Source organism: Leopardus geoffroyi, chromosome B3 (assembly GCF_018350155.1).
Source record: "Leopardus geoffroyi isolate Oge1 chromosome B3, O.geoffroyi_Oge1_pat1.0, whole genome shotgun sequence".
NCBI classification, from domain to species: Eukaryota; Metazoa; Chordata; class Mammalia; order Carnivora; family Felidae; genus Leopardus; species Leopardus geoffroyi.
In genome coordinates, this window is record NC_059337.1 from 115,447,813 (window position 1) to 115,575,587 (window position 127,775).

General features: G+C 46.4%; 1 protein-coding gene and 1 long non-coding RNA gene across 5 annotated transcripts; both read left to right on the forward strand.

Moving 5' to 3' along the window:
* Positions 1-3,096: 3,096 nt before the first annotated feature.
* On the forward strand, positions 3,097-102,529 carry SUSD6 (sushi domain containing 6). Of its 4 annotated transcripts, none has more exons than XM_045448122.1 (6): positions 3,097-3,400; positions 49,898-50,098; positions 89,884-90,080; positions 91,068-91,206; positions 95,748-96,175; positions 98,312-102,529. In XM_045448122.1, the coding sequence occupies exons 3-6, from the start codon at positions 89,996-89,998 to the stop codon at positions 98,335-98,337; spliced, it is 678 nt and encodes a 225-aa protein (XP_045304078.1). In that variant the 5' UTR covers positions 3,097-3,400; positions 49,898-50,098; positions 89,884-89,995; the 3' UTR covers positions 98,338-102,529. The 4 variants fall into 4 exon arrangements, with proteins under 4 accessions (XP_045304078.1, XP_045304079.1, XP_045304080.1 ...); XM_045448123.1 differs by lacking the exon at positions 3,097-3,400 and adding an exon at positions 3,477-3,788; XM_045448124.1 differs by lacking the exon at positions 3,097-3,400 and adding an exon at positions 49,525-49,631.
* Positions 102,530-115,451: 12,922 nt separating this feature from the next.
* On the forward strand, positions 115,452-116,148 carry LOC123581977. Its single transcript, XR_006704123.1, has 2 exons — positions 115,452-115,529; positions 115,772-116,148. It is a non-coding gene; the product is annotated as an uncharacterized LOC123581977 (long non-coding RNA).
* Positions 116,149-127,775: the final 11,627 nt, after the last annotated feature.

Consider the following 127,775-nt stretch of genomic DNA (forward strand, 5'->3'; position numbering starts at 1 on the left):
AATAAATGAAAATAAAAAATTAGCTCTGGTCCTAGAAGTCATTATGGTAGGTGTAAGATACAAAAAATTAATTCTGAAGACCACGTATTATATAATACCATTTATATAAAATGTCTGGAAGAGGTAAATCTATGGGTAAAGAACGTAGCTTATTGGTTGCAGGGTAGAGGTGGGGAGTGACTGCTAATGGGTATAGAGTTTCTTTTTGGGATCATGAAAATGTTGATTGTGGTAATGGTTGCACAACTCTGTAAATGCACTAAAACCCATTGAATTATATACTTTAAATACATAATTATACATTTGAACTGTAATTGTATGGTATGTGAACTGTGTCTCAATAAAGCTGTTGAATTAAGAAAACACAAAGTTTGAAAACAATATTTTTGGGGGCTTATTTATTTTGAGAGAGAGAAAAAGAGCAAGCAGGGGTGGGGCAGAGAGAGAGAGAGAGAGAGAGAGAATCCCAAGCAGGCTCCATGCTCAGCAATGAACCCGATACACAGGGCTGGTTCTCACTAAGGTAAGGTCAGTCATGACCTGAGCCGAAATCAAGAGTTTGACACTTAACGGACTGAGCCACCCAGGTGCCCCTAAGACAATTTTTGACTTAAAAAAAGGGTTCTTCCACATTAGAATCTCTAAGTCTAAATTATTCTTTTTTTTCTAAGCCTGTATTATTTAAAAAAAAAATTTTTTTTTAAATTTTGGAGAGAGAGTGCACAAGTGGGGCAGCAGGGCAGAGGGGGAGACAGAGAGAGAGAGAGAGAGAGAGAGAGAGAGAGTCTTAAGCACGCTTTATGTTCAGCACAGAGCCTGTAAATCTAAATTATTCTTAACCCTCATTTTAAGAATTGTCTTTTCAATGGCATAATAATGTTTAACCTAGGCTGTGAAATACCACCCCAATGTTGCAGGTAAGATGAGTAAGACCCACAGCAGAATGTAAAGAGGCTTTTGCTCAGTTCTGTAGGAGGCCTGTGGAGCCTCAAGCAGGAGGGGAAATGTGGGAGAGGAGAGGCTGGGGAGCCAGCATTTACAAAGGAAGAAAAGAGATTCACCCCGCATCCTGTAATAGAAAGCAGAAAGAAATACGTGCTAAACTGAGGCTTGTCCAAGATGCCATAGAATGGAAAAAGGAGAGCAAAGGTGGCAAGGGTAAGTGGGAAGGACATTCCAGGCCCAGGGAATAGTGTGAGCACAAGTTCTGAGATGTGAAGTAGGTAGCATGTTTGAGGTACAGAGGGGGTATGTAGGGTGTATGGAAGGATGGAGAAGACTTGGGACAGATTGTGGAGAGCCCTGGACACAGTCCTTGCTTGGGGGTTTGATTTCATTCTGTGGACACTGGGGGCACCCAGGGGACGATTTTTAAGAAGTGAGTTACAGATCTGCAGAGGGTCTAGAAGCCATTTTACAGTGTGAGAGGTGGCGAGTCTTGCATGAAGTCACTGAGCTGGTTAGTGGCCAAAAGCCAGGGGATCTGATGGCTGGCCTAATCCATATTCCGTTACACCAAGCTGCCTTTGTAGGTAATCTGCCCACCTTTTTTTCCTCTCCATTTGTCTTCTCTAATTCTTCCTCCACCCTTTCCCTTGTCCCCTTCCTGGGCCTTGGGTGTGCCTGGTGTGTACTTGCAGCCCACACAGGGTTGCTGAGCTCTGTTGCAGATCCAGGCCAAGCTAATACTTGCTTTTCAACCCCCTGGTGGTCTGGGTAGTGCAACCCCAGTAGAGAGGGAAAATGAGGAGGAAGGGAGGGATGCCCAGCAGGAAGGCAAGAGAGAAAGAAGGCAGAGCAAGGACAGACGTAATGGAAAAGGTAGCTACAGTCACAGGTTCTGCGGGGCCTAGGAGGGGAGGGTTCCCTTGGGGATGGGTGCCTGTGCATGGGGTGGTGAGGAACACTCTGCTTGTCTGGTTTGAGCTACCTCAAGGACTTGCCCTGTTAATTCACAGCATCTTCTCAGAGCACCTACTAGAACTAGGTTTGCTGAGAGGTCCTGTGGGGGGAGTATCCTGTCCAAAGGGCATCTGGGAGAAAGGGCTTGCCTGACCCAATCTGCAGCTGGAGCCTGAATTCTCAGGTAGGAGAGCTGCAACATTTATTGAGCCAGCAAGCATCTCTGAACAGGCACTGCATGAGGCCCTGGGGCACAAAGACAGTAAGTCACCATCTTGGCCATGAACGGGCCACAAGCCCTGTAAACACCCAAACAGAGGACTTATCTCCCAGGGTTGCAGTGAGATCACCAACAAATTATGTAGTGATACAGTGCACAAACTGTTGGCATAGTATATGCTGGAAAACAGCCCAAAGGGGCAAGGCTCAGGATGGGAAACAAAGTTAGGCGTATGACAGGGTCCTAGCCCTGACTCTGCCAATTCTTGCTTTTAACTACTGTTTTCTCAACCTTGAGATCCATTGAGTGCTTTCAGTATGCTGAGAAATCACTTCGGAATGCTTCTTAAAATAGATCCCAGAATCCGATCCTAGCTTTACTTAATCAGAATGGCTGGAGACTATCCCGAATCTGCATTTTTCAATCCCCCCTCCACCCCCCCCCCCCCCCCCCCCCCCCGCAACCCCGGGACAACTTGGAGCTTGTTCATCTACGCTACACAGTCTGGGAAGCACTTCTGAATAGGGAGATAATGACCTGCATCAGCCCTAGGTCTGGCAAGCGATTCAAGACCTAACAAGGCAACCAACGTGCGTGGAAAGTGCCCTGTGAACCTGAGAGCAAATTATTTGCAAATAATAGTAATCCAATAATCCTAGTAACATCCCAAATATCCACAAAATAATGATAGTAAAAGAACTGGAGAGCGCACTGCAAACGCGGCGCAGGCTAGGTCGGTACCACGGCCTCGGCCACTCCAGCGCAGTAGGCGTGACTGTCCCTTTAAGCAGTCCCCCGCGCCCGCCTCCCCCCGTCACGGCTCCAGGCTCGCCTCCCGCGGGGCGTGCGGCCCCGCCGGCGGCGCGTGCGTGCTGGCAGCGGTCGATCTGCAGGGCCTCCCAGCGGGGCGGTCCCGGCGGCGCGACGCCGGCGCTTGTTGCGTGCGTGCCTGACCCCGCCCCTTGCCCGCCCCTTCCCCTCCCCCCGCACTCCGCGGTCCTCCCCCGCCCGCGCGGTACAGCTGGGCCAGTGACGCGGGAGCTACCGCCGCCGCCACTGCCGTCGCCACCGCGTTCCATTCTCCTAAGCCGGCGACAGCGTCGCCCCCAGCCTCCCACCGCCTTCTCCCGCAGCGCGGGCCAGCGCCAGCCAGACCAGGCACGCAGGGCCTCGCCTAGACCCGAGAGGGTTACGGGCGCGCGCAGGCGGCAGAGCGGATCCCGGCGCTGCGGAAGCTTCGAGCGCCCCCCTCGCGGAGGTCGCGGTGCCGTTCCCCGGGTGAGTTGTCACTGCGGCCCGGGGGCGGCGGGGCCAGGCATTGTGTCACTGGCGCGCCCCGCGGGCTGTCAGGGGCGCCGGGCTGGTGCGCACTGCTCTGGAGGGACGTCGGGGAGCCCCGGCCGGCCGCCCGGCGTCTGCTGCTGTGTGCGCTGGCCCCGCTGTCACCCGGACGGCCGTGCGAGGGGCCGGGAGGGCCACCGGGGAGGCTGACCCGGCGGCGGCGTGGGCTGCGCCGAGGCCGGGAGGAGGACCGGACTGCCGGTCTTCGGCTGCGAGCTGGTGGCCGGGACCGGGGCGCGCCGCCTGGCCTCGCCCGCCGTGGGGGTCGTGCTCCCTGCCCGGGAGTCAGGGCGGAGACCACACTTTGCGGGTCGCGGGAGAGAAGGTAGGCGGAGGCCCTCTTTCTTACTGCTGTTATTTCCCCCTCGGGCCGACCAAAGCCGCCGGTCCTGCGCCGGGCAGGGTTGGCTTGGCGACGGTGGATTTCCTGAGGAAATCTTGGAGCCCGTGTGTGGGAGCATCGGAGCTTTCTGGAGCCTCCGCGCCTCGTCTGGTCTTTAATCTCAAAAACTTTACTTATTATCCGGGCTGAGACTCACCGAAACCACTTCCTGTTTATATATGTAGACTTGCTTTCTTACTCCTGGCTTTTGGGGACTCCAGATATTGGTGGAGGTCTGACTCTCCCGCGTCGTCCGGCTGTGGGGCTGTTGAATTGGAAAGTTACCTGTAACGAGGTTAGCATGGGGTGGGGGTGAGGTGGGACCACAAGACTCAGGAGGAAAGAGGAGTCACAATCAAGTCTTTGGCTGGCTAGGGGGAAGTTCATGTCTTGGCCCAGAGGCCTGATACTGCTGTTCCCACAGAACGTACTCTCCGTGGCAGGCGGCTCGCAGGGCTTTGTTGCTCTTGCTAACTGGGCTTGTGTCAGCTCTGTGCAGAGGTGCAGTGAAACTACCCAGTTCACTTAACTGGAGGAGGCATTTACTCCCTTTCGAGACCTGCAGCGGTAGGAGTACGAAGTGTATTTCCATCCTTAGCAGTGGTGAATTCATTTCTTGCTCTTTTCATTCCTCTGGTTTAAAACATATGTCTGAAGGATGCACACACCTTTTCTCTTTGGGGAATTCCACACCCAAATTGTCACCATCTAGTGGAGGCTAGTAGAGACATGTTCGTGGCATTGGGTTTTGAATTTTCTGGGCTTTGCATTTTTAGCTAGATGCAGATTCAGCCTGAAATGAAAATTTTCAGTTGGTTGGGTGGAGAAGCGGAAGTAGGTTTACCTCCCCCTCCGTAAAAGAGGTGTTTAATAAAACAACAATAACAGCAACGATAGGAAGAGTTCTTGAGGACTGTGTACCAAGCTTTGTATCAAGAACTACTTTCTTGATCTCATTTAATAACAGACTTTTGTGGTAGATATTGTTATATATATATATATATATATATATATATATATATATTTATTTATTTATTTATTTATTTTAATGTTTATTTTTGAGAGAGAGAGGCAGAGCACAAGTAGGGGAGGGGCAGACAGAGAGGGAGACACAGAATCTGAGACAGGCTCCAGGCCCTGAGCTGTCAGCACAGAGCCCGACGTAGCCCTCGAACTCACGAGCTGTGAGATCATGACCTGAGCCCAAGTCAGACGCTTAACTGACTGAGCCACTTAGGCGCCCCTAGGTATTGTTACTGTTCCCCCCTCCTTTTTTTTTTCAGTTGAAACCAAAGCCAAACAAATAACTTGCCCAGAGTCATAAAAGTAGCTCATGGTAGAGCCCACACTTTAACTGCTAGATTCTACTGTTAGCTTCTAATTTGCTTGCCATTTGGTAAAATTCAAAATGGAGTATTTCTAGAACTTTTTCAAAGCACTACTTCTTCAGGCTCTTTCTCATATCATGAGCACCCATAACTCTCCCAGGTACACATTTATGGTATGTGCACAATAATCATTTGCTTATTTATTCCTTCATTCAGTATTCACAAGTATTTATGTGATACAGAATGTATGCCCGGCACTGTGCTAGCTTTTGGAGATACTGCAATGAGTAAGAATCCAGCCATGCCCTCATGGAGTTTGTGGTCTTTAAGTCAGTGTATTTTGATTTATGTTGTTAACTTTCATTGGCAACCATTTGCTGCTTAAGGAACTTCTGTCCGGTAAGTTAAATTAGAGGAGACTACTTGTATGAAGCCTGATAGATAGGATTTCCTGTCCACAGAGTGGCTTTTTGGATACTGTAGTAGACATGGCATATGAAACAAATCCTCACCTATAGCTAGATCGGGGGGTATCAGGTCCCTGGGTGCTCAGAGTAGGACTGACCCCCTCCCCCCACCCCCAAATGTGTAAACCCTGAGAGCAAACCCAGTGTCACATGGCAGTGTTCAACTTATTTGCTGAGGCCTGCCTTCTCAAAGCCCAGAATTTAGGCAACAGAAAGAAGAAGAAAGGTAGAATGAGGTGTTTCAGATGCAGGCTGGCGGATGAAGAGACCTCAGCACTTTGTTTGGTTTCCTGGCAGGTGTCTGTTGTGTGGTGGCTGAACTTGTGCTCTTATGTAATGGTGCATCTCCTGGCAGGGGATTTCCTCCTTTGCTGTTGCCGGGGCAGCAATTTCTACAGCTACCCTCCCATTCCATACACACATAGGCACTCTCTGAAGGTAATAAGGCATCTGGCTTTTTAAAAGTAAGAGCTTATTTCAGGTTTATTGCTACTAAGCATTATTTCACTCCCTCCGTACTTTTCTGTCTTCCTGATAAAAACTTGCCTTATGTTTTAAATTTTTCCTGTGCTCTTTTCCCATATCCTTAGCTGTTTTGACAACCAGATAACTATGCTTGCTACAGTTGACTCTTAAATTTTTTTTTTTTTTTTGTTTATTTATTTTTGAGACAGAGAGAGACAGAGCATGAACGGGGGAGGGGCAGAGAGAGAGGGAGACACAGAATCGGAAGCAGGCTCCAGGCTCTGAGCCATCAGCCCAGAGCCCGACGCGGGGCTCGAACTCACGGACCGCGAGATCGTGACCTGGCTGAAGTCGGACGCTCAACCGACTGAGCCACCCAGGCGCCCCTACAGTTGACTCTTAAAGAACACGGGATTAGGGGCACTGATCCCTATGCAGTCGAAAATCTATGTGTAACTTTGACTCCCCTCAAACTTTGCTCATAGCCTACTGTTGACAGGAAGCCTTACTGATAACATAAGCTGTTGATTAACACTTGTTTTGTATGTTACATGTATTATATAGTGCATTAGTACAATAAAGTAAGCTGGAGAAAAAAGTTACAAAGAAAATCACAAGAAAGAGAAAATAACATTTACAATACTGTACCGCAAAAAATCTGTGTGGAAGTGGACCCACACAGTTCAAACCAGTGTTGTTGAAGGGTCACCTGTGCTGGTGCCTGTCTCTGGGCTCAGAGAATGATATCTTTTTTTTTTTTTTTTTTAATTTTTTTTTTTTCAACGTTTATTTATTTTGGGGACAGAGAGAGACAGAGCATGAACGGGGGAGGGGCAGAGAGAGAGGGAGACACAGAATCGGAAACAGGCTCCAGGCTCTGAGCCATCAGCCCAGAGCCCGACGTGGGGCTCGAACTCACGGACCGCGAGATCGTGACCTGGCTGAAGTCGGACGCTTAACCGACTGCGCCACCCAGGCGCCCCTAGAATGATATCTTTAAAAAAAATCCGAGTCACTTAATCTAACTCATTTCTGTACTAAAACCAGTGAAACTGTGAAGTCTTTAGCAGAACTGCTTGTGGGCTGAGAAGGAAGACCAGAGAGCAGATATGCCGTTTTTTCCCCTCTAGTTCCCCTGAGAGGCAGCCCGGGACTGTAAAGCCCACTGGGAAGCCTGAATGTCAGCAGACCCCCCCGGTACTGGTTGTGTAATTGCCACGCAGGAAGCATTTTACTGAGCTCCTGACGTGACATGTGGTTTCCTAGTTGAAGCTGATCAGTGGGATTCACTTTCCTCCTTCTGTCTTCCTGGACAGTAGGAAAGTCTTGTTGTTTAGAGGCATTCCTTTAAGTAGTAGGAGGAAGAACAAATAGAGGAGAAAGAACACATATTTGAAAGCAGACTTGAGTGTTGAGGATTAGGACAGTTGGGTTAAGGGTAAGCATTAGGACAAATACGATTATGATAATAGAGACTCTTTTTCCTGGTTTCTCCTCAAGAAGGCTTCAGTCTTGGGGCCACCCACATATTCCACTATAGTGAGATTTCATTGAGTGGAATGGTTTTTGAAAAAATAATATATATTTTTAAAGTTTATTTATTTTGAGGGAGAGAGTGTGTGGGGAGCGGAGGGGCAGAGAGAGAGAATCCGGAGCAGGCTCCACGCTGTTGGCATGAAGCCTGACGTGGGGCTCGATCTCACGAATCCAAGCTCATGACCTGAGCCGAAAACGAGAGTCAGACGCTTAACCGACTGAGCCACCCAGGCACCCCTAAAAAATTAACATTCTTAAGTTTTGGTGCCACATTGCAGGAAAGTTGGAAACTAGATCAGTGAGAAAAAAAATGCCTGTAGTGTGGGAGGGCTGTTTTCATACAGGTAGAAGTAAAGGATGCAAATTGAGGTTGGGGCTGAGGGTTTTGTGATGGTATTTATTTGAAGCTGCTAACAGCTGTGAATCTGAGACCAGTGAAGCAATTTCAGGACAGCGTTGGGGTGACTGTCCTTGAGCATCAAGATCTGTTCACTCCCACTCTGGCTCAGATTCAAGGCAACAGCCATTGTTCCCTTGGATGCTTATAAGTTCGTGTCTTTGTGTAAAACCTTTATTTGAAAAAGTAGAGGTGCGGGGGAAAGAGGTACCTCTTATAAGGCTTAGATTTTAGCAGTAAAACCTGTCAGGCACCTGTGGACGTTTCCTTTTTTTGTGTGCTCATGTGTGTCTCTGATGGTGTCCTTTTTCTTTCCCTTTTAGTCCTTTGGCCTAGAAACCAGCAGGGTGTCTCCATTTGCTCTCTCATCCTCTGATTCTTACCTGAGTGTGGAAGTCTCCACTCTGCTGGTAGACCTCCAGTGGTGCTGAGCTGGGTCACTTTGGCTGTGAAAGGCCACCTGTGCTTCTGTCGGGGCTTGGGGACACTTGAGTCTCTGTGAAGGTAGTGGTATGGCAACAGTAGAAAATGTAGCAACTGTAGTGAGAACTGGACGGGTTTCACAGGCAGGCTCTGCTGTTGTCTGTGATGTATTCTCTTTCCTGGGCCCTTACATCTCAGAAAAGGAAAATAGCACCCTTGAAACATCTGAAGGCTGCATGCCAAGAATTCATGCAATACTCCAGAAACAGGATATTATTGAAGCATTTTTCTCAAGCAGAAACATATGTAGTTCCCTGTTACTGTCGCCAGTGTTAGTAGATCCTGAAAATTACCTGATAGCTGTGTGTGCCCTTAAATGTACTCTCCCGTCTTATACTCCCCCTCCCACACGCACATGTACAAGCGTTAGACTGGTTTTTTGTTTTTTGTTTTTTGGTAGAGCTCCATTGCTTGGTTTGAGGAAAGTTAGCCTGGGTTCCTGAAGACAGAAATAGGTTCTCAGGGGTTTGCAGACAGCAGAGTTGGTGACTGACGATTCTTTGTTACTCAGAAGAGGAGGATCTTTTGTGGTGAAAAATTCAGTGACTCAGGATTCTTTTCTCCTGTAGTTGGAGATTGGACGTAAAACCTCAGAGAGGAGATATAAATAGGGGCTCTTTCCCAACCTTCCCTTTCTTACCATCCTTTCTGAAGGAGGGGGAAAGTTTAATCTTTCCAAATCCACCCTCTTGCCAGCGTTGACTTGCCTTCACCCACAGAAGTTTAAGATCAGAGCATGGAGTTGGCCTGTGTGTAGACTGTCTTTGCTAGGTTTTTGGCTAGACTAGGCTTGGGCTTTTGACAAAGCCAGTAAAATGAAAGCAGCTTCTGGGAATGGGATAGGACTGTTTATCCCATTCTTCCTTCTTTGGGCTGTTCTCAGTAGATCTCAATAAACTAAGTGGGTGGAAGTTTAAAAAGGGAACTTGAAAAGGAGAACAAGGTGATTTTGCTTATTCATTTTAAGTCGTGGCCTAGGCAAACTGTCAGGGAGAAGACTGGGGCTACTTTTTTTTTTAATTGTTAATACACTGGGATAAGATTACCGAAAGCTTGGAAAATAGAGGGGGAGAAAAAATCACCGTGATTCTACCATCCTACCACAAACATCATTTCCATCTATTCTGCTTTTTCTTTCAGTTGGGAATCCTGGTGTGCATTTAGTTTTGTATTCTGTTTTTTCCAGTTAGCATTACACCATAAATATTTTTCTGTAATGACATATAGGCTTTATAATTATTTTTATTTTTAATGGCTTTATAATATTCCACCAGATCAGCTGTGATTTAAATAGCCTCTCATTGGGGGCACCGGGGTGGCTCAACTGGTTAAGGGGCTTACTCTTGATTTCAGCTCAGGTCATGATCTCAGGTTCATGAGATCGAGCTTGAGTCTAGTCTGCTTGGGATTCTCTCATTCCCTCTCTCTCAAAATAAATAAATAGGGGCACCTGGGTGGCTCAGTTGGTTAAGCATCCAACTTCAGCTCAGGTCATGATCTTAGCGATTCGCTAGTTCGAGCCACCCATTGGGCTCACTGCTGTCAGCGTGGAGTCTGCTGCAGATCCTCGGTCCCCCTCTCTCTTGGCCCTTCCCCTGCTTGCACGTGTGAGCTCTCTCTCAAAAATAAATAAACTTAAAAAAAAATAAACTTGAAAAAATAAAGAAACATGAAAAAAATAAATAGCCTCTCATATGTCTAGACTATTTTTTTCTTTCTTTCTTTTTTTATAATTTGTTTTGAGAGAGAGCGTGCTCATGTGTGCACACACACGTATGGGGGGGTGTTGGGTAGGACCAGGCGCAGAGAGAGAAGGAGAAAATCCCAAGCAGGCTCCGTGCTGTCAGCTTAGAGCTGACTCAGGCTCGATCTCAAGAACCAGGAGATCATGACCTGAGCCGAAATCCAGAGTCAGATGCTTAACCACCTGAGTCACCCAGATGCCCCTGTCTAGATTATTCCTAAGATTTGCTTAAGGCGATTTTTTTTCAGAGGGGTCATTTCATTTGTCATAATTTTTAAAAACAGCTTTACGGAGACATAATTTATATATCATAATATTCACTCATTTAAAGTTTACAATCCAGTAGACTTTAGCATATTTACAGAGTTGTACAACTGTCACCATATTCTAATTTTAGAACACTTTTATCACCCCAAAAAGAAACTCCATTAGTGGTCACGCCCAGTTCCTCACAATCCCTGTAGCCCACGGCCAGCACTGATCTCTTTCTCTCTACAGTTCACCTGTTTGGACATTTCACATAAACAGAATGTGTAATTGGCTTCTTTCGTTTAGCATAATGTTGAGTTTTATCCATATTTTAGCACATATCAGTACTTTATTGATAAATGATCTGTTGTATAGGTATATCACATTTTGTTTGTCCATTCATCAGCAATGTAATGGACATCTGAATTGTTTTTCTGGTTATTATAAATGTTGCTGTGAACACCGATTAGTATAAAGTTTTGTGTAGGCATATGTTTTTATTTCTTAGGGAGGTATTTTATTTTATTTTTTAAAAGATTTGATTGATTTTTAAAATCTCTGTGCCCAATGTGGGACTCAAACTTACAACCCTGAGATCAAGAAATGTATTCTCTACCAACTGAGCCAGCCAGACGCCCCTCTTAGGGAGATATTTTAAAAGCTGCATCCATATTTCTACTTTAGAGTTAACATTTTACTTGGTTATACAGTTTGTTTGGGGAAGAACAGTGTTATAGCAGAACCTTTTGGTCCTGTGTTGTTGAGGATATTGCCCTGAATTCAGAAAAGATGCTACTAAGAAAATGAAAGGAAGAATTATGTGTAAGAATATAGCATTGTTTCTAGGAGTGCCTGGGTGGCTCAGTCCGTTAAGCTTCGACTCTTGGTTTTGGCTCAGGTCGTGATCTCATGGTTCGTGGGTTTGAGCCCCACATTGGGCTCTGCACTGGCAGTGTGGAGCCTGCTTGGGATTCTCTCTCTCCCTCTCTCTCTGCCCCTCCCCTGCTCACTCTCTCTGTCTCTGTCAAATAAATAAGTTTAAAAAAAATATAACACTGTTTCCATAAAAAAAATATAACACTGTTTCCAAATCTTCTGTGCAGAACTTTAAACAGTAGTGGGAGTTCACAGATGCAGTAGTGCCTAAATTCAGTGCACATGTACTGCTGCTTAAAAAAAAAAAAAAAAAAAAAAAAAAAGGATTTTCAGCCTGAAGTCTCAGTTCTAAATTGCGTCATTGTGTTTTATGGAGTGAACTTTACCATGAACCCCACAGAGCATTCCTTATCAAATGTAATTTATAGTTCTCAGAAGCTTTTCCTTTTCTTATGAAACATTCCATGCCGGGGCTGTGTGCACCTGCTTAGAGGCTTCTGGTAGGCTGGAATGGAGAGCCAACCATCAAGGTAAAGGGGAGGGAGAGGGGCTGCGAGTGTGGTTTAAATATAGGTCTGAGAAAGACTGCTCTTTAGAGCAGCTCTTACAGGGCTCTTGCTGGTGGACCTCAGTTGCACCTGAGGTTAAAAATATAGCTCATGCCAGACACAAAGAGGAACAGATGGTACTGCTGGGAGTGTCGTTTCCTCTACAGGACCTACCCCTGGGTGGTTTCACACCATACCAGCCATATGACTGAAATAATGCAGTGCCTCCTTTCGCCCTTGTCCTAATTGGAACCACTAGCATTCATGATCAATAGCTGTTCTTGCTTTCCTGACTCCTGGTTCACTACCAAAAGCTCTTGAAAGTATGTGTGTACAGGCCACCTAATTTTTTTTCTTATCAGAAGATCAAGATGCTTCCACCCCAGAGAAATGTGGGGCACAGGGCACGTGCCTTTTGTCCAATAAGTCAGACAAAAAGTAGGAACTTGAATTATCTTCTCTTGGACCTGTATTAGTTTCCTGTACCTGGAGCCAAGCCCCAAGGATCAATCCTTCCAGAAAGTTCCTGTATGTATATGTGTGTAAATGTAAATGTATGCAGCCATAACTTCCCTGCCACAGTTTTAGAATTTTTTGAGTGTTCTCTACCTGGTAATGCAAATTGTTCCCAAGTCCTGGGGGAGTAAGGTAATACAAAATTCTTATCTGAAGATTAAAATTCTTGAGTATAGTATCCAGATATTACCAAAACTTCTTGAACAGCAAACCAAGTATGTGATGAGAGAGACTGTAGGTTCATTAGATGCTAGAGTTGGAAGAATGGGACTTTGGGGATAGTCTCCTCCTACATCCTCACTTTATGGAAAGGAAGAATGGGAAATGCGGTGCTCAGTGCCGACTTCCCTGAGTGGTGACGGGGCCAGGGGAGAACCCAGGCGTCCTGATCCCGAGTCTAGTGCTGTTTCTTTCCCTGTACGATCAACTTCTCTCTCCTCTGGGCTTGTCTCAGGAAAGGGCATTGGAGCCCAGAACAGTGTATGGCTCATACTGTTTGGAACAAATTCATCTCCTTTTTGTGATTGTGGTTTTGAATCTAATAGTGAAATTACAAAGAGGAATGAGTCGTTAAGTTCAGTTGCGAGGAAGAAACCGGGCATTGTTGTGCTTAGGTTGGCCCTGCTTAACTATTTATCTCTGTACTGTGCTTCCTTGTAAGTAATAAAACACCACCTGCTTTAGACCAATGGGATGTGTTCTCTGAGTCATTTTCCCCTTTGGGTCCCCCTTGACCAGGTGGGACAGTGGCAGGTGCTGGTGGCATCCTAGATGTGGTAGTTGGGACCATGCTGTCCGGGAGGGCTGATGCTCCCTGCCCCCACCCCATTAGCAATCCAGAACCCTTCATAACTGTGATTCTGATTGCAGTGTGAACACACATCTCTAACTGTATCCCTAATCAGTCTGGAAGGAACCAGGCTTCTTGGGCTGAGGTCATGTATGCTAGCTTTCTCCACCCTGGAAAGCCAGTGAGCAGTTTTATGCGCAGTGGGTACAGCTTTTTCAGTTGGCCCGCTCAAGACATTTTTAGAGAATTGACAATGGTATGTTAGCTGATCCACACCTTTATCAGTCCTTGATTCTCATCCACCTGCTAGGTAGAAACTGTGCTGTGGGAAGGCGATCTACCTCCTCGTTTCAGTCCTGTGGGGATTTTGCTTATTACACAGTGGGATGGCAAGAAAAACAGGCTCTGGGTTTCATAAGAGTTCATTGGTCCATCTTTTTTTTCCCTTTACATGCACCTTCAAGTAATAATAATTTGTCAACTGATAATCTGGTTGGGCTGTGATGTCAGGCTGGTGGGAGTTAGGTAGGTGGTTGGTGCAGAAACGAAAAGGAAGTAAGTCTGGTTATTTGCTTGACAAGTATTTAGTGAATGCCTGTGGTTAGTGTTAGGTATACAGTTGTAAACAAAGAACAAAATGGACACAGTTCTTGCCTTCATGGCCTTAACCGTCCTGGAGAATACCCATTGGTTATTTAACTTGAAGTGTAGCGTTGGAGGAATCTATTGTGTAAAGTAGACTTTCAATTTGATACTCTGAAAGAGTCACTCTTTTTCAGTGACCTCTGTGCTCCCATCCAGCAGTCATCCTGGAAGAGAGGTAGGCTTGAAAAATATCCTTGGAGAATCCTCCTGGCATTCCAGGCAAGAAAGCAAATTGCCTTTCCCTGCAGAGTAAGTTAGGTCTAGGAGTTTGGTCTGCTGTGAGGATTCCTGTTTACAGGCTTTATTTAACTAATCATTTTTTATTGTGCAAATGTTTTCTGACCCTGAAATATCTTCTTTTTAAGTACTTTTTTTTTTTAATGTTTATTTTTGAGGGAGAGCATGAGTGGGGGAGGTGCAGAGAGAGAAGGGGGACAGAGGATCCAAAGTGGGCTCTGCACTGAGAGCAGCGAGCCTGATGCAGGGCTCATACTCAAAAACTGGGAGATCATGACCTTAGCCGAAGTTGGGTGCTCAACTGACTGAACCATCCAGGTACCCCCCCCCCCCCCGACTTTTTTTAAATGAAGGGAGAAAAGCGGGTCTGGATTCCACAGTGAGAAATTGGAGGAAGGGAAATAGATCAATAGTGTGAATTCTTTAGGGAATCTTTTTTTCTCCCATCTCCCACAAGCCTCAATTTTAGATGTAAATATTGACTTGTGATACCTCTTTTCTTGATCTTTCTGTGGCTTTATAACCTGCTGGGGCATTAAAGGACCTAACACAATACTGGCATAAATAAAGCTCCCAATAAGCACACATCCTGTATATATTTTTTACCTCTATCGGTAGCCATCTCTGTTGGCCCAGGTTTCAGGTTTAGACTGGGAGTCTCCGGAGGTCATTGATGGTCTTGTCCACTTCTTTGTACTCAGCTCCTGGATTACTTGGTTGATAAGTGATTGACCAGGTAGAAAGGATTAAAGTCAAAAAAGGGTGAGAGGGCAAGGTGACTTTGAGGCCAAGAGCCCTGATGACAGGGAGTCAAAGAATGGTATTATTGATGAAATTCTAAAAAGAGACATTTGGAGGGGGACCTCGTTTGAGTGAAAAACAGATATAAACAAGACGATAAAAAGCGGTTAACATTCACCATCTTTACTCTGGTGGTAGGAAAAGAAGACTGCTCAGAAACCATGGAGGTGGGAGGAGGTGAAGGAAAGAGATGGTACTGGAGGTTTTCCCAAATGTTTTAGCAAGACCAGTGAGAACCGAATTACAGGATCCTTTAAGAATTTGGACCCAAGGGGCACCCGGGGGGCTCAGTTGGTTGAGCGTCTTGATTTCAGCTCAGGTCATGATCTCATCGTTCTTGAAATCAAGCCCCAAGTTGGGCTCTGCACTGACAAGGGAGCCTGCTTAAGATTCTTTCTGCCTCTGCCCCTCCCTGCCTCAAAATAAATAAATAAACATTTAAAGCTTTAAAGAAAAAAAAAAAAAAAAGAACTTGGATCCAAGACCAGAATTACCCTGCTAATTTTTAGGCACAGGTCTTTATTTCTAGAACTCTGTCCATCTTTTAAAAGCCTCAGGAGGCATTAGTCATGCCCTAAATCCAACCTACAAGTGTTTATCTACAGTTTGGCCTTATTTACTTAATGTATTTTTAGCATTCACTGTGAATCCTGTTATAGGCAAGGAAGTAGTTAGTAGTGGGACACCTTGTTTCTGTTTGTTCTCCAGAACCCAGCTCTTTTGGGGGTGGTTCTGTTACTTCTGGAATTATAACATGTAGTTGTAGGGGTCATCTCCTTTGAAGGTCTGTGCATGCTTTGGAAAAATCACATCTTTGGGGCACCTGGGTGGCTCAGTCAGTTAAGCATCTGACTTCCGCTCAGGTCATGATCTGTGGTTTGTGAGTTGGAGACCCACATCTGGCTCTCTGCTTAGTGCAGAGACTGCTTCAGATCCTCTGTCTCCTCTGTCTGTGCTCCTCCCCCAATCTCTCATTCTCTCTCTGTCTCTCAATAAATAAACATTTTTTAAAAAGTGTAAGAGACTATAAAAAGAAAAATCATGTCTTTGAAAGAAGGGTTGCTCTCTACGAATGCTAACTCCTTTTCTTGGATATATGTGAGCAACAACAGAGCAACAGATTTCAGAGCCTTTGGTGTTCCTGGAACTTTCTGTGAATAGCAACAAGGCAGGTATTTTTCAAGCAGTGCGTCTGACTTTATTACGTGAACAAGTATTTATTGAATGCTCTTTCCCATTTAATCTCCCCACAGGGATTCTTTTTTTTTTTTTTTTTTTTAATGCTTAACAATGTTTAGTGTTTTTAATGTTTAATAATTTTGAGAGAAGAGACAGAGCACAAGCTGGGGAGGGGCAGAGAGAGAGAGAGAGAGAGGGAGACACAGAATCCAAAGCCGGCTCCAGGCTCTGAGCTGTCAGCACAGAGCCCGGGGCTTGAACCCACATGAGAGCAGTAAACAGTGATCAGTACGATCATGACCAGAGCCGAAGTCGGATACTTAACCAACTGAGCCACCCAGGTGCCCCCTCCTTATAGGGATTCTTTGCAGCACATAGCCCAACAAATGTTTTGTATTGTTGCTTCAGTATTTTGATTTGTCTTTTCCACGTAGATTTTAAGCCCCTTGAGGATGGAAGTGCTGGTTTAAGTCTCCTCTGTGTTCACTCTGCAGGCTGGGCATCTGTATTAATAACAATAAAAATTTCTTCATTCTACAAAATGCTTTCATGTAAGATGTCATATAATACTATGAGGAAGATTTTAGTCCCATTTTACAAATGGGAAAGCCAAGGCCTTCGGTAACCAGTAGACATTTAACATCCGCTATACTTGTAATTAGTGACACCAAGTCACCTAGGGGCTCAACGGACTCAAACGTTGGTACCTCATGCAGGGAGAAGGAAACCTCCTGGAATTGCAGACTTCATAGATTTTAACTTTCTCATGGAAAACGTTATAACAACCCCTCTCCCTTTCCCCTACTCAATCTCGGCATAGGTACTCTCAAGGTCAGTATGTCAGTATGTTTTTCTGTACCGATGGGACAGAAATGCGAAAGTGTATAAAATTTGAAAGGCAACTTTCATCTCCTAACTAAGGAAAAGCATTCCCATATTGGCCGAGGGACCTTTATTTTTATTTTCTGGAGGAGGGGAGAGGCCATAGAGTTAAAACCCTGGTATATAGAAATCCATGCAGTTTTGGTGTTATTAGAAGTTGCGTTTGGGGGTAAGCCAGAGAATGAATGCTGAGTTCTTTGGATTCTAAGGACTCTGTGATGGGGATTTTGAGCAGCTCTGTAAACACTGTTTCCAGAGGAGGACTGTCTGTGCCTGAGAACTCATGAGGGCTCCTGAAGGAACATCTTTGCTTTTTCTGCAGACAAGGGAATCGACAGTCTCCTATAGGTGAGGCTTGAACCCCTTTTCCCCCTGTCCTGCCCTTGTTTCCAGAGGCAAAGATGAGTCTGTGTGGGTGGTGAGGAGGTTGGAAGTGAAGGTCCCGCTTCACCCGTGACAGCTTAGATTCGGACAGACATAAAGCAGTGCTGATGTTCCTGAGGCAGGGTGTGCTTGGACAGCCCTGTTTTTTCCATTTAGTTTAGGAAAGTGGAGGAGTAAGACTGGCTGTGGGCCAGGCATGGTTTCCCCCTTTCCTGTGGTGAGTGAAAACGGACGATTGTTTGAAGAAGTGGGTACTGAGTGGGAGACAAGTGGAGGATAGCAGGCCTTGGACTCAGAATGACCCTGCTTTCACTGTCAGCTCAGCCATTTTCCAGCTGTATGACCTTGAGCAAGTTTAACCTCTCTGGTGCTCATTTTCATTATCTATAAAATGGAGATGATATTATTAACACTATCTCCAGAAGGGTAGCTACCAAAATATTAATTACTTGCTGTGGGAATTTTGGGGTGGTGTATCTTGGGATAACAGGAAAACTGTAACTTGTTAAATTTTCTTTTTGTATCACTTGAATTTTTCACTATTGGCACATAGAACTTAATTAAAAGTATCCCCTCATGGGATTATTAAGAAAATCAAATAAATTGGGGTATTTAAAATACCAGGTACAGGGGTGCCTGGGTGGCTCAGTCGGTTGAGCATCCGACTTCGGCTCAGGTCACGATCTCGCGGTCTGTGAGTTCGAGCCCCACGTCGGGCTGTGTGCTGACAGCTCAGAGCGTGGAGCCTGCTTCAGATTCTGTGTCTCCCTCTCTCTCTGACCCTCCCCTGTTCATGCTCTGTCTCTCTCTGTCTCAAAAATAAATAAACATTAAAAAAAATTAAAAAAAAATACCAGGTACAGTGCCTGATAACTAAAAAATACTCAAATGGCAGTTTATTTGGGGAAGAAGTGATAATAATTCGTGGTTGACCCTTGCTTTTATAGTGTTAAATTTTCCTTCTGCCTTGTGTGGCTTTGGGTAAGTCTCTTTGTTAAGCCTCAGCTTCTTCAACTGAAAACGGGGGTTTATAGTAGTATCTACCACATATAGGGGGTGGAGGAGACCTATCAAGAGGTTAGCCTCGTGCTAGTAAAGGCATATAGTTAGTGCTCAGTAAATATTAACTTATCAGCTTTATCCTCACAGCTACGCTGGAAGTGAGGTGGAAGTTATGCCCACTTCAAAGTTACAAAAAGTGGGGCGGAGTCATTTGGTGACTTGTCTTAAGGCCATATGTTGAGTTAGCAGCAGCAGTGGCCTTCTCTGTTAACTGCCCTCCTGCCAGAGTCCACACTGACGGCCTCACAGCCCTGAGTCTGCTCATCTCCTTCCTTCATCCCGGAAGGCCTGCACAAGGACGGGCTCAGCCTCTCTAGGGGAAGGCCTCTCTCCATACCACTTTGATACTGCCTGTGACTTCCCACCTGCTCCATAAAGATCTGCCTTGCCTGTTTGTGGTACTGATTAGGCTAAAGTTACTAGACCTGGTGGGAAATAGCTTTTGAGCTTTGTTGCTGTGGGCTCCTGTTCTGTGTGTTCACACTTTGAGGAAACCCCCCTCCCCCCGAAACAAAGAAAACAAAACCCTGAGTGATTTCTGCCCAGAATTGTTTCCAGAAAGTGGGAGATCCTCATCCCCAGACTTAGGGGGTCAGAGCTGATGCCACCAGTTTCTCACCTTGGGTTTGTACAGTACACTTCTCACCCTTCTTTGGTTTTCTCTTCATCGGACTTTACAACATTTGCCTTGCTCCCTTTTTCATAGAGGTCATGAAATACTTACCATTTGGTGAAAAATACAAGCAATGCAGTGTCAAAAGTTTTATCAATCTAAATTTGCCTAGTGGACTGGAAGGAGTATACATATTTATACAGACTCTTGCACTTCATAGTTTTTATGTTGTTTTTGTGTGTTTCAAATACATCTTTTTTTCCAAATTTGCATTTAGTGGTGGCTAGCAACTCTTGTAGTCTGTATTTCTTTGGAATATATACTTGCTGTGTAGGTATTGCGTTCACATCATATAATTCCACAGCAGGATCTGAAGGGCAGTCACTTTTCAGTACTTATCACCAGTCCGGTCTCTGCACCTCTAGACAAGTCTGCTCTGATTCCCAGACTGGTTTCTTTTCCTTATTTGTGGCTGCCTAAAGGCCTTCAGTGAAGTACATCAAAGTGCTTCCTGTTAGCTTGGCAAAAGGAAGATCCTTGGAGGAGCTTAAAGGCCTCGTGGAAAGGACCCTCTGACTCTTCGCTAATCGCAAAATGAGACTCTACAGTGGAGAAGCCACGCGCCCACCCGCTTTGTGAAAGCTCCTCTAAAATACAAGTTGTTCAGCTGTTTATCATGTTTTTGTCGTATTTATCTGGTTTTTGGAGATAGACCTGCTTAAATGAATTCTGGTTGATGCATGGGGGTGCGGGGGACTAATGCCCCTTCAGGGTTACAGGCAGTGAGACACGGAGAGATCTGGTGACTTGTCCTAGGGCCGTACGTGGACTTAGCCAGGGTGGTGCCTGGAAACTTTGGAGGACATTCTCCAAGACATAAGAGAGCCAAGCTCCGGGTTTATCTCAGGCCTGATCACGAACCTGCAGGAGCAGCTTCCGAGCACTGGGGAGAGAGGAATGGCACACTGCCTTGGAGCTGTCATCGAAGATGCCACCTTTTGGGAACCATATTGTAGGCAGTCTCTGGCCTATGTGAAGTCGTGCCTGGGCCTTATCAGAAATGAACCAGATGGTGTTTCTAGTAAAACTGGCAGCTGTTCTTGCTGTCAGAATTAATTAAACATTTTTATATGTAAATGTGGAATTATGGGAATCTTTCTTTTGGGGTTTTAGTCGCATGTGGAAGTGCTGCCTTTACCTTACAGAGGCCTTTACTCATCCCTTGCTTCTGGTCAGAAGTGACCCTCAGCTTTATGTCTTCCTATCCCCTCTGGTTACTTTCTTCACCAAATGGGCCATTTGTGATGATGGTGGTGAGGGGCAGATAATGAGGTAACCAGTCCTCTCTAGTGTAATTTGAAGGTTGCTGATGGGACCTTGTGCCCAGAATGTACCTGTTACATAGATAACATTGGTGGCTAAAGTATTCATAATTTGAGTGACTTCTTTGGGTTAAGACATTTGGATGTAGCACACATGATACCTAGGAACAGTGACAGTCATGGAAGCCAGAGAAGTTTTTCTTTTCTTTTTTTTTTTTTTTCGGAAAAGAAAGAAGAAAAAGGTGGAGAGTGGGACAAGGCAGAAAAATGTGGAGAGTGCGTGCTCTGTGCCAGGCACTGTGCTAGGTTCTGTATTTTTGTGGGTTTGTCTTCACTTTCTAGATCAAAAAACCAAGCTCTAAAAAGTTAAGTACTGTAACTTACTCTGTTGGAGCAAGAACCAAAGGCGGGGTGATTCCAGAGCCTGTATTATTCAGGGCAGATAAAGTAGATGTGGGTTAGGAAGCTGGAGGGGAGGACAAGGTGGTGAGGGAGACAGAACAAAAACCTGGAGAGAGGAGGTCAGTCGGGGCCAGGTGGGAGCTGCAGCGCAGGGACTTAGCGAGAGAGGATGGCCCTGGGTGACGGTCTGGGAGGGAGAGGCTGGTGAGCAAAAATAACCCGAAGTGGGAACAAATAAAAGTTGGGGTATCACTTGGAGGGGGGTATACTGTTGGATGATGGTGGCTTTTCCCTCAGGGAAGCTCTGGGGTCTGTTTGGGGTATGGAAGACCAGATAGTGTCTGTATTTAGGCAGGTGGCACTTGGCCGCACAGGAAGCCTTTTAATCCCTGGTATTTATAGACTGGCCTGTACTCTAGTGAAAGACAACTCCCATTTCAGTTATGGAAGGCAGCATTATCTGCCTTTGAGATGCCGCATTTATGGATCCCCATTTGACCCAGCAGGAGGGGCGTGGTGATATGCCCCTTATATTATCCTGGCTCCCTCCTTCCTCAGAGGCTGAGCAGGGACACTTCTGTCATTTACCTCTAAGTGACCTCTGGCTGCTCCCTCTTCTGCAGATGCTTCTATTCCTCTCGAAGATGAGTTGGAGTCAGGACTGGGAAAGGTGGCCCTCTTGTCTCTCTCTTCAGGGTAGCTAGGAATTCCCTAGAATAATGATTCTGATTTGTTGCCCAGCTCCTTGCCCCAAGGCTAGGGTTGCTCTGTTTATACATACCATGGCCAAACCCTACATTCAGTCCAATTCAACACTGATTTATTGATACCTGCTAGTATGTATGGGGTGGAATACAAAGGTGACCGAGATAGGTCTCCAGTCATGAGGGGGATAGTGAGTAACGAGCTCCCATGGTCAGGCTAGTTCCTCTTCCTTATCGCGGAAAATGCCCATACGTTTTCGGTCTTGTCTAACTTAAGTCATTATTGTGAGGACTGATTGTAGTAATGATGAATTGAGACTGCCTTGAAAAGTATAAAGCTCCAGATTTGTGTAAAACCTTCTTAATATTATAAGGTAGACTCATAATAAAAGATAACACGTATCAAGTGCTTTCTACATGTCAGGCACTGTTCTAGGTGCTTTATTTGTATTAGCTTATCTAATCTTCACAGCAACTCTGAAGTAGGTTGCTTATACCCATTTAACAGTTGTAAGAATTAATGCCAAATTGGATAAATACAACAACAACAACAACGTTTCTAGGATGGCATGGCTGGTAAGTGGCAGAGCCAGTTAATCTGAACTATAAACTGCACTGTGTGGCCTCTGTTAAGACCCTGTGGAAATCTGGGAAGAGAGGAGTCCCACCCCAAGGCAGGCAGCAGCCAGGACTTACCCTCAGAGACTAGAAAGGAGCAGGGAAAGGTCAGCCTGGTGCCCAAGAAAGCATTAGGATTTCTACACAACTTAATTAAATTACCGAAACTGTTTCTGAACTTGGAGCCATGTTTCTTGTATAGTAATGCAATATTCAAGATAATTTAAGCCAAGGAGGAAGGACAAAATTGGTGAGTGAGTTTACATATGCTCATGGGCACTTACTGACAGACTAAATAAAACACAGAGAGGCAAACCTTAAAGTGAATACATCTTTATTCAATTTACAAATGAGGGCAAAGACTCAGGCAGTGTGTTGCTTTGCGTTGGGACTTCTAAAGAACACACTTTAAAAAAAAAAAAAAGAAATCTTCCCCTCAGCCTTTCTCTGTTGAAGTTTCTATTCAGGGTATCAGAGTCTGACCACTAATATGCAGTGTATCCATCTTTAGCAGTTATTTTCCAGAGAAATCCAGCTCATTTTTTGAGGCACCCTCTAGCCAGGTTATCTCAGATGTGGAAGATTGGGAGCAAACATATACACATCGTGGGGAGGGCAACCTCTCCGTTCGATGTATGTCTGTAAAGAGAGCTTTGGGAGTTAATGTCTCTAAATTCCTGTTTCAGTCCACTCCACTCTTTGAATAGCTCTTTTAACATGCCGTGCCTGTCTCGTTAGCAGTTCAGGGGAATTAGCCATCAACATCTAATGACCTAGTTCCCAGATTTCCAGCAAGTTCAGAAGTTTCTAGAATGCCCCAAAGGAATGTTTCTCAAAGTGTGCTTATACCTTATACCTTATACCTTGGGGTCAGTTCCCTTGTGGGTGTGGTCCTGGCATTCACACAGAAAACACTTCCCTCTGCTCGGGTTCTGAAGCAGAGCTGCAAGCCAAGTCCAAGCCCATCTCCAGAAGGTATGCAGCTGCAAGTAGCAGTATGGACAGTCTTCAAGGCTTCCTGTTTTCTTCTTATAATGAATGAGAATTTTGCCTCCTATTCCACAATATATCCAGGATAATTTTAATATTTAAAACGAGTTACACTAGGGGTAACTCATGTGGGTTACCCCTAGTGCCTAGGTACCCCTAGTGGGTTACCCCCTAAGCCATGTGGGTGGCTCAGTCAGTTAAGCATCTGACTCTTGATTTCGGCTCAGGTCATGATTCTCAGGGTGATGGGATTCTTCACCACTCCCCCATCCTCCGCCTCCACTGCTCTCGCCCTCGCTCTTAAACACACACACACACACACACACACACACACACACACACTAATCTAACATGGAATAAATTTGAACCTTTATCAAGATTGTGTGCTGTGAGGTGAGACTGCTTAGTTTGTAATCTTGGTGTCATGAATTGCTAACTCTATGACCTTGGGCAAGTTATTTAACTTCTCTGTGCCTTGTCTAAAAATGGAGATAATACCTACCTTTTAAGGTTGTTATGAGGATTATATCAAATATTAGAAAATGCTTGGATCCATGCACAATGATTAAGCAGTCAAGTGCCAGTTAATGATGCTATTATTACTGTCCCGAAGGTCTGTGTCCCTGGGAGTATGACATATGACAAACATCCCTCTCTCCATTGACACAGCCAGGCTATAGGCTTATAAAAAGGCCTTTTGAGGGGCGCCTGGGTGGCGCAGTCGGTTGAGCGTCTGACTTCAGCCAGGTCACGATCTCGCGGTCAGTGAGTTCGAGCCCCGCGTCAGGCTCTGGGCTGATGGCTCAGAGCCTGGAGCCTGTTTCTGATTCTGTGTCTCCCTCTCTCTCTGCCCCTCCCCCGTTCATGCTCTGTCTCTCTCTGTTCCCAAAAAAAATAAATAAACGTTAAAAAGGCCTTTTGCCACCTATAGGAACCCTAAACAGAGCACTGGGGAAATGCTTTGTCATAACAGATATTCTCAGGTCACACTCAGTTTTATTTTAGTTGTTTGAGGTCGCTGTGTGAAGCATGACTATGCTCAAGCAGTCAGAATCTATCACTGGTGGGAGGGAAGTGCTTGTTTAGAAAATGTCAGAGAATCCACCAAGTTCCTTTGGCTGATAAATGGTCTTCAGTCTGTACTCTTTCTTCTTGTTTAATAGTTAGGAAAGAGAGCTAAGTTGTACTTTTCCTTTATAAAGTACACATCTCAAAATTTGAAAAATCTCAAGTCATACTTGTTTCTTGAAGAAAGTTCAGGATGTACAGGTTACTAGCAGTCACGGAAGGAGAAAAGCACCTGTGATTTCCCTTCCAGCCATCACCACTGTTCACCTCTTACTGTGCTCCTTCCTTCTGTCTAGGATGGTCAGGGATGGCAGAGTGGTTGGCAGGGTCTTGGAGAGAAGGACCACATTTCTGGCAGCCAGGGTGGCCCTCCTGTGGCTCAGCCTTACAGTGGGCAGTCCCAGTTTGGGACAAGCACTTGGCAACACCCTTGTCCCCAAGTGCCCTCTCCTCTTCAGAGAGGTTATGTTGAAGGCCAGCTACTTCTTTCCAGTGATGCTGCATGTTCAAGCATTTTTGGCCTGGCTTATGTTGATCCTGCTCTCCTGATTTTGTGCTCATTTTCCACATAGCCAGGTGGTGAGGGTTCTTGGGCCTCTTCTGTCTTTTCTCATGGTACTGGCTCTCAGGGTTGATGCTTCTCTGTCTCATCCCTCCTTTGCACTAAATGCACCTAGGGGGTTCTGCCACAGAGGAGAACTCGTGGGGTGAGGAGAACACTGTCTCAAGGCTTTTTAAATGTAATGCTTCCTCCCCCTTTTTTTCCTCTGCCCAGAATAAAAGCTGCCAGTAAAATTTTAGTGCAGGACTATTGAGATATATTTGTCACTGTTGTGATGGTCAAAAGAATTGTCAACTCTTCTCCTTATCGATCCCCTTCACTCCTTGCAAATGGGAATTACAGGAAATCACAACCAGCTTAAACGACCGTGGGCAGATGGGAAGGATGGAATGTGTAACCCCCATTCCCAGAAACAGGAAGAATGGCTGAGCTGATTGACCTCAGCATTTGGCAGTCGGGGGAGCGAAAGCATGGCCTGAAATAATGTCACCATCTGGGAATTGAAACCCAAGTCTTCCTGCTCTCTGACTTCTTTGTCATCATGACTCCCCTCTCCGAGCCCCTCCTTTCTGGTCAGTAGACAGGCCCTGCCAGTTCTTTCTTCAGTAGGTTTCTGTCACCACCACACTGGCCAGCCATCACCCTGTCTAGCGTCTTAGGCTGCTTTAGTCTCTCTTGTCAGGCTCATCTCCCATGAACGTTGTTCTCACCTCAAGTGTGATTAGGTAAGAGAAAGAAGCCTGATGTGTGTGGGAGGTAGTATTACCATCCTTTTCCATGGTGGCAGTGCCCTTTGGCATTAAGTATTCTGGTGCCTTTCACATAGTAGGCCTTTAGTAAATGTTTAATTGGTTTAGGTCATGTTTCTTGCTCAAGAACGTTCATTGGCTCCCACTACCTACTCATCCAAAGCAGAAGTTTCTGTTTTTCATGGCTGTACAGACTGTTTTCACTGTAAGTATTCAACTGAATGCTTAATACTGTGGAATAACCAGTGTCTGCGAGGTGATAGATACTAGAGAAACCATAAGAATTGTCCCATGTCCTGGAGGACCTCAGATGGAATTTTTTTTTTTCTGTTTTTCCCTGATTCTTGGCCTCTCTCCCCCTCCTTTCCCCACCTCCTCCACCCCCCAGTGTATCATGGTTACTTCAGCCTTCCAGCCCCAGCAGTTTCCTTTTTCTTTCTCTATATTTATTCAGCTTTCTAAGTTTTCAGGTCAGATCTCCCTTCCTTCCTTTTAAAGGTCCTCTTTGATGGTCTTGGTTCAGATCCTTTCTGATTTTTGTTTGCTTTCATTATTTTGTCCTTAATTTACCAGAAGTGGCTGCTTGTTCTTTCTTATTTTCTAAATATTCATGCCTCATGATTTAGTATTCTATTGCACCCACATAGAGTAATGCAATAGATACTCCTGCCTTATTGTGTACCTTAATTGTTTGCTGTCTGGGTTTGTAGCCTCCCCAACTCCCTTGAAGGTTCCAAGTGGGCTGGGGCCTGTGCCTTCTGTGCATGTTACAAGCAAAATATGGAGGACTGTCAGGAAATGATGCTACATGGGGTAGACAGAGGTGACCCATTAGAAGTGAGAGGTGATCTCACAATGTTTTGAGAGTGTGGTTCCTAGCAGAATTCTGGATGGCCTGGAGCAGAGCAGGGACTGGAGGCCCAAAGACCATCGAGGAGTAGTTCTAGGATTCTAAGACCTGAGAGAAAATGGCAAAGGCAGAAGGGTCAGGCTTGTCCCCCAAGAGTTTGTCTCATTCTGAGATTCTCTTGAAATCCTGGTTCACTTGGAAAATGTGTTCATACTAGAAGGCCACCAGGATTCTTGGGGAATTCTGAGGCCAGATGCCTGTGTGGTGAATCTTCCCAAAAGGAGGGTAAAAGATGCCGGGCCATAGGGAAGCTTATGGCTTAAGGAAACAGATAATTAGGGGCAACAATGAACAAACCTGTTGGACTCAGCGTTTGATTTATTTGTGGTTAATGGGATTTGTATTGATTTCTCTGGGAAATTTGGGGATATGAATGCATTCTGCAAATATAAATATTTTGTCACTGATGGGGCTTACAGGGTTGTGTTGCATTTTTTCTGCTAATATTCGAATCTTGTGTGAAATTGAAAGCAGTGTCTTCCTTTTCCAATTTGGGCAGAATTGTAAGCATAGTGCTGACCCCCTCCTCAATCCCCAGTTTATTTCTCAGACCCACCCAGGACTGTGAAATAGGTTAGTAAATGACATCTGTGGACTGGGACCAGTTTTAGCTAGCTGAATTCCCTGTAATCCAGTTTAAGTCTACAGGGTACATCTAAACTTACTGGAATTCTAGGTAGGAAGTGCGGTTGCAAAGGCAAAGCCATTTAATTGTAGCTTATATGAAAATAAAACCAGCTTGAATTTTCTTCTCACAAACTTTCTCTGAAACACCTCTTTAGATCTTTTATTTTTGGCAAATGGGCTTCGAGGTGGCAGCCTCATTACTGTTGTGATGGAGGGGTATAATAAGCCAGTGGGCAATTTCCCAGAATTCTGAGCCTTTGAAAACTGCTATTCTTTTTGGAAGGTAAAAAGTAGAGAAGCCGGGCTGCCTGTCTCCGATTTATTCCTTCTTCCCATTCTGTTCTCAGCTAGTAAATACGTGGTCTCAGTCTGCGTAAAAACATAATGGCTTAAATTTGCTTAAATTTCTGTAGCAGTTTGGTAATGAAATTTAGCCCTTTGATGGTGGTGGTGGTGGTGGTGGTGGTGGTGATAGGCATTCAGTAGCAGGTACACTGATTGTGTTGTGAGCTGCTTCTTTCCAAGTCTCCTGGGAAGAAAATCACTAACTTACTTTATATGCGAAGGTCTTGGTGTTGAGTAGAGGAGGAAACAGCCTTGGAGTATAGAGAAATCATCTGCCTGAAGTTTATATTTTAGAGAAGTACTTCGTATGAAGTTGTATGTTTTCTGTTTGGATTGGGTGTATTGTTTCTTTTGAGAATGCTTTTTACAATAGTATAATGGTTCCTCTGGAACTCATAGCAGGATTCTTTTTCTACCCTCTCCTGTATTTACAGCTGCTTTTTCCCTAGGGGAGTATTCATCTGTTTTAAAAAGCAGAGAGAGAAAACAAGAAGTTCTCTCAGTGATGTTTGGAAACGAACTGCATTTGTCTTTCAGGAAGGCAAGTTCTTAAGGGTTGCTGTTTGAGTGGACAAAAAGGAAGTCTGGCTACAGACACCCCAAAACACACACGCCCCCCCGCCCCCCTCCACCCAGAGGTTCCTTGTAGCAGATATGAAAGAGTTTAGGACATGAGGTGCCCATTACGGTCCCTTTGTTGTACTAGACCAAACATTTCTTTTCAGCTCCTGAGAAAGTCAGTTTTTCTGGCAGCCCACATCCTTGCCCTGAATATCCGTGTCTGGGGTCCTGGGCTGGCACTGCCACTCAAGGCCAGGATCGTACTTGGGTGTGGGTTCAGAGGCAGCATCCAAGGACATTTGGGACAGGAAAGAGATCTGATCATTAGGATGTTTTCATTGTACTGATGTTTCAAGGCCTTGGAGGTGAGGTTTGCCAGGGTCTAGATGAGGTTAGTAAATGGGCATAACTCTAGTGCTGCTTAGCCTCTTTCCACACTTTTCACCAGCTAGCTGGTCCTTGGCATGCATCTTTGTTTTGTTAGAAGAGGAGGAATTCTACTTTGCAGTTGAATAACTGTGCCTTCTATTCAAATTCTATGGAGGGTTACACTCGAAAAGCTAATAAGTACTTCCACTCTGCACACACTGATCCATCGTGGGTGGGTGGCAGGCTGGAGGCTGGGGGACCTTCATAGAACAAGTGTTATTGAAGGCAGATACTGAGGTGACACTGAGGGCAGCTGTGCCCTGAAGTTCCAGTGGCTTGGCCCCCTGTCTGATGACCTATCCACCACAGCTAGGCCAACGGGGAGGTCTTCAGCTTCCCTGAAATGACTGCTACTCACAGCTCATTTAGTGTGACCAGCCAGAGGGATGGGCTTCCTCTGGGAAAGGGTAGGAGAGTCCTTTTTTTTTTTTTTTTTTTTTTTTAAGTTTATTTATTTACTTTGAGAGAGAAAGAGCACATGCACAAGCAGGGAAGGGGCAGAGAGAGAGGGAGAGAAAGAATCCCAAGCAGTCTCTGCACTGCCACTTCAGAGCCCAGTTTTGGGGGCTTGAACCCACAAACTGTGAGATCATGACGAGCAGAAATCAAGAGTTGGATGCTTAATCAACTGACCCATCCAAGAGCCCTGGGTAGGAGCGTCTTTGTTAAGCTTGCCTGGTTTGGCAGTCACTCAGACTCACCTTCTGTTTCTGTGTTGGCCAATAGTCTCCTCCAATTTTCCAAACAACTCTTCTTCATTTCCAAAGGGGGGCCCATTTTTGCTAACAACCACCCCCCTAAAAAAAAACCCACCAAAAACTACAACTTACCTTGATTGTTACTATGTGTGCCTTCTCTGCCTGTTTTCCGGCAGAAGCAGGCAGCCACTCTTGTTTTCTCTTGAGGTGCTCCTGCCACATTGGAGTTCCTGGAGGCTGATGCTGCTGAACTTCCTCATTGGGCAGAGGCCAGGATGTGAGCCGAGCCCCGAGTGCTCTGAATGGACAGAGCACACACAATGGGGAACATTGCTGGGTTGGCACTGGGTCTGTGGGAGCCCAGTGGTTGGATTCTGACTGGGGGATATTTGAGAGAACTCTGTTTAGTGAAGAGGTAGGGGAACTGAGTTCTGGTTCAGCCACCAGCAAGCCATCTCCCCGGGCAAGTCGTGGCCCCTTTCTAGGCCTCAGTTCCCCTCCTAAAATGGGTAGATTGGACTTACAAGAGGACTCCCAAGTTCCTTCAGACAATAATGTGTTAGGATCCCCAGGACCCATGAGTCTGCTCCTGGTGAGGGTGACAAGAGGCCAAAAAAGGCTGGGACAGAAAAACTTGCACTGAGTTCTCTCTCTTTCTCCCCCCATGTTTATTTATTTATTTTGAGAGGCGGGGCGGGGGGGGGCGGAGGGAGAGAATCCCAGCAGGCTCCACACTGCTAGCACAGAGCCCATTGGCGGGGCTCAATCCCATGAATCGTGAGATCATGATCTGAGCTGAAAGCAAGAAAGGGACGCTTAACTGATTGAACCACCCAGGTGCCCCCGCCCCCCCATTCTCTTATTGCCTCCAGGCTTTTGCACAAGCTGCTCCTCTCCCTGGAATGCGCCTTCCTGCAGTCGGTGTTAGACCGCTGCTTGCCCCGATATTGGTGGGGTGCCCCTCCTCTGTGCTGCCATATCTCTCTGTGCTCAGCACTTAACCCCAATGTCTTACTGTCTTTTTCCTTGTGCTTCCTGAGGGCAGAGACTGTCTGCTCTCGCCACTATGCCTCAGTTGGCTGGTGCAGTGCCTGGAATGTGGTATATACCCAACAAATGTTGAATGATAAAATGACCTCTCCTAGCCCAACACACCCAGTGCACTCAGGTGGGCTTTTCCCCACCTCACCAAGCCCTCTTTCTGATGTTGTATGTGGATACAGGAGAACCTTGGATAATGCTGAGAGTTGAAGTTTTCATCTCACTGTAGCAAAGCATTAAGTGATGTTGCCACCCCACCCTGGGGGTGCTCTTTCTAGGTGTTGCTTTGACCTGGGATGGTTCTGGACTTTGTCCTGCTCTTCCCCATCTGCAGCCTTGAAGGAGGGGCAGGCAGGCACGTGCAGATTGCTGTCTCTGCCAGCTGCCTGGGGCTGGGCCATCTGCTGCCGGTGACAGGGGGGTGGGGTGAGGGGTGAGTAGCAACCTAATCTCCTTCACTGCACTGACTACATGGCCGAGTCCAGCCCCCCTTCTCTCTACACTCTGTCTTCTGTTCAAGCGCTCTGTTATACTACTCTTCATCGAGGTCTTGCTTTTGTTCCAGCTGCTGCCCCCACCACTCTGCTCGGAGAACCCTTGCTGTGTTTCTGTTTATTCTGTGCGTGTGCCTTGCCCTTTAGCCCGAGCCCCCAAGAATCTTTATGTAATATGAGACAGCAGCAGCAAAAAGAAAAAAGCAAAAAAGGGGGGCCTGGATGGCTCAGTCAGTTAAGCATCCGACTTGGGCTCAGGTCATGATCTCACAGTTCGTGTGTTCGAGCCCTGTGTTGGGCTCTGTGCTGACAGGTCAGAGCCTGGAGCCTACTTTGGATTCTGTGACTCCCTCTCTCTCACTGCCCCTCCCTGACACATGCTCGCTCGCTCTCTCTCTCTCTCTCTCTCTCTCAAAAAATAAATAAATAAATGTTAAAAATTTTTAAAAAAAGAAAACAAAAAACAAACTTTAGAAATGAAACCTTGGACTCCTGTTGGCCTGTGTTCAGATGTAAACGAGGAGACTCTTACCTTTGTTTTTGCTTTTTTCCAAATGTTTTTTAAATTACTTTTGAGAGAGAGAGAGAGAGAGAGCGCAGGGGAGGGGCAGAGAGAAGAGAGGGAGACAGAAAATCCCAAGCAGGCTCCACGTGAGATCATGACCTGAGCTGAAATCAAGAGTTGGAAACTTAACTGAGCCTCCCAGGTGCCCCTGGAGTTTGTACCTTTGGATTCACCACCCTGTTTTCCATCCCTCCTCCCAGGGAATCTTTGAACAGCAGGGGTGGGCTGAGTCACTTGCAAAAGCTCTAATTTTGCTTGTGCTGTAAGCCTTGCCTCTTTCTGGCCTTGTGTGGACATAAGCAAGAGGCAAAGAGAAAGTAACCTATCCTCATCACTCTTGACGACTCTGGGTTTGGACGTTCAGAACTGGTTGTGTGTGTGTGTGTGTCTTTGTGTGTGTGTGTGTATGCACACATGTGCACAAGCTGTGCCAGGAGGAGGCATTAGGAGGGAATGTGGACAGAGTTTAAAAGTCGTCTTTACCAAGTGAAGAGGTGACAGAGCAGAGAACAGAAGGGCAATATACCCTAAACTAGGACTTCTCAAACTTTAACAAGTGTAGGAATCACCTGCGGAACTTTATTACAATGCAGATTATGATTCAGGAGATCAGGGATAGAGGCTGAGATTCCACCAGTGCTGCTGTTCAAAGACCCATAATTTGAATAGTAAGCCTCCTCCTCCTCCTCCTCCTCTTAACACTGATTAAAAAGATTGATGTGGGGAAGGCAGGAGGGAGGCTAGCAAGGACTTTCAATTTTAAACCTGAGGGCCTGAGCTGGCCTTCCAGTGTTGACAGAGCCCTTTTCCACATCCCTCCCTCCCTCATGCTTGAGTTCTTGGCTTCTCTGGAGCTTCCCTTGGCCCAGTTTGGTTTCCACAGTATAAGAACCTCTGTCCTTCGAGGGTGGGTGTGCATACTCACAATAAGACTGGATCTTTCCCCTTTCTCTTTGGCTCATTATAAATAGGTAAGGCTGAACCTAGCATTTCAAATAGAATTTTAGGACTGAAAGAACTCTTAAATTATCTTTTCCAGTCCCTCTATTTTATTGAGGAGGAAATGGGCCCAGGAAAAGTTTTGTGACATGTTCAGAATTAGCTAGTGGCAGAGCTGGAGTTAAAAGCCAGATGTCTGAACTCCTAAGCTCTTCTTTCTGAGGCATTGTAAGCCCAAGTTAGGGACTTTGGGAGGATCAAAATGTTGTTCTGGGGACAGGTGTTAAGACAAGAGGCTTTGTAGTGGTGTGAGGGAATTTTACACTACATGCACAACTAAGGCAGGTCTGCTGGCATCCACTACAGCTCAGCATTCACTTACTTAGGCCAGGCTTCTCAGCTGCAGCACTGTTGACATTTCGGGCCAAGTAATTCTTTGTTTTCTTTAATTCTTCGTTAAACATCATAGGATGTTGAAGTGGCATCCCTGGCCTCTACCCACTAGATGCCAGTAGCATCCCCTCACCCCCAAGTTATAACAGTCAAAAATGCCTCTAGACATTGTCACATACCCTCGGAGGGGAGTAAGATTGCCCCCAGTTTAGAACCTCTAGTTCAGGCACTAAGTATTTTGGGGAGGAGGGTCCCCTTGGGCACCTACAGTGGGTTTTTTTTTAGTGTATGTTGGTCTCTGTGTTACAAAGAAAGCATAAAAGGGGACCCACCCTTCCTGTGCACTTACAGTTTAGTTTACAGTTTAGTGGGGAGACCAGACCAGCCAATGCATGGGTCAGATAAATTGCCATCGTAGTGGTCCCTCCAAGATGTAGAGCTGCAGGCTGGACTCTGAAGAATGTGGTGCCAGCCCAGGGTACTTAATGAGGGGATTTTGCTGCTCTGGGAAGGATTACATAGCTAAGAATTTAGTAATTCTCATTCATATCTTTAGTTATCCTTACCTACTTCTGCTCAAGCAGCATTCTTCCATTCTGAAAAAGCATTTCATCTGATCAGACACATTAACCAGCACATAGGTATACTTGAAGGGAGGGAGGCCTGCTCAGGCCTGATGCTGTTAAGGTAACCCATTCCTTAGTGAGATTTACTTTTTCTTTCTAGTTTGATTTTCTTTTGCTTGGGATGAATGCTCTGGTAGACCTTTCTTGCATCTTTACCATTGTGTTAAGCAATATTGACATGAGGCTGTGTAAGAACTGTCATGTTCTGAATACATAGGTAAAAAAACATGGTTAAATGCCCCTTTGTGAACCTAAGAAAGAGTCTTTACCTCTTTTCGTTTTTCATAGGATACTGTACTTATGTTTTTAAGTCCACTGAGTACCTCCTCTCCCCATCTTGTGCTTAGCACAGGCCTCCCTGAAAAATGTTACTCCAGGGCACAAAAAGCACTGGTGATGGGAACCTCATAGTTCAATGAAGTCAATATAACTTGACCAGTGCGAGACTGCTTTTTTCCCATTACTTTTTTGGATGCTCCATTGCCTCCTGGGTTGCATTGTTTCTAATAATAAACCTGCTGTAATTCTTTGTTCTTCTTTTTTTTTTTTAATTTTTTTAATGTTTATTTATTTTTGAGGCAGAGAGAGACAGAGCATGAACAGGGGAGGGGCAGAGAGAGAGGGAGACGTAGTATCTGAAGCAGGCTCCAGGCTCTGAGCTGTCAGCACAGAGCCCGACACGGGGCTTGAACTCGTGGACCCTGAGATCGTGACCTGAGCCAAAGTCGGATGCTTAACTGACTGAGCCACCCAGGCACCCCAAATTCTTTGTTCTTCTGAACGCAGTATGTCTTTCATTCCCCTACCTGCCATGGCTGCTTTTGACACTTTCTTATCTATCTGTCTATATCTCTATCAATCAGTCAGCCATCAAGCAGGAGAAAGGCAGGGGTTGGGGAGAATCCCAAGCAGGCTCTGCTCTGTCAGTGCAGAGCCCGATGTGGGGCTCGAACCCACAAACTGTGAGATAATGACCTGAGCCAAAATCAAGAGTCAGTTGCCTGACTGAGCCACCCAAGGGCTCCAACACTTTCTCTTTATCATTGTTTCAGCATTTTGATTATGTTGTGCCCTGTGTTTTCTTTTTGTCCTTCTTCTTGGTGTTTGATGAGCTCTTGGATCTGTGGGTTTATAGTTTTCATTAAATTTGGAAAAATTTCTGGCATTTCTTGAAAATTTTTTTGTGTCTACCTACCCCATCCCCAGTAAATACACACACACACACACACACACACACACACACACACACACACACACGTTATGTGATTATATAATCTGTATACATACAGATACATATATATCTATGTTAGGCTGCTTGATAGTGTCCCACTGCTGTGTTCTGTATATATTATTTTGGATAGTTTCTATTGCTGTGTTTTTGAGTTCATTAATTTTTCTTCTACAGTATCTAATCTGTTAATCCCATCCTATATCTTTTTCTTTCAGATATTTGTATATTTTCCTTCTAGAAGTTCAGTTTGGGTCTTTTTTATGTCTTCCATTTCTTTCATCATGCTCATGCCTTCCTTTTCTCTCTTGAACACATGGAGAATATTTATAATAGAGATTTTAACATCCTTGTCCACTGTCATTAGGTCAATTTTATGCCTGTTTCTTTTGTTTCATTATTCTTCTAGTTATGGTCATATTTTTCTTCCTCTTTGCATTCCTGTTAATTTTTTTATTTGAAGCTAAACATGGTGAGTTTTATTATTGTGGGTGCTGGAACTATTTATATTCCTTTAAATGCTTTTGGGCTTTGTTCTCAGAAACAGTTCAGTTACTTGGAAATTGTTCGATCCTTTCATTTCAAGGCCTGCTTTTTAGCTTTGTTAGATTGGGTCCAGAACAGCCTTTAGTCTGGGGCCAGGATGGCCCCATTACTAAGGCCAAACCCTTCTGAAGATTCCATCTGATGCCCTGTTTGTTAGGACATTTTTCCACTTTGGCCGGTAGGAACATGAGTATTTCTGGCTCTGTGTGAACTCTGGGGGTTATGCCACCTACTTCTTTCCGTTCATTCTTTCCCCAGCATTGCTAATTTCCTCATACACATGCACAGATGAGTACTCAGCCAAAGTTTCAAGGGGTTCTCTCTTCAGATCTCTGGGGCTTTTTCTCTTTATGGCTCCTTATTTTTAGTTACTTTGCCCTGCAAATTCTAGCCACATTGGTCTCCCCACACTCCCAACTCTGTCTCTAACTCTGAGATTGTTGAACTCTTTCATGTTTCTTCTTTCTGCTTTGTGTTCTGGAAACTCCTGAGAGGGGTTAGCTAGGGCACTAGTAGGGTTCACTGCGTTTCAAGGATCACTGCCCTGTGCTGCCTATTGTTAAATGTCTGAAAGCCATTATTTCATATATTAAATCTGGCTTTCTAGTTGTTTAAGGAAAGAGAGTAAATCTAGTCTCTGTTATTCCATCATGACTAGAGGTAGAAGTCCCTCAGACTAATTTCCAACCTTGGATATTTTTTTCCCTCCTGTGTTTGCTTGTTGAAAAATGGATCCATCAAGACAAATTTTACTCAGATTCAGATCATGTTAGTTTGCCAAACATTTATTGAACACCTGCATCCAGAGAATAGCATGGTTCAGTATTAGGCTATACATGGCACAATCTGTAATTTTACCTGTGCTGCACTTTCTAGCAGAAAGCTGGGGGTGCACTTCTAGGTGTTATCCTGGCACAAACATGCACATCTATACACACTTTGAGCCTCCTTCCTGTGCCTCCTGACCATGCTCCCATTTAACCTGGGCAGCTAGTTGAACTAATAGGCACAATCCATGAACAAACAGTAGGTGCCCAGCTGTGTATGCGTGAGTTAGCCAGATAGCCATCTCCAGAGAGCCTTGTGTGGGGAAGGGAGGAGTTTTAACTCTCCGTGTTCAGTGGCTCTTCCATCTTACTTAGGCTTACTCTGTGCCAGATCCTATATGTGTGAATCATGGACTCTTTGAAATTCTGTGAAGCATTCGGTGTTGTTTTCCCCATTTTACATATGACAAAATAGAGACTCACAACAATAAAGTGGTACCCCTAGGACCTGTAAGAAGCAAGAGGCAGAATCAGGATTTGAGCTCACTTTTGTGTAACTCTAAAATCCACATTGATTGATCCTGTAACTAACAGTTTCATTTCCCTCTTCTGGGCTCCAGCTTACTTCTGTGTTTTGTTTTTGACATTTGGGCTGTATATCACCTATGTGTTCTCACTTTCTACCTCTGTATGTGTCTTACCTCCCCCAGTAGACTGTTATCTCTTTTAGGGCATATGCTTTTCCGCATCTTTGTGCCTTTCATGGAGTCTAGAATATGTAGGTACCCAATATAGGTGTTGAATGAAGTCAGTAAGTTCCTTAAGAAAGATATTTGTTAGGAATGAGTCCAGATGCCTGTCTGGAGGGAAATACCAGATTCCCTCCCTCATTAATTTATGATATTTCTTTCTGTCTGCTGTGTTTATCATAATCCCTCTTAACATCTTCCAGGATGTAACCTGGACTTTATGAAGTTCTTTGTTTGGTACCTCTGCCTGAATTTTGACTAATTTGAGATTACTTTTGGAGTCTGTGTTTGGAGATTTAAGGAAATATCTGTTGTGAATTAGATTCCTTTCTTCTCGGGCTGTGATTTAGAGCTCCGCATGTAGAGAACCAGAAGTATGGCTGGAGCTAGAACTGGAGCTTATAGGCCTTGGTGGAGGGTATAGGTGGGGGCAGGGATGTGGGACTAATCAAAGGGGAAGGAACAGTAGGCAGGTTCCTGCTTCTTGTTTTTGCTTGGAACCTCACAGTCCAACCTTGACAGCTTACAGGAAGTTTGGGTAATTTGTGAGGGAGAGGACAGGAAGAGTCATGGTTTGGTTATAGATTCAGAGGCTTCTTGGAATTTACGCAAGATGGAGAACATTTGGAGTCTTGTACAGCTTAAGTGTGTACCTGATTGGGGCTGTTAAGCTTTAGTAGATGGAAGTGAAGAACATGTTCCTAGAATCCTGAGCCTGCACCAGAACCTCAGGGGAAAATACTCAGGTGGCATGTGAGTAGAAAAGAGGAAAATGGCAGAAAGTGGGACCATATTTATGCAGAATCTTAAGGCCTGAGAGACACTAGGAAAGGTTGCTTCTGACTCAGCTACTAGGTAGACTGTTTCTCTCAGGAACCTTACAGATGTAGCAGTTTTGGGGTAGAAGTGGAGAGGCTCTTTTGTTGCAGTTGAACATTAAGGAAGCAGGCAGCTCTTTAATATTCATCCCCAGTGTCTCCCTAGCTTTGGCCAATCATGGCATGCGGGAGTGTTAGTTCAGAGACACTCTCTGTGGGGGTTCTCCAAGCTGTCTGGGCAGTTCAGGAATTTTAACTAAAATCCTTGGGCTAACTGAGAAGGTACAGCTTAAAAGATATAAATTCCTTCTAGCCATCCTCCAGTCTTTCTTCTCCCTTCTTTTCCAGCTCTTCGCTCAAATATTTTTGCCCTGATTGTGTCCACTTTGTCACTTTGGATTCATGTTAAGATCAGCATGATCTGCCCTCACCACTCTAATGAAACTACTCTTGATGAAGTCACCAAGCATCTTGTGACAAGACCAGTCTTCATCTTAGTGGACCTTCACTGCCAACTCCCCCTACATCCTCCTTGAATCTCTCTGTCCCTCCCTTGACATTTTGATGCATAGGCCCTGGTTTTCTCGTACTTTTGGAGTGTCTTTCGTGGGCTGTCCTTCCTTGACATGTTCCTTTAAAAAGTTAGTGTTCTTCCCAGGATTCTGTCCTTGACTCTCTTCTCTCTTAGGTGAGTCCATCTATTGTGCATGTATTCAGCCATCACTTATAGGCTGCTAACTCCAAGCTCAAAGCGCTCTGCAGAGTTTCATGCTCATTTCCTGCCATTCTAATCTTCTCCGTATCATTCCAATTTTTTTTTTATTATTTTTTAAAAATGTTTGTTTTTGAGAGAGAGCACGAGCGAGCAGGGAAGGGACACCAAGAGAGGGAGACACAGAATCCCAAGCAGGCTCCAGGCTCTGAGCTGTCAGCACAAAGCCCGACGCGGGGCTTCAACCCGTGAACTGAGATCATGACCTGAGCTGAAGTCAGACACCTAACCAACTGAGCCACCTAGCCGCCCCCCAGTTTTAATATATGTGCTGCCAAAGCGAGCACCATGCTTATTTCCAATTTGCCTGCTAGACCTTTCTACGTGGATATCCTTGAAGTGTCTAATTCAGCATATCCAAGAATTACCTGAACTCAGTTCATTACATTCGTCCCCCAGATCTGCTCCTCCACCTGTGTTCTTTTTCTCCTTTGGTGGCTTTCACCAGTCACCCCATCACTTAGGCCAAAAACCTTGGCGTCATCCTTTATTGTTGTTTTCAGTCACCCCATCCTATTTTTGGCATCTTCTACAGCATTTGGCACATCATGAACATTGAATGAATAAATAAGAGAAAAAGTTTATTAATTTCATCTGAATTTAATTATAATTTAGCTAGCACTTTGGCCTTCATGAAGCTGAATACCTCTGATTACACTCTAACTTTTGGGAAGGGCATCTGACTTTTGGCCACATTCAAATTCTATTAAGGAGAAGGCAGTTTTTAATTTAAAACAGGAACACTTTGTGGAAGGGTTAGTCATTATTAGAAATGGGTGGATTGGCCACTGTGCTATCTTTTAGGGCTACTCTAAGGAGCTGCTATCAGTTAAAGATGAGGTGGGTGAAGTCAGACTGTAGTGGCTCATGAGGGCATTGTCCTTGGTGTTCATGGGAGTAGAGGCAGTGTGTTGTGGGTGAACTTGCCACATGCTATGGGTTTAATGCAGGAATAGGTAAGACTTTTCCATTGGGGAGGGTAGTATGCCTCCTTGCACTCACTGATGGATTTCCTAATAGTATCCTAGTGTTTGTAACATAAATGCTGAGGATATGTTTGTAACTATAATGCTTTACCAAGTTTATTTTCTTTTTCATCTAGCCCCTTAAAAAAAAAGAAAAGAAAAGAAAAGGTGGGGCACCTGAGTGTCTCGGTCAGTGAAGTGTCTGACTTTGGCTCAGGTCATGATCTCACAGTTCATGAGTTTGATCCCTGCATCTGGCTCTCTGCCGTCAGCACAGAGCCCACTTCAGATTCTCTGTCCCCCTTTCTCCACTTCTCCCCGACTTGCACTCTCTGTCTTTCTCAAAATAAATAAGTAAACTTTCTTAAAAAAAAAAAAAAAAGAAAGAAAGAAAAAAGAAATGGAGACAATGACTTAATCATATGGGGCTTAGTCGGTTGAGTGTCTGCCTCTTGATTTCGGCTCAGGTCAGGAACCCATAGTCATGGGATCAGGTCCTGTGTTAGTGTGGAGCCTGCTTAATAAGATCTTTCTCTCTCTCCCTCTGCCCCACTTGGGCACCCTCTCTTTCTCTCTCTCTCTCTCAAAAAAAAAAAAAAAAAAAAAAGAAATCATAGGATTTTGGAGCCAGAGAAGCTCTTCAGGTAGGAGTCATCTAGCCCAACCCTGACATGTTTTCAAAAAGTAGCAATAGTAATAATGATAGCTGGTAATAATTAGAATACCTAACATGTTTGACAGTTCACTAAGTTCCAGGTATTATGTTAAGTGCTTTACATGCATTTCCCCATATAATACTTACCCATGAGGTAGCTGTTATTAGTGCTATTTTATAGATAAGGAAACTGAGGTCCAGAGCAAATGAATAGCTGCATTGGAGTTAAGTATGCTGAAGCAGCTATTGTACAGAAAGATGAAGCATCTTGCTTACTGAAGGTCAAATTTTCCAGTTACAGGCAGAACATGAGTAGAATGCAAATCTCCTGACTCTGAACTCAGCATATATTTTTGTTTTGAGCTGAGAATTCATTCTTTGTGGTCATTTGTGTCTCGTTTCTTATTCAGTCCCTTTTAGTTTTAGTGAAATTGAACGAAGTAGAGGAAAGGATGGTTTAGAGTTAGGGTTTTGGTGAGTTTTTTAAAGTTTATTTTTAAATAGGCAGCCTTCCCAGACTGACTGGGAATGTAGCAGAAGGCCTGAGAACCAGGAAGTGACACAGACCTGTTTATACCATCCCATTTGGAGGCCTTTGGGAAGTGATCCACAGAGATGGTAAAAAGTAAATATAACTGCATCAGGCATTTCTCTTGGGTTTGCTATTTTTGACCTGGAGGAGGTGTTTCCTGCACAGCTATGAGTACTTTGGAAACTGCAATCCTAGAGCCTAAATATCTTGATTGAAGGTATATACATAGGTATTTATTTCTCATTACCAGACAGCAGTCAGTGGGGCCTGGCAGACAAAATTACCACTTTTTTTTTTTTCTTTTGGTCTTCCTCTCTCTGCCATCCTTTTGGTGAATTGCTCTTCCATTTCTTTGTCTTTCTTTATAATTAGCACTGCGCATGCAATCTGTCCTGAGAGCTCACTAGGTATGTGCATGAGCTTCACGGTCCAGTTCAACCTTTCTTTTCCCCCTCCCCCTGTTCCCACTCAGAAGTCACTGTTCCTACCTCCTCTGCATTCTCATAGCACTTTTGATTTTTGTTTATTTTGTTCATTTTTTTAATGTTTATTTTTGAGAGAGAGAACGAACGAACAAGCTGAGGAGGGGCAGGTGGAGAGGAAGACACAGAATCTGAAGCAGACTCTAGGTTCTAAGCTGTCAGCACAGGGTCCGATGCAGGGCTTGAATCCATGAACTGTGAGATCATGACCTGAGCTGAAGTCAGACGCTTAACTGACTGAGCCACCCAGGCGCCCCCTCATAGCACTTTTTTTTTTTAAATAGACATTTTATTGGGCTCTTATAACACTTCCATGGTGTTATATAGATAAGCTTATAATTCCTCTCACGTAGACTGTGAATTCCTTGAGAGTGGGGAATTCATGTCTGTGCTGCACTTCATTTCTGTGATCACCCAAGCCTTGCACTGAAGACAGCCAGTAAATATTTGCTGAATTGCAGTATAGTCACTGCAAACACCGAGCCATAAGAAGTCAGATTTAGCAGATCAGCTTCCCAGACTTTATTTGTCCAGTGGGTATTGAAGCCTGCTCCACTTAGCTCTGATAGGAACCAAACAGAGGGGTATGATGACACATAGATACGTCTCTGGGGTCTATGAACCAATTACAGCCCCTTCTGCCAAGCATTTGTTTTGCTACCTGGCCCAAACTTCAGGATTTATGCCCCTTTCCCCTCCTGTTTTATGTCTGTTGAGACTTTGCCATCTTTTATTTCCTACACAAATTATGTCTTTTGGGTTTATCTTTTTTCCTCCTTCAGTGAACAAGTAAACGTTGAGTGCTTTGTGGCACAGAAAGAGGCAGAGTTGGTGGTCTCTGCAGGAATTTATTATCTGCAGTGTATGCAACATACAGCAGTTAAGTAACTGAGCAGGCCTTGGGGAGGGATATGATTGGTTGTCCCGTTCATTGCTCAGGCAGTGATGCTTTGGGTTCAGAAGGGCCTTCCATGTTTATGGGCTCAATTGATGCAACTAAATTTTATCTTGTATTTGGACAACAAAAAAACAGGGAGCCCTTTGCAGTAGGAAAGCAGAGAAGGATAGACTTTTGGCCCCTTGGATTTCATTTATCTGTAGAAGAGGGGTAATGGCACCTATTTAGTGAGGTAATGAGTGTGTGTATATATGTAATAAACATGTAAGCTCGGTGCCTCATCCTTCCCTACTACACGCTCAGACTAGAAAACTCCTGTGTCCCCCTGGACACAAATATTGCTTTAGTATAATCACATACATAATTATTTAATTTTGCAGGAAGGAGTGCTAAATTCCTTAAAAGATACATTTTTTTATTTTTTTATTAAAAATTTTATTTTGGGGCGCCTGGGTGGCGCAGTCGGTTAAGCGTCCGACTTCAGCCAGGTCACGATCTCGTGGTCCGTGAGTTCGAGCCCCGCATCGGGCTCTGGGCTGATGGCTCAGAGCCTGGAGCCTGTTCCCGATTCTGTGTCTCCCTCTCTCTCTGCCCCTCCCCCGTTCATGCTCTGTCTCTCTCTGTCCCAAAAATAAATAAACGTTGAAAAAAAAAATTAAAAAAAAAATTTTATTTTAATGTTTATTTTAGAGAGAAAGAGTGAGACAGAGCGTGAGTGGGGGAGGAGCAGAGAGAGAGGGAGACACAGAATCTGAGGCAGGCTCCAAGCTCTGAGCTGTCAGCACAGAGCCCGACGTGGGGCTCGAGCCAGTGAACTGCAAGATCATGACCTGAGCTGAAGTCAGACACTTAACCGACTGAGCCACCCAGGCACCCCCAAAGATAGATTTGTAGAACTTCATGGAGGAGAACCTTGGAGGTTCACCTGTTGGCAGTTCTTTCATCTAAACTAATTTGTGTTTTGAGCGTAGTCTCAGGGCATATGTTTCCAGCCCAGCTGAAACAGTGCCCTTTAGGAATCCAGTGGCTGCTCAATCAGAGCTGGTCAGAGCAGGAAGGGGCCTTAGCCAGCACTGATTTGAGTGCCCACTGTTCCATACACCATCCTGCATCCTTCACATTTATCTCATTTCCATCTCACAACAACCCAATGAAGTGGGTATTGTGTATCCAGTTTATAGATGGGAACTGAATGATTTGCCCTAGATCACCCCACTAATAATATCCAAGCAGAGCAGAGATTCTGGCCCAGTCTGCTAGAATCTTTCCACCATCCCAGTCTGCCTGACAAATATTTAGTTGAACTGTTTCATTTTACTTATGAGGAGACAGAGGCATAGGGAGGTGGTGTGATTTGTCCTAGTTCAGCCCATCAGTTATTGGTGAAGCTGGGACTAGAGAAGAAGCGGTTTCCTGCCTTCAGGGTCGGAAATTTACTGACTGAGCCAAGTCCCTGCTCACAGCCACTCTGCCTTCACCCTCCTTTTTTTTCTGTCCTGTCTTGAGTCTGTGTGTGTTATTTTGTTCTCTTCAGTCCTTCTCTCTTTTCTCTGGGCCCCTACAGCTCTGCAGTGGTCCCTGTGTGTGATGCAGGCTGTGTCTCATGCGCGTGCATGCTTGTGTGTGTATGTGCACATGTGTGTGCGTGCACATGTACACGTGGAGGCTGGGTTTTTTTGTTGTTGTTGTCAGACATTTGTTATTTTTGGAAAGCACTTTAGGAACACTGTGTACAAATGGCCTATACAAATGTGCTGATGGATTGATTAAGCTCTAAATGGGAAAGTGGAGTTTCCTGAGTTTGCTGCAGTGCAGAGGGAGACAGATGCTAGGATGGGTCTTGGAAGATGAAGGGGGAGAGGACTCCTCATGCAGAACATAGAGGAAGGATTTAACATTTGTTCCTTCCAGTTAGTACTTTTGTTTACTTATGTTTTTGGAGGAAATATTCCTGGGCCCCTCCTATTCCCTAGAAGACATTGCAGATTCCTTAGAACTGAAAGGGCATTCGGGGATCATCCAGGCCCACCCCCTGAAGACCAGGAAGAATGACTGGTTGGTGGAGCTGGGACCCAGAGCTCTCTTATGCATTCAGGTCCATGCTGCAGTCCTTCTGCTGTTAGGTTGGAGACTGTTAAAGAGAAGGCTTAGGATGGGGGTGGGGGCAGTGTGTCTGCTGATGTCCTGCTGTCTGCAGCCTGATGAATACGGTAGGGGGAAAGTGTGACAACAAGAGGATGTAGCTTCTGGAGAAGCCAGACAAGGATACAAAGAATATCAAGGTGATTCAGAAAAACTGCTAACACCTACCCTATTCTGGTTTAGGTGGCTTATGAGGAAAGCTGAGGGTTATTTTGGTATTTCTAGGAGGTGAATTTTAACGAGTTTGACTGTGTCTTTTGGGCTTTGGAGCTGGAGATGAAAAGGAAATGGATAAGGTACCGTTCTGGCTGTCACGGATCTTCGAGTCCAGTAGAAGAGTTTGTGCCTGTTGAGGCCCTCACATGTTAGTGGCACAAAAGGAAGGGGAAGATACAGGGGTTAGCAAGATTGGAAGGAGTCACAGGGGGGAAAAGTAAACTAAAGACATCTAGAAGTAACTTCATTTTTTCATTTTGGAAGCAAGAGTGGGAAGCATTAGGATCTGATAAACGTTTAGATGTCTTTTGCTGCCGTGGCCTAGCTATTTCAGGGTGAGTGGGAGGGAAGTGGGGGAGACATGGAAGAGAAGAAAGGGAGCAGGAAGAGAGGCCTCCCTGGCACGTTAGCCACTTCTCTTATCAAACCCTCTGGGAGACTTTGGACTTTGCAGAGTTAGGACTTCCTATCTTTACACTCTGAAAGGTAATTAACTGGTTAAATTCTGGTCACATTTCATGAACTATTCTTTGTCTTCCACCGTCACGTAGCAGCACTGGGGTTGGTGAAGTCGGTTCATGGAAAAAAACCAGACTTTCTTGTTCCGGACTGTCTACTACCACCATCTTCTTTCCCAACTAGATCTGAGGCAAGAAAAGGATTTTGTTGGTTTTACCCATCTAGTTTCCTCTCTTAACTAATGGAGAGATGGGTCATAGTTTAGGAAATAATCAGTCCTGACAATTACATGGAGACTGAGGCTGATCTCCTACAACTGTAGAGAAACCTACTTAGCACCTGGGAGCCAACCTTGACAGAGTCAGGACTCTTGTCTCACAAAGGAGAGATCAGTAGAGTGTGACATGACCCTGCCACTCCAGGAGGACTGTGACATTCTCCAGGGGTAGGCCCCAAGGCAACCAGGCACATGGGCTGAGGAGGTCTGGGCCCTCAGCTGTCTTGGGGACAGGGTGCTGTGGTGGTTTCATGGCTGGCCCCACCTGGTGCTGCTGCTTCCCTAGTCTGTGAGCCATTTTTGAAGGTGACTCTCAGGACACCTTTAATCTTTCCAGGCTCTTTGGTTAACCTGGAAGCATCTATGGCAACGATACACAAACCACGTGAACTTTGGGTTCATGTTATAGGTTGTCCTTTACTCCAGAAGCCTGTCCTGTTTTCATCGTCATTTTTTATGAGCAGTTTCTCAGACCTCTGCTGTGTTGGCTTCTAGGCCAGAACTGTAGACAGAAGGACCTGAGTCTTTTCAGTTTATAGAGCTGTCCTTCGTATTTTGTCCTTTTTGAGCCTCATTAGAGAGTAGGGAGATATTTAAAGCAAGCAACAACCCCGTTTTATAGATGAGGAAACAAGGCAGAAATGAGGTAACAGAGGCAAAAATGAGGTAAGTGGCTTCCCCAAATCAGAGCCATGGATCGTCACAGAGGATCATTTTGAACAGGAAATGAGTGCTCATGACGTTCAGCAGAGCACAGTCACCCTGCTTTTAATGTTCTGAGTTCACTGAGGGGGAAAGACCAGACACTGACCTTGAGGGGCTGACGTTCTAGCTCATGGGGTCTCTTTCTACCACACACTGTTGGGGTGCAGCCGTGGTCCCAGGAAAGATTATCAGAAAAGGATGAGTGCAGACTTTCCATGACTCTTCTACACCCCATATTTTAGAGGGGAAACTGGCTGCTGGAGGAAGGGTTGTGTGATACACAGAGAAGCTTGGATGTTTGGAGAATTCTGTGGCTGAGAGAGACCGTAGAGCCTTTCTTAGATGTGCAGATGGAAGCCAGGGAGCCTTCATGACCAGCCAGCTGTTTAGTGGCAGAGATGGGACTGACATGCAGCCTCAGGCTTTCTCTTTTCTTTCTTCTCTCTTCTTACCTCTAAGTTTAAATGTGACATGCCTTGTGAGGGTGGATAAGTGCCATCTTTAAAGACGAGGCTTAGTTCCAGGCTCCTCTTTAATCATAACTTTTTTCCAATATTTTTTGTGGTAAAATACACGTAAAATGAAATCAATCATCTTAAACCAGTTGTAAGTACGCAGGTCAGTGACATTAAGCGCATTCCCACTGTTGTGCAACCATCACCGCCGTCCGTCTCCAGAACTCTTGGCATCTGGCAAAAACGGAACTTTGTACTTGTTAAACACTAACTCCGCATTCCTTCCTCCCCCAGCCCAGACAACCAGATTCTACTTCCTCTTCCTCCTCCTCCTTCCTCTTCTTCCTCCTCTTCTTCCTCCTCTTTCCCCTTCCCCTCCTCCTACTCCTCCATGTATTTCTCTAGGGATAATGAATATCTAGTTAATTTTTTCTGAAATGTTTTTCTTTTCACTTGCTCTAAAGCCACAGTTCCAGTCCAGGTTTTATTTTATTTTTTAATTCTGTGTTTAAAGCAGATGCCTTCTTAAAATGATTAGATATGTATAGTGTGACCTTTTCTCCACAGTAGACAGGTTCTCCCATTCTGAGCAATACCCTGGGGTCACAGGGCTTCGCTTTTCTCTGTATTGTTTCTGAAGCACTAACTCTTGGCTTAGCCTTGCAAGTAAACACTCCCACTGACTACCCTCTATTCTCTATTCATCTTTTCTCTTCTTTGCAAAGCCCCCATCGTCACTACCCCATCAGTCATGCACTTGATCAGGTGTTAGGCTTCGTGGTGGAATTGGTCCTTTGGCCTAGGGAGCTGCTTAAGTCAGGGGGAGGAGTCCGTTGTTTCTCTCAAATAAGACAAAACAGGAGCTCCTATTTGTGTATCTTTTTCCTAATTCTATATTGGCTCCTCCCCACAGTATTCATGAGTTTGGCAGGCATTTGTTCACTGCCTTCAAGGAGCTTTGTGTCTGGTGAGGTGAGACAGATAAACATGTAGACGCATTAACCTGTTAGAGGTACAGTCCTAGCACTTTGGGAATAAGAGGGGGTTAGTCCTACTGGAGATGGGTGTGGTGTGAAGTGTCAGAAAAGAATTCCTCCAGGCGACTCTTGTGCTGAGCCCTAAGAGTGACTATATTCCTGGCAGGAGGAGCAATCAGGTTTATTTGAACATCAGTCCGTATGTTGAGGGAGGAGACAGGTGGTCTACTGGAACACGTGGCTACATTAATTTTATTTTACATTTTATCTGTTTGAATAGGTAATGCATGCACAAGGTACAGTATACTCAAGGACATTAAAAAGGAATACATATGACGAAAAACGAGTTATTTCCCTATTAATTGCTCACTTCTCCACCCTGAAGGCAATTATTAGCTACCGATTTCTTGTGCATCATTCCAGGCAGAGATTTTCATGGCATGCAAGAGTGTGTGTGTGTGTATCCCCTTTAAAAATACATGCAGACTCGCAAGTGGCTTTCTTCATGTACTGATTGTGGAAGTCATTTCATATATGAGGACAGACTAGACCTGCCTAGTTCTTTTTAATTTTTTTTTAGTAGGCTCCACACCCAGCGTGGAGCCCATCACGGGGCTTGAACCCAGGACGCTGAGATCAAGACCTGAGCTGAGATCAAGAGTTGGATGCTTAACCGACTGAGCCACTCAGGCACCTCCTGCCTGACTCTTTTTAGACCAGTACATGGTATTTTGTTAGGTGTGTGTATGACCACTTGTTTAACTTGCCTCACTTCAGTCTTTTGCCAGTACAAAGAATTCAGTGGCTATCTTGCATCTATATCATTGCTCATGCGATTTTTGAGGACGGATTCTAGAAGTAGAACTGATAGGTTAGAGAATATGTGACAGATATTGTCAAATTGCCCTCGAAAGAGCTCCACATTAATGATGCTACATTTAAGATCCTTTACCACTTGATGCCCCCCACTTCCCCTCCTCTAAAATCCTTGCCACAGTGCTCGTCCTAAATGAATTTGGTCTTTTAACTCCTCTGTTTATGATCATCTAAGCTGTACATGGTTTTCAGGGTAAAGTTTAACCTCCTTGGCCTAGCCCTTAACTCTAGCCTCTGCCAAGCGTGCTGTGCTCCCATTGTTCTGTTCCACTTGTATTTGGTATCTTCTTTTTTACTAAACATATGCACTAGCAGTCAGCATCACCTCCTCTGGGGAGTCTCTCTTTGTTACCTTCACTTGTGCACAGAACACCTAAGCACCACTCTGATCCAGCCCCATCCATTCACTATAGAAATATTTGTTGTGCACGTGCTGTAATGTGGCCCAACCAGGTGTTATTCTCAATGTTGCCTTCAGGGGGTGATGACTGCCTGGTACAAATACCTGCTGTGGATGAATCAAAAATGACAGCACCCATTGCTAACTGGACATATTGTTGAACCTCTTCTGACCTTGGGTTTTGGCATCTGCTGAATGAGGAGGTAAAGCCTGATGACCTCTAAGGTCTCTGCAGCTCAGCCTTATTACTAATTACAACAGCAACAGCAGGCAGTATTTACTGAGTACTGGCAAAGTGCCAGGAACTGCCAAGTGCTTTGTCTGATCCTAATCCTTACATCAAACCAATGAAGACATATGGTTACTGCTCCCATTTTACAGATGAGGAAACTGAGGCTAAGAGAGTGATTTGGCCACATGGTCATAATAGAGGACACAGATTGGAATTCTGGCATTCTAACTCTGCTGTCCTTAGCCACATAAATATATACACATTCCACACATTTACACACACACGGTTTTGTGTACTGTTTTGGGTCACTTACAGACTCCACCCCTAGACCTCTTCATGAACCATCCCTTTTCTACAGCTTTAAAGGCTCAAGTTGGAGTCTGGGTAAAAGCTGTGGACAGAAGACTGCTATAGTCACAGCTATTTAGGGTAGTGAGTAAGGACCCAGTGGCTAGCTCATGCTCATTGAAGGCCCTGCTAGCTGCTTTTCCTTCATGCTGAGGTAGCTCCTGTTGCTGTTTGCAGTAACTCTCTTTAGAAGGGGATGTAGGCCTGAGTCAAGGCTTCAGACATGGATTAAAGGCAGGTCTGTTTAATATCCCTGGCAGAGTCTCAGAGGCATCCTTTATTAGGGTTGTAGATGGCAGGCTCCCTTATCTATTTACATAAAGCCTTATTAATGGAGAAGGAGGTGTGTATGGAATTTAAAAAGGGAGTATAATCTTATTATTTGGAATACTTGTTATAAACTAGGGTAAATAAAATCAAATGGCTGAACTAAAATGTAATAGGGCCCATATCATAATGTATCATCATCAACTCAGCTGCTTCTCTGAAGGCTTGTAGAAAGTAATCCCTTAAAGTCTTAACCCCTGATACATATATTTTTTAAAGACCCTGGTTCCTACTCTTCTGAAGTCATCGTCTGAACTAGAGTGGGTGGGGGTGCTAATTAACAGTCACAGCCCATCCTCTCCCAGTCCTTGTCAGGGACACCCAGCAAGTGTGGCCTCTTGGGGTCACAGGTGTGTCAGGTGAGCCTGGAGTAATTGGTCCATTTTTGAGATTCATGGCTGTGGAGTCAGCGTCAGATCCTCAGGGGCTCATCCGGCCTCTGGCAGCTGAGCAAGCCTAGCCGTGGGCCCTTGGCTCCCGCAGCTGCATTCCTTCTCTAGGCGGTGTATTTCTCCCTTTAAGACACGTGTTCTCTATTTTTTTTTCCTTTCGGTCGGTTGAACTCGCTCTGAGTCCAAATGGCAAAGGCAAAGCCTGACTCAGGGGTGTAGCATCTGTGTCAACAGCTGCCTCTCTCTCCTCTTCTCTGTTGGAGGCGGTGGGGGCAGATCCTGGGCAGTTGCTGAAAGTTCTGCCATGTCTGACAGATTTCCAGGTGAGCTTGTGTTGGTCTCCTTGTCCTAGAGCGAGGATCTGGCTCCTAGATGCTGACACTGATGGCAGCGTGCTGCAGGCCTCGGCATTTCCCCACATAGGAGTTGAAAAGCCACTTATGTGCCTGTCCCTTCTGGCAGCAGGAATTCAGTTACTAGCATTTTGTATGTGATTATGGCTTCCTTGCTACAGTGCCTACTTGCAGCTAACTTAGGGCCAAAGTTTTCACTTGTGTCCTTGTTTTCTGTTTGTTTGTTTTTTTTATAGGTAAATCTACCCGTGGCTGACTTTAGAATTCTTCTGGCTTTTAAATTTTTTCTTTTTAAAATAACTTGGACGGATAAAAGATGTGCCATGGCAGGATAACACCAAAGAGCACCTCAGCGTTGGCCGTGGCCTCCGCGGGACATGGAGTGTTCCTTCCACTGGTGATCCTTAGCACCCTCCTTGGAGACGGACTTGCCTCAGGTGGGTCCCCGACTGCCTCTGTGTGGGAGGGAAAAGACTCAGTACCATTGTTTCTCCCAAAGGCTGGGATAGGGCACTGTCCATCTAGCGGGAAGTTGCAGGGAGAGAAGAGGGTGGAGGTGGGCTTTTGTGCCGTGGTATAGCCGGGGGGGCCAGCCCTGGGGGTGTGGCATTAAGGGGCCTCTTGAGTCACCTGGGAGACGGGTGTGTAGGAACCTGCTGGGCTGACATTGTCGCCCCTTCCTCTCCCCCCCCTCCCCCCCCCCCCCGCCCCCCACAGCTGGAGTCACCAGGCAGGATGGAGGGATTCAGAACACGATATTCAGCAGGGTGCAGGTTTTGGAATCAGACTGCCTGTGTTCTGAGTCCAGTCCCATTGCTGGCTCTGCGACCTGAGCAGATCTCCTTACCTCTCAGCTACAGAATCGGATAAAAGTAGTACCTACCCTGGGTGGGGGGAGGGGGGTGAAGATTGTCTGAGATAACACAGCAAGCACTTAATGATTGTTAGCTTATTGTGTGTTTCTTGTCTTTTTATGTTTTTTTCTCAGAATAAGTACAAAGTTGAGGTGTTGTAACTTAATGAAAGCAGGACCTGGTCACTGACACTATAAACTTCGTGATTCTGGACAAGCCACTTAGGCATTCTGTGGCTTAGTTTCTCCATTTATCAAATGAGGGGGGTTGACCCGGATACCTTTAAGGTCCTATCCACTTCTCTCAGTTTATAATTCTACGGACTTTTCTGGTTGAAGCTGATGGGCTACAAGAGCTGTAGCAGTGGCTAGAAATGTAGCCATGAGCTTGATCCTTGTTGGCTTCTGCTGTGCTCTGAAGACCCTTCTTAGGTTCTCTTCATGTGGTCCTCTCGACCTGGCGTCCTTTTTAGAAAGCACATATTTTGATGTGTACCATAGGCCTCTGGGTGATGCTAGAGAACCTGCCTCTGTATCTGCAAGTACCAGTAGGGGTCTCAACTAATTATGAATGAACTCAACAGTAGTGGGGCCCCTACCAGTCTTCATTAGATACATTTATACGGCAGTTTTCTTTGGACAGCATTCCCTGGAGAGGGATCTCAGGTAGATTCTGGAAGGGGACTTGAAGGATGAGAGCAGTGTGGTATAGTGTGGCACGTAGAGTCCCCATACAGTGCTCTTTCTCATTCTTTCTTTTGAACACTTGATTATTTTTTCTAAGTTTATTTATTTATTTTGAAAGAGAGACCGTGAGCAGGGCAAGGGCAGATAGAGAGAATCCCAAGCAGGTTCTGTGCTGTCCGTGCAGAGCCCATGCGCCATGAGATCATGACCTGAACAGAAATCAAGAGTCAGGTGCTTAATCGACTGAGCCACCCAGGCGCCCCTTCTCATTCTTTTTCTATCAACCCCTACCACCCGCTTATGCAACACATGAAGATAATGGTGCAGTCTCATCTAAGCTTTTTCTTCTGAATTGTTGAGAAAAACAGTTACCCATTTGTTGTTGCATTATAGTCTTTTCCACCACGCACGTACAGATTTCCTCTTCTGCCTCTTCTTTACTCTGTTCTGACACTTAAACCTTTCCCACAAAGCATAACACCTCTTTGGCTGTGAGGAGTCCCTGGCACAACTAAGGAGGCCACTAGGCCACTACTAATGATTGAGACCCCACAACGTGGGCATCATGACTATATATGAGATTTCAAAGGAAAAGAAGGCCAGACTACACCAGTTGTGCAACCAGATGAAGCAGGGCTTACGTTTGCAGGGCATATAAGCCAAAGCCAGAGGAGGCCTCTAGAAGCTGTAGTCACAGAGCCATAGAATATAGAGATCCTGCCTTATTCACCACTGTATCCCCAGAGCAGATGTTGGCAAGTGACAGTCCATGGACCAATTCCTTCCTGCTGCGTTTGTATGGCCTGTGAGCCAAGAATGGTTTTTATATTTTTAAATGATTGGGGAAAAAAATCAAAAGAATAATATTTCATGATACATAAAAATTGTGAGCTCACATTTCAGTGCCTATAAAGTTTTATTGGAACATAGCAATGTTTATTCTTTATATTTATGAATATAAATATGGCTGTGTTTGTGCTGCAGTGGCAGTGTTGGATGGTTGTGACATAGACTGTTTCACCCCAAAGCCTAGACTTTAAGATATTGGACCCTTTCTAGAAGAGATTTGCCACCCTACCCCTAGACGCAAACAAATAGTGCTCAATAAGTATGTGCATGAATGGAATAACTGTCAGAGCTAGGATTTTAGAGGTCATGCACTTGCCCAGGGTCCTAGGGCCCAGGCTCCAGAACCTGACCTAGTACCTAGTATGCTACCAAGACCACCTTCTTCCAAGGCTCCACTAGGGGAGCTGTCTGGTCGTGTGACCTGGCAATTTTAGGGCAGAATGTCTGCCTTTGGTGTCTGAGGCCTCTAACTTCCTTAGCTTCATTAAGCCATTCCGCCTACTGCCACCCTCCTTTTTATGGGCTCCACCCCTGCCTCCTCCCATTTCCCACCCCATTTTCCAACTACCCACACCTTCCCAACTTTCTACCCAAGGTCTGAATTCAATTATCAGGAACTGATGGTTTCAGACTGGCTGGATAAAGGGATTATTATTCTCCAATGTGGAAAAATGTATGTCTGTAGTGTGGGCTCAGAGCAGGATGGAAAAGTTGGCTCTGTAGCTTTTTTCCCCTCCCCCATCTGCAAAGAATCCTCCCTTCCCTGCAACCCCCAACCCCCCAAGTCTTTTCTCCTTCCCATAAAACATGTGTACTGGCACAGAGCAGGATGCAGGCAGTGGAAGGGGTTTTACCATTACTTAGATCCAGTGCACCAAGTTGCTGCTGGTTTTTTCCCTCTCTGGAGTGGCTTCTCGGTGAAGAAGGCACGCACTCCTTGGCCTGAAACCCATAGCACACCTGCATGGCTGTGCCTGCCATAAGCAGCTTGCCAAGAAACCAAAACTCTCAGATACCCTGAAGTTGAGGAAAGGCATGCCAGTTCAAAAAAAGTCCCCTCTTCCTCTTCGTGCCTACCTTACCTGCTCCTGTGGCTGCACTTGAACACTTACTCCAGAGGCATTGTAAAATGAGGTGCTTATAAAATACACAGCCTTCGTTACCCAGTGAGCTCTAGTCTTTGTGTGTACATACACACTCGTAACTGTGAGACTCCCACCGGACATACGTAAGTGGGTGTCTTCTGGGGGGCAGTTCATCTGTAGAGTCTCTGGTTACAAATTCCACAGTCACCCTTCGTCTTGGTCATAATTGCTCAGGTCTAGAAGAAAAGAATCATGTAGGAACAGGCACTTGAGAGTTCTGGGGCAGAGTTGTGCCATGATCAAGTTCAGTTTTCCATCTTGGTTTCTCTTATCTACAGTTTGGGATTTGGAGTTATAATGGAGAAGGTGTTAGGGAGGCAGTGGGTCCAGCTTCCCCCTTGGTCATTCCTTAAGCAGATATGGGGAAAATCATTGGAAGTTTCCTTTCGAGGAGTAGCAGAAGGAAGAGTATCTTACCTCTTTACACGTGGTCACACCATGCAGGCAAAAGACCAGAATTGAAAATAAAATTACATGCATAGTACACAGCTTGCCTCTCTTCTTGAACCAGAGAGGAATCAGGGTCTCAGCTGTGCAGCAGCCTTTCCCAGATCTCGCACAACTCCTTCCCTTTACCCAGGATCTTAAGAAACTTGCTTTAGGACCTTAGGCAAATCAGTTGACCTCTTTGTGTCTCCTTTAAAACAGAAATCGAATCCTTAAGGATGTTAGGTTGGTGTTGTGTAGACTAATAAAAATGATTGGAGGGCACCTGGCATATAAAATGTGTGGTGTAATTCCCAAATAATAACAACAACAGGGTTGGTATGTGACCCACTGTTGAGTCATGCTGGGCAGGAGACTTTATGCAGATGACATCCTTTGCTGTCTTTAAAAAAAAAAAAAAAATGAAGATGCAAAGTCATTGTGTTGGGGATAAGGAATTGGGAGGAGGTGTCAAACTTGACCAGTTGAGGAAGTTTTGGTTACTTCTGGAAACCCCTTCGCCTTCCAGAAAGCTCATGTTTCCATAGACTGATGGTCTCAACCCAGCTGGCTTGCTGACTCATGTAAAAAGCTTTTGATTTTCATTCTCTCCCTTTCCTGAGCATTTGCTGAAAAAACTCAGTGTTTTACTTGTTTCTGATTTCCACCCCCCCCCCCCCAGAGTGTTTCCATGACACTTTAGGCCATGTTAAACATCACACAAGCACCTAAAGCCATTTTAAAATCTCATCTGTATTTCTTTTTTTTTTTTAATTTTTTTTTTCAACGTTTATTTATTTTTGGGACAGAGAGAGACAGAGCATGAACGGGGGAGGGGCAGAGAGAGAGGGAGACACAGAATCGGAAACAGGCTCCAGGCTCTGAGCCATCAGCCCAGAGCCCGACGCGGGGCTCGAACTCACGGACCGCGAGATCGTGACCTGGCCGAAGTCGGACGCTCAACCGACTGCGCCACCCAGGCGCCCCTCTCATCTGTATTTCTATGCAGCAGAGTGAGAAAGCATGGCAGTTAGTGTTCACTGAAGAGGGAAGACGTTGAGAACAAGGCTCTCAGGGGTATGATACGACTTTGGCTCTTCATGTTGATGTGCTGGAGAGATGTTGACAAGTGGCCCTGGCTCATCTTGCATCTCTGAAGGGACCTGGAGTCAGAGATACTGTACACTGAGCTGAGAGGTGAGAATAGGCAGGAAGTTGACATGTACAGAGCATCATTTGTGTGTCAGGCTCTCTGTGTGTCATCCCATTTAAAGCCCTTAGGAAAACCTGTGAGCTGCGTGGTCATGTAACCATTTTACAGATGAGAAACTAAGGCAGAGAGAGGTTACATAACCTGCTCAGAGACAGGCAGTTGTCTGTGGGGAAGCTGGCTGGGATTTGTGCCGAGTCTGTCTAACTTTGCTGCCCGTGGTCTGCTGAGAACCACACTGTGTGTGCTGAGTGGCAGCAGGCTTCTCTGAGACCCATTTCTTGTGTCACCCTGTTGGAGCACTCAGGGCAACCTTCAGATGATTCTTTTGACAGACGAAGAAAGACTCCATCTGTGTTTCCTCCCCTGGATAAAGGATGCAGGAGTCATCTCTGGGTTACTGTGTTTGCCTCTGTGGTGGTTTCTGTTCTCATGTACTGGGACCCTTGATTGTTTGGTTCCCAGTTTAGGCACACGGTTTACCAGGGCGGTTCTATTCTTGGAAAGGAACAATAGGGACCACAGCAAATTGTTTGCTAAATGAGGATGTAGTTCCCAAAACATCCGCAGAGCATCTTCCTGTCGGTTGTAAACACTGCTGACGAAGTGATGTAATCTCTCCGTGGTGTAATTACCTGTGACTATAAAAAGACTTGGGGATTGTGGGAGGAGGCTGGATGGGTCATTATAGGGCTTGCTGAACCCTGGCGTCTCAAAAAGACATTGAGAAATTACCCTCCTCAGGCTAATTGTTGTGCCATGTTTAGAACATTGCAAACACATGGTATCAGCTTTGCACTGTAACTTTTGAAGAACAGAAACCAGGAGTCCACCAAACTGAACACCTAAGTGGGTCTCAGTTGGGCTAAAGCTCTCAGTAAGCACAGATTCCACCTTTGAAGCAAAGGTGCCCTACTACCCTGGCCTAATTTGTGAGCTAGGATGTTATCCTTACCTGCCCAACTCCTGCAAAAGGGGCCACAGGGCACTTAAAAAAAACACACACACACACACAAAACACAACAATCTAGGGTCAGCTTCCAGAGTTCTTAATTATTCTAGTAGGTTTGCAGATGAATCCTTTCATCACCTCTTACCCGCTGGGAGATTCCTTTCCTCTGCATCACTCAGGAGTGTGAGCCTGCAGAGGGCATGAGCAGCCCTCACTCCTATTCCAGGTGGCTGGTGCTAGTATGACTGGTTCCCTGGAGTGTGGCCAGATCAGGAGTGACCTTGGCAGGCCTTGTGTTTAGTGTTGAGGCCCCGAGGGACAGCAGCATTTAGAGACAACCTTTCATGCTGCTGGGTGAAAGAGAGGGGTGCTGGCTGCTGATCTCTCCTAGCCCTGTTCGTGCACCTCACCTGAAGCCAATGTAAAGCATGAAATCTGAATGTACCAGAAGATAAGGGTGAGATAACTATTTATTTAAAAAGTTTATTTAAGTAATCTCTACTCCCAATGTAGGACTCAAACTCACAACCCCAAGATTGAGAGTCGCATGCATGGTCTTCCAACTGAGCCAACCAGGAGCCCTAGATTATAACTATTAAAAAAGGATTGTCCCCTAGCATTTGTTCACATAGCTGTCTCTTGTCAGATGGCATAGGATTCAACTCATAAACACCTTAAAATAGTAAATACCACCTGCAGTTCTCATGGTGGCACTAAGGTCACTAATGCAGCTCAGGGTAACATCTATCTGTTATCCTTCAGGTCCACCCCTTGCTTGTTTGTTGCTTTTAATTCCAGTGTAATGAACATGCAGAGTTATATTAGTTTCAGGTGTACAGTACAGTGATTGACAATTCTGTACATTCGTTGTGATCATCACAGTAAGTGCACTTGTTCCCTTCACCTCTTTCTTTTTAATTTTTTTAAATGTTTTTATTTTTGAGAGAGAGAGAGAGACAGAGCGTGAGCAGGGTAGGGGCAGAGAGAGAGAGGGAGACACAGAATCTGAAGCATGCTCCAGGCTCTGGGCTGTCAGCACAGAGCCCGATGCAGGGCTTGAATTTGTGAACTGCAAGATCATGACCTGAGGTGAAGTCATGACCAGCTAATGGACTCAGCCACCCAGGCGCCCCCCCCCTTCACATATTTCATCTATCCCCCCCACTCGCCTCCCCTCTGTTAACCATATATTTGTTCTGTGTAGTTAAGAGTCTGGTTTTTGTTTTTGTGTTTTGAGGTTTTTTGGGGTTTTGTTGTTCTCTTTTTTTTCTTTGTTTGCTTGTTTTGTTTCTTAAATTCCACTTACGAGTGAGATGATACGGTATTTGTCTTTCTCAGAAGACTTATTTCACTTAGCATTATATCCTGTAGATCCATCCATGTTGTTGCAGAGGGCAGCATTTCATTCTTTTTTTATTGACTCCTTGTTTTTATTTTTATTTATTTATTTATTTTATTTATTTTTTTTTTTTTAATTTTTTTTTTTCAACGTTTATTTATTTTTGGGACAGAGAGAGACAAAGCATGAACGGGGGAGGGGCAGAGAGAGGGAGACACAGAATCGGAAACAGGCTCCAGGCTCTGAGCCATCAGCCCAGAGCCTGATGCGGAGCTCGAACTCACGGAACGCGAGATCGTGACCTGGCTGAAGTCGGACGCTTAACCAACTGCGCCACCCAGGCGCCCCAGACTCCTTGTTTTTAGAGAGGCAGTGTAGTCTGATCAAAAGCATGGACCTTGGAGTCCATTTGCCTGGGTTTGAATATTTTGAATACGGCCCCTACTCATAGCTCTCTGTGTTACCCTGGATAATTTTTCTGACCTTGCTGGCAGTGTTTCCCTAAAATGGGCATGATAATAGTGACTACTTCATAACGTTGTTGCAAGAATTAAATAAGAATGTATATATATAAAGCACTTAGGACATGGCCTGGCATACAAAGACGTAATTTCCAAGTTGAAAGATCAGATTCTAGCAGCAGTTGCTACAGTCTGCACTTCTGCTGCCACACAGCTAGTTAATTCAGACAGACTCAAGGTTGGAAGGTACGCCTTGTTTCTTCTGTAGTCTTAGATTCTATTTGACTCAATTCAGTACATACTGAGTAGAGTTGGCTGCATACTGCCTGAGTTATTCATAATTCATAAGTCCGTAATTCTCAAATACTTCCATGTTGGCATCTCGCATATGAAGACAAGGAGAAAAGGGCAGCAGTACCCCTTAGCAATGTTGTTGCTGGGGTAGGGGTGGGGGATCAGCTAGGTAATCTCACAGTAAGCCATTTGCTTCGGAGAGGGTCTCTTGTTGGCATTTCAGAGCCAGAGTTCCTCAAAGCTGCTGTTTGTTAGGAACCTTGGGAGTCATTTTGCAAATTAAAGACATTTTTCCTTTTATCAGCACCATGATGTGATGGGAGGATTGTATTTTAAAAGATTCTTAAACACATCTGGGAGAATACAACATGAGAATTAAGTAAGAACTCTCTTGTCTCCTCTCCCATATGGTAATCCTTTTGCCCCCTCCTACTTTTCTTAGCTATTTTGACAGCATTTCTTCTTTTAAGAGCCCTTTTCTACCTAGATTCATTTGCTTCCCCAGAGATGGGGATTTTCCCCATGGTTAGCTTCTTTGACTTGTTAACTCTGCCAGTAGCAAGTCTCCTAAAGTACAATTGTTTAATCGTTCAGAATTCTGGGAAGTAGTGCAGGGCAGATAAACAGGTTCTCTTCAAGATTTCTTCTTTGCAAAGCCTTTTTTTTTTTTTTTATTAATTCACAAAAGTATTTTAGGCATTTCAACCCAAGAGGGGAAATGTGTTTCAGGAAGTTATGGCCAAGTATAAACAGGGTTATAAAATAACTGTGCTGTAGCCTTTGTTATTCTGAGTAACAAGCAACACTTTATGAAATATGAAAGGGCCTGACAATCAGTTCTTCACATGTAGGAGACACATGTCTCCTTGGGAGAGGACAGGACCTGTGTGTCTGTTGTCACTGGCTCGAGTTCTGACAGTTGGGCCTTGTTGACTCTGGCAATGGTGGGAGGTACAAGAGAATGTTGTTGGGATTGTCACCCACCAGATGAGGAATGAGTGGGCCTGAGGAGCAGCCCAATAATGTTTACTGAGCACCGGTCAGGGAACAGTGAGGTGTGGCAGCAGATGGGAGAGAAGCCTTGGTTATTTCTGCTTCCCAGTTGATCTTAATACTTTGGGAAGGCCTTTGCAAAGGATCCTGCGGTGTCTAGAGCCGGTGTAGCCCCACTAAACCTCCTGATGACCATGCGTGGCTGCTCAGAATTGCTGCTTAATGGCCTATGAAGTTAGCTGGTGACTTCAGTAGGCTGTGTGGCTCTCAGCTTCATGACTCCTGGACAGTAGACCCCTTCGGCCTCTGATCTTTGAGGTCTTCTCCTATCATGACTCTCCAACTCAGATCTTGGTATGTAAGTGTTTGCACATAAGCTCCTTGAAGGTAAGGACAAAGTCCTTTATACATTTGCTTCTTTGCTGTAACCAGGCCAGTGATCATCCCAGGTGGACCCAACCTGGGAAAGGTACTCTATGGGGTGAGGGTCCCTCCCAGCAGGGCTGTGCAGAATCATGGCTTGTCCTGCACATGAGGAGAAAGCAGCCAAGTGCACAGCCCTGTGAGCTGCAGTACCCTGTGGGCCTCTGCACTGATTTATGGTTCCCCATAAGATTCCATCCCTAGCTTTCTGGGGAGTTAAGAACCGGTGTGAAAGTGCCTCTGTGCCTTAGGGGATGCAGGTGGTGAGGCTCTTCTGAGGAGAAAGGGTGGGACTGGGAAGGCTGCCTAGAAGAGTTCATTGCAGTGTGAGGACTTTCAACTTGGGTGAGGAACTTTGAACCCACTGTGGGTGTGGGTCCCCTTAGGTGATGGGAGGGAGGAAAGGTTGGCTCTCTCCTGGGGAGGAAAGGTCAGGAGGAGGAATGCGTGCTGACTCTGAAACATTCCCTGACACTGGGGAGGGACCGGGAGGAACAGCTTGAATGGGTTTGGCTCCCCTTTCCCACCCATAACTCCGTCTACTCTGTACCTCAAGTCAAGGCTAAGGGGACTCCTTTTCCCCCTTTACCTGCACAATAGCACCTTCAGGCCTATTCTCACTCTTCTTCCAGTGGCTGCATTCCTGTGGCTGGAATCCTGCCTCTTCCCCTCCCTCCCAAACCTCTCATCATCCTTCAAAATCCAATTCAGTCATCTCCTTTATGAGACACCGCTCATCCCCTTACCAGTAGGGTTAATAGGGTCTGGGGGAAGGAGAGTAGGCTTTGTGTATGTTTCTTGAACTAGCAGGCACTCCTAGTCCTTTCTCTTGAGGATGTCAGAGAGGTTTTCTGGTGATGGACAGGATTCCAATTCCTAGAACCTTGACTATCTTTGATTTGAAGGATTTGGACAGTTTGTTAAGACTTCTGGGAATTGCAGCTTTGGGAAGCCCAAATCCTTTGTTCTGCAGATCATGTTGCACATACCCTATAGACTTGCTGCAAGGCCTCCTGACTCAGGGCTGCCGGGGCACATGCTGGCTTTGGTATTTTCCTAAGCACACTACCTCATTTAGCAGGCATGGGTTGACATAAGGTTGGCAGGGAATTCTAGAATGCCATGGAGGGCTTTCTGGGGCCAGGTACTGGACTGGATCGTGGTGGATGTTCTCATGTGCAGTTGGGTTCTCAGGGTAAGCCTGTGAGGAGGGCACCTGCAGCCAGGAGCAGTGCTGTAGACCGGGAGGAGCCTGGAGCTGATGGTTTGGCACTCTGCTGTGCTCACAGGCACTTGTTGATGCTCCTGCGGAGTGCCAGGACTATGCCAGCTGCAGTTCTGCATGGTGCGTGTCCTGGCCAGGGAAGTCACTGTACCACACGGGATGCACATGAGAGGGGTTCCTGGCTCGGATTAGGGGGGCTGTGGTAGCCTTTTCTGAGAGAGAGAGAGAGAGAGAGAGAAGTCTACACAGAGAGCTGAAGGCAGGTAGAAGCTAGCAGGTAAGGAAGACAAGATGGCAGAGTAGAATTACGATTGTAGTCTTTGGGGCCAGAAAGCCTGGTTTGAATCCTAGCTCTGCCGCTAACATGTAGTATAACTTTGAGCAAGTTTCTCAAAGTGAACATCCCTCAATTTCCCTCTGTGTGACACTGGGATGAGAGCACACTGACTGTACAGGGCTGTGGTGTAGCATCATCATTGCTGTTCTGTGGCACCTCGCCAGTGGCAGGGACAGCCAGCATGTTGGGGACGTGTGTAGGGAAGACAGGGAGAGAGTCAAGTGTCGCGTCTGCTCGCTTCCCTGACCTTTGCTTTGCAGCTTGCTGTGACACTTCTGTTGAAACTTCGGAAGTCCAGTATACTCTGTCCTCCAGACTGGCATGCCTCTTGCCCTGGTGGATGAAGGAGTGGTCTCTGCCTTGGTGAAGGAAGTTTGGAAGCTGAGGTTTCAGAAGGCAAATAAAGTCTAGCCTTAGTCTGAGGGGCCTTAGTCTTAGTCTTAGTCTAGCCTTCAGATTGGGCTGAACTTCACCAGCAGTGCAGTTTGGGGGAAGCATCTGGGAAGTGAGATGCTGCTGGTGGAGCAGGTGCCTTTCCTGCTGAGTTGTTCCAGTTGAGGACGGGAGGAGAGGGAGTAGGAGGAAGGGCAACAACTCTGTGCTGGAGTGTCTTCATGATCAAAGGGTTAAAGAGAAAACAAACACCAGTTGATGGATTCAGGGTTGAATGAGTCTAAACAGGGAAATAGGGCTGGAGGAGGGTATTGGTTTGGGTATAGATTGTGGAGAAGATTGGGGATGAGAAGAATGGCCTTTACGTTCCTATTTGCCCATAGGAACCAGAAGTGACCAGCTAAGTAAGGCCTGTTCCAGCCTGCTGGAGGGGTGGGGTCACTCAGGACAGGCCCCTCGTGCTCTGCCTCAGCCCAGCCAGCGGGTGGGAGGCGTGTCTGACAAGGACCCCTTATTTCAGCCAGTCTGCCTCACAGCACAGGGTCCCCTGGGGGTCTAGCTCCAGTCTGGGAGGACTGTGGGAGGCTCCTAATTGATTTGGAAGGGAGAGGAGGGGAGGAGCGAGCAGCTGGCATCTGTGGCGTGCGGATGTTTTCCAGGCCTCTTCAGCTTGGATCAGAGCTGGGGTAATTGGAGACGTCGGGGTGAGGCTGTCTGTGATTTGATGTGTTTGGGGGTGCAGAGAACTGTTGTGACTTCCAGCAGAGAAGTGTCTCAGGTTTCTTCAGCGTGGCTCTCAGTAGAGGAGCTCCTTCTCCACGCTGTTGTTCTCTGTACCTTCTGGTTAGGCGTTCAGACGCTTTGAGGTCCCAGCCTTGGCGTTCAGAAATTCTGTTAGCGGTAATGGCAGACCCTGGCCTTGCAGGAAAAATGAAGATGTGAATAATAGGATTAGATGAGGTAATATGTGTACAAGTGCTGGGTAAACAATAAAAGTCTGTTCTAATGGAAGGGATTATTATAATGTTCCTTTTTTTAGTCAGCATCTCTTCTCTGAATTGCTCAAAGCACTTGGTTGACACTAACTGGTTAATCCGTCATTTATCCCTGGATGGGAGGCTGGTATTTAATAGCCCCCTTTGTATACAGGATCAAACTGAAGTTTCCAACAGAGCCCCAAAGTTTGAAGCCCAAATCTATGGAGTCTGAATCTAAAGCTTGGGCCTCTGAATGTGATAATGCCTCATTTCTGGGAATAAAAGAAGTGAAAGGAGAAAGGGAGAGATCATTAAAAACATCTAATGTTTCTTTTCACAGACAGCTAGTCAGGTCAGACAAGGTTGCCACAGTCAGGATTTTGAGAGACGTGGAAATCTGACATCCATTTTTCTCTGAGAAGCCACGGAGTCCCCGTTGAGAATTAGGCCTTGGTATATGCTAGAGAAGCAGCAGGCTAGTCAGTGTAGGTTTGGGACAAGGGACACAGAGAGGGAGCTGGCAGCGTTCTTAATTTTGTTCTGTTCAGGTTGTGCTTGCAGTCCTTGAAGTGCCAGGCTCTGCACAGCGGTTCCAGCTTCCTGGCACACACCAGTGCAAACCCACTCACTACTCCATCGTGTCCTGGGAGGCGTCAGGGCACCCGTAGCAGGTGCTTGTTGTATTTTGCAGGTCTCAGGGGGAAACCCCAGGGAGGTGGGTTCAGAAACCTCCCTGAGTGTGTGGCCCAGGCCAGTTTTACTGCAGAACAAATGCCTACAGCCTACATTTGGTGGCATGGCATCTGGGCAGATCAGCCTCGGGTCAGTGCTGCAGTCAGGGAATAGCCTAGGCCCGCTGGCTCACCTTTCTCCCTTCTGAAAGGTCTCACTAGTCAGGAGCTAGTGAAGACAGGTCCCATTTTGTTCACATTGCTAAATATGGTCCCGCAGGGTCACCTTTCTTCCCATGCCCATGCTTTCCCGCCTCTGGTGAAGGCTTAAAGACAGTTTGTATACTTTCTTGCACACGGTCTTGAACCCTAAAAGCAAGAGAAGAATGTGCTGAGTTGGGAAGCTCCTTCTTCTAGTGGCAACTGCATGGTCTCCTAGGCTTGAGATTCTAGAGGTCATTCAGGTATGTCAGTTAAAAGTCACATACTTGTGAGAGAACCAGCAGGCTGAACCTTACAGGTTATATGCACCATTAGGTCTCAGATTTGAGCGTGCATTAGAATCTCCTGGAGAGCTCAGATTGCTGGGCTTGCCTCCAGAGTTTCTGATTCAGCAGGCCCAAGAATTTGTATTTCTGCTGAATTCTTTTTTTTTTTTTTTTTTTTTTAATTTTTTTTTTTTCAACGTTTATTTATTTTGGGGACAGAGAGAGACAGAGCATGAATGGGGGAGGGGCAGAGAGAGAGGGAGACACAGAATCAGAAACAGGCTCCAGGCTCTGAGCCATCAGTCCAGAGCCCGACGCGGGGCTCGAACTCACGGACCGCGAGATCGTGACCTGGCTGAAGTCGGACGCTTAACCGACTGCGCCACCCAGGCGCCCCTCTGCTGAATTCTTAATGCTGCTGCTGGTGATTTGGAGACCACACTTTGGGAACCAGTTTACACTTGGGGTGAACAAGCCTATCTGACCCTTTTCAGAGCAAATTTGGTAAGGTGGGAACAGGGGGATAGAGAGGTCTTGAACCCACTGTGAGGCGAGGTGGTGGTTCAGAAATAGAATGTTGCAGGCAGACCAACATAATTTAGAACCTGGAAAAAGTTAAGTGAGTAAGGGAGTAAGCTTACAGGGCTGTCACTTACCTTCTCTGAGCTGGCCCTGGTCCTTACTGTCCCGTAGAGAGTGGGGGCCAGATGTAGTGAGCCTCTGGCTAGGTCACCTTGGGCATCCTCCCTCCACTTCTTATTCTGCCCTTCTGGGCAGCAGGCAGCTCTCAAAGTGTGCATTTTAGGAAGTCTCCACAGCTCGAGTTCTGTGGTATGAAGAGCAGGGCCCTAAGCTGGGGGTGCCAGGCATCAGCCCAGCAGTGCTTCTAAAGAACAGTAACTAAAGGCCCATATTTTGCTCAGGAGTGACGTGAGGGTTGAACTAGCTTTCCAGGGCCCTTTGAGCTCTGGGATTCTCTAATGTCTCTTCTGACAGCTTCTGCCCTCGCAGTCAGGAACTTCTGCTTGTTACTTGTTTTTTTTTATGTTTTATGTGCGTGAGAACTTCTGCTGATAAGCAATATTGATCAGATGCCTATCCAGAGACTGGCTTGCCAAAAGTGAAACTAGAGAAGAGTTTGGGAATTGGAGTAACTTCTTTCTAGAGAGTCTCTGGGCCTCTGCCATTACTGTGTTGCTTCCGTAAGACCTGTGTCCAGAGAGGAATGACTTAGCATCCTTGTCCAGTCCTGATCCTTATATTCCACATTGCCACACTTGACTGCAAGGTCTCACAGGCTTTCTGTTCAGTTCCCATTTCCAGGGTGATCAGGATTGCTATTCCATATCCTCCACTGCCCGGCACGGTGCTCGCGGTCAGCCTGGGTAAATATTTGCTGGGTGGACAGAATAGAGGGTTGTATCCCTGTACCTCATTTCTTTCCTTCCATTTCTCCCCTCCTTCCAGCCTGGCAAAATTGTCTTCCTTTGCCCTTCCCCCTTTCCTTCCTCTGTGCTCATTTTACCTCCCCTGCACTCTGGCAGAGCGAGCCTTCCGTATTTGTGTGTTGAGTGTGGTAGGGACTGGGGTGTGCCTGAGATCACGGAAGGCCCTACAGAAGCCATCTATATGAGGGGCACTTCCAGAGTGCCCCAGCCTTTGCCTTTTCCCTTTTCTCTTTGCCCACGTTTCTAGGGTAGCTATAAGTTACAGAATGTTTTCACCATCCCAAGGGGAATTTGTTGTTCTTCAGATCAAATTTGACCCCGTTTTCTGCCTTTATTTCCTGCTGTTTGTATTGGCAAACTAAAGGACTCCTGGCTTGGAAAGAATTAGCTCGTCTGCCTCAAAACCATTGTCTGGCCCTGTCTCTCCAGCCTCTGTCTGAAGGGGCGAACAGAAGATTTCTCAGCCTTGGCTAATTGTCACTTAGTCCCTCTGATCCTGCCCGGGTGGCTTTCAGGAAGCTCAAGCACTGAACAGCCCAAGGTTTTCACTGAAACAAGGAAAGATCGAGATTGCTTTCATTCATTTTAAGTGAAATCACCAGCCTTTTGATGATTCCATTAATTTCCTCCCTTCTGAAAACCCTCCTGTTAGTAGTAATTGGAAATCCTGCCCCTGTTTCTCATTTCCCCCCACTACCCTGCTTTAATCTGAGACAGCTGGCTGCTGCACTCTGCTTTTTCATTTGCTAGAAGAGTGGTTTGAAGATGATTTTAATGACAGGCTTCAACAGTACTTGCAGAAGCTGAGACTGTTTCTGCACTTAAGTTCTCACCCACTCGGGAGCCTCAGTCTTGCTCACCTGCTCCTATAAAATTTTACTTAGTTCTTGGTGTACAGATGGGAAGGAGTCCCCAGGGTCTCTTGTCCCAGGCAGTCTATGCAAACTTTTTTATCACTCAGCGTTTGTAGACCACCTGTGGTGTGCCAGACACAGTTCTAGTTACTGAGTGTTTCCCTGGCACCTCCTTCCTGCCCTGGTGGGAGTGCAGAGGCCTAAGGAGGTGAGGTTGTAGCAGGTCGCTGGCTGCCCATACACCTTGGGAACTGTAGTCTCTGAGGCTTTATCTCTCTCTCTCTCTCTCTTTTTTTTTTTTTTTAACGGTTGCAGTCTCTCTTTTTGTGGATTAGCTGTAAAGAAGAATAAATAATACAAATCACCTCTTAAGATTAGAGAAATAGCAGGGAGCAGTGGCTAAAACAGCTTACCACTTTTAGCAGTTGACAACACGAAAAGCACTTTATTGTATACCACGTCCTGTTGGTGTTCTCACAGTAAATTTACCACAGCCAGTAAAGGATAAAGCTGGGATCTGAACCCAGGTCCTCCCATTTGTAAAGCAGATACTTTTTGTACTGATTATGTGAGTGTATGTTTTTAACGTGACTTCCCTATGCCATTGTCTTTAGCATTATTTCAGCCACTTCAGCTGTTATATATACTCTGGGCCCTCTGCCAGGAACTGAGGGCCTCACATCTAATTGGGGGAAAAGGTAAAACCGAATACATCTTCATCCCCCTTGAGTGGCTCAGGTATTGAGTGCTATTGGAAAGAAAATAATGCTGATATCATCCAGGAAGATTCCTAGAAGAGCCAAGACTTCCACTGGGCCTGGTGGGGAGAGTTGGGAAAGGAAGTTGGGTTGGTATTTGTCTGCCTGAGATTCTGGGATGTGGAGAAAATGGTGAGATTTTGGTCCCGCTTTTCCAACCGCACTGTGCTTTTAAAATCTGATTTGCACACCCCATGCCCACAAAGAATAATTTGGTCAGAATAATTGGTTTTTCCGCAAGACAAACAGTCTTGCAGCCCTTCAATTCTCCCAGAAGAAAAGAAACCAAGGGTACATTTGTTTCTTTTATTTCCCTTCCAGAGGTAGAAACTGTTTAACCAGCTGCCCCCATAGTTCTGTAGCAGGTGGTGAGGGTGGCCCACACTTTGAGAAACACTGTACCTCAGGGCATGCTCCTGCCATCCATGTTGCCCAGAAGGGACCTGGGTTTTGGCATCATGGAGGTATCCCACTCCTGTGGACTAAATAAATGTTTAGGATAAACTGAGAAAGAATGGGAGGGAGTGGATATTAAATGATGTTAAGTTGACTCTGGCAGCAGCTGGGGTAGTCTGACTGCTCCCTTGACTTGAAGGCAGGTGGTAGGGTTGCTGAGGCTGAGTAACTTGAAAACGAAGACCATGCTCAGAGTTCCTGCATGTTCTCTATTGAGTAAACATTTTTACAGATGCTGTTTGGTAGCTTAACTTTCAGATGAGTGTATTGGGGTTGGGAGCAGTGGTCAGGAGTCAGTTAGTGGGTGGAAACAGGTCTGGGATTTAGGGCCCTGTTTGTTGAGAGCTCAGGAAAAGAAAACCCCAGGTCTTTGTAGGACTTAGCAATCTTGGTGAATCTTAGGATTGCTGTCTCTATTTGGGGACCAAATGGGGCATAGCGTAGTTAGGAAGATTACAAAAGTTACCAGATTACCAAATACCCTGTTACAAAATGATATATATACCTTAGTTTTGGGGTATTTGTAAAAATATGTACCCTATAGCGAAAAGTATTAACACTTAAACATGCAGTATGTTCCAGGTACTAGCCATTTTAAATCTATTATCCCATTTTCAGTTTTTCAGTGAAAATTTTCAAACATTAAAAAAGTAGAGACTAATATCATATGTGGGTACTTGCTGCCCAGATTTATTATTTTGCCATATTTGCTTTAGATCTTTTTCTCTAGAGGTAACCAGTGTTCTAAATTGATGTGTATCCTTCCAACCATGTTTGTATGTTTTTACATACACGTGTATTTATGTTACATACACAGGTTTTACATACTTACACTTGGATTGCTAAGCAATATGGAACGTTGTTTTAGGGGCACCTGGGTGGCTCAGTTGAACATCCGACTTTGACTGAGGTCATGATCTCACGGCTCATGAGTTAGAGCCTGCATCCAGCTCTGTGTTGTCAGTGCGGAGCCTGCCCGCTTCAGATCCTCTGTCCCCACCTCTCTCTACCCTCCACCCCCCATCCCCTGCTTTCTGTCTCTCTCTCAAAAATAATGAAACATTTAAAAAGAGCGTTGTTTTAAAATGTTTGTAATTTTCCATAGCCCACCTTTTCACTCACACTGTTTTTGAGATTTAGCTATGTCGATACGTTGGTTTTACCTGGAGTATGCCATTGCGTTGTGTTAATATACCAAAATATGTGTAACCATCCTCTCATTGATGGATATATAGGTGACTTCAGTTTTTCACCATTAGGAACAGTACTGCAAAGAGCATTCTTGTACATGTGTCCTAAGCATGTATACAAGGCATATACATTGTATATGTATATGCATATACAAGGCATATACATCCATCAGCAGAGCAACTGGATTATTAGAGGTCCACAGCTTCAACTTTCTGCATATTGCCACATGACTCTCCAAAGTAGTTGTATGGGTTTACAACACTAGTGATGTGTAGGAAAATTCTTAGTTCTCCATGTGCTTTGCAACAGCTGGTATTGTTAGATACTAGTTTTTGCCAGTTGATGGACATAAAATGAAATCCCCATGTGGCTTTTATTTTATATTTCCTTGATTATCTTTTCCCAATTTGTAGATTTTTTTTTTTTTTTAAGACTTTTAAGTAATCTCTAGACCTAGTGTGGAGCTTGAACTCAGGAGTCCATGATCAAGAGTTGCATGCTCTACAGACTGAGCCAGCCAAGTGCCCCATAGATTATTTGAACTTTCTCTGTATCAGTGTTTCTGAGGGGTCCTTAAGATCCTTTCAGGAGGCTGACAAGATTGAAACTATTTTCATATTAATACTAAGATGCTATTTGCTGTTTTTGCATTTTTTTCACAGGTGTGTAGACTTTTTAGAGGCTACATGACGTGTTGACATGACTGCTGAGATGCTTTTGTTATTTTTTAAATGAATTTATGAATACGCAATAAACTTTTTTAGTTTTATTTTCAACTATGATATATATTGATAGATGTAACACAGACAAATCTTTGGGGGTCCTCAATAACTTGTAATAGTATAAAGGGACCTGGAAACAAAGAATTTGAGAACCACTGCTGCTTTACAATGTCAGCTTTATTAATATTTTTTCCCTTTTGGAATGTGAGGTTTTTGTTTTTTTTTTTAACTTAAGAAATTCTTTCCAAATTTCTTAAGGATGGGCTCTTATATTTTCTTCTAGAGGTTTTGGAATGTATTTTTGTGGGTGGCATCTGCCATTTCCCAGGCCCTTCAGCCACTAGGAATAGTTTTTAAATTTCACACCCTCTTAAGAAACATTTTATACAGCTTGGATAGAACATTTCCACATCAATCCTTACAATGGAATTTTTTTTTTTTTTTTTTTGAGATTTTTTTGTGCGTGTGGGAGGAGGGAGAAGGAGGGGATGGGAGAATGATAGGCAAGGGTTTAGTCACCTTCTGCAGACCCCTGTTATTCAAGAGAGTCTCCTAGCATTTTGCAGAATATAGCAGGCCTTCACTGAGATGGTATACACTCTTGTTTGGATCCTTGTGTTCATTTTTTCATTGCAGCTTGCCTCCCAGAGGACCAGAACTTAACCAGTGACAGAGATTCTGGAAGCACACCTTTTTTCCAACCCTCCCGGTTTCCACTGGACGCTTTGGGTTTGGGTTAGCATGAAGCACCAAGCTTTTCTTCCGGGTTGTATCTGTGCTGGGTGCACAGGCAGGCAGCTGGCACGTTAACTGTAGTCTGAGGTATAAATAATGGCCCCTTACAAGAGAGAACACTACTAACATCCAAGGCCTCACCATCTCTCTGCAGACTCTTACTGGTTTCTCTGTCTCCAGTGTCTTCTTCACCTCCCTCTCCTCAAGTCTGTCTTCTGCCCTGCTGCCAGAGTAACCCAAAATTTCAGACTTAGAATGAGCCTTCTGTCCTTAAAACAAAAGAAAACAAACTCAGGGCTCACTGGAAAGATGTACAGTAAGGTTCATACTCCTTAGTAACATCACCCTCATCTGTGCTTTCAGCTTTCTCTCTAGCCACTTCCTGTCTGGTGCTCCGTCCTGTGTTTTATCATTCCCATAATACACTGTAGAATATGCCCCAGGTGCCTGTGCTGCTCCCTCCAGCTCAAATGTGACTCCCCATTTGTGTGTTGGAGGAAAGCCTGTTTGACTCTCAGACCACAGAAAACTCAACAAGTATGAATTCTGAGAGGATGCTTTTGCTTTCATCGTAGTCTCCGCACTGACTCAGCCTTTCCAATTAAAATGAAGACTGGAAGTTAATTTCTGTTAAGTCTTTGTTTCACTTGTGGCTTTGTTAAGGCACAGCTGCTGTGCTTCATCCCTTCCCTAGAAGTTCCTTCCCCATAAATTCTGTTTGCAGGATTGGCCCCTGTCGTTTTGCAGCCCAGTTGTTTAATAGCTATAGGAGAAGGGGATTTCTTCTTGTGGTTAAGGAGCCGATGCAGACACCCTTATAAATTGTTTTCCAGCACATCTTGCCTGCATGAAGAGGACGCAGTGAACAAACGGATGGAAACACCTAGTCCCTCACTTTCCCTCCCACCAATTCAGCTATTGCTTATCTTGAAAAATATAAATTGACATTTATTTTAAAATGACTGGCATATTTAAAAGTGGTACATGAGTTGCATGTATGTGTTAACGCTGCTGGCAGAAGGGGCCTCCTCAGGGATGGTGCTGGATGATGCTATTTTTCCCATGTAGCCACACCCAGCCTCCCACCTCCCCTTCAACAGCCTAAAAAATAAAATTTCATGAACCCTAGAAATCTGTTAGAGATGCAAATTAGGAAGATTAACTTTTATTTTCTGAAAGAGTTTTATGGCAGGAGTCCACAAGGGTACCAAGAAAAGGGGCTCCTTCTGCTTTGAAAGACTGCAAGCCTGAGTGGTCTGCTAGAAGAGGGCTGGGCTGGGGACCTGAGACGGGGAAGGCCCTGCAGGGGGAACTCAAGGCAGAGATTATAAAGTCTCAGGAACCTTCTTTGTATCATCACTGCATCTGAAAAGAAGCGGACTTTCTTTGGCCGCTTGTTTGTAGCCCTTTCATTAGTTCTTGAGAGCAGTCACTAGGTAGGTGAGGAAAGTAAGATAGCAAAAGGGGAAGAGTTATTCTCTGGGTTATGTTGCTGATAAGGACAAAGCTAGGCTTTGTTTGCTCCATTGTACACTGCCTTCTAATTTATGCAGACATTCACAATTTAGGTGGATAGGAATTCTCGAGTTCAGGAGAAGGAGCTTATGCCACAGAAGTGAGGTCTGAACACTCATAAGTCCTGCGTTGCTAACTGTGGAAACATTAGGTCTTCGTATGGACGTGGACCTTAGAGATTCCCTTTGTGGGTAATGGATGCTTTTCTTCTTACTTGAAGAGTACTGCTGATGTTGCTGTCGTGTTTGAGTACTAGTAGTTCTGAAAGTGAAATACAAGGAGTATTGCAGATAAACCTTGCAGATGAAGCAAAATGATAGAAAATTTTTCCTTCTACCCTAGTTTGCCTGTGCCCCCTTGTCTTGAAACCCAGGCACTCTGGAATATGTAAGAAAACAATCCTTATAATCAATCCAAATGTATGAAATACAAAGTCACCTCCCCCAGCAAAAGTGTAGTTCTTGCAAGAAGATTTTGCTGTCCACCAAAGCTGTCATTGTGCAATTGTGTTTAAAAGGAAGGTGTTTGTGGCGTATGTAAATATGATTGCATTCACACCCAACTTTTAAGGTCACATTTGGTGTTTCAGGCATCTAAGAGAAAGAGAAGGTAGAGGAGCTCCCAGTGGCACCTTGGGCAGGATCAAATGAAGCATTAGGTTGGGCCTCCAGCTCTAAACACTGTGCTGAGTTCTACATTTGGCCATGAGGAATTGCCTTCTTTTTCTCCCTGCAGTTCTTGTCTCTCCTGTTCGCTGCAAGACAGGCTCCCTTGCCAAGCATGAAGAGCCTGGATGTCAGATCCTTTCTCTCTGTCCTGGCAGGAATGCTGTTCTGTTTGTTTTCCAAGAAGGCTTTTTGCACTTGGGGAATTTTTTCTTTTCTCTTATGGGAAGTTGCTTCATCGTTTCCCAAAAATATACCGCACCTCTTGTTTAAACAGGGTGCCCTTGAAGAGCTTTGGAGCCTGAAGGGGGAGGGGGTGTTGTGAAATCCTTTGTTCGAAGCTTTGATGAAAGCCAGAATACTGGCTGGTTGCAGGCAGAAGTCTCAGAGTTTACCAGGACTCGGTCCAGGAGTGGGATGCGGGCAGGAGAGACTCCCAGGGAAGCAAGAGCTGGGGTCTTTTAAAGCATTTAATCAGTCCATGTTGTAAGAGGTCTCAGCCGTTCCAGCCACAGGCTCCATCAGGCGTTTGTACGGTGCCTTAAATGTGTCCAGGCTGGTGAAGGCTGATACTCTGCCCTTTTGAGATGTTCGTGATAACTTGGAGGGGCAGTACTGACTCACATGTAGCAACTGAACAAAATAGTGTATTAACTGTGTCCTACATTGGATAGCCATGAGCGCTTTAGCCCAGAGGAAGGCAATTCCTGTAGAAGAGAGCACTAAGATCAGGTCTTGCACATCGGGTTGGTTTGAGTTGATGGAGGGAAAAGTGGAGGAGAGTGAAGAGAGGGGAAGAAGTTGAGAAGAGCCAGAGGGCTGATCTGAGGCTACAGCTGTGGGTGAGTAAGGCCAGTGCCGGTGCCCTAATGGGACTTGGTATTGGAGAAATGGGACAAGTCAGATTGCAGAAAGCCTTGCATGTCCAGCAGAAACATTTATACTTGTAGAAAGAAATTGGCAGGCTTTTGACTTTGGAAGATTCTAAGACGAGAGCATCATTGGAAAAATGTAGTTTTTTGGAAGATTAGCCTGCTATAGGATAAATTGGAGTATGCCTCCAGGTGGGCAGTAGGAGGGATTCCCAACCCCATCCATAGTTCTTGGAACAAAGTCATGCTGTTAGGTTTTGGGAGGGAGGAATGGCCTGGTAGAAAGCTTCTATCTTTCATGAACACAGTCCCACAGGTCCTGTGCCCGTGGCCCTCTGCACCTCCCCCAGCAGGGCACAGCAACTCAGGCCATCAGGTTGTTGCTGACTGAGTAAGTAAGACTACCTGTTGGGTGCCACCCTGAGTAAAGCTCAGTGTAGAAGTGATGTCCCCTGGTGGGCCCGGGATTATTGCTCAGGTTCAATTGACACCAGTCACCTCATGCCTAATCAGCAGTAGAAAAGTGCTGTTTTCAAAACCCTGGCCAGTGCTGAGTACTATCACTGTCCTCTGTGCCATGCACCCCCTTAACAGTTTTAAATAAGGAATTTGGGTAACTTTGAATTTTAAGTTAAAATCAAAGAGGACCAAAAAGTGGTCCTTAATCTATCTAGTAGTTGCTCTTAGAGAAAAATGGAAAGTGGGGAAGATAAATTTTTGTTGCGAGATTGTAGCAGTGGTATGCTTATCACAAGATCTGTTAATTTCCAGTAGGAGGGACAAATAAATGGTTGCCAAGGGAGGTACTGCCCAGTTCTCTTAAGTCAGAAAATGAATGACAGTTCCAATACCAGCTGCTGTGCCTGGGCTGGGCCCGACACTCCCAGCCGACCCACCCCAAGCTCCCTGGCACAGACCCACAGCGTGGCCAGCATAGACATTGTGTTTGCAGCCCTGGGAAGCAAGTGGTTCCTCTTTGGGGATCACCCCAGCTTGTTGCTAGAGAGGCTCCACTGCCAGCCTTGGTTCTCTCCACCAGTGGGTTTGGGCCCCTGGTACAGGAGAGGTGCTGGGGGAACACTTAGCTGGAGCCTTGAGTCTTCAGCTGTCACCTCACATTACTGCCTTAAAGACCAGCGATTTCTTCCTGTTCTCTAAAACTGCGACGCCCCAGATACTCTGCTCAGGATTGCTGGTAGATAAACTGCTAAAACCATTCTGGGTAATCTCTTCATTAGAGTTGAGTAAGAGGGTGCTCCCCTAAAACAGGGCTTGACTTTGAGTGGCCCGGCCCCACATTTGCAAAGGGCCTAGTTGTCTTTATATTTGTTTTTCTCAGTCCCTCTGAGAGATGAGGCTAGATGAGAAGATTGAGGGGGACGGAGAGGAGGAGAAGGCAGCAGGCCCAGAGTTCAAAATCAGTTGCCCTGCAAATTCTGTGTAGTTTGGGGGTATATGGTTTCATTTGATTTTGCAGAAAGGCTGCAAGTACAAATGGGCCAACCCCAGAGGATGTTACCCACCGGCATGGAGATTGTGAAGCACACTGATTCCATTTCCAGTAGGCCAGGTTGCTCCCTGTTGGGGAAGGAACGATTGTTCTACTAACTTATTCCACTGCAGGGTCTGGCGGGAGGCATCTGCCAGGATTCTGACTGAGCATCCCTGATTGCACGTGCGACAAGCCATTTCTATCAACAAGGCAGAGAGGCTGGGGAAACCCAGAATGAGCTGTCATCCTGAGTAACAGGCTCGTGGCAGGTGCTGACGAGCTTGACTTCTCTTGGTGCTGCGCAAGCCTCTGAGCCCTGGCTGCAGTCCTGGCTTCTTTGTAAAATGCAGGTGTGTGTTTGTTGCCAGGCGCCAAAGATCCTTGATCCTAGACACATTCCTCATTTGTATCTGGGCCTACCTAAGAATTTACTTTCTTGGAGTTCACCAAAATGATCTGGGGCCAGGGGAGTGAGGAGGCAAGGAGTCCAAATCTGATACCTTGTGAGGTGGTTCTGAAGTTCTGCTGAGGAGCCAGCTTTTAAACATGTGTCTTCAGAACAACCTGTACCCTGGTGTGTCGTAAATGGACGCCTCAGTTGCCTGTCTGTGATGAATTTGGACTTTTGTACTGCAGTTGGGGGAAGAACTCTCGAGCGGCCGTGAGCCGTGGCTGCCTGCCAGCGCTCCGTCTGTGCCGCCGTGTGTGTGGGGCAGCACCTTGGATTTTTGGAACTTTATTTTGTAAGGATGAGTTGGAAATGGAAAAAAGACATTGCTAATGGTAGATCAAAGAAGGGTGGTTCTTCTAAAGTTGATAAAATTGAGGAAACGATTCTGAAATTCAGTGAGCATGCTGGAAGTGGCGAATCATTAGTGTCAGTTGAACACTTGCTGATTGTAAGTCAACAGCCCTGCTCAGTTGTGAAGAGGAAGAACCAGAGTTAAAGAATAATGTATAAAATTGCCAAATTATATTGTCCGAGGTTGTATCTAAAAGACAGAGTATAACTAGGCATTTTATGACGTTGTCTGGCTCTGAGAGCATGACTTTCTTATAATACGTGTACACCTGTTATTTGATTTTGGAGGGCCTTTTCAGGGAAATGGGGGACTACCTGTAACCAGCTTCTGGTATAAGTAAGAGTCGTGCAAAATTAAAACCTCTTTGTAAGTGCGCACGGCCCTTCCAGAACTGTGAGAGTCTGTCCTTCGGAATCCAAACTGTGTTGACCTACTCTCTGATCTATGAATGCCTTTACCCCCTGCGTTGTACCTCGTTTATATGCTCATTTCTACCATCCCTTTTCCACTTAGATACATTATGATTTTAAGCTGTCAGGTAGGCTTCTATTTTAAAAGGCTGAGCTGCTGAAACACTGCTAGCCTTCTCTAACTGGTAAAGCCCCAAGTTCCAGGAGGTTACAGGAAAACCACCACCAAAAGTAAACCAGCTAGCTCCTAGGCTGTGGACTTTTTCATATTCTCCAGTCTCAGCCTCCGTCTTTGTGCGTGTAGAATTGTATGTGTGTGCTTGAAGCAACTAAGTTTTTAAGAAAAAATAACCAGCATCCCACCCCAGAGTACCATAATAGAAAGAGAAAAATCTCTTTAATTATAGCAGTGTTGCGGGCTTCTCCCGTGGCTGGCTGGCCACGGCATGGAGTTGATAAGCATACAGTGTCTTTCATACTTGCCATTACAACATGTTAATTAAGAGAATTCAGCTGTGGCACCAGCTGGGGATGTCTGGCTTTGTGGAAGATTGCAATTAGATGCTTTATTTTCTATTTTCTTCTTCCCCTTTCAACTTTGGTGGAATGCCTTTGAGTAGGGGCTTTTAGTCTCAGCAGTATAAATACTTTAATGTGCCTAATTATGTAATCGTACACTTATACTCCTCTGTGTACACACACATGGTTTTATGGATTTTTATCCCCTTTTTTCATACGTGAAACATCCTGCCTGCTTTTTGGTTGGTATGGTGGAGCCAGATTCCTCCATGCATTGGGCAGGAAGAAGAGAGGGATCAGAGGCAGTTTGTGATTTTCCTCTAATTATGATCTACCCCTCTGCCCCCTCATTGACCCACTGGCCCTTTTATGGGCAAGTCCTTTATCTGTCAAATAATTAACATCTCAATAGTTTCCTAGCAAAGTCAAGGTAATTTAAATAAAATTGAACTTTATAATAATATATCTTTCAGTTAATTTGCAAGTGCTGTCTTCCAAAATGTGTTGTGTTAGTTTTCCCAGTCCTCTGTTCCAGGCAGGCGTAGGGCATTAGCCTGAACATGAGAGCTCATGCATGCAGGCACAATGGAACCCATTGATTTCTAGCATGCAGCTTGTGCAAAGAGGTCCCGTAACCCCAGCTGTTAGAACCAGGACCTGGGAGCAGCTGCTTTCTGAGATCCAGTCCTCCAGGGGTAGGCCATCTGCTGCCATGTGAGTGAACCCTGGGAAAGAAATTGACCACAGGACATCTTTGTGTTCCTTTTTTCTGCTCCAATCCCTTCAGTTCTTTCCCGGCCCCGCTCACCTAGGCAAGTTGAAGAAGCATGATGAATCTGCACTGGAAAACTCACATGGTTTTCCTTTCTGTCCTTCCCCTGTCCCACACCAGCATACCCTGCTCTGTTGAAAAATAGTTTCCAGAATAGGCAGGCACATTTATATGACTGCCTTCTTCCGCTGGATTAGTTCTAGAGAGCAGACTTTTGTTTTATTATTAGCAACATGACTGCATTTTAGAACTGGAAGAGTTCTTAAAATCTCATTTTATTAAAGAGGAACCCAATATTTTTCATTCCTCAGCTCTGGTTTTTTAAATTTCCATCTATCTCCTGTTAAACACGAAATCCTTTGCTGCTTTCCATGCACACACCACCTCGTCTCGCTTCTCTGCCTTTACTGGTGCCCTCATCTCCCCCTTGAATATTCTTCCCATTCTCCTTTATCCCACGGTCACAGTCCTGCTTCCCCAAAATGTCAGAGTTCTAATACCATTTCTTCCATCTTTTCTGATCTCTTCTTCATTGGATTAGTCCTTCTTCAGAACTTCCTGTTGTAGGCCATGTTGATTTCTAATGTGTGTCCTTTATGGTTACTTACTAGGCAGTAAGCCCCCAGAGAGGAGAGTAGGGCCTGTGTCTTTTTCAACTTCTCCCATTGCCTGCCACAGTGCTTTTAGAACTTAGTAAAAACTTGAAAGAGTAAATGGATATTCATAATCCTTAACATGAACTCTAGGAGATAGACAGTAAATATTACTATTATTATAACCTGGTTGGGGCTCCTCTATAACTCTAAAGAGTCTGAAGTCTCTTCCAGGACAGAACCACGTACTATTTATTCTTAAATTTCTAACACCAATTGGCAAGTAGGTGTTTAATAGTTATTTGTTAAATTAATGAAGTAATTCCTACCAGGAAAGTGAAACCCAGGGAGATTAAGAATCAACACTTACAGGAGCGCCTGGGTGGCTCAGTCGGTTAAGCAACCAACTTCGGCTCAGGTCATGAATGATCTCACAGTTCGTGGGTTCGTGCTCCATATTGGGCTGTGTGCTGACAGTTCAGAGCCTGGAGTCTGCTTCCAATTCTGTCTCTCCCCGTCTCTGTCTCCCCTCCCCCACTTGCAGTCTGCCCCTCTCCCTCCCTCCCTCCCTCCCTCCCTCTCTCTCTCTCTCTCTCAAAAATAAACATTAAAGAATTTTTTAAAAAATAACACAAATGTTTTTCACTCTCTTCTGGGTGAAAGTTATTAAACCTGTTTTTTGGAAGACAAAAAGTTAAAGGGTATTTTCTGTTCACCTGTGTGACATCAGGACATCGTTATCTACACATAGAATGGGTGAGGCTGCAACAGGCAGTATCTTCTGACCAGGAATCTTGGGCTGGTCAGTCAGAAAGTGGCTTGGCAGGGTCACAGGTCCAAAGACCAGGAGAAGCAGGGGAAGCGACAGGAGCACAGGCCTCAACATCATTAATAAAAGCACAGTTGAGACTCTACCCCTGACTCTGACCTGGTCTGGGCCCAGACTGCCCTAATCCGTTGTGAGGTTGGTCTTTTTAACGATCAAGGAGTCTCAGCACTGTGCTAAAGCCAGACTGGCAAATACACAGGCTAAATCAGAGGGGAGGCAAGTCCCAGTCTTGTGGAAAATCACCTTGAGGGCCATGTGCCCTGCTTTAGACCTCACAGTTGGGTTTTAGTGGATTCTTGTTTTTAATTTCTTTTTACGCTTATTCATTTTTTTTTTTTTTTTGAGAAAGAGAGCACAAGCTGGAGTAGGACAGAGAGAGAGAGAAGGAGACACAGAATCTGAAGCAGGCTTCAGGCTCTGAGCTGTCAGCATAGAGCCCGGCACGGGGCTCAAACCCACAAACTGCGAGATCATGACCTGAGCCAAAGTCGGACGCTCAACTGACAGAGCCACCCAAGGGCCCTGAATTCCTGTTGTTTTTAAAATTTCTCAAAAGAGGTTTAAGTTTGGCCTTCTCAGAGAAAAGCAAGTGGGAGGGATTCACCTCCTCTGCCTGGGAGGAGGAAGGAAGTGCCCTGTCACAGACAACCTCTTGATTGACCTCCGTGGCTCCATCTGGTCCAGAACTTTAGAAAGACCCAAATGTTGAAAAGTGGGGAAGAACCAAAAAAACTCTTTGGCGAGTTTGACTCCTCATTATCCTTGATCAGCTGGTGGTAGCACAGGGTGATAAATTCCCTTTCTAGGAGGTACAAAGGAAATCAAGAAGGCTTGACAAGCTGCTTTTCCTGTGGTGGCCATGTGAGAGAGTGGTCTAAGATTGTTTCAAGAGAGTCCCATCCCCCACAAGACAGAGGAGGAAGAATATCAGATCAGTGGACTTTGTAACTGTGGACTCCCTTCTACCTATGCCCACTTGTCACCACGTTCCTTATAACTGTTGGTTCAGAGGTTGTAAGAGCTTCATTCCCCCTAAAAAAAAACCAAACTCCTTTCTGTTTCCTTTTATATCTCCTATCCCTGTGTCATGGTAGGGTCAGGCCTGACTTGAGCCCCCACAGAATGTACAGGGCTCACCTCATGGCATGTCTTTGCTAACCTTAAAAATAAAAGTCAGTTATTTTACCAGTAAAAATGGGTTTACTCAGTAATAACAGAATTGCATTTTGGGGCATGCAAACTATGGTAAAACCGCAGACAAGCCTAACAAAGGAGAGGAACTTTATTTTTATGGAGAAGAAGGAGGAAGTTGGGAGGGCTTTTTTTTTTTTTTCAAATGTTTATTTTGTTTATGAGAGAGAGAGAGAGAGAGAGACAGAACATGAGTGGGGGGGGGGGGGGCAGAAAGAGAGGGAGACACAGGATCCAAAGCAGCCTCCAGGCTCTGTCAGCACAGAGCCTGATGCAGGGCTTGAACTCACAAACCAAACTGAGAGATCAGGACCTTAGCTGAAGTCCCTGCTTAACTGACTGAGCCACCCAAGCACCTCTGGGAGTGGTTGTTTTGAATGAAAGTACATTGGAGAAAAGCAAAAGTTCCGGGTGATGATGATTTCTCATTGGCTGAGTTACAGGGGTAATCAGTTTCTTGTAGGAGATGCAGTGTTCATCTTTTGGGGCCTGCCATTGAGGATTCTTTCCACTGAGATGTTCTGTTAGGGGTCTGTGATTGACCGTTCCTCCTATAACGGACATGGAGTGGTAGGGCTCTCCCTTCCATCTGCCCCTTCTAGCCTCCTGAGTGTACTTTAGTGAGGCTTCTCTTAATTAATTTTCACACCTCAGACTCACAATCTGTTAGTTACACCTTGTGTGTCACAAGGAGACCCAGTCACATCTTTCTTCAGAAAGACCATTTAGATCTTTACCCCTCAATTACTGGTGAGTGTTTTTCAAGGAACTGTGGTGTTTTGGTGGGTTTAGGCCATCACCTCAGCTGCTCTCTGCCACCATCCATAGCTAGAAGTTGACACCAATTATTTCCTTTCGGTATTGCAGTTGGATAGTGCCTCTGTGGGTAGCAGCGTCCCGTCGAGCACCTGGGAGAAGGACGCTGCCTGACTGCTGTTGGGTGGCACATGGCAGAGGCTGATTATGTGGGGCTTGGGCAAAGATACCCCAGTGACCCTGTGTGTTCTGGGAGCTGGCAGAAAGTCAGCCCACTCCCTAATTCTAGGTCACATCCCCATTCTGCATTTAGTGATAACCTTCCTTTCACATGTTCCTCCAGGAAGATTTTCAGTCTTAACTGAAAATGCCTCTGACTACTCTTAGCACTCAGAGATTAGTGAAGGAAACTGTCTGTCTTCCCTCCCCCCGCCCCCCCCCCAACTGCTCTGGGAAAACGTGGGCTCACTTGAGATATGAGCTGAGTCCTCTGGGCACCGGTAAACTCACCAGTCCACACTCTTCTCCAGACAGGAATCGCTGCAACTTCTGTCAGATGTATCCCACCCCCATGTTATACTTTTGTAGGGCTTGGGGTAAATATTTTTCAGCAGGCCTCGGTAATCAAGGAGCTTTGTAAGAGGGGAAGGACAAACCAGAGTTTGGAATCCAGACTCCTAATGCTTAGTAGCCATGTAACCCCAGACCCGTTACTCAATTTTCAAAGCTTCAGTTTCTTCATCTGAGCAAACCGAGTATTTTACCACCTTCCTGGTAGAGTGAGAAAATTAAATAGGATGGCAGCTTTAAAGTGCCCACGGTGGTGCCTAGTGATACATGTTAATTCTCTTCGTCTCCTCTACCCTGTTGAACAACAGAAATCATTAAATTTGTTTTAAATTTAAATTTGCGTTTCTTGGAGGCCTACTGTTTTCTTGGAGGCCTACTGTGTGTGCTCGGCACTGGCCTTGGCATTAGGAGTTACCAGTAGAGTCTGAAATGAAACCACAACTTGGATCTTTGTGCCCGAGTCCAAGCCAGACTGCTAATTACTGCCTGCTTATCAGTTTCCCTTCTGGAGTTGGACAGTGCCTTAGGCCGCAGACTGGGGCCTTCCTGCAGAGGACTAGCATGCATCCTTCTTGGAGGTGGGGAATTCTGAGGGGGGGAGGGCAAACATATGTGCAGTTTAGTTAGGTCATAGGATGAAGGAGGTGAGACCAGGAAGTAGTGGTTGCTGAAAAAAAAGAAAAATAAACATCATCCACTTTCCCTTAACTCTTTCACTGCCACTCTCAAGGAGTGCATAGTCACATTTGTTCCTGCACATGGAGTGGCTTGGCTCCTAGCTCTGCTGTCATCCCACTCTCCTGTGGGCTGTGCTCTGTAGGTCACCGCACTGGGTGGGGCAGTTCAGACACCAAGTGGCCCAGGCCTGGAGGGAGTAGGATGAAGGCCAGTGGTCCTCCAGGCTGCCCTCTTTTTAGCAGCCATGACAGGAATTGGGGGAGGGGGGGCGCGGTGTGCAGCCACAGCTGGCAGCCTGTTCCCCTGTGTCCTTGAGCTGCGAGAACAGGAGGAGGTAAAAGGGTAACAGGCCATATGGAGGCCATTTGTCGGTCAAGAGCAGCCCATGGGGAAAGGGGCTGGTGTTGGCTGAGCTGCAGCAAGGGGAGAGCAAAGACCCCCCAAAGTGCTTGTCCTGCTCTGTTCTCTGCCTGTGCTCTCTCCGAATGGCCAGACCGTCCTGAAACAACCTTCTTATCTTTGCTAAAGCTTTGCCCTCCCCCATTCTGAAAATCGGAGGTAAGGGTCTGGTTAGCTATGTGAGAAGGCGTGTACCTCACATGTGCCAGTCACCGTGCAGGCATCTTGTAGGTGAGCAGTTCTATCATGCCTCTAAAACACTACTTGGAGGTGCATATGCCTCTCAGGGACTAAGGCTCAAAACAGTTTAGGCATTTGACAGGGTTGCAGATGGGGCCCCTGGGTCAAATGTAGATTCATCTGGCTGACCTCCAGGACCATGCTCTAACCTGTCATGGCCCTGGTCCTGTCAGGCTGAGAGTATATTTTCATGGCATACACCAGATTTAGAGAACATGAGAGGCACCATGCAGAGGGCTCCTCTTTGCTGTTGTCTGTTCTTGCCTCATGTCGAATCAGAAACCACATGGCCCTTTGCAATTAAAAACATGACAGTGTCTTGAAATGTGGGCAGAATTTTGCAAGTCAAAGCAGTTTTCTACTAAGCATCTACGAACTGCCAGATTCTATGCCAAGATCTGGGGATACAAAAATGAGCGGAACAAATGCTTGCCCTACAGCTTGGGTGGGTGAGTGGGTAGGTGGGGATAGTGGAGAGGTGGGGGAAGGACTGACCTGTGAGAAAGTAATTGTTGCAGAGACAACGATGTGGTGGTAGTTTATAGAGAAGAATGAAGATGTTATGGGAACACAGAAGAGGAATAATAAAGCTACTGTTTATTGAACACTTAGTGTGTGACAGACCCAATACCAGGCGCTTCACCTGTGTAATTGTGATTAATCTGCTCAGCCACCCTGTGAGGTAGACACCTGTACTTTAGTATCCCTATTTTACAAGCAAGGAAACTAAGGAATGGGCAGATGTGCCCACGCCCTACACGGTGGGTAGCTGTCGGCAGTGTGACTCAGTGCTCTCGCTCTAGGCCCATGTTGATAGTGCTACCCTGTGCTGCTTTGTTCTCCCTGGCAGTGCCCTTTGGAATGGTTTTCTAGAGTGGGTGACCTTCGAACTGAATCTTGAGTGATGGGTGGCATTCCAGCTGAGCCATGTGCTTTCAGGTCAGGGTTTAGAGGAGAGAAACAGCACTTCTTTCGAAATGACTGTGGGTTTGCTGGCTGCTTCCAGGTTACAGGAGTAACCTGCAGTGGGCTGCAGTGAAGAAAACATTCCCCCTCATTGGCTCTGAAGCCGCTGGCTGGCATTTCCCCTTTCCTGTGAGGCGGAGGGAGAGAGTGAGGGACCCCGACCCAAGATAAGACTGACAGGCTCTGAAGCCAGACCCATTTGTGAGTTACTAGTCTTCCGGAGCAGGGCTTCCCCTAGGTCTCTGTGGGGTTGGGGTGGGAGGGTGCAGTGGGGGTGGGGGATACGGTAGGGGAGGAAGGGGGGGCCTGGGAGGAGCAGTGGGGGCAGCCTAAGCCATGGGCGGGTTCCCCCTTTCCTCCAACGCCCCAGCCCCAGGGCCACACCCTGGGAAAGGCCTGAGCTGTGGCAGTCTGGCCCTCCCCCAGTGCGTGGGAAGTTCTCATGAGAAAAGGGATCCTGGCTGGACAATGGCTTCCTGTCTGACTGCTGGGAAGGTTTGTCTTAGAGGAGAGGAAGGTTGCAAATGGCATGAGAAATTCTCTCTCCCCTCTCGCTGCCGCCTGTTTTAGATTTCTGACTATTTGAGTGGGGGGTCAGGAAGGCGGAAAGCCAGGGAAATCCATGGACAGAAGCAGCCCTTGGGTATCTCTTGAGTAAGTGAACTCCTCCTGCCTGTTTCCCTGTTCCCACTACACACCCAAGGCAGGAATCTGCCCAAATGGATGCAGGAGCTTCTGTGCAGACAGGATGCTTTCCTCAAGCCTCTCACGCCTTGTGCTCAATTTAAAGCCTCCATGGCTACATGTAGGACTTTGATGAAGGAACCTTGAGTAGGTGGGTGAGGCCAGCAACTCACCCAACTCAAAACAAATTTGCAAATGTCAGAAGAGACCTCAGAGGTCATCTGGTTCAGTACCATCGTGTACCGGAACTGAGGCTCGGAGACGCCACTGCCCACAGGCAGTACCCTTTGTCACTGGCCTCACTTTTCAGGATGTGGATGTGGGAGGAGAACCTGTGCCCGCAGACCCTCTGTTTCTGCCCAGTGCCGTGGAGAGGGAAGTCAGCCTTTTGGGTTCACACGTGACTCTGCCCCTTTCCTGCTAGGTGGCCTTGAGCAAGTTTCTGAACTTCTCTCACACTCACTCAATTTGCCCATCTGTATAATACTGTAATATGTTTCTTACAAGGTCTTTGTGAAGCTTAAATGAGTTACACATGTAAAGTGCTTGGAATGGCACTTGGCATTTATAGTAGATGGTTAATAAATATGAGCTGTTAGTACTGAGATTTTTAAAGGAGGCTTCAGAAAAAAAAACTTTTCACTATAGTCAGATGTGATTATTACCCTGCACCCCTGCCTCTTTGCATTTGTCTGGAATGCCCAGTCCCAACATTCTTGGGAGGTTTTCATGAGGAGAATCACCTTCTCTTTGAGCCTTTTCACACTATAGTATGACTTTTCCTTTCACATATAGAGTAGCTAGGTGTTCCAGAAGCTCCAGGCCTAGTTTATCAGGAGATGAGCCACAGAATGGAACCTGGTGTCCTGCCCTCCCCTGCAGGCCCAGGTCAGCTTAGTGGTCAAGCCTGCAGCCTAAGAACCAGAGTAGAGTGCCTGTTGAATCCAGCATCATTATTTACAAATGTGTGTTTTGGGGCAAATTACTCAACTCAGCTGAGCCTCATTGTTCTTAGGAGAAAATACAGTCCCTGCTTCATGTAAAGAGAGAACTCACAAGAGTGCCTGGCACATGTAATAATCTATTTGCAGTAATTATTACTTTCCTTGTTTTATGTCCAAAAAAACAAAAACCCCAAACTGCACATGTGAATACCCTTTTTGTCTGTTTTTACCTTGCTTTTTTCTCTGGCTCCGCTTATAATAAACCGTTGAGGGCTACAAGTAGAGATTGGACCTTCACATATCAAGAAGGGATTTTGAGAGCAAGCACATAAACAGTACCTTTTAAAACAACCTTCTGGGGGGGCGCCTGGGTGGCTCAGTTGGTTGGGCTTCCAACTTCAGCCCAGGTCATGATCTCACAGTTTATGAGTTCGAGCCGCGTGTTGGGCTCCGTGCTAACAGGCTCAGAGCTTGGAGCCTGCTTCAGATTCTGTGTTTCCCTCTCTGTCTGCCCCTCCCCTGCTCATTCTCAAAAATAAACAAACATTAAAAAAAAAGTAGAACGACCAGCTAGGCCCCTGGGCGGTGGGGGGGGGGGGGGGGGGGCGGGGGCCCTCCTGCCCCTGTGGCGTGCTTCTGAACCTTTCCACTGCTTTCAGATTGCCAGACTCCCCCTCTGACTCTCAGACAAGGACTCTTCTGGATCTGTGCTGTTCAGTACAGTGAATCCAAGCCCCATGTGGCTACTGAGAACCTGAAGTGTGGTTAGTTTGAGTTGAGATGTGCTGACTTACTATGGAAAAAAAAATTAGATATCTCTTTAAAATAGAAAAATTTATATTTTATATAAATTAGGTTAAATAAAGCAGATTATTAAGATTAATTTCATGTGTTTCCTTTTACTTTTTCACCATGGCTACTAGAAAATTTTAAATTACCCATGTTGGGGTGCCTGGGTGGCTTGGTTAAGTATCTGACTTCAGCTTAGGTCACGATCTCGCGGTTCGTGGATTCGAGCCCCGCATCAGGCTCTGTGCTGACAGCTCAGAGCCTGGAACCTGCTTCAGATTCTGTGTCTCCCTCTCTCTCTGCCCCTCCCCCGCTCACCCTCTCTCTCAAACTCTGACCCTCCCCTGCTCACACTCTGTCTCTCTCAAAAGCAAACATTAAAAAAATATATAAAATTACCTATGTGGCTGCATTATATTTCTGTTGGACAGTGCTGCGCTGGATGTGTGATATCCATCCATTCCTTCCTCCCATCCTTATTTTTTCTGATCCTATTTCTCTTCTTTGCCACTGGTTCTTACCTTCCTCTGGTTGCCAGCAGTGCTCCTGACCTGAATTAGATGGTTTCTGACAAGGATGGCCCAGGCTAATAGAAGAGTTTACCTTTTAACACTTCCTTCTTTGCTTTGCATTAGAGTTGGCCGTGTGTGAGTCTGTCCTCACTAAGCTTTCTGAGGGCACAGTCTTGTCACATTTACATTTATGGCCTCCTAGAGCAGCCTGTGGAGAGATGGAGGCTCTGAGTTATAACCAGAGACATTTACAATTCTGCCTCCGTGGTGTCCCTGATTATTACGACTGCTGTGTGGGTGTGCTGGGTTTGGGGAAGCCTTTTTCTTCTCCCCTTAATTCCCAGGAAAGCTTTTCTCCAGCCATCCTTTCTTTGGATGCTTTGATTAAGCACCTACTTCTCTGTGCTTAATGTTATGTTCTAAATGCTACTGCTCTGATTTTAGTCTAAAACTACATTATTTCAAACTTGTGCATGAACACTGACCAGTTTCTTAAGCCCTCAGTCAGTGTTTTAGAGTATGGTGTTTTCTTGATAACTGACGTCAGCCAGAAATCTCTTTTGTTGAGTCTTTTTTTAAACGCACCAGGTATTTAAATGTCTATTTGCCTTCCTCACACTGACCTTCACACTCCCTACTCCTCATACCTCATTTTGAAGGGGCTGAAGTGCTTGTTCAAGTGTGTTACACTGAACAGTTTGATCCGGGGCCCTCTCCTGGAGCTCATTTTGATTTGCTTGTTACGGAATCTTACAAAGTTGGTTTTGTTTATTGCCTCCTCCTTCTAAAAGGCTGGTCCTCAGGACACAAAAGCAAAGCCCATTTAGAAGGGCTAATCAAGGGTTCTTGTTTTCTACTGAGTGTTGTAGGCTGCAGTGACTTGGAGGTGGAAGGATCAGCCAGCTTATTTTGCATCTTCTCCGTCTGCATCCTCCCCAGCTGGCTGAATCGTCTTTCTCTGAGGCCCCTGAAGAACTACTTTGCTGCTTCCTGTGCTTACTGGAGGCCTAAATGGTTGTAGGAGATAATGGAAAGCAGAGAAGGAAGCTAAGGAGAACTAATTGATTTTTTTCCTGTAAAATTTCTATCTTCTGGCTTTCTCCCTCTCTTTTTACAATTACGCGGCTTGACCAAATCAGATGAGTTCATTGTCTTCTTGCAGTTTAGAACCGAGCTTAAAACTCCCTCTGAGAACCTTGGGTTGTCAGAGAGAGAGGCTGAGATTAAGATTAAGGTAGCCTCTTGCCCAGGATGGTGGCTTCCAGAAGCCTCTGGATGATTATTTGCTCTTCCTGATGTTCTTCCATTTCTTGTTAACCCAGGCATCACTGAGAGGGTCCTTTTGAACACCTCTTTTATAAGATTTTTAAAAAAATTTTTTTATGTTTATTTATTGTTGAGAGAGAGAGCACGAGCAGGGGAGGGGCAGAGAGAGAGGGAGACACAGAATCCGAAGCAGGCTCCATGTTCTGAGCTGTCAGTACAGAGCCTGATGCGGGGCTCGAACCCACAAACCACGAGATCACGACCCAAACTGAAGTCGGACGCTTAACCAACTGAGCCACCCTGGCGCCCTGAACACCTGCTCTTTGCCACAACTCTCCCACTCTGCTGTTTGCCTGGGCAAGAAGGCCATATTTTTTTCTTGTGTTCTTGGTGTCTTAACATGACCTTGTCCCCTCCCCCTTTTTTTTTTAACCTCCATAGCCTCCTTACTTCCCTGGACCGGGGGCAGCCTCTTTGCAATGCTGAGCCCTATGCATTTGGCTGGTTTCCTTTAGCCTTCACAGATAATGTAAAAGAACCTATGTGCATGTATTTGACCGTACTAGGGTTGCTGTACTGTTGACAAACTTTAAGGCTCCCTCCAGCTTTGTCCATCTTTGATCAGATTCAGTTCTTCTTATAATTCTGCCCTTCTCAAGACCCCTCAGAAGCTTCCCTTGTCCTTTGAACATGTTACAAACACCTCCTGTTGCAGTCAAGACCATCTGCAAGATGGTCTCATTGCTTGCCACTTTTTTTTTTGCACTAAACTTTCCTTATACTAGGTGATCTCAAAGGTTCTCTAGATTTGGGCTTTACTGGCAGGAATACCAGCAGCAGGAGTGGCTTTAGAATCTGCAGCTTTTCCTCTGAGATCATCTTTCCCAGCACATTGGACCTGTGAGTGGGTCCTGCCTGCTTTCGGAAGCTGCCCTGGGGTGCTCAGCATTAATTATGCTGAGGAAATGACCCAATTAGACACAGTGCTAGGAGAGCCAGGGGATCTGTGGCAGCCTTGTTGCCCTGAACAAAAGAGGGAAAATGTAAAGAGTAAAGCAGTTTACAGAGGTTCCTTTGGAAATCCAGCTGGACAGCTTTTTGAACTAGTTGGCCAAAGTTGCAAGAGGCACCAGGAGTGTGGTGGGTCTGTCTTCCTCCTGTTTAAGACTTTGGGTGAGGTGGGTGGCGTGGGAAGAATCTGGAGAAGGCGTGTCTCTAGAGGGCACTGGGGCACTTATTTGGGCTCATCTGCTAGTTTCAGAGAAGCTGCCCAGACCTCTTCTTGTGCATCCCTGTGGCACCCACCCTGGCGTTATTGTCTGATAAATCTTTATAGATGAGTCTTTTCTCCTCATCTCAGCAATACACACCTTGAAGGCAGGGAGCCATCATCTCTTTTTCGACATGACCTACCCCCCAGCCTGGCTGGCAGTCTGCCTGCTTACTGGCAGTCTTTAGGTTGAAGGGAAGTGGTATTTGATAAGAGGCTGTAAGGGCATCTCTCTGCAAGGGAGCGGTGGGCAGTCTTGTGAGTGGGAGAGGGTTCAGTCAGGCTCCAGGTCCGTTAGAGGAAGTGGAAAAAAAAAAAAACAGTTCTTATTTTCATACCGATGTTCTTGTGATAATCAGGATGGGGGCAGGATATTTGTCAGCAAAATCAAATGTCCTTTGGAATTTTCTATCTTTTATATTAGTAAGGCTTTTGGAAAGTTGAAGTTCATGGTACCTGGCCATCCTGCCAGCATGTCTTCTCCCCCAGCCTAGCCTTCCAAACAGAATTTCCTTTAGTGCACCTGTTGTGTATCTCCTGGTAGGGCTAAGCACACCCCACAGTCCATTGCCTGACTTTTAACTCTGCAGCGTCAGTCTAGGATTGGAGGTGCAGGCCATGGAATCAGAGGTCACCCTTCTCATCAGGCCGCTTAGACCTTCCTGTTCCTCTGACTTACTGCTACAACTCATCTACACCAGGGTTCTCACCACACTTGGACTCCGTTTGCCTAACTGACCTGTTTGAAAGGAGGTGACCAGGACATGCATACTTCTTAAGGCCCACTCAGCTCCTGGGGTAGAAGCAGTGTCTGCTGGTGGAAAGAGCACAGGTTTTAGAGTCAGAAGACTTGACCCTGCTCTCGGGTCTGCCCTTTACAGTGCCTTACGCTTGGCTAAAGTCATTTAACTTCTGTGGGTCAGTGTCCTCATCCACAAAGGGGTGTAATGATAACTAGGTCTTGGAGCTGTCAGAATAAAGGGATACAAGGTGGAGATGCTTTTAAAGCTAAATAGTCTCGCCTGAGCGAAAGCTGTGGGCTTTACTGTGGGATGGAGACCAGTGCTGGCGGGGATTTCTCCAGTCAGGAGGAGGGCAGTACATGGGGGCTTGGGAGGGCCAGGAAATCCATCAGAAATCCCCTCTCAGGCCACGAAGGCACATTTTTATCACACCATGGCGTCTTTTCTGGTATTGTTATCAGAAACAGGGCTAACGTTTCCCTTGCACAGGTTGACAGTGTTTTACCACCTTTCACTCTGATTCATTGTGTGTTTCAGTAGGTTTTATCAAAACCATATGATGTGCTAGGTCTCTGAGTTCACGACTGTCAGAGTCTGTCACTCCCTCATGGGTGTGGTTCTCCCAAGGCACATACAGAGCAAGAGGGGAAATGTTGCAAGCAGCCAGACTTTCCCTGCGGCCAGCGTGCTTCCTTTTGTCACTGGCAACCTGAATTTCCAGAGTTTGGCCAACAGCCTTTCTAAGAGAATGGCTCTCAGATCCTCCTGCATTTCCTGTCCTCCTCGGCAGCACGGACAGGATCCCACTGGGAAACCTCACTGCTGTATCCCCACGCACTCTCTCTCTGTCTTTGCAGTGTGTTCCCTACCCCGGAGCCAGAGAATGGTGGCTATATCTGCCACCCCCGGCCCTGCAGAGACCCCCTGAACGCGGGCAGCGTCATTGAGTACCTGTGTGCTGAAGGCTACATGTTGAAGGGTGATTACAAGTACCTGACGTGTAAGAATGGAGAATGGAAACCAGCCATGGAGATTAGCTGCCGTCTCAATGAGGGTCAGTCTGGCAGATGAGAAAGGGGGGCTGCTGGGGTTCTGCTTCCTTTAAGCTGATGGGAAGTGGCGCCCACTTCCTCCAGAGCACCTGTGCTGTGGGCGGTGTAGCTCCTTTGATGCCCCTCAGCCTCCCTTCCTTTGGGATTTCATGTCTTTGTAAAAGACGTTTGGGGTTGCTGGTGCGTGTCCCACTGCATTTCAGCTGAGCCACCGAGGGGCTTGGTAGCTTTATCGAGGCATCTGTTCTGCTTTGTAAAGTCTCTTTGATGCTTAGGATCTCTCGTTTGCCCAGCCAAGTGCTGGTGACCTTTGGCCATGTTCTGCTAACACCTTCTGGAGTGTCTCTTTTATATTATTTTTCTTTGAATGGAAATGGACTGTTTGTTATAGAGCTACAGTCCAGCTGGACAGAAGACCCCTCCTGCGTCCTCCTGTCATCCATGACAGGAAAATCCAACTGTCTGCAGGAAAGTATGTGTCCTACAGCTGTCCTCGTGCCTCACACTCGGGCTCCTAGACCATGACACCCTAGAGATGGATGGGGACCAGCCTGAGATTTGCAACTGAAGTTACAGGGTCTTAGAACAGGGGATCACAGCCCAGTTCTTACCAGTTTTCCTGCCACATGTGGGGAAACATGGGTGGGACCTAGGATGGTGGAAGACTGTGTCCATGCATATGGTTGATGCCTACCAACCTGCTACTGAGGACAGGATCACAAGTGGTTAGTAAAAGCCAGATCTCTAGGGGCATGTGAGGTTAGGTGTGAGATGGTCCTCAAAGGTCTGAAGTGAAGAGAATTTTAGATTCGAGAACAGGATGGGGAAATGACCCCTTACCTTATGTGTAAAAGCTGCTCCACACTTAGACTTCCAAAATGGCCATGGCCATGGCACCGTGCAAGGGACCTTTGACGAGATCAGCTATGGGGCTCACATGTTATGGGTCTGGGCACAGCACCCTTCTGATGATGATTTTATTTCTGTAGACAAAGATGCCCACACATCACTTGGGGTCCCCACGCTGTCCATAGTTGCTTCCACTGCCAGCTCCGTGGCACTCATTCTCCTCCTCGTGGTGCTGTTTGTGCTGCTGCAGCCGAAGCTGAAGTCGTTCCATCACAGCAGGTGAGGCCCGTGGTCGGGGGCAGCGGGCATCGCCATGAGGCCTGGCCTTTGACTGCAGAGGGGTGCTTGTGGGCCTGGCAGCCTCTTCTGATGTGTGTGCCCAGGGGAAGGGGAGGGCCCTGCCATGTGTTCAACTCCTGGATATGCCTGGCACTGTGCTTATCGTTTTGCTTATCATTAGCTTAATCCTCATTGGATCACTGCAGATAAGGAAGCTGAGGCTCAGAGAGATTAAGTCAAGGTTGTGACTCTTCTAGATGATGACCACCTGGAGATTTGGACCCAGACTTGTCCATCCCCCAAGCCTTGTCATTTGCCCTATACCAGTGGCTCTCAAAGTGTGGTTCCAGCAGCATCAGCATCACCTGGGGACTTGTTAGGAATGAGAATTTTCAGGCCCCACCCCAGACCAACTGAATGAGAAACTCTAGGGCCGAGACCCATCCACGTAGTTTCATAAGCCCTCCAGGTGATTCTGAGGCAGGCTCTGTTTGCGAGCCACTGCCCTGGCCCCCTAGTTCCCAATCCTGACTGCACATACAGGCATCTGTAGGGAATTAAACACAAATACCAACACCTAAGCCTCTATCCCCAGACATTCTGATTAATTTGGTTTGGAGTGGGAGCCTAGCATTAGTGTTTTTTGTTTTGTTTTTTATTTTATCTTTTTTAATTTTTTTTTTTAATGTTCATTTATTTATTTATTTATTTTTAATTTTTTTTTTTTTCAATGTTTATTTATTTTTGGGACAGAGAGAGACAGAGCATGAACGGGGGAGGGGCAGAGAGAGAGGGAGACACAGAATCGGAAACAGGCTCCAGGCTCTGAGCCATCAGCCCAGAGCCCAACGCGGGGCTCGAACTCACGGACCGCGAGATCGTGACCTGGCTGAAGTCGGATGCTTAACCGACTGCGCCACCCCGGCGCCCCAATGTTCATTTATTTTTGAGGGAGACAGAGCGTGAGCAGGGGAGGGGCAGAGAGAGGGAGACACAGAATCCAAAGCAGGCTCCAGGCTCTGAGCTGTCAGCACAGAGCCTGACACGGGGCTCAGACTTACCGTGAGATCATGACCCGAGTCGAAGTCGGACGCCCACCCAGGCACCCTTGTTTTGTTTTTGTTTATTTTTGAGAGAGAGAGAGAGAGGGAGAGAATGAGCGGGGAAGGGGTAGAGAGAGGGGGAGACAGAGGCTCCAAAGTGGGCCCTCTGCTGTCAGCATAGATATGGGGCTTGAACCCATGAAACGTGAGATCACGACCTGAGCCAAAGTTGGACGTTTAACCGACTGAACCATCCAGGCACCCTGTGGCATTAGTGTTTTTTAAAAAGCTCCCAGTGGTTTTAATGCGCGGCCAGGATGGCAACCACTGTGCCATACTGTGCTAGAAACAGAGGAAGTGGGGGTTTTTGCCCACCTTTGTCATTTTCCTTTTTCCAGTTGAGTGCGCTGCCCACAAGTCATCCCAGACTGGGTAGATGGGGGAGGGGGTGGCAGTGGTGGGGGACTGGCCCTGAGGGTATCCCTTAGGGGAAACTCTGCCCTGGGGCTGTCACGGCCCCCTGCAGTTTTTTGGGCTGCCCCAGCAGCTCATCATTCCCCTGAGAATAGTTGATGTGCACTCACAGCCCTTTATCAGTCACTGTCGTCATCCACAGGCACAGAGGAACAAGCTAAGTTGTGTTAAATCAAATGCTTCCTGGTCTGGAATTTACAGACCAGGCTCAGGCTAAGTTTCATCTTTGTGTACTTGTGTGATTTTTCTTTCTTCTTTCTATTTTGTTTTTTTCAGGGGCCGGAGGGGGGGGTGGGGGGGGCAGGTAGTAGCTATTTGTTTTTTCAAGGTTGTTACACAGTTCGTAGAATGAAGAGGAACTACTTGAAAGAATTGGCTATTTCCATGTAAAGTCAAGCTGATCTGTTTGTTGCTTCATCCAAATTAGGGAGTATTTTCCCTTTGTAGTTACCTGGTAAGTGTGTTAAAAGTAATTGGCTGATTTTGCCTGACTTGAGTGGAAGAAAGATTTGTTTGTTTGTTTGTTTGTTTGTTTGTTTATGGGCCCTGTTCAAATTTTGTACTGTGTTACACATATTACTTTTTTTTAATTAAAGGTTTTTTTTTAATGTTTATTTACTTGAGAGAGAGAGAAACAGAGAGAGACAGAGAGTGAGCAGGGGAGGGGCAGAGAGAGAGAGAGAGACAGAATCTGAAGCAGGCTCCAGACTCCAAGCTGTTAGTTGGAACTCACAAACCATGAGATCATGACCAGAGCCAAAGTCAGATGCTTACCCAACTGAGCCACCAAATTAAGGCACCCCTTAATTTTTTTTTAATGTTTATTTATTTTTGAGAGAAAGAGAGACAGAGCATGAGCAGGGAGGGGTAGAGAGAGAGGGAGACACAGAATCTGAAGCAGGCTCCAGGCTTTGAGCTGTCAGCACAGAGCCCGGCATGGGGCTCGAGCTCACAAACTGTGAGATCATGACCTGAGCCAGAGTCGGATACTTAATCGACTGAGCCACCCAGGCGCCCCCACATATTATATTACTTTTTAAACAACAACAACAAAACACATTTTGAATAACAGAAGCTAAGCACGTACCAGAATGCACAGTGCTTTCTGTGTCACCTTGCCATCAGTTTCCCTTGCTTCCAGAAACCTCCAGGCACTTCTGAGTACCACTTCTGTCATCCTCACAGTGTCTATGCCATTTGAATTGGTAGCATAGATTTTATCTGCAAGTACAGATGAGGAAATTAAGAGCTAATAACAGTCTAGCAATAGTAATGTGGTCCAGTCATGGAGCTTCTGTGTGTTCTGGTGTAACACCCTGAGGAGAACACAGCATCACAAATGATACAGTGTTCCAGGCAAACATTGACTGGAATCTTAATCCCAAGGAAACAGTTAAGTCCGGACTGTGGACTGTGGGACATCGTAGGAGACAACTGGCCTGGATTCTAACAAAAAGTATCCTTGTCATGAAGGAGAAGCTATCGTGGACTGTTTTAGAGGAAAAGAGATAGAATAGGACTAACCGCAATGCATGAGCCCTAATTGGGTCCTCAAAAACAAACAAGACTGCAGCCGAAACAGATATATTTTGGGGCATTTAGGAAAATTTGAATGACAGTATTATACCATTGTTAAATTTCAAGGAGGTAATAATGTTGCAGGTATGCAGAAGAGGTTCTTTGGAGGGGTGTGCTGCTGAATAATATTCTATTTAGCCATAAATAACTTACTTTCAGAATGGTTCAGGAAAAAAGTGTGTTTATATCAAAAAGTGATTTAAAAAAAAAGGTGTTTGCATAAATAAATCTCACACAAAGTTCAGTAAAAGAAGCCAGATACACATACACATATGTACACACACATTCATTGTATATCCCATTTATATAAAGATCAAAAATACGCAAAACTCAACTGTGGTGTTGAGGGGTTCATTTTAGGCAGTAAAACTATTGAAATAGAAAGCAAAAGCCTGATTGTCATGTAAGTTAGGATAGTGGTTACTTCCGGTGTGAGGAAGTAGGGAGTCATCGGGACAGGAAGCAAGGGTGTGTGGGGTGCTGGCGGCATGCTCTTTCTTGACCTCAGTAGGGGCAGTACCTTTGGGATAAAACAGTAAGCTGTATATTTTTCTATTTTGTGTGTGTGTGTGTGTGTGTGTGTGTGTGTGTGTGTGTGTGTGTGTATGTTGTAATTCACATATAATTTTTTTAAGTTAAAGGTAAGGCAAGTGGGGCACCTGGCTGGCTCAGTAGGTTAAGCGTCCAGCACTTGGTCTCAGCTCAGGTCATAATCTCACGGTTCGTGGGTTCGAGCCCCACATCGGGCTCCACTCTGGTGGTGTGGAGCCGGCTTGAGATTCTCTCTCTCCCTCTCTCTGCCCCTCCCCCCACCCACATGTTGTCTCTGTCTCTCTCAAAATAAATACACTTTAAAAAAATTGAATAAAATAAAGGGCAAGTACAGTAGCTGAGTCACAGGAATAGAATTCTTCACAATTTGACTCTGGCGTCCCAAGACCACAATGCTTCTTTTCCCTCTCCTTTTTTTAACCACTGCTGCATGGAAATTTAATTCACACACCACACAGTGTGCGCACTTAAAGCGTTCAGACACTATACTCACAGATATGTGCAAGCATTACTCTCTTACTTTCCTGTCCTCCCTGTGCTGCATACTGGCTTTATTTCTACGTCTCTAGGTTCCTAGTTTTTACACCATATGAGAGGGCTGGGTGCCTGGGTACCCAGAGGGTAAGAGCCCAGGAACTGGATTCACATCCCAGCTTCTTCCCGCACCAGCTGTGTGACTGGGCAGGGTACTTGACTTCTCTAAGCCTCATCTGCACTCTTGGTGAATCTGTACCTGAAAGGGCTCACCTGCGGGTTCAGTGGGATAAAGCGCTTAGTGCTGTGCCTGGCACGTTGTAAGTGCTCAAAACTGGTTGGCATTGTTGGTGTCGTTGTTGGTATCTATTTCTTTGTGTATTTTCATTCTTCCTTTGTCTTTTTCTCTTCTGGATGCAGGCGCGACCAGGGGGTATCTGGCGACCAAGTTTCCATCATGGTGGATGGAGTCCAGGTTGCGCTACCGTCCTACGAGGAAGCTGTATACGGCAGTTCCGGTCACTGTGTGCCTCCTGCTGACCCCAGAGTGCAGATCGTGCTGTCAGAAGGGTCTGGGCCCGGTGGGAGGAACGGACCAAGGGAGCAGCAGTTGCAGGACCAGGGGGCCTGTTCCTCTGCAGGCGGAGAGGAGGAGGCCCCAGGCCAGTCTGGACTATGTGAAGCCTGGGGCTCTCAGGGCTCAGAGACTGTGATGGTGCATCAGGCAACCACCTCTTCCTGGGTGGCCGGCTCAGGGAACAGCCGAGTGGCATACAAAGAAGCCCCAGATTCAGAGAACAGTGACATACAAAGCCTTTTATCCCTCACATCGGAGGACTACACAGATGGTAGGTGGTCTGCACTGATTGTGAATTATGAGCTGCTCAGGGGCCTTGCTGGGAGTGAGGAGGGACTGTGAGCCTCTCTCATAATTGGGTATTTGGAGGCAAAGGAAGATAATACCTGGGGGATTAGCCTGCAGAATAAGGCCTCACCCTCAGTTCCCGGCAGGGCTTTGGGCTCTGTGTAGGAGACTTTTGACTGTTGTCTGTGAATCTTCGTAGTTTAGAGTTTCCAAAACTATTTGTGGTCACAGGCCTGTGCTAAATCAAAGAGAGGACAGCTGGCTGGAGGCGGGAGTAGGGTCTGTTCTCTTGTGATAATTTTTATGTTCCTGAAAGGACAGGAGTGACAAAGAGGTATGGGGTCATGTTACAGAGAAAACTGGAGCCAGTCTTTCTTGCCCGGGATTCAGCAGTTTCATTTTCAACAGGACTATGCAAGTCCTGTGCTAGTTGGTTTTCTTGTACTGTGTCAGTTAAACCTCACAGCGATCCTGAGAAGTAGATACTATTACCATCCCTATTTTACGGATCAGGATACTAAGGCCAGAGAAGGTGTCACTTGCCCATTGGTAGTAGCTGAGCTGGGATTAGAGCCCGTGTTTATAACCCCACAGTGCCATGCTACCTCTCAGGTGACTCTGGGTTCTTGGTGGCAAGCCAGCCATAGAAGGAAATTGCCAACTCCTGACCTACCTGCCTCTTCTGGGGCCTGGAGAATTGAATATCGGGATTGACTCTGTCACTTTAAAAAATATCTTTATATGAAACCCCAGTGCTTTTCAGGATGCAGGCTAAACCTAGAGGTTTCCCTTTTGACAGTAGGTTTCTGTACTTACCAAGCCCCTCCGAAAACCAGTGAGGAAGACATATGTGCCCTGGAGGTCCTGGGTGCCATTAATGTCTGAGTTTGAGAGTATCTGAAAGCAGAGAAGTTGGAAATTCTTGAATGCAGATCATATTTAGGAGTTTCCTGAATCAACAGCATGCCTTCTTTCCTCTTGGTGGGATATAGAGCTGGGAAGGGGCCATTACCTAATTGACCTGCGTTTAAAGGTGGAAGCCAGTGACCCAATGGACAGTCAGCTATGCATGTTATGTGTCTGTACATTTTTAAAAAAAGTTTTTCTTAATGTTTATTTTTGAGATAGTGAGAGACAGAGCGTGAGCAGGGAAGGGGCAGAGAGAGGGAGAGACACAGAATCTGAAGCAGGCTCCAGGCTCTGAGCTGTCAACAGAGCCCGACTTGGGACTTGAACCAATGAACCACAATATCGTGACCTGAGCTGAAGTCGGACGCTTAACCGACTGAGCCACCCAGGCGCCCCTGTGTGTCTGTATGTATTGACACAGGTCCCAAGTGTACTTCTCAGCCCTTATCTTTGCTAAGGAGCCCTGATGGTGCTTGCTCCTCTCCCTTCTTCTCCTCCGTACCTTGTTTTGTTCCATTTATTGAACAAACATTTTTGGGAACCTATCTTGTGTCTGGTGCCAGTTAGATTTCTGAGGTGATAGAAAGTAATTTGAAACATGCTGTCTGCCTGCATGGATTGTCTTGGGAAGATCGGGCCTATATTCAAGAAATATGGAACCAGGAGTTGTAGGGTCTGTGTCAGTGTGAGGGGCACAGAAAACAAGATACATCGGTCATTGCAGACTGCCTGTGCTGTCTGAGGCTGACAGCACCATAGGAAATCAGGACCATGAGGCATCCGTGTAACCCGATGGACATAAAAGGAGACCCGAGACCCAGGGAAGGAAGTGAGTTATTCGGTATCACACAGCTGGTGATTGGCTCTAAGGAGGAGGTAGGACCTAAGCAGGGCTCAGCAGCCTCATAGGGTGAGATTAAGGGTAGAAAGAGAAGCAACTAGACCAGCAGAGTCAAGGCAGACAGGAGATTCATGGTGGTGGGACCAGAGGGGGTTTGAATACTAAACATTCAGAGTTTATCACACAGGTAGGGGGAGAGATGAGCAAGGAAGGCCTAAAGAAGGGGAGTAGACTCCTCTAGAAGGTATGAGTGAAGCATTTTGTTTCTTCAGACCAGGGCCTGCATGGGAAGCATGCAGTGGGATCAGACGTGCTGCAGAGAGACCCAGCAGGGTAACCACTGTGCTTTCCTTCCTTCTCTTCCTGCAGATATCCCGCTGTTGAAAGAAGCATGAGTGCTGCCACGGGCCTCTCCTCTCTGCAATGGTCCTCTCTGCCCCTCTTCCCTCTCCCTGTGGGTTTGAGTACGCCATACTCCAGCCACCCTACCTGGATACCTGAGCTGCCACCTGTGTATCTGTGTATCTCTGTATCTCTGAGGGCCTCCAGGCCCACCTTGCTGGAAACTCAAGATGATTCTCGCCATCTGCCCGCTGGACAGCTGGAGGAGCTGGCATTTTGCCTACTCCAGCCTTCCCATCTGTGTCGGAGACATTTGAATGTGCTGGACTGAACTCTTCCTTTCCCTGAGCCCTCCGGGTCCCCTCCAGCCAGCTCTTTGGCGGCAGACCCCACCAGCCTGCGTGGGCCTGAGAGCTGCTGTGTTTACTCGTGCCTTCCCCCACCCAGCCCATTCGGTTTCCTTGTCATGCAGGCTTGTTGCTGTCCTACAAGCCTTGGTGGCTGCACTGCTGCCCTCCGGCACACAGAGGGCCAGGCCTGGGTCTGGGTCTGGCCTGTCACCTTTAAGGGCTGGCACCACTGCCCTTAGCAGGAGCAGATCCAAAAGTGGCTCTAATTAGGGCAAGGATGTGGGTGCCCGGGCCTGCCCTGGGTTGACACCCGTGGCACATTTCTTTGGCTGAGGTTGGAGGATGTGGAAAATCACGCCAAAGCTATCCCAGCACCCAGGTGTCCAGCTCAGAGGTTCTGGCCCTGGCCCTGTTGAGTTTCTGAGAAGCATTGAGAAGATCCTGAGGGAGGGAAGGAAGGTGGCTGATGGGTGATTGTCTTCCTAATATGCAAATTCTCACTTCCTACTTCTAGCACCGGCCTTCCTGGCCTTGGTCTTTTCTGTTTCACTGGAGTGTGAGGGGAAGTGGCCTGCTGCCTCCTGGGTTTGGTCCTTGGCAGCCCCAGCTTCCTTGCTGCCCACAGGGGCCCGAGGTGAATCATCGCTGGGATGGGAGAGTTGCTGAGGTGCCACGGAAGGTCTGTGTGGCCAGTGGCATTTGGGGCACGTTGCCCCGTTCTGGGTTCGTGGTGACGGAAGGGAGCCTGAGAGGCACAGACCGAGTCCCCAGGCAGCTGCAGGCAGCTCCAGCCCCGGTCCTGAGGGTCCTCGTCACCACAGTCACGTGCCTTAGTAACTGTGCCCAGGAAGCGTGCTGCTGCTTGCTGCACTGCTGCTTTCCCTGCTTGTGTTTCCCCTGCCACCCTTCCACACGCCAGCCCACCAGCGAGTCCCTGCTCTCTCCCTTGGCCCCCCTGCCACCCTTCCACACGCCAGCCCACCAGCGAGTCCCTGGCACCTGGGGGAGGGGCCGACACTCCTGTACATCCCCCTTGCTGGTCTGCAGCGGGTGAATGCTTGTGAAGCAGCCTGGCTCCGGGTCCTGGAGTCGGAGCGGGTGGGCTCGGCGCTCCCAGATGCTCCTGCTGGGGGCTCTCGCTCTGCCACGTGTGAATGCTGACCAGGGCTGGGGTGGCAGAGCTCAGCCAGGCTACTGTCATCCTCAAAAGACGTGGCATTAAAGAATGCTTGTTTCTGTTTTGTTTTTGAAGCGCTGGGGCTGGGAGTCTTGTAGCTGAGCCCACCTGTACCTCTGCTGCTCCCCAGCCGCTCTGTTTGGGATGGTGAAAACAGTAAAGAACCCAGTCTATTTTCAGTACCTGACCTAACAGGGTAGCTCCAGGCGTGGTTGGCCGCGAAGATTAAGAGGAATGGCCTCCTCTCAGCCTCCCGCGCCACTCTCAACACGCACTTTACCACCTGCCCGCTCCCGGCCTCCTGGCGCCACTGTAGTCTTCCTTCGCTCAGGGTAAGGGCAGTGCCTTCTGGGCCTGCGGGCAACCCCACACCTCCCCCCTTCCCCACCCAGGAGCCCTCACGTGCTGTGCGCAGAGCCCTGGCTGGCGTGTTTCCATACAGAGCAGGTTGGTGAAGGTGCTGGAACACAGAAGCCTCTGAGGGACATGCTGCAGACCAGGGGGCCTGCCCTTGCCTCCAAAGAGGCCATTTCCGGAGATGTGCCTGTCAGCGGTTGCTGGCATGGGGCCCATCTGGAGGGTAGGGTCCCTACAGACCCTAGTTGCCTCCTTTACCCACAGGGGTGCCCTGTCTTCCTCCAGAAAAGACAGCAGGGACAAATGGCGGTGGGGGGCGGGGGTTGGGGGCGGAATCCAAAGTCTCACTGTTGAGCCTGCAGCCTGAATTCTAGTCTAGAATATTTTTAAAAATGGAAGATCTTACCCTTTTTTATATCATTACTCTGGATCTTTCCCTCCCTAAGAGATTATGCTATTTGAGGTTTATTCAGCCGAGTAGGTGACGAACTTAGCCCTTGGGGGAAAAAATGAAAAATGAAAAGCCTTTCTTCTGAAGCCTTCTTCCACCTTGCTCACCATTAACACTGTCCTGCGGATCACAAGCCCAGACTTGCCTACCTGGTAGGAAAGAAAGTGGATAAATGGGAACCTAGCATACACACACCCTTGCCACCTCTCTCCCATCCCCTCTGTCCCTGGCTTTGCTGAGGCCCAGCTCCCACCTCCCACCTCCCACCTCCCACCTCCCGGGGCCTGTCGGGGGAGGATCCAGGCCTCCCATTGCAGCTGACATCCTTGCTGGCTTCTTCTCTCGCAGTTCTCTTCTCTGAAGCAGTTTCTTAGCCATCAGCCAGGTGCTGCTGTTTCTAGAGCTTCTGGGGTTTGTCCCTTTCAAGGGATTAGGGACTCCACAGCTGCCTTGAAGTGGGGCCTGGCTGAGAGACCAGGGCAGTGGCAGGTGGCAGGCTGTTGGGCAGGAGGCTGCCAAAGGATCCCAGAGCAGGTGGGAAAACCACGGCCCTGGCTTTCCCGGGCTCACCTCTAGGGGAGTCCAGCAGAGGGCTTGTCCAGGAGGGTAGCCAGCACCAAAGGACTAAAAGTGTCTTTTTGCACACATGAGCTGACTCAGTGGTTTTCTATCCTGCTGACTTGGCAGCGACTTTCAAGGGCCAGTATGTGGTGAAAATCACTTAAGGTTTCCGTCCCTTTCAATGCCTTAGTTTAGCAGATAGGCTCTCTCTTTTGCCATTTCTGAATGTTGTGTGCTGTGTTCCCATCTCACTGGTGTGAACTGTGAAATGGACTGACTCCCAGCCACTTTGTGAGTTCTTTTGGCTTTATAAGGCACTTCAGTGTGCATTCTACTAACACTCCATTTGCAAACAGAACTTAAGCTAATGTTGTCTTCTCTGTTCATCCTCCCCCTCCTCTCCCTTCTCCCCCCCCCCCCCCCCCCCCCCCCCCCCCCCCCCCCCCCCCGCCAGCTTTAAAGTTCTGTGGAGAAGCCTGATGGCACGACAGACAAAGGTAGACTTTTCCTGCTTCTTTAGTGCTGGCACAGGGATCCACAGGCATTCGGCCTTTCCCCTCCCTCCCAGTTCTGGCCACATAGCAGTGTCTCCTCCGTTCACAGGGATATCCTCACATAGAGAATGGGATATGCTGCAAACACTTCTACATCCTTGCCTTTCTTTCCTCCTGAAAGAGAATAAAGGGCCCGGAAGGGAAGTGCTACACAGGCTTAAGTCCCCCGTGTGCTTGTGAGGACAGTGAGGCCGAGGGCTTCTGGGACTCCCGGCTCTCAACGTAGGGCCAGTCTTTACTGGGGCCCGGGGAGGGGCTGAAGTAGACTTTTCTTGGCCGAAGCACAGACTGAGTGGTAGAGTAGCTGATTCCCTGAACAGGGAACGGCAACAGGCTCAGCTTTGCTGGGAAGCTGCCGCTCTTAATTTCCAGTTGAAAACCTAGAAGAATCGAATGGAAACCCCGAGGTTGAGCCCTCTGTCTGGCAGCAGAGCTGGCTGGAGGGAACGGAGGGGCACAGCACTCAGATTGCCAGGCCGGAGGAGAGATGGACGCGGGTTGCATGGCGGCCTACCACACCCTGCCCTGGCTTCTTTTCACACCACTGTGGAATCCTTTGTAGAATGGTACTCCTAGATGATGGTTTCAAACGACACATGCATCATTGACTCTGTGCAGGATGTCCCTCAATCAGTTTGGGTTTGCTTTATTTTATTTTATATATTTTTTGGTATCCTGTACATTGCGGTGGGTGTGAAGATAGTATTTTAATATTTGTACAAAGTTTAATTTAATTTTAATTGTTCTATGTATATAACTGCATTTCTAAATAATAATTAAAAAGGTTCTTATGAAGGCAGTTGTGAGCGATGTGATCCTTCCAGGAAGTTTTCATAGAAACCCTCGAGCAGGAAAAGCCTAGGTGGTAGGAGTTCCTGAAGTGGTGAAGCACCAGCTCTGGGGAGGGGCTGCCTAGCAAGAGGAGACAGGACAGGGAGAGGCGGACGGTATCGGGGAGAGGCCCCAAACCGGAGTGGAAACACACTACCGGTCTTAGGCGTTCTCAGTGTGCCAGTCCCTGTGCTGCACTGGGACTCGGCAGCGAGCAGGCCCCTGCGTTTGGGACCCGGGCACAATTACTGCCCTGGGAGGGCGGGCCGTCCCCACAGCGTGCAGTGCTGATCAGGGAAGCCACGCTGGGTGGGGCACAGGAAGCATCTTTTGGATGGAAGGGCAAAGAAGCTGTGATGGGAAGGGCCGTACCGCCAGGCTAAAGGGCGGGACACCACGCATGCGTGGACGCCAAGGCAGCAGAAGGCACATTCAGTGGAGGAAGGGAAAAGAAGGGGTGCAGGGCTGGGGGGACAGTGGCTCAGCACAGGGCAGGAGAGGGCAGCGGGGGCTGGGTCCTGGAGGCCCTCCAAGCAAGGAGTGGAGAAGTTTGACTTCATCTTCAGGGTAGCCGGAAGCACTTGGACAGTGTTAAGTAACAGAATGATGTAGTAAGCTCCACTTTTCTGGGAGGATGCTCTCCCCCTCGCTTAAGACTGTTCAGGGGGATAAAATGTACTTTACCTGGAGACCACTTAAGAAGTCGGTCTTGGGAGGAAGGCACCTTGAGCAGCTAGCCATCCCCTTCCCTGAGGTGGAGAAGCAGAAGACACGGTCTGGGGCGGGGAATGATGGAGATCTCAAGACCAGAGGGCAGAGCACACAGAGGTGGAGACGTCATTGCCTGGTAGGAGAGGCCAACAGTGAATGATCACAAAAGGTGGTAAGGGCGTGAGAAAAGGGAAGAGCAGGGCACTGTGGGATAGAAAATCAGGCCACTTTTTTTTTTTTTTTTTTTTTTTAGATCAGGCTGCTCTCAACATTGTCCTGGGGTAACGGTCAGGATGTGTTTCTCTAATACTTAAAAGTGTCGGGAAAACGTTTTAGGAGCATCTGTGCCAAGTCTCCACCCCAGTCCTCAGTAGGGTCCGCATAAACATCACTGCCATTAGTTGTAAGGAGGTGAAGGGAAGAGCGCTTTGCCAGCTTTTGAAAGTAATGGTGGTAACAGCTAATACTTGCCCGCTGCGTACCTGGCGGAGTTCTATGCACTCGGTGTGTGTACCCCCAGGGCCACAGAGCGGCTCTACGAGGGAGGCAGTTGCCCTTATCGATCAGAGCTCCAGGCCACATATAATGAAACCGAGGCATAAACAGGTGGATTAACTTGCCCAAGGTGGGGTCAGGATTGAATTCAAACCCAGGTAGTTCTGCTGAAGTGTTCCCCTCCCTGTCCCATTGTCCCATTCCCAACCCATGTGACACTGCCTGCCTCCCAAGGCCCTTACTGCCCTCCTTCTGCCTTTCAGTCTCTGTTCCAACCAGTGAGCTTCAGGCAGAGGAAAAACTAATTTCATGGCATGGCAGGGAAATGGCACACCCTTCAGTAGGATAACAGATGACCTAAGGGTCAAAGAACGGCAGGTGCCCAGCAGTGTAGGGAGAGGGGGCATTTCAGCTCCGCAGACCATGATAAATTCGTTCACAAAGCGGCAGGAATTGTTCCTCCACGAGAAAAAAAAAAACATATATGAAGAGGAAAGACTGCTTATTTCCTTGATAGATAAGCCTTCTTTGTCACTGGAAAACCGGCAGAAACGTGTCCCATCAGGTAAGGAATGCTGGGGAAGGGAGACTTTCCAACGTGGGGTCAACCTGGAGTTGTTACCTTTCTCTTAAAAGACAGATGAGGGAGGACAAAGGCAAAAAGCCACAAAACCTGCAGAGCCTGGGGGGGTGTTTGGGGGGAGGGCTGGCTTTGAAGTGGTTGCCGCAGGTGGGGAAAGGTGGTGGGAGGAGAGAAAAGGAATTTCCTGCCCTGCTGCTGAACCCCCCACCTCCCCGTCTGGAAAGCGGAGAGCCCTGGACAACAACAAAAGTAGTAACCTCTCAGGTAGGTCTTTCTCCGATCGATCGCGTAGAAGTATTTTAAAATATGCGAAAGTAACACATACTCCAGAAAATTGAGAAAACCTACCACCTCCTGGTAATGTGGTTCTTTTTTCTATGCCTAAATATAGTTTCCTTTTTTAAAAAGATCACTTTTATGTTTTGTTTAATGTTTATTTATTTTTGAGATCGTGGGGGCAGAGGAGGGGCAGAGAGAGTGGAGGTGGGGACGGACACAGGGGATCCAAAGCAGGTTCTGCGCTGTCAGCACAGAGCCTGACGCAGGGCTCCAACTCACAAACTGCCAGATGGTGACCTGACCCGAAGTTGGACGCTCAACCGACTGAGCCACCTAGGCGCCCCTAAAAAGATTATTAAAAAAATTATTTTTTAAGTTTATTTATCCTTAAGAGACTGAGAGAGCACAATTAGGGGAGGGGCAGAGAGAGAGGGGAAGCAGGCTCCAGGTTCTGTACTGTGAGCGCAGAGCTCAGTGCAGGGTTTGAACCCACGAACCGTGAGATCATGACCTGAGCTGAAGGCAGACACTTAACCGACTGAGCCCCCCAGGCACCCCTAAGAAGATCATTTTTAAATAGTATTTTGATTTTTTAATCTTCATAGTCTACTTTAATATCATAAAACATCCATCTACATAATTTTTAATGGTTGCAGTTTTCCATCCTATTGGTAATTTAGACATTTGGATTACCAAAACTTTTAAAAAATTCTAATAACCAAGGGTTTGATAGTATTTTAAATTATTTCCTTGAGATAAACTACTGGAAATGGAATGCTAGATCAAAAGAAATCCACATTTTAGTGGCTTTTGCTATATCTCAAATTGCCCACCAAGAAAGTTATTCCAAATTATACTCTCATTGGCAGTGTGTGTTTTCCCACAGCCCTGCTAGCATGGGGGATTATCATTTTAAAAAATATGCCAATTGAAAGAAAATGGCATTGTTTTGACTTACACTTGTGTCATTATTCCTGAAGTTAAAGTATGGTTTGCCTACTCTTTATAACAAGACATAGAAGACATTGAAAATTGTGCAGGTTTGGCGTCCAAGATGTCCATGTTTGAGATGAAGTCAAAACTGTGATTCCCCCTCTAAATAATGCATGATAGATAGATGATTGATAGATGATAGATAGACAGACACATAGATGATAGATATGCATACATAGGTCACTCTCCTAAGCTCCCTAGTGGTAGAGGAACATGGCAGGGCTTAGGGACCGTCCCATCCCATGCCAAGAGGTGAACAGCTATTTGGCATTTCAGATTTCCCATGATGCCCCAGGGGACCCAGAAAATTTCACAACAAAGGAATGTCCTGTGCAGCCCATGTGGGGCAGCTTGACCTATTCCTGAGCCCGGGGTAGTAGATGATTCTCCATTTGGCAGGGCACTGCAGAGGGCTTGGCAAATATGGACTTCCCCACTCACAGCCTCCCTGGAGGAGCAAGTAACCCGGCCTCCAGCAAAGGCAGCCTGTTCGCAGGTTAATCCTGGGGGGCCAGGGCTGAACATCTGGGGGTGATCTGGGGTGGGTGATGGAAGGATTATGGCTCAACACAACTACCAAGCATGAGGGCTGCTGTGGCTTCTGGGGTGGTCCCAAAGCCCTTGAGCATCCGGGTTCCAAACACTTGTAGGGACTTTTAGTGTAACCTGTCTGTGAGATGGAAGACTGTCCTCACTCATGTTCCAATCATTTGTTCATTTGTTTAATAAAATTGGGTGGGGGGGGGGCGGGTGCCTGGGTGGCTCATTCGGTTGAGCGTCCAACTTTGGCTCAGGTCATGATCTCGCTGCTCATGGGTTCAAGCCCCGCATGGGGCTCTGTACTGACAGCTCAGAGCCTGGAGCCTGCTTGGGATTCTGGGTCTCCCTCGCTCTCTGCCCCTCCCCCGCTCATGCTTTCTCTCTCTCTCTCTCTCTCAAAATTAAATAAACATTAAAAACAAAATTAAAAAACTTTTTTTTTTTTTTTTTTTAGGATCTACTTAATACAAAGCCTGGTACTAGATCCCAGGGGCACAAAAATGAGCAAGACTCAGCCTTTGTCCTCAAATAGCTTGCAGACTAATAGGGAGAAAGAGACTAAACAGCTACCTAAAACTTCATTTAAAAAGTCTAATGGAGCACCAGCACAGTGCCTGAGTAGTGAGGAGGGAGGAAGAGTTAATTTCTCGGGATGAGCGAAGATTCCCAGGGAAGGTGCCATTCACTTTACATCATGAAGGATGGATTATGTTTCGACAACACAGGTAAGGAAGTAAGTGGGAAGGGGACTTGTTAGGCCATAGATCAAAATACCAGCATATAAAATTAGAATCATCCAAAGTTGTTGTTTTTGCAGGTTAATAAAAAAGGTCAGCTATGGGCAATTTCAACCTAATACCAAAGATCTGCCAAAATAAGGGGCACCTGGGTGGCTCAGTCGATTGAGTGTCTGACTTCAGCTCAGGTCATGATCTCATGGTTCGTGGGTTCGAGCCCCATGTTCAAGCTGTGCTGACAGCTCAGAGACTGGAGCCTGCTTCAGATTCTGTGTCTCTCTCTCTCTCTCAAAAATAAATAAACGTTAAAAAAAAAAAAAAAAAAAAAAGATCTACCAAAATAAGAAATGCCTTTCTTCTTTGGATTGACTAAACTTTAATTATTTTAATCACAAGAAAGAAATTTCAGCACACCCAGAGACAAGTATCTAGAGACTTTCTGTCCCAGAGTCTATCCTGAACAAAAACAGACCATAGCAGATTTTCTGTCACAATCCACCAGCTCCTGGCCCCTGCCAGCAAGGGGAGTCTTCAGAAATGACAGGACCAATTCAAGTTTCCAACGCAGGGCCAATTCACTTGCTCTTTGGGATGGGCGACAGAAGGGACACCCACTGCTTGCAACCAAGTTTCTGCCAGCAACGACCAGGCATCAATTCCAAAGCCGAGAGGTGTTTTTTGGTTTTTTGGTTTTTTACCCCTTCTATTGTTTTCTTTAGGGCAGAAGTTGAAGGACAGTAGTTACATCCAACTACAACACTCTTGCCAAGTTTCTTGATTTGTCATTAGAAACATTCAAAAGTGGGGACACCTGGGTGGCTCAGAGGGTTAAGCATCTGACTCTTGATTTTGGCTCAGGTCACGATCTCACGCTTCATGGGATCAAGCCCGGCATCATGCTCTGTATTGACAGCACAGAGCCTGTTTGGGATTCTCTCTCTGCCTCTCTCCTGCCCCTCCCCAACCTCTCAAATAAATTAATTTTAAAAAAAAGAAACATTCAAAAATGAGCAAGCCATCATATAAAAGTAATACATGTTGAAACATCAGAAATAGTATTTTCCACCTATGATACCGGCAAAAGAAAAAGCTTAAAAATATCTGGTGGGGGTGTAAATGGGTACATTCTTTTTGCAGGGCAGTTTGGCAACAACCATCACATTATACTGCAGTTCCTTGTCCCTCCTATTACTGAACAAGTCCTTTCTGAAGCCGGTAAGTGGGAGCAGAGTTACAAAATCAGAAAGGGAAACAAAATAACCAACCCAGCTGTGTCAGATTGGAATTGGAGGTATTGGTGGGGACCCATGATATACCATCTACTCAAATAGATGCAGAAATAAATACACACAGTACATGTTCACATGTATACATACACATAGATATTCCCTAGCTGTCCCCAGAGGGCTTGGGAGCAGTGACACCTCGACTACAGAGAGCATACCTAGAGTTCAGATTGTGGCTTTTATTTATTTATTTTTTTAAGTTTATTTATTTTGAGAGTAGGGGAGGGGCAGGGAGAGGGGAGAGAGAATCCTAAGCAGGCTCCACGCTGTCGGCTCACAGCCCAATATGGGGCTCGAACCCACTAACCATGAGACCATGGCCTGAGCCGAAATCAAGAGTCAGATGCTTAACCAACTGAGCCCCTCAGATTCCCCAAGATCTTGACTTTTAAAATATAGTTTGCCACTAAAAGGAACCAGGAGTCCTTGGAGAAATGGCTGATTCAGATCTGGGGAGGGAAGATCACAAGATGGGCCTGGAACATTTTGTTGCAGCATACGATACATCCAAATACAAAGTGGATATGGAAAAGCAAATATAATAGTCCTGAACCAATCTTTTTTTTTTTTTTTTTAAGTTTATGTACTTACTTTTGAGACAGAGAGTGCAAGCAGGGGAGGGGCAGAGAGAGAGGGAGAGAGTGAGAGAATTCCAAGAAGGCTCTGCACTGTCAGCACAGAGCCCAATGTGGGGCTGGAACCTATGAACCATGAGATCGTGACCTGAGCTGAAACCAAGAGTCAGATGCTTAACTGACTGAGTCACCCAGGTGTCCCAGCTCTGGACCAATCTACAGAATCCACTGTCATATGGGAAAAGCCAAGTGCAGAACAAATGCATGAATGCTATCATCTGTGTACAAAAAAGAGATGATGAGAAATGTGTCAATGTGCACGTTTTTCTATGTACAGAGGACCACTCCTGATACAGGAAGCATGAAGTGCCTCTGGGAAAGGAGAGTGACATGGGAGGAAGGATCATCTTTTACCCCTTGTGTGACTTTGGGTTTTGAAGCAAGTGACTATAATACCCGTTCAAAAAATTATTTCTTAAAAAGCAAAATGTGTATTACCTAGGATCAGAAGGAATATTCACAAGAAGTTTTGCAAATTTATCTGATGTTTTTCTCTTGTTCCAAATTAGTAATCTGCCTTCTGGGAAGGAACACGCAGCTCCCTGCAGTGCCTTGTTTAAGGACAATAAACCATGCTCATTGCCCGTTATTTCCATCTTCTTTCCCCGAGAAAATAATTATTTCCTGGGATCTTTGGTGTTATGAATTGGATTGCCTCCCCGCTAAAATGCATATGTCAAAATCCTATTTGGAGATCAGGTCTTTAAAGAGATAATTAAGTTAGGGGCGCCTGGGAGGGTCAGTCGGTTAAAAGTCCGACTTCGACTCAGGTCATGATCTAGCGGTTTGTGAGTTCGAGCCCCATGTCGGGCTCTGTGTGACAGCTCAGAGCCTGGAGCCTGCTTCGGATTCTGTGTCTCCCCCTCTCTCTGCCCCTCCCCTGCTCATGCTCTGTCTCTCTCTGTCTCAAAAATAAATAAAAACATTTAAAAAAAAATTTTTTTTAAAGAAGTAATTAAGTTAAAATGAGGTCTTTGGGTGGACCCTAATCCAAACTGACTGGCGTCCTTATAGGAAGAGGGAATTTGGACACAGACCCATTGAGAGGGAAGAGGATGTGAAGACACAGGAAAAAGATGGCCATCCACAAGTGCAGGAGACAGGCCTGGAACACATCCTCCCCTCATGGTCTTCAAATGATGGGTCCCTGCTGACACGTCGATCTAGGACTTCTGGCCTCCAGAACTATGACAAAAAAATCTCTGTTGTTTAAGCCACCTGGTCTGTGGTACTTTGTTACAGCAGCCCTAGCAAACTCATACATCCAGTTTCACAATAGGGTGTCCGGCCAAGGCTCTCCCCCGACAACACTGACCTATCCAGGCAACGGACAGGAGTCCAGGGTGGAAGGAGCCAGTGAAGGAAGCAGCTCAGGGAGTATGCCCACACCCAGCAGGAGTTTGTCACACTAGGGATGCAGACAGGATTCCCCAGGCAAGTGGGAGCTACTGAAGGATTTGAAGACTGAATGATGTGGTCTGAACATAATATATTAGAAAAGAAGGTGGTGGACAAGGGGTCGGAGTGGAGAGCCAACCAGGAGACCCCTGCAGGCGTCCTGGTGGGAGAGGGGGAAGGGCAGCCCTCTGGGGGATTAGAGCACAGGGGGGCTTGAGCGAGTTGGAAGAGATGAGAGTATTGCTCAGGTGTTTGGGGAGATCGTTCAGGTCGAGAGAGCTGAGCTCTGTGGTTGACCATGTGAAGAAGAGTAAAAGAAACGGACAAAAGGGTCAAAAAAGACTGTACATCTCTACAGCAAGAAGGGGGAATAACAGAGAAATGAAAGCAAGCTTTGATTGGAAAGAGCAAGTCAGGGGCCAGTGCAGAAGGTCAAGAGGTCTTGGAGTGAGGGGCCAGGACCCAGGGAAGGGTCCTCGCCCTTGTTTGGGTGTGGGGGACAAGGCCAGGGGATTGCTTTTGGGTTGAAAATAGAAGTCTTTGGCCCCCACTGGAACTTGTAGAGGAAGTGGGAGGAGCAGAGGACAGCCTGCCAGTGAGGGCGGAACCAGGCAGTCAGTGAGTGCTCCGCCCCCTCCTCCTTCTCCCCACAGCAACTGCAACACTGAGGTTGCAGAGGGCAGGTCAGGATTGGCAGGACAATGTGCAGAGAGGGGATCCGGTATCTGGGGGGCACAGCGTCCATGGCTCTACCAGATCTGATGCTGGCCTGGTCCTCATAATCCTGGGATGGAGAGTCACAGTAGCTCCGGAAACACAAGCACTCACACCCTCGTGGGCCTGCTCTGACGCATCAGTAATTAGCAAGTGTGTTGAGCACCTACTACGTGCCAGGCACTAGGAATACAGAGGAGCACAGATCCACGCAGTCTCTGCCTGTGAGAACTGGTCTGGTCAGCTGGACCCCATTGGTGTGGTCCAGAGCTTCCTTGAGGAAGTGATGGTTGAGATGCAAAAACGCACAGGGGTTAACTAGGTGAGGAAGGTTCCAGTTAGAGGTCCAGTCTGCCGGGAACTCGGAGGAAGGGCTGGGAGCCAGAAGGAGAGTGGGGTGAAAGCATGCTGCAGGAGTAGGCAAGTCTCATAGGCCATGATAAAGACTTGAACATCATCTAAGAGCACTGAAGCCACGGAAGCCTTTTAGCAGGGGAGTGGAATCATCTGGTATGTCTCCAAAAGGTTCTTCTTACTCTGTTCAAATGGGTGGAGGAGGGTAAGAGCAGGTGCGGAAAGACGAGTCAGCACCGTGCCTCAAGGATTCCCTGGTCACCCGAGAGGAGCTTACCGAAATGTAGATGCGGGTCCAGGAGGTCTGGGGTGGGTCCTGGGACCCTGCGTCTCTAACAAGCTCCCAGGTGGTGCCCATGCTGCTGATCCACAGACCACGCTGAGTAGCAAGGGGCTAGTCCAGGTGAGCAATGTGGTGGCCTGGACCGGGGGGTGGCAGGGGCAGTGGGGAGAAACGGACAAATCTCAGACGTGCTTTGGAGGCGGGCTCTTCAGTGCGCAGCAATGGGTAGGACACGGGGAGAAAGAGAAGAAAGTATCAGAAATGGCTCTCAGATTGTGGAGTGGGTTCTCTGCGATGGGAAGGCTGGAGAAGGAGCTGGGTCTAATGGACTTTAGCCGTGGGAGATGTCAAGTTGGGAGGCGAATACAGAGTCCCAAGAGCCAGAGTGGATGCACACACCCTGTCTTCCCTCCCACATCCACGCCGTCTGCGGAGGTGGTAGTCCCCACACCTGGGACACCCAGGCCGGCTTGCCCCAAATCACGATTGCGAATCCTGTGCTCAGGGCCTCATGGGCATGGCCTGCACTTCGTCCCAGCCCTGGGTGCCCCAGCCTCTGGTGGCAGAGGACCAGAGGGAAAGCGGCCCTCAATGGGCCACTCAAATTCTGAGGCTGAGAAGGAGGAAGGGCGAGATGGAGTTGGCAGGACAGTTTGCAAGGGAGAGGATCTAATTTCCTCACTGACAGAACAAAAGCCACTTTCTCTGGAAAGAACTTAAAGTTGGATGTCTGATCCCCATCTTGGATTTGCACGGAGTCCCTTTGCCAGCCCCCAGGGGCCCGGAGAGCCGGGAGGGCTCAGTCCGCTGGCGCCATCTAGTGTCTATAGGGAAGTAGTCTTCTGGTGGTCACAGAGCGGAGGCCTTGGCGAGCGAGGCTCGGGGTTGGGGGAGATACAGCCTGCAGCAGAGTTTGAGGCAGCTGCGGCCTTCTAGGGCAGTGGGGGGCAGGGGATGGGGGGGAGGTGACTCAGGAGTTTATGACTCCATATTGGTCTCCTAGGGCTGCGGAAACAAGTTACCATAACTGGGTGGCTTAAAGCAACAGAAATGTATTCTCTCACAGTTCTGGAGGCTACAAGTTCAAAGTCAAGGTATCATCGGGCCATTCCCCCTCTGAAGGCTCCAGAGGGGGAAACTTTCCCTGCCTCCTCCTGCTTCTTTGTCGCTGGCTGGTTTGTAGATGGCTCCAGTCTCTGCCTCCACCTTCAAGGCCTTCCCTGTATGCCTGTGTCCAAATTTCCCTCTACTTAGGAGGACACCAGTATTCAGATTAAAATCTACCCAGTCCAGCGTGACCTCATCTTAACTTGATTTCATCTCCAAAGACCCTATTTCCAAATAAGGTTATGTTCACAGGTACTGGGGAGTTAGGATTAGAAAGGATCGTTTGCGGGGGCGTGGGGGGGGGCGGGGACACATTTCAACACAGAACAGACTCCTTTCAACCAACAGCTGTTCCCTGAGCATTTGCAAAGTGCCCACCAGTGCCGGAAGCTGGGCTGGCTGAGCTGACTAGCCGACCTGTTCCAACCTTGAGGTTTTCCCATGTGGTTCTGTAAGTCTTGTCACTGATCTGTGGCCTCCTGATTCACCCTGGACTCCTTAGCACCCAGAGAGTCAGTATTTCATTGATGTAGGACAAAGAAGGGCAAGAGACAGGAAAGAAAGACTGCAGGAATGATGAGGAGGGGGACAACACAGGGGTAAAGGGGTGCAGAGCACGTGACATTTGAGCTGGGTCTAGAAGCAATAGAAGTTTGCCAGGCAGGAAAGAGATAAGCAAGGGTGAGGGGCCTTCTAGGCAGAGCTGAAAGTGTGAGCCACGGCTCGAGGGGTGACAGTGGCTGTGATGTTGGGGAGCGCGGGGGAGTCTGGTATGGTTGCAAACGAGGGTGTGTGGGTGGGGGTGTGCTGCCCAAGGGCCGTAGCCCAGAAGATGGTGACTCAATGGGGAAGAGTTTAGAGGACCATTCTCATGGCTTTAAATATTATCCTTGGAGGGTTTGTTTGTTTTTTTTTCAGTTTATTTTATTTATTTACTTAAATAATCTCTACACCTAATGTGGGCTCGAACTCACGACCCTGAGGTCAAGAGTCACATGTTTGACCAACTGAGCCAGTCAGGTGGCCCCCACCTTGGAGGTTTCAAAGCCTGCTCTAGGTGTCATAATTACCAGTAGAGAGGGCAGCAGGCAGAGAGTCACGACAGGCGGGGTCCAGAGGGCCTCCTCGATAAAAATTGAAATATAGTGGGGCTCAGTTGCTTGTGTCTGACTCCTGATTTCTGCTCAGGCCGTGATCTCACAGTTCGTGAGACTGAACCTCTCAGCGGGCTCTGTGCTGACAGTACAGAGCCTGCTTGGGATTCTCTCTGTCTGCCCATCCTCTGCTTTCTCTCTCTCTCTCTCTCTCTCTCTCAAAATAAATAAACTTAAAAAAATTGAAATGTAAATCTGCCCCCACTTTCTGGCAGCACTTAGTCCAAAATAAAACCATGTTGTTTTGAAACTTACCCAAAATACTTCACACAAGCCCCTGGCAGTACTTTACTGAGGTGTGCAAGCCACCCCATGGCAGCAAGTACCAAGAAACTGGATCTGTGTTAGTTTAGGCGTGTCCCTCACAGTCTGGCTGTGGGCATCACCGTAGTCAACGCCTCTAATCCCTAGTGTGCCGAGTGTTGTTAAAAATGAATGAATGTTTAATTTTACCAAATGCCTCTTCTGCATCTATGAAGATGGTAACACATTTTTCTTTAATTTGGTAATATAATGCATTGTGCTGAATATTGATAGAAGTATTTGCTGTTAAACTATCCTTATATCCTTGCTAAACCCTACTTCATTGTGATAAGAGCATGTGGGAGCGTGTGTGTGTGTGTGTGTGTGTGTGTGTGTGTGTTAACTTTTTTTAACGTTTGTTTATTTTTGAGACCGAGACAGAGCACGAGCAGGGGAAGGGCAGAGACAGAGAGAAGCACAGAATCCAAAGCAGACCCAAGCCTCGGAGCTGTCAGCACAGACGTAGGGCTTGAACTCAGGAGCCATGAGATCCTGACCTGAGCCAAAGTTGGCCACTTGACCGACTGAGCCACCCAGGCACCCCTTAAAATACAGCAGTTTTGGGGAAGCCTGGCCGGCTTAGTTGGGAGAACATGTAAGTCTTGCTCTCGGGGTCATGAGTTTGAACCTGGGTTGGATGTAGAGATTACTTAAATTAAATAAATAAATAAATAAATAAATAAATAAATAAATAACTTAAAAAAATGTATACAGAAAAATAAAATACAGCAGTTTTTAAAAAATTTTATGCATCTATATTCCTTAGTGAAGATGATCTGTAATTTTTCTTGTACTTATTTGCTATCAGAAAACTATACTAACCCCATAAAACAAAATAGCTTGCTGACCTTTTTAAAATTTTCTGAAACACTTTGTAGGATATAGAGTTTATTGGTTTCTTTAAAACTTTTTTTTAACATTTATTTATTTTTGAGACAGAGAGAGACAGAGCATGAATGGGAGAGGGTCAGAGAGAGAGGGAGACACAGAATCCGAAACAGGCTCCAGGCTCTGAGCGGTCAGCACAGAGCCCGACGTGGGGCTCGAACTCACAGACTACGAGATCGTGACCTGAGCCGAAGTCGGACGCCCAACTGACTGAGCCACCCAGGAGCCCCAGGAGTTTACTGGTTTCTTAACAGTTGGATAAAGCTGACATATAAAATCATATGTGCCTGGTGTCTTTTTGATGGGAGATACTTTTGATTACCAGTTTAATTTCCTGAATGATTGTTGATTTAGTTAGGTTTTCTATTTTATTAATTTTGGTGGGTTTTTTTTTCTATGAAGTTACCATTTTATTTTTTTATTTTTTATTTATTTATTTTTTTTTTGCAGTTTTATACCTTTATTTGACAATCAGCAATTAGTTCTCATCCACATTAACAGTCTGTAGATTTTTGGGGCGCCTGGATGGCTCAGTCGGTTGAGTGTCCGACTTCGGCTCAGGTCATGATCTCACAGTTCATGGGTTCGAGCCCCGCATCAGGCTCTGTGCCGACCGCTTGCTCAGAGCCTGGGGCCTGCTTCAGATTCTGTGTCTCCTACTCTCTCTGCCCCTCCCCCGTTCACGCTTTGTCTCACTCTGTTTCTCAAAAATAAATGGAAAAAAAAAAAATTAAAAAAAAAACCAGTCTGTAGATTTTTGAAAGTGGTGACAGGTACATAGGTAACCAACGTACAGAGCTTGTTTGGTGAATCCTCATCCTTGTTACGTTTTCTGGTCAACCACACATGGATACGGTATGGAACATTCCTTGTTCCTTTGGCCCAGACAGCTTTGTTGAGCCTGGTGTCGATGCGCACATCTGGGGTTCCCGTCTCCTTCATAGCAAATTTCCGGATCTCTTTGAGTGCCCGAGGGGCATGCTTCTTCAAACCCACTCCATGGATGCGCTTGTGAATGTTGACGGTGTAGTCTCTGGTTACTACCTCGTTGATGGCAGAACGGCCCTTCTTCTTCTCTCCATCCTTCTTTGCGGGAGCCACCCTGCCAGGCCCGGGTTGGAAAGTGAGCTACCGTTTTAATATATATTTTCGAATTTGTTGGTGTAAAGTGTTTTGATTTTTAAAATTTTATTATCTGTGATCAGGTCTGTAATTATATTTCTCAATTCCTAAAATTTGTTTAAACTTGTGTGACTTTGTCTTTTATCTTGAGCAGTATCACCAGAAGTTGATCTATTTCCTTAGTTTTGTTTATTTTACTCAGATTTATTAATATATCATTTATATACAGTAAAATGCACTCCTTTTTAGTTTTTAGTTTTGACACTCATACGATCACGTAACTGCCAAAAAAAGAAAATCATGTAAGTATTGCCACGATCAAGAAATGTTCCATCTTCCTCCAAAATTCCTCTGTTTTTCTTTGCAGCCAACCCCTCCCCTGCCCCGGCTCCTAGTAACCACTGACCCGTTTTCTGTCTTTATAGTTTTGCTTTTTACAGAATGTCATATAGGGGTGCCTGGGTGGGCTCAGTTGGTTGGGCATTGGACTCTTGATCTCAGGTTTGTGAGTTCAAGCCCAGTGTTGGGCTCTGCAAAAAAAAAAAAAAGCAAAAACTAAAAAGTGCACTTTCAGAATGTCATATAAATAGAACCATATATGACTTACTTTTTGAGACTGGTTTCTGTTTAGCATAATGCATTTGATTTTATCCACATTGTTATGTGTATCAATAAGTCCTTCCTTTTTGTTGCCAAATAGCATCCCATCAGATGGCTGTACCAGTTTGTTTATTCATTCACTAGTTGAAGGACCTTTGGGTTGTTGCCATTGTTGACTAGTGACATTGAGCATCTTTTCATGTGCTTCTTTGCCATCCAGTTATCTTCTCTGATAAAGTGTTCAAAGTTTTTGCCCCTTTAAAAAATGTGGTTGTTTTCTAATTAAGTTTTCAGAGTTATTTTCTATTGTAGATACAGGTCTTTTGTCGATGTGTGTTTTGCACATATTTGCTCCGTTTTATTTTTTTAATTAAAATTTACTTTTTTTAATTAAAAAATTTTTTAATATTTATTTATTTTTGAGAGAAAAAGAGACAGTGTGAGTGGGGAGGGGCAGAGAGGGAGACACAGAATCTGAAGTAGGCTCCAGGCTCCGAGCTGTGAGCACAGAGCCCGACACGGGGCTCAAACTCACTAACCTCAAGATCATGACCTGAGCCGAAGTCAGCCGCTTGAGCAACGGAGCCACCCAGGCCCCCTGTTGCTTTTTAATTTAATTGCATTGTATTTAGTAGAGACAGCAGTTAGTACAACAGGTTATTTGAAATACATTGAGATTTTCTTTGTGATCTTATAACTGGTCGATATTTGTGGTGCTCTTTGATATTTGAAATAATGTATGCTCTCTATTTTTTGGTGCAAGTTTCTATATCCAAGCAAAAATACTTTGAATGGTGCTCAGCACCTAAGTTCTCAGTAACTATGAGCTAACAGTACTACTATCTTCCAACATGCTTACACTTTTTTTTCTGCACGATCTATCCATATATGATAGAGGCTGTTAGAATCTGCCACGAGGCTTAGGGATTTGTCTATTTCTCCTTGTCACAATGGCTGTTTTTGCTTTCCACAACTTGAGGCCATTTTATCAGTTGTGTGTTCCTGCATAGCAAGTAACCCCCCCCCCCCCCAAACTGAATGGCTTAAAACAACAATATAATCTCACAGCTTCTGAGTCTGAGATTCAGAAACGGCTTAGCTTGGTGGTTCCGGTTTGGGGTCTCTCTGTGGGGCCGCTGTCCTCTGCAGGTGCGGCCCAGGGCTGGAGGGCTGGTTCCAAGCTCACTCCCGTGGTTGGCAGCTTGGTGTGGTCTCTCTCCCTGCCCAGACCCTTCCTGGGCTGCTGGAGTGTCCACAGGGCACGGCTGCAGGCTTTCCCCAGAGCGGGCGATTATGTGCAGGGCAGAAGCTGCGAGGTCGTTTCTGATGCGGCTTCGGAGGCCACATTCCGTTCCTTCACCACATGCTCGTCGTTAGAAGTGAGTTGCTAAGCTCAGCCCATTTTCAAGGCGGAGGAGTGAGGCTCCATCTTTTGAATGGAGGAGGGTTAAAGAATCTGTGTGCATATTTAAGGGACTCAGCTATGTTATTCGATCTGCCAAGGTTTATGATGTCCTCTTTTCTTAATGGCATATTCTTTTATTATGTACTCTTCCCCTTCATCTATTATTCAGGTTTTTAAAAATACCATATGGTTTATTTGTCTCTGTTATGCTACTAAGCCACCCTTTCATCCCTTTATTTCCAATTTCTTTGTTTTTGGTCTTTGTTTTGGTTATTTCCAATTTCTTTGTTTTGTTGTAGGTCTCTTTCGTAAGTAGAATTTTATTGGATTTTTAGGACTTTGATGCGATAAATTCTTTCAATATCTGAATTTATTATGTTTATCTTTCTGACAATTATTAATACATTTGGGTTTATTTCCACTGTCTCATTTTGTATTATCTTTTTAACGTTCTTCCTCTTTATTTCATTCTACTTTCATTTGGATTGAAAATGCTGCCAATTTTCTATAATCTCTATTTTTTTTTTCTTGTCTAGTTGGGAAACCATGAGATTGTATTTCCATTCTTTTAGAGGTCACCAAACTTTTTCTTTAAAAAAAAATTTTTTTTAACGTTTATTTATTTTTGAGACAGAGAGAGACAGAGCATGAGTGGGGGAGGGTCAGAGAGAGAAGGAGACACAGAATCTGAAAGAGACTCCAGGCTCTGAGATGTCAGCACAGAGCCCGACACGGGGCTCGAACTCATGGACCTTGAGATCATGACCTGAGCCCAAGTGGAACACTTAACCGACTGAGCCACCCAGGTGCCCCATCACCAAACTTTTTCTTAAAAAATTGAAGTTATTATCTCCACTACCCCCCCCCAAATATTTCCTAGACTTTTGCCTCTCTTTAGATTTTAAAGTCTCTTTTGTCATACATTTCTAATTTTATTGCTTTGTCATCAAAGAATATAGTCCGAATGGTAAGGATCCTTTGGAATCTGTAGATTTATGAGCTTACCATATTGTTTTAAATGTTGCATCTCTCAAAAAGAATGTGTATTTGTTCCAGGTATGAGGGTTATAGACATCTAATAGCTCAGTCTTATCAATTATGCCGCTTGACCATGGAGAAGGGTGATAATATTTGAATCCACAATTGTCGGCCTACCTATTTCTCCCTGAAGTTTTGTCAGTTGCGGCTTGCCCTATGCCAAGATGCCCCCCTGCACTATCACAGACACATGTTATATTGATTTCTCGGTGTGTTTATTTAATGTTAATGCCAAGCTCTGTTCTCACTGGTTCCATGTGGATAGTTTGTTGCTCAGATACATAGTCCTCTTTCAGATTACAATAAAAACGTTGGTAGAGGTTAGCAATGGATCTGGGCTCATACATTTGTTAGAAGCTTAGAAATGGATTCGGTAATGAAGGACAACACCTGCTTCAGAGCATTTGAACAGCTTTCTGACATCTGTGACCTGTCTCAGCTCTAGAGACTGCGTGCAATGCAACTCGACCACTGGGTGGCGCACTAAGCATATACTTCGGTGCTCACTTCTCCTCCACTGGCAAGAAAAGATCCCAGTGATAAATGTAAGGAAGCGGGGGGTGGGGGGGGGGGGTGGGGGGGGGCCGGCGGTCCGTGAAAATGAGAGGTCTATATCCAACAGTGTGTGTGTGCGTGTGTGTGTGTGTGTGTGTGTGTGCGCCTGCACCAGGAACTTACAGTAACAGAATATGAGACTTTTCTTTCTTTCTTTTTTTTTTTTTTTTTAGCAGAGATAATCCAGAGGATACAACAAATGGACTGGTTTATCGGTTCATGTGCTTGCTCATTTATTCATTCAATCGGAAATATTTCTTCATGTTTTTCCCTTTTTGTAAAACAAAACAAAACAAAACAAAACAAGCAAAAACGTATCCAAACGTTGAAGAAATTAAAAAGTACTTCATCTATTGTTTCCTTCTGTAATGTCATATTTATGTTTTTTTACGTTTTATTTTAAATTTCACAAAAAGGATTTTATATCTCTACTACTGAGCAATGTGATGCATTGCTTTAGTTGTTGAAACAGAAAAATACTGAGTCGTTATGTTTATGTTATCACCCCCACCACCCTCACACTGTTGTTCATTTGGTACACTTCTAATTTGTTGCATGCAGCCGCTTTGAACCATCATTATAAAGATTTTATTGCCATGTTGAAAATGCTTATAATATGGCAGGCAACAAAAAGAAGGCATAAAAATAGAAGATTTCCTGTCATTAGAGCCATGTAGAGATATGTGCACATATGGTTGGAGGCTGGCAGGGGATGATGGAGAAATAAACATGTGGTTTTCTTAGGCGACTGGATCTGTGTATGGTTTTTCTCTGTTACAAATCATACATTCTTGGCGTGCCTGGGTGGCTCAGTCGGTTAAGCGACTGACTTCAGCTCAGGTCATGATCTCACGGTTTGTGGGTTCGAGCCCCGCGTCGAGCTCTGTGCTGACAGCTCAGAGCCTGGAGCCTGCTTCGGATTCTGTGTCTTCCTCTCTCTCTGCCCCTCCCTCTGCTTGCAGTCTGCCTCTCTCTCTCTCTCTCTCAAAAATAAATAAACATTTAAAAAAATTAAAAACAAATCATACATTGTTGCTATAATAATTTGATAAGGAGTAAAAAAGTGAAATCAAATATATATATATATATATATATCAATACACTTTATGTATCAATATAATTGATATACAAAGTTTAATACAAGAAAAACTTCACTGTCTATGTTCCTCTTCTGGCCATTCTTATTATTTGTTTCCTTCCACGATTCTTGAGGAAAATACTTGTTGTAGCGAGAAGGATGCTGTTAAACACTGATCTGCTCTGATGGTCAGATGTCCTGGGTCTGCTGCTGGGGGCCACCTGGGTTTCTCCTCTGCCAACTGGGGCTAAGAAGGACAGGACTGTGTGAGGGTTAAGTTAGCGATTTGCATTCATTAGTTGAAATAATCACTTTACATTTATTCAAACTTAAACGCATTAAATTAAGAAAGCCTGCCAAAGCCGAGGGGCGCATCTCCCGTTTGAAAGCATGAGTCAGAGACCTTTCTCGGAATGGCAGCCTGTAGCTGAAGCCACCTGCGGGAGGGTGGAAACAAGGACGGCTTTGTCGCTGGTGCCAGGGGTGGCTGGCGGGGGCGGCACCTCCTGCCCCGCCCCCCATCCCCGCCCCATCGCGCTCCCTGCAGCTGTCCCAGCAAAGGTACTGGGTTGTCCGCCACCTGGGGCCTGGAAACACCAGGAGAACTAACTCCCTGTGTCCTACAGCTTGGAAGTCGAAGCTGGAAAGGAAGGACAAAGGTGCAGGTTTCAGAGGAGGGATGGCTCAGGGAAGCGTCTCCCTTCTGGACAGAGACGGGTCTGGGCAGGGGGTTGCCTGCTGGTGTTGGCCAGGTGGGCTGGGCGGGGCCTTCGGGTTTCCCACCCGGTTGTTTCATTGGCCATGGTGTCCTCCCTCTGCCAGATCCAGCCAGGTTCACCGGGCTTCTCCTGAGGGAAAGCCGGTGTGGGGTTCTGCTCCCAGGACTTCTGGTCCCCACCAGTGCCACCTTCACGGAGAGCTTCCCTGCCCTCTGCACACGGCCCATATACGCGCTTCTTCTCACCCCGAGAATGGAGAAAGCCCGTTTTACAGATGAGGAAACCGAGGCAGCTTTATTATCTACCGCGTAGGGAACACCCTCAACCAGAAGAGGTTCCTTTCTGTGGTACAAATAGTTTCTTGTTCTGGAAAACGCAAGTGGCACAGTCATTGAATCATTAGGAGCGGGAGCCTTGGTTTGACGAGGAAGGATTCAGTATGTCACTGGTAGACTGTGAGCTCCCTAAGGAGGAGGACCCGCTGGCTCATCTCTGCCCCCCAGGGTTCAAAACAGTAACTGGCTTGTCATCCTTGGGAATTAAGAGGGAACAGTCACCACCATTATGTCGGAAATTGTACGCGAGCACTTCTGCGCATTCCTGCAAAGCAGTGCTCTCACGATTCACTTCTACAGGTGGGCAACTGGGGTCTAGAGAGGTCAGATGGTTCGCCTAAGGTTAGTAAGGGGCCGAGGCCAGAACTGCATCTTTCATGAGCATCCGGGCTGATTATGGAATAGGTGGTCCCCCACTTTGACAAATACTGTCTTAAGGGAGGATGCGGTGGGAACCTGGGAGGTTTTTTCCCCGAGTAAGTCAGGAGGATGGTCTTGAGCCTCGTGTGACCACAGTTGGGTCCAGTGGTCCCAAGGCTGGTGGCCTGGGGTCAGGAGCTACAGTTCCTCCTCCTAGCTCCCTGACTGGCAGCTGTGTGACTTTGGATCAGTTACTCACCTTCTCTGGCCCTGAATTTCTTTCTCTGTACAATGAGAGGACTAGGCCAGGTCAGCCATTCTTGAGCCTTCTTGACTGCCCTTCACTGTAGTCATACATCTTACACTGTACCTATGGTGTCCTTTGAAAGCCTAGAATCTTCTCTCATGCTCACTCTTCCATTCTAGTTCATTAAAAATAAAGTGATCTCAAGAGCCACTAGTAGGTGGAGACCCACAGTTTGGAAACCTCTGGACTAAATGGCCTCCTGACATTCTGTGGATCTATAACCAAGGGTCCTGAGCTCAAATCCCTGGGGCCAGGCAGTGGGGTGAAGGAATGATCAGTGGTTGGAGGGGGTGGTGACTTGGTCAGTACCCACAGCCAACCAGTTGGAAGGCATATCTCCAGATGCTATTATTTTATTTTATTTTATTTTATTTTATTTTATTTTATTTTATTTTTTTTAAAGACTTTAAAAAAGTTTATTTTCTTATTTTGAGGGGGGAGGTGGCAGAAGGAGAGAGAGAGAGAGAGAGAGAGAGAGAGAGAATCCCAAGCAGACTCCACACTATCAACAGAGCCCAACTCAGGGCTCAATCTTACAAACCATAAGATCACCACCTGAGCCGAAATCAAGAGTCAGACAGTCAACTGAGCCACCCAGGCACCCCAATAACTTTGGTTTTAGATAAAATATTAGGAATTGATTACTTTGGTTTTTAAATACTGCACAAGCAAAATAAAATGGAAGGAAGCAAAACCAAAAAACATGCAAAAAAGCCCGTAGGGCCAGAAATTTTAGTTCTGTGTGTAGATGATCAATCCTTGTTTTCTTTGCTGTTGTTGTTTGTTGGTGCGTTTTCACCTTTGCTGGCCTGTCCTACAACAAATTAACAAATTAACCAAAAACGCTCCCTGCGAAAGCATTCTCCACCTCATCCCCATCGTGGAGCATGGAACACCCTGGGGACACCAAGGGCCTGCCTCCAGCAGGTGTACTGTAGGCAGCTGCTCCCAGAGGGCCCGGTGCTGATGACAGAGAGGCCAGGGCACCCAAAGCCTGAGCGAGAGGCAGGAGGAAGTCAGCCACGCGGTTCTCCAGGAAAGGGACCAGGCGTTTGCACAGAGCAGCGGGCTCCCCCTCTGCTTCCCCTCTGCAATGCCCTCTGCCTCCAGGTCTGTCACCTTATAGCAGCTTTTCTAGAGTGAGTCCTGCCCTAGATCTCCTTATCAGTCTCCTTGTCCAAGCTGGCCGCTCACCTCACATGAACTTGAGTATCCGTCAATCTCCGCAGCCCTGGGGTTCAGTCTCAACTGAAGACAGCTGTCCCATGCTTCGAAACCTTTTGCAACCTACTGTTCACCTGCTCAGGGTGGTGTTTCTGGTTTTGAAGAAAACATCCCAAGGAGGAAGAAAAAACTACCAGGTCTTCGAACACTGCAAATCCAATTCGTAAATGATAAGCAGTCACTTAAAATCACGGTGCCAAAACCTATTTGAGGGGCGCCCGGGCGGCTCAGTCGGTTAAGCATCTGTCTTTGGCTCAGGTCGTGATCTCACGGTTCGTGAGTTCAGGACGTGAACCCGGCTCTGTGCTGACAGCTCAGAGCCTGGAGCCTGCTTCGAATTCTGTTTCCCTCTTTCTCTGCCCCTCCGCACCCTTACACTCTGTCTCTCTCTTTCTCTCTCTCTCTCACAAAAATAAACATTAAAAAAATGTTTAAGAACCCCCAAATCTATTTGAGTATGATGTTTGTGGTATATTCTTGCTAAGTGAAAAAAAAAAGTTATAACCCTGCCGACAGAGTGATCCTAATTTTGGGGTGCCTGGGTGGCTTAGTTCAGTGTCCAACTCTTGATTTCTGCTCAGGTCACAATCTTGAGGTTCATGGGTGAGCCCCAAGTCGGGCTCTGTGCTGACGGTGTGGATCCTGCTTGGGATTCCCTCTCTCTCCCTCTCTCTCTCTCTGCCCCTACCCCACTTGTGCGTGCTCTCTCTCCCAAAATGAATAAATAAACTTTTTTAAAAATGTTAAAAGAAAAAAAGTGATCCTAGTTTTTTGTTTGTTTTTTCTAACGTTTATTTATTTTTTGAGACAGAGAGAGACAGAGCATGAACGGGGGAGGGGCAGAGAGAGAGGGAGACACAGAATCCAAAACAGGCTCCAGGCTCCGAGCTGTCGGCACAGAGCCCGATGCGGGGCTCGGACTCACGGACCGCGAGATCGTGACCTGAGCTGAAGTCGGACGCTCAGCCGACTGAGCCACCCGGCCGCCCCCAGTTTTGACTTGACAAAAGAACACACATGTAGGGAGAAAGCCAGAAAGAATGCCAACACGTTGGTGACATATGCGGGGTCTGCTTGTGGAGACATTTGGATCCTTCTTCTTTGTAGAGTTTTTTTTTTTTTTTTCTGACGAGATGCGTGTAGAAAAATAAGCAGTTTGTTTAAAATGAATTAAGACACTCAAAATAAATAAAACGTTGTGTTCTTAACCCCAGTATCACTGCACTTGAGAGCAAGAAGGGCAACCAGATGCTCCCGTCAGAGAAAGAAGGTCATGGAGCTGGAAGAACCCGTCTGACAAAGACACTGAAACGACTTTGTTTCCTCAGGTGCGAGGGAGAGTGGAAGCGGGGGTCCAGGTGGGGGTGTTGTAGAGGAAACAAAAGAGCCAACAGAGCCCGGGGAGCCTTTCATAGCCCGTGTGCGTGTGTGTGCACGCGCGCGTGTGCGTGCACACATAAGTGGTCTGGGCAAGTGACTCTGATCTAGTGCGGCAGGGTTGACACGTGTGCGTGGCTCCTGATAAAATAAGGTTCTCTTCCCCCAAGGAGCCTTTAGGCAAATTGTACATGAAAAACAAAACACGGTCCAGAAGTGACACCTTGACGGCAAAGACAGAATTCTCGGAAAAGGAAAGCAGCCGGGGCACCCGGGTGGTTCAGTCGGTTAAGCTTCCAACTCTGGATTCCGGTTCCGGTCGTGATCTCACGGTGCAGTGTGAGGACGGAGCCCTGCCTCCAGCTCCGCTGGAGCCTGCTTGGGGTTCTCTCTCTCCCTCTCTCTCTCTCTGCCCCTCCCCCACTTGCACTGTCTCTCTCTCCCTCTCCCTCTCTCTCTCTCTCAAATAAATGAATGAAAAAAAAAAAAAGAAAGCAGCGATCACTCATAAAAAGACAACCTCTGCTGTGGACAGTGTTAGAACACGGCAAGTCCTGCCCCAGGAGCCTTGGCGATGCTTCTTTAAGGAGCAATCCAGCGTGGGCTAAGATTTCAGTTAAAAACTGTCCCCCTTTAACGTTTATTTATTTTTGGGACAGAGAGAGACAGAGCACGAACGGGGGAGGGGCAGAGAGAGAGGGAGACACAGAACCGGAAACAGGCTCCAGGCTCTGAGCCATCAGCCCAGAGCCTGACGCGGGGCTCGAACTCACGGACCGTGAGATCGTGACCTGGCTGAAGTCGGACGCTTAACCGACTGCACCACCCAGGCGCCCCAAAACTGTCCCCCTTTAAATAGGCAGCAGCCTGTGTGGCAGAAGGAAAGGAACGGTCTCACAGGAAACGTGGAAGAATAATGCTAATGCAAACACTAACGCTAATACAAACACCGATCCTAATACTAATAACAGCAGCTACATTTGTTGGGCCCTTATTATGCACCAGGCACTTTGCATGTATGATCTCACTTAACTCTTGTTATGACTATAAGCCATAAAAATTGATGGCGATATTATTTAACGTCAAGACACAGGGCTGAGAAATCTTATTCTCTAAAATCATAGACTATTGGGGAGCCTGGGTGGCTCAGTCGGTGGAGCGGCCGACTTCGGCTCAGGTCATGATCTCGCGGTCCGTGAGTTCGAGCCCCGCGTCGGGCTCTGTGCTGACAGCTCAGGGCCTGGAGCCTGCTTCCGATTCTGTGTCTCCCTCTCTCTCTGCCCCTCCCCCGTTCATGCTCTGTCTCTCTCTGTCTCAAAAATAAATAAACGTTAAAAAAAAATTAATAAAATCATAGACTATGAGAAACTTTGCTACTTGGGATCTTTTCCAAAAAAGGTCCTGAAGGTTCTGAGCAATGCAGGTCACCAGAACACAGGGCAGCTTTGACCTCCAGCCTAAGCGCAGAGTTTCCAGTGAAGGGTTTCGGGATGCAACGTTCCACAGTTAGCTTCATTTTTTTTTTAGTTTTTTTTTTTACATTTATTTATTTTTGAGAGACAGAGCACAAGTGGGGGAGGAGCAGAGAGAGAGGGAGACACAGAATCTGAAACAGGCTCCAGGCTCTGAGCTGTCAGCACAGAGCCCGACGCGGGGCTCGAACTCAGAAACCGTGAGATCATGACGTGAGCCGAAGTCAGGCACTTTACCGACTGAGCCACCCAGGTGCCCCTAGCTTCATTTTATAGCGAGGAAACAAAGTTCTGAATTCACTCCCTAGCCCTGAGGGTCATCAGACTTCAAGTTTCTAACAGAGCCTAAACCAATGCTCCGAAGGCCCACAACCCCTCTTTTGAATCATTACTACTTTGTTACCAGTAACACTCTTGTTCCTCCTGCCTTCTGGACAAAGATTCCTGCAAAACTCAGCTACCAAACTGTCCTTACTTCACGATGGCACTCAGTCCAGACCTGCTCCTGCTTACCCTCGTTCGTTCCCCGAACCATTCAGCATATGCCCCAAACTCTGAAAATCCCCTCCTGCTTTCTTTGGCTGAGATGCCCGTGGTTTGCCATGGTATATGGGCTTCTTTAACATCCGCCCTTTTGGGGTAAAGGGATGGTCCAGGGGACTTGACCTAATGGGTCCAACTCTATGAAGTAGGAGCATTTTTATCCCTATATTTAAGGATGAGTAGCTCATTGGGACGCCCACGTGGCTCAGTCGGCTGAGCGTCCGACTTCGGCTCAGGTCATGATCTCACGGTTCGTGAGTTCCAACCCCGCGTCGGGCTCCGTGCTGACAGCTCAGGGCCTGGAGCCTGCTTCGGATTCTGTGTCTCCCTCTCTCTCTGCTCACACTCTGTCTCTCTCTCTCTCAAAAATAAATAAAGATTAAAAAAATTTAAAAAAATAAAAAAGGATGAGTGGCTCAGTAGGTGAAGCATCCAACTCTTGATCTCAGCTCAGGTCTTGATCTCAGGGTCGTGAGTTCAAGCCCCGGCTTGGGCTCCACGCTGGGCATGAAGCCTACTTAAAAAAAAAAAAAAAAAAAGTAAAAAGTGAAGATGAAAACCTGAGGTTCGTCATGTGTCTGAAACACATGGCTTTTGAATGGTAGAACCTGGTTC

Excerpts from the sequence above, each read along its gene's own strand:
- SUSD6 (XM_045448122.1), top strand. The coding sequence starts at position 89,996 with ATGTTGAAGGGTGATTACAAGTACCTGACGTGTAAGAATGGAGAATGG. Across the intron at positions 91,207-95,747 it reads AAGTCGTTCCATCACAGCAG|GCGCGACCAGGGGGTATCTG; the intron begins GTGAGGCCCGTG and ends TTCTGGATGCAG. Across the intron at positions 96,176-98,311 it reads ATCGGAGGACTACACAGATG|ATATCCCGCTGTTGAAAGAA; the intron begins GTAGGTGGTCTG and ends CTCTTCCTGCAG.